This window comes from Accipiter gentilis, chromosome 15 (genome assembly GCF_929443795.1).
Source record: "Accipiter gentilis chromosome 15, bAccGen1.1, whole genome shotgun sequence".
Taxonomy (NCBI): domain Eukaryota; kingdom Metazoa; phylum Chordata; class Aves; order Accipitriformes; family Accipitridae; genus Astur; species Astur gentilis.
In genome coordinates, this window is record NC_064894.1 from 20,072,775 (window position 1) to 20,177,281 (window position 104,507).

Sequence of the window (104,507 nt, forward strand, 5' to 3'; positions counted from 1 at the left end):
TTTATCATAAAAAAAATATATATGTATTCCCCTGTGCTAGATATAAAAGTAATTGGGAAGATACGTACATGTGCAGATGCACTGATTTTAATTTTCTAGAAGTCTTAATGAGATTTGAGTATTGTTTTAGAAACAAGCAGAGCCTTGTTAAATGCATCGATCTTATTTTGCTTAGTATATCAACAGTCTCTTCTTTAAGATCCATTGATTGCGTTACCCCTGTTACAACCGTTGACTGATAACAAGAGGTTGATCTATGAACACATGCTTTTTTTATATATATATATATACTAAACCGGTGCTGTATATTAGCAGCTTCGGCAGTGTTTTTATGAGAATGTTGAAAAGTACCAAGGTATTTGCTACCATTGTCATTGAACCAAACGTAAGAGCAACCATCTTCACAAAGGATAATGGTTTTGACTACCTCTTGGATTACTAAGTTAAGCAACAAACTGGTTGACAAACATCACCAGACTGGCTTAAACTAGTATGTGTTGCTTGTGGTAATAATAACAATAACCATACTAGAGACCAAAGTGAACACTGATTTCTATATGTCTTTAATACTGTGTCTTATCTAGTGTTTTTAAATTATCTTCTGTAGTATAGATTACCTCATTGTCCATTTTGACTTGTATGTTGTTTACAAGGTGAAATAAAAGAAAAATCACTTGAATTTTGTGTTTTAAGAAAAAGACAGTGAGTTGAAGTTTTGAAGGTCATTTCACCTGTTTACTGTCTTGAGGGACTAAAGCACTGATTGCCTTTCTACATATCATGTATTTTATATTCTCATTTCATGCCTAATGTCTTTTTTTCCTGTCAGTCATGGATATTGTGAGGTTTAAAAGAATTACTTGATTAAAAATAAAACATATAACATTGGCATTTACAGCAAGCCTTTGAGATTTTCTTTATTTGCATGATAAAAAAGCACTGTACAGTCACTGGGCAGACTTTTCATATGCACCTATGTTCACTTAGTTTTAGATTATTATCTTCAGAAAAGATAATTTTAGCTATATAAGCTGTTGTTGGGGGGGAAGGAGAAATAAATGAGTAGCACGTACCTGGATCATACTAGCAATGCTGCAGAAATTGCACCCCAAACCCTATTCAGCTACTGAAATTAAACTGCAAGATTATAGCTTTTGGTACTTACTCTCTGAGAATACACTGGTTGTTAAAGTTATCAGACATTTGGGTTATTCTCTGGGATGAAAAGCTTTTGGTATCTAAGTCTCATCCCATCTTTATTACTTCTTCCATAATCTGTAAGCTTGTACATGTCTATTACATGCTAATTTAAAATTATTTGAAGAGTTGGTTTCTTTTTTAGAAATGAAAGTGCTGTCATCTACCATTACCTGGAAATGCCATCTCTAAATTACATGAAGTGTATTAGTGAATTGGGTAGCATTAGCTCATCATTCTGTATTAAAATATTTGAGGGCTTGTATATGCTAGCTCCAGTGCCTCTGTTTCAGTACAGGGCTCTACATATAGATGATTAATAGCAAAATTGAACAGTCTCTACTAAATGCAAGCCAGAAGAGGGTTTGTACAAATAGAAAAAAATGTCTGCATGAAGGGTTACCATCTACTCTTCTAGTCACAAAAAATTTCATTTACTGCCTGCCCGCCCCCCCCCCCCCCCCCCCCAATTCACAGCCTCAGAAAAGAATGAGCTACGAACTTGTGTCCCGAACACGTGTCCCATCACATCCAGTCCTGTCCCCACCCCACTCCCAACCTGTAGCCAAATGGTTTCATCACTTCCCTGGAAAGGGGAAGAGGTGATTCTCAATCCCCTTGGTTATGACCTCCCACACGTCCCACTTCTTGGGTCAGTCGCGAGGAGCAAGGCTTTCTTTAAAACATCTTGCAAGCGTGTTCTTTGAAGAATGCAGTTCACACCGGGATGTTACACGTGGTCCTGGCCTGCCTGACCCCAGTGTTTTGGGGAATGGGAGGGGACACCCTGGGCATGCCACCGTCTAACTTCTGCACCGCCCCGCAAGATGACACAGGCAGGAGCAAGCCACCTCGGGGAGCTGTGAGCAGCTCTGGACACGCACAGATGTCAGAAGCCCTTGGAACAAGTAAAACAGAAAAACCTCCCCTCCAGCGGTGCCTAACAGTGGCTGAAACCAAAGTGCCTGGAAGAGCAGCAACACCTAATTCTTCCCATCTAGTCCCTGACGTGTGCGTGCCTCCCTCCCAGAGCATCTAGAAGTCAGTGGGCAGCAGCTCCACCAGGCAGTTAAGAACGATTATCTTCATGTTAAAGGCAGGAAGTCATGTCTTGTGCACTAGGCAAAGACAGGTCATCTGGAGTACCTAAATCCACTGCTGCAAGCAAGCCCCCCATTCCTAACCTTGCAGAGAAGAGGTAACTGCCATGTAACATTAGCAACATGCCAACGAGAAGAAATTATTGGGTTGAAGCTTCCGAATTAGTCAACAGAGTAATATCAAGATCACAGCAGCCCTTTGAAATAATTATAAAAGCACCATGTTCATTTGCTTCCCTGTTCTGTAGATCTTAGGATGCGTGCTTCCAAGCTATTTCCAGCCTTTCTGTAACCCTAAGTGCCAAAGCAAATTTAGCCTTTTTTGAAAGAATTGTATTTTTCCTGCAATCTGCTGCAACCAGGAGCTGCTTACAGAAGCCAGTCATTTCAAAATTACTGTTAACTCATGAAAAGCTCCTTCCATCCACACCAGTCATCTTTTCCCTGATAATAAAAATATCCCAGCTGCAGAAAATTTCATGTACTTGCATGTTGCTCTACATACTTAACACTCTCCTTTCCTGTATACTTGCACAGATGGAAACTCTGTGGTGAAGAGGAGGGAGTTCATTCTGTGGTTGTCCTCCGCCCATTTATTAGTACCATTTAGGTGGTGGCCTGATTAATTAATTTAAAGACCTTTTCAGCAAAGCACTCTGGTGTGCCCGGTGGCATCTGCTGCCTGCAATGCTGTTGACCTCCAGGACAACCAGTCCCCTCGAGAGCAGGTTACTCTGCACCCATTCCCGTTATTTTTTTGCAAGCGTTGCCCACTGCATGATTGCAGAGTAGTTGCCATCATGCCCGGGGCACATTTTCAGGCTGCTGATGCTCAGTTAACGTGCAGCTGGTCGATTTTTGTTTCCTGACCGTTCAATATTTGGCCCTGGGTGTTACTTGGTGTCCAGCACTTTAGCCTAGATATTTAGGGCTGGAGCAGCCAAACGGTTCATAAACCAACACAGATGAACTGGTGTCGTTACTCCCATTTTACCAGCCAGGAGAAGGTGAACTAGGCAGAAAGAGAAACAAGTACTGAGCTTAGGTATCCATCCAGCTTTAGATGCTTGCAACCCATTTTTTTCTAAATAATCCAAAATTCAAGGCCAGAAAGTATCAGTTGTTTATCTAGTTTGACCTGCTGCATGACACAGGCTATTAAATTCAGGGCAGTTACTATTGTATTGAATTTTAGCACTCAACTTTAACTGGAGCCTTGTTTGCTTGGCTGCTTTAAGCATATTTTCCAGCTGGGCTTCAGATCAGGCCTGAATGCTTTTGAGAAAAAAGAGATGCTCTGCTCCGTGACAGCTTGTTTTAATCACCTGCTGCTAACAAGTAGTGCCTCATTTCCAGTTCCTCTGGCCTCAACTTCCAGCTCTTTGTCTTTGTCCACTAGAGTAGAAAGTCCCTTTGGGCACCAGTAAGAAAATGCAAACCCCTTTCTTCTCTTAATATGACAGACAAGACCCAATATCTATTTTTTTTATGAGGAGTTACCTCCTCCTTTATCATCATTTTGGGAAACTTGCTACTCTCCTCCTCCAGAGTCCTTCAACTTTGATGCTGGAATAGCGTATCCAGCTCTGGCTTTAAAACCAGCCTCCTGTCTTTAGTCAGGCAGACTCTGGTTCAAAGGCTGCGTTACCCAGAACAGACACTAGCCAAACAACGCAGCCCTACTAGCCATGGCGATATGGCATTTATTGGGCCACTGCTGGAAGCTGAATACTGCCTTCCTCCCTGCAGGAGAAAGGCAAAATCCCGGGCCAGAAGTAAGTGGACATTTCCAGTAGTGGAGATAATTAACTGGCAGAACAATACACGCACACAGCCCCCCAAGGCATGGGGCAGACTGCATTGGACTGCGATTTCTTTCATTTGATGTCTTCAAGACTAAATGTCTAGAGATGGTTTGTAGCTGAAAAGAACTGACGGAGTCATCTTGGCCATTGCTGAGTAAACATGTTACTGGCAGTACTAAAGGAAAGTCAGTTTTTTCAGTCATTCTGGCCTACTGCACAGTTTTATATGGCAGGTGGTTGCACTGCCACGCTCTTGGTCTTCAATATTGTAGAAGACCAGTTCTTTTGTCTTCCTTCCGTTTTAGAAGTGTGCTGAATTATCATGCCCTAGGTTCTTTAAAGCAATTCGCTAAAAAATCCCCCACCAAACCCAAACAAAACAACACAAAAAAATTAAAAAACCCTTTAGTTGGAGCATCCAGAATATTTGAGGCAATTAGACCAACTAGACATTTTGGAAAACACTAGCTGAAAGTTACTGGAGAAACAAAGTAAGTTAAATTTGGAAGTATTTTGGAAGCTGCATGTGAAAGAAAGCAGAAATGCTCCTTCTCCCCCAAGGCAGCACAGCAAGGGCAGGGGCTCGAAGCGCAGCAAGTTCCTTTCCATCCAGCCCCCATTTCTTTCATCTCTCCTTGACCTACGCTGACAGCTGTGACAAAAAGTCACACTCAAGCCTGCTGAACCGTAACTTCTGTGGAGTTTCAAGCCTGAGAGTTTCTGAAAAGCAGTTGTCTGGCACAAAGCTGTGCAGAGAAGAGCGGAGGCTCCCCTCACAGAGACAGCCGCAGTGTGGGAGGGTAAAGGAGCAGGCGCAAGTGCCACCCCAGCGTTCCCTGAGCCCTGGGATCCCTTTCTGTGTTAGCAAAAGCCATGGGGAATTAAGGCAAAAGAACTGCAGGAATAGGCATATGGTTACAGCACCAGGTGATTTAAAAAAAAACAAAAACAAAAAACAAACAACAAACAAACACCCCAAAAAAACAACAACAACAACAAAAAAAAGAGGGTGAGGTTTTCTAGCCCTTCTGACCAAAGAATCTGGAAAAAATAGGATTACTGGCAGCTCCTGGAGTCTAGGAACAGCCTATGAGCAGCTTTCAAGGAGCAGCTATAGGCTCAGCTCCCCTTCCACTCGTTGCGGTAATGCTCCATTTCCAGACCAGGGATTGGGGTTGCTTCTCCGAATGACTCATGAAGAGGTGATGGCCCTGAACTGACCCCTATGCTAAAAGCTGCAGCCTTGTTCCCCTGAAGTCATCTTAGCCGAGCTCTTAGTCATTCTCAGCCAACACCAGAGAGTACCATTAACGGTATTAGCAGATTTGGAAGTGACTTAACATACACACTTACATGCTAAGGAGAGCACAGGTATCAGGACAAGCATTTAGACTGTCTCCCTGAGGCGTTTCACCCTCATCTCCTGAAACCCCTGGACAGGATAGTTAGGCTGCGGGAACTTTGCTGTGGACAGGTACAGCTTCCCGAGTGACACAAATGTATTTGCTAACGCATTTGGGAAGGGAAAAGCTGATTCTCCTTTCCACCAGCTTGGCTGCCGCCCTTTTGGTTTTGGGTTGGTTTTTTTGCTAGCATTTCTCAGCATGGCACTGTTGGATGAAACAGAAAAAAAACCAAACCAACCCTGAAATGAGCAATAAATTTGCAGAAGAATTTGTCACACAATTAAGAAAATTGCATATAGATGTTAAAGCAAGCTACAAACTACGTTAGATGCATCAGGTACATTGTTACCAATCAAATCTCACTGTTATTATTGAAGAAGTCACCTCACTGTTCTGAGTGCTAGCAAGACATAGGCACTTAGGACTGAAAATGTCTTTCCCTGTCAAGGCTAGCTCTATGGATTCAGGCCAACCCCACACCAGGCAGCAGTATGTACAAAGCAGAACACATCCTGTTCTTTCTCTTAACGCTCCCTTCAGCGGACAAATATTTAGGTACCACACATTCCCCCACGTGCAATTTCCTTCCCCACTTCCCTATATTCTGCTTAACTCTTTCCTTGGGAGCTTGAATGCTTTTCACATCACACCTGCCTTGGAGCATGTGCTGTAGGTGTTCCCTAGAGCACTTCACACTGCTAAGTTTTATTTTGCATCTTCGATGTCTATGTATGTTGGACGCATACTGTGCGTACATGCACTGCCATATGTGCTATGCTGTATTTGCAGACCATTAACTAGAGCAGCTCCAAACCTAGGGAATATCATTGCCCAAACTTTCCCCTGCAGAGCTATGCAATTACTACCTACAAGGACAGAAGAGCACCTACAGCTGAACTCGGACCAGACTAACCCACCTTGGCACAAAGAACAGACCCCATTATCTCCTCTGTGAAGCAGGAGGTCTTTCTCCTCCGAGAGCATGAAACCCGTGAAAGCCCCCCTCCCCTCCCAGTGGATCCACCAGCATCTCTTTCTGACTTCATCTAGGCTTTGGTAAGAGCATCAAAGACAAGAGCATCTGTAAGATGCAGCTTTGGTAAGAGCAGCTGCGTCAGATTCCTGTTTGGGGCTATGAGGCAGCTGAAGGGCAACTTAAAACCTATGAGCTTTTGGCACCAAAGCAGCAGGTGGGTTCTGTGCACCATCTGGTTTTATTTCAAAAGTTTCTCCAGCATGCGTGGCTTCCAGATGGGTGAGCACAGCACCACATGCCAGCTGGTACCATGTGCTTTAGCACCAATAACTGATCCCTGCCTGTACTGGGTTTGTGTGGCAAGGTTTTGGTAGCAGGGGGGTTACAGGGGTGGCTTCTGTGAGAAGCTGCTCAAAGCTTCCCCTATGTCCAACAGAGCCAATGCCAGCCGGCTCTGAGATGGACCAACCACTGGCCAAGGCTGAGCCCATCAGCAACGGTGGTAGTGCCTCTGGGAGAACAGATTTAAGAAGGGGTGGAAAAAAACCAGCAACTGCGCAATGGCAGCCAGAGAGAGGATTGAGAATATGGGAGAGCACCAGCCCTGCAGCCCCCCAGGTCAGTGCAGAAGGAGGGCAGGAGATGCTCCAGGCGCCGGAGCAGAGATTCCCCTGCAGCCCGTGGGGATGAAGACCATGGTGAGGCAGGCTGTGTCCCTGCAGCCCAGGGAGCTCCACGGGGGAGCAGATCTCCACCTGCAGCCTGGGGAGGACCCCACGCTGGAGCAGATGGGTTCCCGAAGGAGGCTGTGACCCCGTGGGAAGCCCGCGCTGGAGCAGGCTCCTGGCAGGACCTGTGGCCCCGTGGAGAGAGGAGCCCACGCTGGAGCAGGTTTTCTGGCAGGACTTGTGACCCTGTGGGGGACCCACGCTGGAGCAGTCTGGGCCTGAAGGACTGCAGCCCGTGGAAGGGACCCACGCTGGAGCAGTTTCTGGAGGACTGTCTCCTGTGGGAGGGACCCCACACTGGAGCAGAGGAAGAGTGAGGAGTCCTCCTCCTGTGGAGGAAGGAGCAGCAGAGACAACGTGTGATGAACTGACCCCAATCCCCATTCCCTGTCCCCCTGTGCGCTACTGTGGGGGGAGAAGTTAGAGAATTTGGGAGTGAAGTTGTGCCTGGGAAGAAGGAAGGGGTGGGGGGAAGGTGTTTTAAGTTTGGGGTTTATTTCTCATTATCCTGTTTTGATCTGATTGGTAATAAATTAAATTAATTTTCCCCAAGTTGAGTCTGGTTTGCCTGTGACAGTAACTGCTGAGTGATCTCTCCTGTCCTTATCTCAACCCACGAGCCTTTTGTTATATTTTTCTCTTCCCCGTCCAGCTGAGGAGGCAAGCGATAGAGCAGCTTTGGTGGGATTCTGGTATCTGGCCAGGGTCAACCCACCACACTGCCCAAAGTCAAAGGAGGCCAAGAGTATTTCACCTTGAGCCAGGACTACTGAGCGACTGCCACCTCTGCAGAATACCCTTCCTCTGGGTGCTGTGCTCTGCATCAGAGCTCACCACTATGCTACCTGGAGAAAGGCCATGCATTGCAAAGAGGAAGGTAAAAACCTTTTCCTAGAAACCTACACCGATCCTCCCACAGATCCCAGAAAGCAGCAAGGGAGGGGTTGAAATTCCAGTTCCTGCCTCTAGCTGATAGACCAGACAGCAGCATCTCTATAGGTAATGACATAAAACCTCCCATGTTTCATCTACTCTCAATTTCCTGCAGCTCAAGTTGACAAGGTGGCAAAGCTGGGCCTAGGGTTCTTCCCAACTTGGCTGCAATATAAACATTTTCTGAGCACACTGGCAACTGGTAAGTTTTGGGGGCTGGGAACGACAGTAGGCTGATCTATCTCTGAGGCTTAAACAGGCATTTTTCTCTACAAGCACAGGAAGTTCCTCAAATCAGCAGCATTGACAGTGCTTTCCAGAGCAGGGATTAGGACTGATTTCCAGGTGAAATACTCCAGAGAAAAAAGCCTACCTGCCTCTTTTTACATGGGCACACGGATATGAGGAGCTACAGCTAGGCAGTTTCACAACAGGAACAGGTAAGGTAATGGAGGAAAATACACTGATCGGCCCAGATCTTGAGCCCCTAAGTAGCACAAGGTATTTATTATCTTGCAGCTAAGAGCCTCGGGCAGTTACCAGAAAAACCTTGTCTCCCCTGTGAGTCACACAAGAACATGCTATACTCGCACAAAATAAAAAACAAAATCATCTATTTCCTGGAACACTACCACCACAAAGCGTAAAACAGAAAGTGAAGTGACAGGGTACGAGAAGAAAGGCCTGGCAGGAGAATAAAGAAGGTCAAGAGTCTCTTTCAATTGGTTTCCTCTGGCTGCAGAGAGGCGCCGGCAGGTCCCGAGGGCCACAGGGCTCCTGGGGTCACCCGGACACCCCCCCCCCCAAGCTTCCCAGGCCCGTGCCGGCACCACCAGGATCCACCCGCACTCATCACCCGGCACCACTTAAGTGTCCGTCTAACCTATGCCAGTGGGGCTTCTGAGCCTGGTTTTGTCCCCACTGAGTCAAAGGGGGAAGGATTTGGGTCACTGTGAGCTTTTGTCAGAAAGGTTCCCTAAATTAGCTCCTCTGTTTGAGATAAAAGGAAGAAAGAGGTCCATCTTTATTTTCCCCATTCACCCGCCATAATTACTCCGTCTCATCCCTGTCTGCTATTCACTGGCTCTCAGCAAGGCCCCGGCAGCCAGGTCACAGGTCAGCATGGAGGACAAGCCTCCGCTTCCCTGAAAAGGATTGAAATGTCTGAAGTGCAGCTTCAGCAGCGTCCAGAAAGTGCCCATCCCTTATGAAAAAGCAGGCTGGGTGAACTGCACCAGCAGTGACATGGTGAGGAGACCAGGGACCTGGAAATCACTGCTGCTGCACTTTGTTCTCTGGATATCACTTGGTTTGTTCAGAGTCTCAGCAAGACAGTTATGTACCCCAAATGTCTTTGTAATGCACTGCTTTATTCCTTCTGATTATATAGCAAGGTATTTCCTTGCGAATTTTCAGATCTACTCATCTGCCTCCTCTGTATCTTTATTTTTAATTCATTGCATAATTTTGCTGCTGTTGTTATTAATGGTCACGGGGCAATTGTCCTTTTCTCTAAGACCTGGGAGAAGATCTTACCTGTACATTTCATACTAGAGCTAGTACTTGACAGGTGTACAGATGTCTAAGAGCTCCTCTAACTTCTTACGATATGTGTTTTTCTATTGTAGTCTTTTACACAGAAAGGATTTCCTGAAACAACTAACATTAACAATTATAAAAATACTTAGTCTTGAATTCATAGACAGTAGTAGCTGCACCAGAAGCCCCAAGTTATGCTCAGCCAGCCAAAAGGAACTTGTTTTATTATTCCTGCGTTGAGTCACCACCTCCGGGTTTGGATACCCACTGTGAAGAACCAGGAAAACCAGACTATCCACAGAAAGTATTTGTAACAAACTTTGCCAGTAGCCAACAAGTTTGGACACATCAAAACCAGGCTACCAAATGGTCCACAACAGAGGTGACATGTGAATCAACAGCTGAGAGCTATTAACCCAGGTGTTCTTGGGACATGAGAAAGAATGGGAAATGTGCGGTTATCCCAGTGCCCGAGATGGGGGCTCTGGCAGAGAGAGGTGCCAACATCAGGGCTGCTCATTGCCACCTCCGGCTAACAAGGTGGTGGGCTGGTGTCCCCAGGAGCGCAAACCAAAAGGAGAACAGACTTACCAAGCCATTAAGCCACCTGTGCTCTTTGAATATCCACCTTGTCCCTTCCCCAAGGCAGTGGCTGCCCCCTCAACTCTCAGGTGGCAGCCGTAAACCTAAGCTTCACAGAGCTAGTCCAACTGCTGGTAGCAGCTAACTTTCCCTTGGCGTTCTCGCTCCTGCTGCCACCGCCCTCACTATCTCCAAACATCAGCTTTCACGCCTGCGGATTCTGTTTCGGAAACCCAGGAGGTGGTCTGCAGAGGTGCCCGGTGTTCAGAGCAGCACGTAAAGCTGCTGGGCATCCCTAGGACCACTGCCTGCAGGACTGGCACCACACGGCTTTGCCATGTTCACAGCTAATGGAGTTAGAAGGTCCCACTTGAAGTTATCTCACACAGATCATCAGAAAAACTGCCTTGCGTACACACAAATAGATATGGGGGGAACTTCAGTTAACCAAAAGAAAATGGCAGCGGGGGGTTCCGAGTATAACGTGTTGCCCTTTAGCTTGTAAGGCTTGAGCCAGAATTCACTGAAGCAAAGAAAGCTCCTGGTGATGTTATTGGACAGCACAGCTAAGGCCATATGAGAGAAGCATGACTTTGAACTATACATGACTGAAACTTTCAGAAATACCTGGGTGTATTCATGTCCTGTTTTTTTCCCCATTAAAAAAAAAAATAGGCAAAGAAAGCAGTGACATGATTCTTACTTGGACAGGAACAGGCTTCAGTCCTAATACAAGGCCATCTGCTTGAGGGAGATATTTTTTTACACAAAGTTTAAGCTCAAAGCAAGAGGAGAATATCACACTATCCAACCCCTCGCACACACTTGCCTCACTCAGGATTTTGTGAGGCTCTGTTGAATTTATTCTATGTAAAACCTGTTTGCTGCCCTGTGCAAAGATGCTTATTTTGGAGGTGTGCCTCTACAGACACCTCTAGACCCACTTTGCAGGATCCCATGAGTGCGGGATGCCCGCACACCTTACGCAGTGCATTCAAAAGGAACGTGAGGACACACAGCTGCAGGTTGCTGTTATGAGCATTATTAATGCAGATGAGCAGCCCATACAAGTACATGTTGCTTACATGAGGAATTGTCCCCAAAAAGAAGCATAACCCCCTGGATGGATGTTCCTGGGAAAGTATAAAGACTCATAACTTTAAGCTCAAGTAGAATTGGGACCACAAAGGTTATATGTTGCAAAATTACATCCCACATATGATTTTGAACAACTCCTCCTCAGCCTGCGAGACAATCTTACAATTCCCAGGGCTCCAAGTCAATTTTTGTCTGCCAGCACCAGCAGGATGATTTCTCTCCTTCCTGCGCTCAGCTTGCTCCTGCCAGACAGGAGCGTCTGACACCCCGAAACCTCTGCTGTTACTCTTATCGGCAGCTAAGACAAGACAAGCCCAGCTGCCTCAAGGCACAGCTCTACGAAAAGGCACAAGGGGAAGATGTGAGCAACTTTCCCAGCTGCCCCTGGCTGACACTGCATTACACTGGTGCCAGAGCAAGTGCTCGGCCACTGCTCTCGGCCCTGTGCTTGCCAAGGCAACGCAGAGTTGCAGCTAATGTCCCCATAGGATAAGCTCTTATTATTTTTCTCTTCTTTCTACAGTGCCGTCATCCTTATCTCTGCTGGAAATCAGCAATAGATGAAAGAGGAAAATCAGTGGTTTCCCTCATGTTTTCATGTAATTACTAATATTAGAAGTCCTGTATATTTTTGTATCACTCTTCCAAATAGCTCCTCTCTTGACCTATGTCCAGATAGATCTCCACATCAGCTGAAGTTCAGGATGTGTTTTTAGCACTGAAAATGCCCTGTGCTGGTTTTGGCTGGGATAGAGTTTAGAGTTAATTTTCTTCATAGTAGCTGGTATGGGGCTATGTTTTGGATTTGTGCTGGAAACAGCGTTGATAACACAGGGCTGTTTTCATTCCTGCTGAGCAGTGCTTACCCAGAGCCAAGGGCTTTGCTGCTTCTCCCCCCACCCCTCCAGTGAGCAGGCTGGGGGGGCACAAGGAGCTGGGAGGGGACACAGCCGGGACAGCTGACCCCCACGGACCCGAGGGGTATCCCAGACCATAGGACGTCATGCTCAGCAATAAAAGTTGGGGGAAGAAGAAGGAAGGGGGGACGTTTGGAGTGATGGTGTTTGTCTTCCCAAGTCCCCGTGAGGCGTGCTGGAGCCCTGCTGTCCTGGAGATGGCTGAACACCCGCCTGCCTGTGGGAAGTGCTGAAGGAATCCCTTGTTTTGCTTTGCTTGCGCACGTGGCTTTTGCTTCACCTATTAAACTGTATTTATCTCAGCCCATGAGTTTTCTCCCTTTTACCCTTCTGAGTGTCTCCCCCATCCCACCCGGGGGGGAATGAGTGAGCAGCTGTGGGGGGCTGAGCGGCAGCTGGGGTTAAACCATGACATGCCCTAATGGGGCCGAGTCTCACCTGCAGTAGTTACACCAGTGACCTTCCTTTTCTGAAAGGGAATCTAAAGCCACAGTCACAGGTCCAGCCCTGTTCAATGCTCTCAGCACCAACGGGGGAATGGAAAGTGCCCTCAGATGGCAGGCAGCTAAAAGGAACGACTGCAGGCACTTTAGAGGACAGGGTTAGAGGAAAAAACATACACATTTAGTGGGGTGGATTTCAATAGTGCCAAGCAGGGTGCAGTACCTTTCTAGAGGACACAGTGTACCTGTGGATTATTTGGCAGCACTGGAAGAAAAAACCAGAAAAAATTGTGACAGGCCAGCTACTGGATGTGTATCAACAACACGTAATTGTTGCTGAAAGAAGTTTTTTTGAGAAGATACACATCAAAACGTCATATAAGCAAACATCCAAGGGAATTCATTCTGTTCTGGCATCAGTGCTGAGGACCCAGCTGGAGCAGCTTTTCTAGTTGAAGGTACCACACCATAAGGTGACAGCTTCTGGTACAAGCAATAAATGCAAAGATGCCAGCTACGAGGGTAGGCTGAAAGAAGCAGATGTTGTCATCTCTCTTTTAGCAGCCTCCTTTTACAGGGAAAGCTGGCTCAAAGGAACTAACAAACAGTTGTTCTCCAAGTCCAAAGGAAAGGGGCGAAAAAAGCCCCCAAAACACTAAACCCAGTTTCCTGTTGCGGCAGTTTTAAAGAGGTCAGCAGTAGGCAAGTACGGAACACCCACATATCTGACCTTACGCAGTGGGGATTCCCAGGTCGAGCAGACAAGCCCAGGAGAAGCAGGTTCAGCTCTCCTTCCCCCACTCTATTCTGAAGGGGTAGGGGCCATCAGAGAAGTGGCAGAGCAGCTAGCTGGGATCTTGAATGCCTTAGGACTGCCACAGCATTAGCTGCCAAAATTAATCTGCTGCTTCTCTGCTATGCTGCACAATGTACCAAAATCGTAACAAGGCAGGCTGTAACGAGAAATATCTCATTTACCTGGCCATGATGGCAACACTCACTCTGCAAGAGCCATACTGCAGATGCCAAAAATTCCTTTAATAACAGCTCAGTAGATGTTATCTTTTTCTCTTCATAGTACAAGCCGGAGCTGGGCTTGGATATTAGTGCATTAATGTTAATATACAAAGCATTCAGCCAACAGAGCTGGTAAGAAAAACAAAAAGAGCGTAAGGAAGCACGTAAGAGTATTTGATTTTCCAAACTGAAGTTTAGTTTAGTGCTGGAAACTGCCAGATGAAAGTAGAAGTTTTTCAGAAACATTTCCCTCTTTGGAAAAGAAAAATTATTTTTTCCCCACTCTAGAAGCCATTAAAATATTTCCTGTACTGTTTATGTACATCATCTCCTTTCTTCAGATTGACTCTATTGGGATTTCCATTACTTTCAGTAGTCAGCACTTTTTAGTGCCTCCAAATGCACTGTATAGCATGATAAATGGACAAACATGACGCTGGACAAGAGCAGAACTCAGATCCACTGCTTCAAGACACAAATAACTTAGTGATCATTCTTTCCATGACATGATTAAGTTACTACATGATTGATTTTTCCCTTGTCTTTCTTCAGTAAGCTCTACTGCATCTAACTCAGAGAGGTGGAGAAAGCATGTCCAAGAGGAAGACAGAAATCAGGAAGAGAGATGGGAGATTTAAATTGCACTGTCACCTGTGGTGCACTGTTGTAGCTATGTGCTTCTTTAATGGGAATAGCTATCTGGTGAAGTTGTGCAGGGGCAGCCTACAGATCTACCAATTATCAAAACAGTTTTACTCATTTTGGTAGTTTTCCCCAAAAGTTTATGATCAGAACTATACTTATTCACCACAGCCTAGAAAAATGTTACCTCCGTCACCTACTTTGGGCACCATGAGACATACTGTAAGCTCATCTGGCTCATCACCAAGCCTGAAGCCTGCCTGCACTTCCACAGTCTTTGCCAAATCAATGTCCTTCCAATTAACTGAATTTTTTTAGCTTCCTACTGATATCAACAGCATTTGCACAAAGCATGGGAGGTTTGTCCCCAGTAGAGGCTGCTGTTTGTCTGCATTCTTGTCTTGCAACAGGAGCAATTTTTAGATTTCTCCTCTGCTGAGCAAACCAGCACAAGTTCCAGGGTGCTCCCACACATAACTCATTTCTGTTACAGCGTCTGACAGTCGATCAGAGCTCAGCTGTAGTCATGCCATCAGGCTGCAGCTGAGCACAATCTAGAAGCAGATTAGGAACAGGCTTGGCCATAGCACTGCCTCCCAGCTTCACCTTCCCTGACCCTGACCAGGTACCTGCAGCAGAGAAGACTTACCAATTCAGTTCTCTTTGCTGCTTCCATTTTTAAGCTAACATTCAGAAAGCAATTGGTCTTCTGAGATACTTACGATGAGTAGAGATAAGATCTAAAATTTAGCAGAGTCTCCATCTACTAAGACAGTCGATATAGAAATAAACTGGTTTGAGCTGAATGCAATGTATGCAACCTGTAGAAAAACTGTAATTAGCTCCAACTGACTGATTTAAATGAATATAACAGAAAAATTCCATGGATACATACCACCTATGTATTCACATGCCATTTAGGACAAAACCTAAATATGTTGAACCTTAACTCTTGTCTGTTCTGTGATGAAAACCAGGGTTCTCAGCCCACTAAAACAAAACATAAAAATAAACCCCACTCATCTTGTTACAGGTTTGCTTGGAAAGGTTATTTAAGGGTCTTTATTTGTCCATTGGCTTTTCACCTGCAAAGGCTCAGACCCTCCATTTCTAGGACAAGGCAGCAGCTGAGTATGGAGAAGAATCCCAAGTTCTCCAGGAATCACACATTAAAAATGCATTTTCTTGGTCTTTTACTCCTCCTGCCATCCTCAAAAAGAGGTCACAGTACTAGGTTTATACAATTAAATGATGTCTGAGACACACCAGGTGTGAAAAAAAACCCCACACCAAAACTTTAAAACTCCACTTTTTTATATTGAGGTAATAGGATTTCCCCTTTGACAGTTAAGTAAGGATATGTACTTAAAAATTTCACATTCTATAAGGTGTTTTAAAACCCATGCATGCAAAAAATATTTTCTATTCAATACACTAAGTCAAAAGAAGCAGTAACCTATTAGACAGTTATTCCTCCAAATATAATGCTAACTTATGTCAACACAAGTTTTCTTTTTGCTGTTGCTAATTATACAGTTTAGTAACAACCATATAAAAGTCTACAAATGAGCATAATAAAGTTTTCTTCGATAACTGTCCCTAATTCCAGGTTTGGTTCAAAGAAGGAAAGAGGGAAGGGAACAGGAAAGAGACAGGTAGCCAGACAAGCCCAACAAGACTTGTGTGAGCTTCATTTCTCTATAGGGTTTCCAGAAGAGCAACTCAAATTTCCCATCCTTACCACCAAGCATCTTTTGATTTTAGACAATTCCTCCTTACAATTGCAAAGATGAAATACCAGCTCAAACACGGGACTAGATCTGGCCTTATTTCTAAGAAGGACAAACCCCTGTGGAGGTATAAGCTGCAGGGACTACACAGACTCTTTGCCCTGTGCTCAGGATCACTTACCTCTCCCCAGCCCACAGGTAACAACCACCACAGATGTTCACCACCCACCGCAGCAGCAGTTTAAGCCTACCTCACAAACACATCTTCAGTGGATTTTCCCAAGCACAGACAATGATCCAGCTCAGCTCCAAGAAGACAGAGATCACCTCTACCACAACCATACACTGATTTGCCCCTGCTGCCTTGCCTCGCCTCGCTCCTCTCTCCTCTTACCCAGCCAAATGAATCGGCCATCTCCACCTGGGTTTCCCCGTTGCCGCTGGTCCTAGTGCAATCCCCACGCTGAGATAAAAACCCTGTTTCCCCCAGCCCCCAGCTCAGTCCCAGCTGTGCTTTGGCACAGGCCAATGGTTGTGTGCTCCAGGAAAAAGAAACAGTAGTGGAGATGTGATGGGAAAATGTCAACAGAACAATAATGCTGTCATTGTTACATTTAACTAATGTTTAAAAAGTTCTCTTTAAAGTCCTGTCTCTGAGCAGTGCAAAGGGTTTCTGTCTCATTCCCCTGGAAGTGGCTGTATGTACCACGCCTCCACACTCGCCCCAAAGCCCTTAGAAATCAGGACGGTATCCCCTTCATATCCCATTTAGCCAGGAGCAGGTATGCTATGTGCCCTTTCTAAGTCTGAGCTAACTACTCAGCTGAAGAGCAGTGTCACCTGCCAGCTCTCCTGAGTACTCCTGCATGGAGAAGTAGCCCAAGGGAACAGGTTGTGGACTAGAAAATCAGATTTGCAGCCTTTTGAAAGGGATTCCCTCCTCCCTGTTTTGGGTTTGTGCGGCAGGGGTTTGGAAGCTGAGTAGGGGCCGCAGGGCCGGCTCCTGGGAGAAGCTGCTTGAAGCTTCCCCAGCTCCAGGTCAGACCCACCTCTGGCCCAGGCCGAGCCCATCAGCGATGGTGGTAGTGCCTCTGGGAGAACAGATTTGAGAAGGGGAACCTGCAGGAGAGAGGAGATTGGAATGTGAGAGGAACCCCTCTGAAGACACCAAGGTCAGTGAAGAAGGAGGGGGAGGAGGGGCACCGGAGGAGCTGGATGCCCCCACAGCCCCTGGTGAGACCAGATGGCAGGCTGTCCCCCCCCACCCACGGACAGGAGCGGGAGAGCAGATGCCCACCTGCAGCCCGGGGAGAGAGGAGCCCACGCCGGAGCAGGGGGATGGATGCCCCCCAAGATGGCCGCCGCTCCCTGGGAGAGCCCGCGCTGGAGCAGGCTGTGACTGAAGGACTGCAGCCCGCGGAAGGGACCCACGCTGGAGCAGTTTGTGAAGAACTGCAGCCCATGGCAAAGACTCACGCTGGAGCAGTTCGTGAAGGACTGTCTCCCGTGGGAGGGACCCCACGCCGGAGCAGGGATGAGTGCAGAGTCCTCCCCCCGAGGAGGAAGGAGCGGCAGAGACAACGTGTGATGAACTGACCCCAACCCCCACTCCCCGCCCTCCTGCGCTGCTGGGGGAGGAGAGAGAGAAGATCGGGAGTGAAGTGGAGCCGGGAAGGAGCGAGTGGTAGGAGGAAGGTGTTTTAAGATTTGGTTTTACTTCTCAGTATCCTTATTTTTATTTGAACTGTAGTAAATTAAATTGATTTTGTTTTTTTCCCCAGGTTGAGTCTGTCTTTTGCCCATGACCATAACTGGTGAGTGATCCCTCTCCGTCCTTGTCTGGACCCACAAGCTTTTCTTTATATTTTATCATCATCATCCCACTGGGGTGGGGGTGGAGGTTTGAACAAGCAGCTTCGTGGTGATTTGTTACCGGCTGCACTTAAAGCATGACATTCCCTTATCCCCTCTTCATAGTCCTGTGAAAAATTATATGAGGAGGAAATGGTGGAGAGATAAACACAGATAGTTGTTTGGTTTTCTAAGTCAGCTTTCAGTAAGCAGTAGTCCTCAGAAAGTGCTCCTTGAAAGCCAAAGTAAGTATCTGCAGACACTTCTTTTTTATAGAAAAAGCTTTTCATAACAATTTTTCTTGAAAAACTTCTCATAAAAACATTGCTTATGAAACCAAGCTGGAAAAGGAGTACAGAAAAGGTCTGGCTAAATGGTGAAAACAGATGAAAATGAGAAAAGGATTGAGATTATAGGAAAAACAATGAAAAAAACATTGAAAGAGCCTGGATCCATCTTCTTTATTCCCTCCCATCAGGTATTTATACATATTGATAAGATCCCCCTGAGCCTTTTCTTCTCCAGGCTGAACAGTCCCAGCTCTCTCAGCTTCTCCTTGTCAGACAGATGCTCCAGTCCCTTCATCATCTTTGTGGCCCTTCACTGGACTTGGTCTGATATGTCCATATCTCTGTTGTACTGGGGAGCCCACAACTGGACCCAGCACTCCAGATGTGTCTCACCAGCACTAAGTAGAGGGGAAGGATCATCCCCCCCTTGACCTGCTGGCAATACTCATTCTAAAGCAGCACAGGATACTGTTGCCCCTCTTTGCTGCAAGGACACATTGCTGGCTCATGTTCAACTTGGTGTCCACCAGGACCCTCAGGTTCTTTTCTGCAAAGCTGCTTTCCAGCTGGTTGCCTCCCAGCATGTGCTGGTACATGGGATTGTTCCTCCTCAGGTGCAGGACTTTGCACTTCTCTTTATGGAACTTAGGAGACCCCTGCTGGCCCATTTCTCCAGCCTGTGCAGGTTTCTCTGAACAGCAGCACAAACATCTGGTCTATTGGCTACCCCTTGCAATTTTGTATTGTCTGAAGGGTTGTTGAGGGGGTGCACTGTCCCATCATCCAGGTCATTATTGAAGATGTTAAACGGTATTGACTCTGGCATTGACTCTAAGGTTACTCCATTAGTGACTGGCATCCATCACAACCCTTCTGAGCCCGAGTTCAGATGGTTTTCAGTCCACCGCTGTCCACTTACATAGCCCATATTTCATCAGCTTGTTTGTGATGAAGTTACAGCAGACAGGGTCAACAGTCTTGCTAAAATCAAGATAAACAACATCTACTGCTCTTCCCTCGTCCACTAAGCCAGTCCACTGTAGGCCATGAGGTTGGACAAGAAGGATTTCCTTTTCATAAATCTATCTTGATCACTCCCAAGCACATTCTTGACCTTAATGTTTGGAAACTGTTTCCAGGATTATCCACTCCATCCCCTTCCCAGGAATTAAGCTGAGGCTGACGAGTCTGGAGTTCCTCAGGTCCTCCTTCTTGTAGATAGGACTGACATTTGCTTTCTTCCACTCAGGAACCCATTGCCAGCAGGTTGAGGGAGGCGATCCTTCCCCTCCATTCAGCACTGCTGAGGCCACACGTGGACTACTGTGCCCAGGTCCGGGCTCCTCATTACAAGAGGGACATGGGACCTGTCTGCCTTGGCAGACTCTCCCCAGTGTCCTAGAGCTCAGCCCCCAGCAAGCAGGTCAGGTTGGCAGCTGAGGGCCTACTAGAAATAGAAATCCATGTTCTGAAACTATAGTGATTTTTTTGTGTAGCAAACACAAGTTAGTAAAGGGGGGGGGGGGATTATTTTGTTTAGCAACACCTGCATTAGGGCTGGTTCTCACCCTTTTGCCATTTACATGAACCTCTGCAGTAAATGAACCTGCCCAGTCTGAGCAACTGCAATCAGATAGCTGCCCAGGTTTTCTTTTACTTCTATCTAGACAATCCTGTCATCTTAAGTCACCTCCACATGAATGGATTAAGAACAGAAATGTGTTTTCATTGTGTTAGAGCATTTTATATACTATCAGTTTTGTTTCATCCCTTCACCATAAGCCATCTTGCCTGCTGCTGTGTGTTTTACATCATTTGGAGAGAAGCCCAAGTACACTGAGCAATAAAAAAAAGCACAAAATAAAACTCCAGAGGGTGGTGTGTTCAGGGAAATTGCTTTTAAAAACATTGAAGAAAAGCATACTTTCTTCAGAATTTAAAAGCTTAGAAGATCCATATTTCTTCACAGTATTTTGGCAGACGGTATCTTTACTATTATTAAATTCCTTAGTTTTCTGGAACAGAAAAGAGCACTGAGTAGCAGTGAGCACAACAGTATTGATGGAATAGCATACAAGTGGATGCATGTCAAGAGGCATTGCTTTTGATCTGTTCTTTGCTACAAAGGATGACGGGGAATTGTTATCCCAAAAGCACTCTGTGCAGGAAATCAGGATGTGGCTGTAACAGATATTAATCCCTCAGGAGAAAGTTAAGGAGGAATTCAAGTACAGTAAATTGCAGTGGCTGGACAGTATTTATTTGAGGTATCGGGTAGCTACAGTAGGTGTCTGGAGATTGTAACACAACTTGCATCCATCCCTGATTTCTACTCAAGCTCCGACTTACGGGTCTTAAAGAGATTTCTGGAAAAGCAAGCTCTCAGGCTTCTAGAGGTATTTAGCAAACACACAGGCACAGCATGGCATGGCTGTAACTTACTTAGATTTGTAACAATTTATGTTCAGTAAGTGCTAAGTAAATATTCTTGTGAACTAAAATTCAGCTAATATTTAAGCTCACTGAAAAGGCTTTATTCTACTTGTAGTCATAATAACTTTATCAACTGAAAAGCAGTTTGCTCTGTTAAATGGCCCAACAAGAGCCCATCAACTTTTGCCATATTGTGGAGCCACTCTGCAGTGCTCTCTTTATTGAAAAGTATAGATACTATATTGCAATCAATACTGAATGATCCTGCAACTTTTGCTTTTGTATTGCCTCTCTGCACTCTCTAATGACTCTCATCCTCCTCATGCTCTCAGGAAGTTTAAATGTCAGGGCTAATTAATTAAGATGGTTTGTCTTCTCTTATTAATCCCTTAGGTTCTGAGAACCCATTCCCTTTAATCAGAAGCAGCTGTGACCAACATGGCACGAGAGACAGAAAAACATTTTACTCCCAGGTACTTCCTATGATTACATTTCTGAAACAATAATTAAAGTAACTGTTGCTGTAATTCCAGTAATAAGGTTAAAATGTGTCGCTACAATTTCACTTCCCGAAATTCCATCCAAATGATTTGTGAATGTATCTGTGAGAGCCTATCATGTGCAATGTTGCTCAAGAAATTGGTGCCTTCTGGACGTGATGATAATTTCCGAGTCTCTACTTTTGCAATAGGCTCTATCTAGATGCCAAAAATTTACTGAAAAACCAAGCCTTTGACTTTTAACTATATCACCATTGCTACTTTCATTTTTTTTACTGAAGCACCTCTTTTGTTAGATCTTTGTTTTGCATATATCAAATAAAGTAGCCTATTTTCCGTAAAAAGATTATAATTCAGTTGCACTTATTTCTTAAAGGGAAATAGTGTAGGAAAAAACCAAAGCATTTAGTATTCGCATACCAGTTCAACACTTTTTTTTTAAATTTAAATACACTGGGCTTGTTTATAAAATGACCATTTAAAAGACAGGATTATCTAAACTACATTCGTATTATTGAAATAGTTTTGATCACTGAATTGACCTGTTCTAAGCTTGCTATTTACTGCAAATATCCATCCGCTAGAACCTGACAGCTGGTTTTCAGTCTGTAGAAGTGCGATGCAGGTAGTGACTAGCACCTCACTTTATGTTAATCAAGGTCTAGAGGTTCACCAGCTCCACAGCTGGAGCATTTTTTACATACCTGATTTCCCAAGCGCTGGGCCACAGCTGATTTTCTGAATCCTCTCGAAATGCCCAAACTAATTTTTTCAAGGTTTGGACGCTTTCTTCAAAGCAGATTTACCTCCTGGGGTAGGAGTATGCAAGCTCCCATGCCTCTGAGTTACAGCTGAAGAGACGTTGGGTCAGTTCCACGTGAAGTTCATTCCACCCGATTTAAGAGCGAGACAAACAGTGCTTTGCTATAGGAGCAGGACAGAGCCTGAAATGAATCTCTAAGACAATTCTTGATAGAGCTAATTGACATCTTTTAATTCAGTCTCCCTGACAAACATGGCAGTCAGTATGTGTTTTACTATATTTATATAAATGCACTGAAATCACAGAATTCTTGAAAAAAGTTATAAAAAATACATTTTGATGAAGGACCTTCCTCCCCGCCCCCCCCCAGGTATTTTGGTTAGTAAAAAGAACTATTTGCTAGTATAATTCACAACTGCTGAGTAGTTACAGTTATGACCAACAGAACATGATGATTTTAAAATATATGTTAACAATGGGTTCACAGCCCATTGTCTCTCTACTCAGGCACACAAACACTATCCTTTAAATCTGAATTATTACAGGATACTTTTCCTTACCTTCTGCAACAGCAATAGAAAGGGATGCCTCATGCACTACAGAAAAGCAGGCCAGTCTATTTTAACTTCTGTTGTCTCAGAAATAACTCTATTTGAGACAACAGGAACAGAGATAAACAGACTTTGCAAGTTGCGTTTATCAAGTAAACTTACTTGCTATTAATTTTACCCATTCATCAGGAATTTTAAAATTTCCAGTTACGTACTTTTAGGTAATAAAACGTATTGCTTCCAGTAGATTAACACAGTTATTTATCAGTATTTGCAGTGTTGCTGCTGTAGTATCCTTAGCATGGGTGATGCTTGCAGGTGTAAAGATGACTTGGTTCTTGTTCCCAGACAGCAGACAAGAGTTTACGGTCCTGAGGCTGGGATACACAACAGGTATGCAGAGCTCTGCTCCTGCAGGACCTCCCTGATTTTAAAGACAAATTCTGTTCAGAGGTAATCCCTCCAGGCATTGAATATTGCTTGAATTGATAATAATACATGAGAAATTATTCTGCTGGAGAGGGAAGAAGAAAGGAAACAGCTGTTTTTACTTCATTCACTCTGGGTTTTCTGGTCATTGCTAACTGGATGAGCTCTATTCCACCAGCTTGGTTTTCCTCTTTAAAGCAGTTTGAAAACTGGCAGAAGTTTGGGAAAATTGTATCAGGACAAGCACATGGCTCTCTGTATCTCCTCATAAGTACAATAATTCCCATTCCCTCTCTTACTCTCCCAGTAGCCAAAAGGCAACCCGAGAGATATGGCCACTGGCCCCGAGACATTGAACCAATGATGCACTTGCTCCCTACGTGTAAAAGATCTTTTGTTTATAATCCAGGGAGAAGGAGAGGGGTTTCTGCATATTTTCAGCATGGTCAAATGAGTTTGTTACATGATTTTTTTTTAGTCCTAACCACTAAAAATCATGTGTCAGCATCCTTCTTTTGACTGACATGTTTTATTCACAGGGAATCATTTTCTCTGGAACGGGAGTAAAATGTCACTTCTTACACAGAGCTTAACACTGCTGCCAGAAGCAAGGAAGCCTTCACCCACCGATCTGTGAGTCGACCCACCATGACACTCTCACCATCGTGTTACTGACATGGCTTGATGATCAACTACTTGGAACAGCTTTTGTACAACCTGCAAAAATACACAGAATTGGTTTATTTATAAAGTCTGGCTGTGTTGTAATCCAGAAGGAAGATAAGCATTTTGGACATACGATCCTCACACCTAGCCATCTTCCTGTAACAGCACTTGTTAGTATTTTTGTCTCCATCATTACAGTATTTCCACTCATTTGGAAGTTGACCCTGCTTTAGCAGAAAGCTAGATCAGATGACCTGCAGAGGTCTCAACCTAAGTAAGTCTGTATTTCTGTCATTTATCCTATTGAAAAGTTCTGCAATATTCTTCTTTTATTAAAAGAAACACGACATCCAAAACCTCGAACAAGTTCACAACTTTACACCAAGCAGTCACTGGAGTTCTGAGGATATGTATTTCTCCTTTAGTATGCATTTTATTGCATGGAGAATGTTTCGTATTTTTATAATATATTAAGTTTTCTTGTCTACTGTATTTTTGTTCATGGTGTAATCTGTTCAGTTGCTAGTATTTGACAGTCAGTGACTAAAAATGTGGTATAATTTTAAATATACATTTATGTTTTAGTTGCTGAATCCCAGTCGTACCCTAGTAGACTTGCAAGAGAGCCTACCTATCATTTTGGTTTATCAAACCAGTGGTTCTGAAAGCTGTTCCAACTAACACTTGTGCATAAGTTACAACAGCTGCGAGAGGACGTCCTATTTTTTACCTACAAAGACTTTCATAACATTAAATCAGATTTAGATGATAAACTACATCAACACCAACAGAAGCCAAATATGCTGTCTTTTGCATGTGTGGCTTAAAGATATTTTATATCTATTTACACAAATTAGTAAGTATGTCTCACCTCAGTGCAACATTTTTAATAATGCAAAACTGACTGAACCACAAGCCATATTGATGGAATATTAAACACTGGAATTAAGTTCACAGAAGCAGGAATGCTGACAACACAGGTCAAACTTCCAATCGTTTAACTGCGTGTTTTGATATTGCATGAGCTTTTGAGGAAGGAATAAGTAGGTTATATAACTCAGATGCAGGCCGATTCAAGGATGTTTGGTCAGGATAAATTTTAGAAATAAAATGGAATGACACAAACCAGCAAAACCCAGACTCTGACACCTCTGCTTGAGAGTTTACAGCAAACTTCTATTATTGTATGTAGTGGAGTTTTATCCAAGTCAATAAATAGTATACTATCTATTTTATGTTATGATTTGTTAAAATATACTATTTGTTGCGTAACAAATTTCAAGCACTGTCAAAGCACAGAAGTACAGCTACCATCTACATGTCTCCACATACCACAGACAGGACTGCTACAAGTGCCTCTTATAAAGGCTTCCCAACGCCTCCCATTATGAAACTTTTACTGTACTTGCAGCTACCCAGTTTTGAGGTTTGAACTGAATTTCCTATATCAAGTGTTATTTGTACCTCACATATTGCTGTGTGGAAAGGTTAATCCAGAACAGCTCAATCAGTCCATGCATAAGACGAAGGAAAAGCATAGACTTCAGTGTAATACAGTTACCTAAAGTAGAAAAAGTTAAGGTTGGAAAGGCAACATTAAATTTAAATATTTGGCCAAGAAAAATTAAAATTGAAGTCATCATTACAATTGTAGAGTCAAGCAGTCAGGTTGGGAAATGCCAGAATAAGAGGCAAATACCTACCAAAAGGTGCAGAACAGTGTGTGTACTATTTCAGGAGACTCTCACAACAATTACAGTACATAGCTTTGGAAACATAGTTTCAAAATCTCCCACTGAAAAACACCAAGATACAGGTCTCTAAGAAACTTACGGAAATGAAACTGGGGATATTCTCCACTGAGTAAGTCTCTAGAAATTTCAGGCTAGTCAGTCACTTCACACTACATTTATGATGCAAGAGTCAAAGCTGAAATAAAGCAACCACCCAGAATTTTGTCCAGAAAACAAAAATAAAACCCATACAAGTTTTTATTTATTTTAATTAGAAGTAAAATAAAATCTGACATTTCCATCTAGAAGCCACTGACATATGCTGTGGTAAATTCAAACACAGAGAGGTGGTTTTAGCTGTCAGATTCCTCCCAAATTCAGCTTCTCCCTCTTGCACCGGAGCTTTGTGCAAGCCCCGATATGCCCGAGGACACATCTGCTCAAGGCAGCCGCTGGAGTTCAAGCTTGTCGGCGGATGGTGCTTCAAAGACGTCATCTTCAACACTTTCTTCTATCGGCTTCATTTTTGCCGAAGTTCTCAGGTAGGGAGACGTCCGGCCTGGGCCTGCCACAGTTACAAAGAAATTACCAATTAATTTAACGACACATACCTGCTGCATACACCTATTTGTGACAAAACGTACACAGTCTGATGATCCTGTCCTAGTTGCCTCGTGAGAGGATTTTATAAGTGAAGGTTTCTTTGTTATTCGGCCACAGGCATCAGGAAATTCTAGACGTGGGACAGCCATGCTGCTGCGAACCAGCAGCGCCTCTGAGGTTCAAACCCTGCGGCTGGCCACAGGCACAGTAGTCTCCCCAAATTCTGACTGCACGAGGTGCCCAGCGCTGTGTCTCTGGCCATCGTTTTCTCACCGTTGCACTCACCCACTAATTCTTCTCCACAAACGATGATGTGAATGACTGCCCTAAGTACAAAAGGTATTTATGTTTGCCTCAGCCGTGAAAAAAAATCCCTCAGTGTACTGGGCAAAACCTCAGGTAGGTACCTGATCACAGCCCTAACTGCCTTAAAAGCAAGATAATGTAAAACGTATGGAAAATATAATACCCCCATAAACAACCACAGAGAAAACAAGACTAACAGGTGAAAGACACATAACTTTTGACTGACAGTGACTTGGTTGCTCTAAGACAGTCTTTCAGAAAAGCGGTGCCTCATAAAGCTTGCCAGAGTGGAGCGCACACAATGACCATCGTTGGTAAGACATTAAATGGAGTTTTTGTGCAAGTTACCACTGCAAACTACCTCTACTGTAGCTAAATTTTCAGCATGAGGGTTAAACCAGAGAGCTCCTTTGACATCAGCCAAACAGGTTTATTTCCCATTGTTCACTCTGAAATTGCTTCTGCACTTGGACAGTTTTTCTCTCAGTACCCTCTTCTAGAGTTAAACCACCACAATGGTACAAGGTTGCAAACATCTAGCATATGATGACCAAAAAGACTAGGGAAATCTTTGAAATACCATTTCAGAAGAAAAGAGCAAGAGGTAGCGGTCCTGTCTGACAGATAGTCTGTATACAAGCTAAAAATTCAAATTTTCTTGAAAAAAACACCGACAGCCATAACATAACTGTTATTGCAAGGCCATTCTTACTACTTTAAAAAAAGTTTATTAGATATACAGTAAAGTGCTCTGCTAAGGAAGCCTACTTATGTAGATGGACTCCTTTGTGCTACATATGTTACACACAGAGAACAAAATACTAGCTACAGGCAAGACCAGCAGGTTATCACATTACTGCATTTTTAAGTCACATTCACACAAACACTATTCAGAATTAGCTTTTTAGAATATTTTATGTTAAAAATGTATTAGTATTTTCTTTTACCATTCAAAAACTACAATGATAAAGGTTATTTGCACACATTTTAAAATACTGGAATTGTTAAGCAGTTCTTTTTTACTTTATCACTAGTTTATAACCATTTTTAGACCGGTTCTCTTTTTAACAAAAAAGTGCTTAGTTCTCTCCAGAAATCAGAAGAAAAAAGCCATAAGTCTGTTGAACAAGATCCAATATTGGGTCTAACACTGTCAGGTTGTTTGGTTCAAAGACGTGCCCTTATTTTCTCCAAGTACAACCCCCTTGTCTATTGATGCCTCAATCCAGCGTTGGACAGTTGTTGAAGAGACAGTCTGATCCTGAACCTGGGCCTTCCATACATCACTCTGATGCACTCTCTTGAGGACCTAAGCTTAAATGCCTATTAAAATGGCACTTCCCATGAAACCCAATCCTGCTTTTAACCACAAGCTGGGTATAACATAGGGAGCACACATAGTGAGATAATACCAATAAAAGGATTACCAAATCAAACCTTTTCTACATTCCTGCTTAGCTTAGAAGTCTGCAAATACAGATTCATAGACCAGCAAATCTGACTGATCTAAACCAAGCAGCATAGAAAAAGAGACTGTATCACTAAGTATATGAATGACTATCAAGCAGTAGAATTATTGAATCGAAACTAATACCAAAATGTTTTCTAAAAGACTGAAAGTTAGGTGAAGCTACCCTTGTAATCAGGTTGAACTATTTCTGCTTAACTCAAATTTTGGAAAAAGAGATGCATCGACTTCATTTACTAATAAATTACATACAGATGGATCATGGATGTCAAGCACAAGTACCATGTCATAAACAAACCCCACTTTAATACCTTTTTGAGGATGCTTGCTGAGTTAATGTGATGTTATCAACAGAAAACATCATGCTGCAAACGACTCACTCCGTAAGCATTATAGAACTCTTGTTGGTTATTTCCTTAACATAAAAGCAAACAGTTAGTTGGGTTTCTTCGTTAATTAAATTCAAAACACAGTTTTGTTAGTAAGTGTAGTTTGGGGCCCTCTAATTAGTATTTTCCACTCTTTCACTACTAAACACTTTGAAAAAAGCTTTATATCAATGTCTTAAGAAAATGACTCAAAGCTTATTGTTTGTAGCACAGATAAAAGCATCATTTTAAAAGTTTAGATTATACAAAAATACAAATGCTCAATTTTTCAAGAATATGGAAATTAGGAGAATAAAACTTATTTGTGTTGTAGTCAAGTATCTTATTTGTAACGGGAAGCTTTTGTCCACAGAACAATTGTTCACCTAGCAACGACAAGACAGTATTCCTGTAGAGCTCCTGTACAGATAAGTTTCTCTTACTAATTTCTCCTTCCAATTAAAAAAAATTTAAAAGTTTGTCATTTCCATATGTTCCTCACTAAATCTTCTGGAGTTTTGGGGGTGGTTTTTGTGTGTTTGTTTAAATAAACGAATGCATGATTGCAGAAGGAGGATCCAGGGGAACAGCACTGGGACAGTATGCCTCAGTATGTACCTCATACTGAAACTTAAAAAACAGACCAAAAAAACCCACAAAACCTGACTGTTGCACTGAGGGCACCCAGGAGAAAGTTTTTGAAAACACAACAAGTGGGAAGACAAATGGCAGGGGTTTTTGTTCACTTTTCCCTGTGATCTGAAAAAAAGTGCATACATGGCCACAATCCAAATTGAATATAAATCTTTAAGCAGAGCTCACCTCGGTAGCAAACCCGTCATTGGCAATGACAGTACCCAGGAATAACTAACAAGCTATTTTGGCAAGAAGAAAGATTGAAGCATTACAGTTTAGTGAGATAGGTAACCTTTCATCAAGAATTTTTATCAGTCTTCTACAGAAGTCAATAATTTCACATTAAAATGCACAGAAGGAATAAAGGACAGTATTACCCGAGGTATATGATAGACTGCTGTACGGGTAACCCCTCTGCCTCCCCAGAAGTGAGGGAAGTATTGGGCTCGGGAGGCTGCTGCCACACCTACTGTTTCCAGTGGGGTAGTAGCACTATAAGCTTCACCAACTGCTGTTGGACTGAGCAATTTTGGAACATAAAAGACATTTAAACCCCTCTTTTGGGGAAAGTACACCCCACACACCTGAAAATATGGTACACAAACCAAGGAAAAGTACAACAGAGGAAAGTGTATTTATCAAGTATGTGCGAAGCATGGATGCATCTTAGGGATTAATGTCATTACAGCTGAACATGTCATGCATTTAGATTACTCCCAAAGCTGAAATACTGGTCTCAGTGTTCTGCTGCTAAGCCTGAAAGAGAATTTTAATTCTAGCTGATTGCAGAAACACATTTTTACAATTTCTTTCAGGCTTCTGAGTGTGCAACTTTGTCCAAGGGTGCTCTATGCAAAGGAGTGGCTTCAATTTCATGGAGCTTTGCCGTGGAACAGGTGAAAAGCCAGTCGAGAGCTTATGGGTTAAGGTGAGAGAACAGACCAACACAGGAAACTTCATGGCAGGTAACTGCTACAGGCTGCCCGATCAAGAGCATGTAGATGGAAGCCTTCTTTAGACAACTCGATGAAGCCTCACGATCGCAGGCCTTGGTACTCGTGGGGAACTTTAACCAGCCCGGTATCTGGTGGAAAGGCAACAGGGCTGAGTGCAAGCAGTCCAGGAGAATTCTGCAGAGTGTACCAGATCATTTCTTCACAGAAGCAATCGATGAGCTGACTAGGAGAGGTGCTCTGCTGGACCTGTCACTGATGAACAAGGAAGAACTCATCAGGGAGCTGAAGGCTGATGGTAACTTTGGCTGCAGCGTCCAGGAGCTGGTGGAGTTTAAGATATTGAGAAGTGTGCAAGACAAATAGTAGAGTTACAACCCTGGACCTGAGGACAAGGGACTGTGGCTTGTTCAGGGATCTACTTGTCAGGAACCCATGGCACATGGTCTGCAAGGGCAAAGGGACCTGAGGACAGATGGCTGATCTTCAAGGACACCTTCCTCAAAACACAAGGACAGTCCATTCCAGTGTACAGAAAGTTGAGCAAGCATGGTAGAAGGCTGGCATAAATGAACAGGAAAGTCCTGAAAGAGCTCAAACACACACACATGAAGTGGAAGCATGGATGAGCTGCTTGGGGGGAATACAGAAACATGGCCCAAGCATGCAGGGATGGAATTAGGAAAGCCAAAGCTCAGCTGGATCTGGATATAGTGAAGGGCAACAAGAAGGACTTCTACAAATACACTGGCAACAAAAGGAAGAACAGGCCCAGAGGCCATGGCTCAGCAGGGCACAGGACCTACGGACATGGAAAAGGCTGAGATATTCAATACCTTTTTTGCTTCAGTTTTTACTTTACAGGTTTGTCTTGACGCCTCTCAGTTCTGAGTCTACTGGTAGAGACTGGGAGAGCAATACTTACTTGACTTAGAGGAAAGACAGACTGAGTTAGGGACCACTTAAGTCAACAGGGCAAACACAACACTCTGGAATCACATGGGCTGCATCCAAGGGTGTTGAGTGTCGGCTGATGCAATTGCAAGACCTCTCTCTATCATCTTGGAAAGGTCATGGCAGTCAGGGGAGAGAAAAAAAGGCAAACGTCATGGCCATTTTCAAGAAGGGCAAGGAGGAGCATCCAGGGAACTATTGGCGTATCAGCCTAACCTCAGTCCCCAGGAAGATTATGGAGCCAGTCTTTCTGGAAGCCATGTCCAAGCACATGAAAGACAGGAAGGTGACTGGGAACAGCCAGCATGGATGTACCATGGGCAGATTGTGTCTGACCAGTCTGACCACCTTCTGTGGTGAGATGACAGGCTCTGTGGATGGAGTGAGCACAGTGGATGTGGTTTACCTGGACTGTAGCATGGCCCTCCACAGCCTGCCATAGAATCATTCTAGCCAAATAGGTGAGAAATGGACTAGATACATGGACTACAGCTTGGGTAAAAAAATTGCTGGACTGCTGAGTTCACAGGGTGGTGAACAGCAGTACAAAACCCAGCTGGCAGTTGGTTAGCAGCAGCATCCCTTGAGGGCCAATAATAAGGCCTATAACATTCAATATATTAATGACCTGGATGATGGGATGGAGTGTACGCCCACCAAGTTCACAGACAACAGCCAAGTAGTGAGGGAAATTGTTGATAGGCCAGAGGGTAAAAGGCAGCTAGTCAGAACGGGCCTTCAGAGGCTGAAGAAAAGAAGTGACAGAAACCACATGAAGTTCAACAAAGGCAAATTTCTGCACCTAGGACACGACAAACCTACATAGCAGTACAGCCTGGGCATCAACTGGTTGGAAAGCAGCTTTGCAGAAACAGGCCTGGGGGTTCTGGTGGACACAAAATGGAATATGAATCAGCAGAGTGCCCCTGCAGTGAAGAGGGCCATCCATGTGTCAGGCCATATTAGCAGCATATATTGGGCCATATTAGCAAGAGCATAGCCAGCAGGTCAATGAAAGAGATTAATCCCCTCTATATGGCACTTGTGGGACACGATCTGGAGTGCTGTGTCCAGTTTGGGGCTTCCCTGTACAAGAAAGACACGGACATACTGGAGCGAGTGCAGTGGAGAGCAACCAAGACGGTCAGGGGCCGGAGCACATGATGTACACGGAGAGGATGCAAGAACTGGGTGTATTCAGCCTTATGGACAGAAGCTTCTCAGGGGATGTTACTGTTGTCTTCAGCTACCTAATGGAAGGGTATAAAGAAGACAGAGCCAGACTCTTCTCGGAGGCATGCACTACGGAACAAAGGACAACAGTCACGAGTTACAATAAGGGAAACCTTCTTCACCGTGAGGGTGGTAAGGCCCTGGAACAGGTTGCCCAGAGTGGCTGTGAAATCTTCCACCTTGGAAATATTCAAAGCTTGACTGGACATGGCCCTGAGTAACCTGCTCTAGCTGACCCTGCTTTGAACATGGGGTTGGACTAGACGATCTCCACAAGTTCCTTCCAACTTCAACTGTGCTGCGATTTTAAATGTCCTTTCAGGGAACAGAGGAGAAATAAAGAAAATAACACTGGAATTTTCATCAAACTTTATCCCAGCTGTAATCCTCAACATTGTAGTAGGGTGAAACACTAGCAGAGTTTTTGCTTCCATCTATCTGAGCATGCAGACTATACCAATGTTAAGGACTGAAAACAGATAGGCCCTCCAAGTCTGAAGGAGTTCCTGGATGAGAACTGTGAGGAACACAATACAGAACAGATAATTAAACGGGAAATTGCAAATACTTCAATCACTTTCTCTTCTTAGCAGAGAGTTTAACCATAATAAGTAACTGGCAGTGAATTTTTTTCCTCATATGTTTGAATTCTAATCGCTAAAGCAGCATAATGTTTCCCCAAATAAAAATAAATAATCCTATACGATGCTTTTAAATTCCATTAAATTAACAGCTTATGTCAAATGAGAAAATTGAGCATCTTCTGGTTTTTTTTTGTTCAAAAGCTGCTTTCAGAGTTCAGGCTACTGTTGAAATTAAGATTCAGGAAAATTAAAAGTAAAAAATAACAATAGCCTAGAAAGAATCATTTGGAAGGTTTTATAAAGGAATAAATTCCAAGAATAGAAGCAAAAAGGTCAGACGTGGTTTCTTCCCTCATTTCATCTCATCTGTTCTCTAATACTCCTATCATACAAAGAACAAGGGAGGAAAGCCTGACAGGATATTTGGAGATTTTCCAGGTGGCATCAAAATATTGGTTGTACACCACATTTCTCCAAACCCTGCCAATGCAACTATCTCAGGAGGAAATGCAGAGCACCAAGTTGCTGACGGAAGAAGTTTTGTTTAGGTTTTTCATTTCTACAAGCACCAGTCACAGACCAAAGGAGATACTGTGACAGGCATTGTACATTCACAGTTTTGCCCCATTGCTATAAACATTCCATATTATGCCTACACATTATGCCAAAAATTCACATTATGCCAAAAATTATCACAATACATGCTGGGGTTTTGCCAGTATCTACATGAGATAGCTTCAGCTAGCATACAAAGCCTTATGTATCTTACAAATTCCCTACAGTTAGGTCCCTCCACTTAGTCAACGTGCAGTAGCATCCAAAAAGCTACAGTCTGCTCCCACTGAAGACAACAGGAGTTCTACAATCACCTCTTATGATCAACCAAGCTGTGTTCAAAACTGGCATGAACTATTTTGAGCACTCACGAAGAGAGGATGCAGAGGAAGTCCCGCGAAGAAACATCTGCAAACCATCCTCACTGTCACTGGTACTGGCTATACTGTTTCTCATCTGCATCACAGAGAGCTGTGAGCAAAGACTAGGCTGTCGATCAATCTTTTTTGAAGCCTAAAAAGGAATAATAATTATTATTTTAAAAAAGGTATCAAGTAAATTAAAATAAAAATGGAAAAAACTATCCCTTCTGTAGTAGGTGCTCTGGTCTCAGCTATGACTATTCATGAATCAAGAAACTGGTTAGAGCAGAAGATTCCATGCAGTGTGAATTGATTTAAATGAAAATAGAAGATGACAGTAATATATTGGAATTAGAACATTGACAAGCATGAAACCTTAGATTAATTATTCAATTTTAATTTTGTTTTGCACTGGATTTTTCGTATATTTTCCTACAGAAAGGTTAATATTTATTATTTGGTAATTCATTATTCAGGTATGATGCTCTGCAATTAAATACAGCCTTTATGATAAGCCTGGTGCCCCTTGCTAAACAAGACAGTATGTTATACAGAGTTTAGCAATTTATATCTTAACAGAAACATGTTCATTTTCCTGGCTTTTCATTTCATCACGTTAGAAAACAGTGAATGTCATTCATTCGTAGTAGATGATCATTTGGCCCTTGATTTTACTGAAGGCAGATTAAATGCATCACATGAACATTATCCTCTGCCTGTCAAATGGTCTTAGCAGCTTTCATTTGCTTTGAGTAGTCTTCCTGAAAAGCCTTTGTGCTATAGTATTTATATCAAACCATACATTGTTCCTTGTTAGGTATTACTGCAAGTCAGAATGCTATTTTAGGTGTATCTGAAAGGTAGTTACCAATGACAAAAGAGTAATGGATAACTCCATTTTACTGAACTTTAAAAGTCAGGAATTAGCATCCTATTTCATGTGGAGAGGAATGACTATTTTCCCAACAGTAGTGAAAAATCTCCTCACGTAGGAGAAAATCACAAGGTTCCTTACAAATAAATAGATACTTTTCTGCTCTCCAATATGCAATGAATTGATATTCTTATCTTACTATCATCTTCACTATGAATAATCTATACTGAATTTGTTTTAGTTGTCCTCTTGTACATCCCCTGTGTACAGAAGTCAACTACAAAATTTTCTGAGATTGTCTCCAGCTAAAATGCATTAAAGACACCGATAATGTATATAGTTGACAATGAAGCCTGTGAGAAGTGACATGCCCGTATGGTGCTGGCAATGGGGAAATGAAAGAGAATTTACTTGATAGACATTTCTTGTCCTGTGTTTTGTAGGAAGGGCTTGTGCAACAGGATTTGCATTTGAGGAAGAATAAAAAGGAACTCCAAAATCTCCCAATTGCTCACTCTTAATTTTTATAACGTACATTTTCAAAAGTTACTGTGATAAAAGTTACAATAATTTTAAATTCATGTGACTATTGTCACTAAAAATAAAGAGTTGGTACAAACTGAAGTTAAAGTGTGCAGATGTTAAGTCAACAGAGGGTCAAAGCTTGGTGGGGGTTTTTAATATGTAAAAGGTATGATAAGGACCTTTCACTTAAAACCAACCAATTACAACATTACAATGAGTACTTCATCATACTTCCATTTCAGTAAATATTTATACTAGTGTTGAAGCTCTACAGTGCCAGAAGTCAGCAGCACAAGTTTGTTGCAGATGACTCTGTATACTAGGCATGACACCCTAATGCTGTCATCCATGTCTAAAAAAAAGAAAATGAGGGAAGGAAAAAGGAAAGAAAAAAGGAAAATAAAATAGACAAGAGAAAAGAGGAAAAAGGAAAACAGAAAAAAAAAGAGAGAAAAAAGAAGAAAGAGGAAAAAAGAGGGGAAAAAGGGCAAGGTGAGAAGGAGTGTGGACAACAGCAGTCTCCTAGGAGAGGCAGTCTGAATGCACACACAGGAGGCATGTCACTACACGTTCCTTTCGGTTGCCATACTCCAGAAATAACTCACTGTCTATGTAGATGTGGGTTTTAATACAGAAGACTCGCCTGTAATTCTTTTTTGGTTTGGATTTTTTTTTTAAAGGAGCTTAAATCACATAATTTTTAAGATGTATTTTATAGATGGTACATTCCTGCTAGATCATTTTTATCTCACTGCATTAGTAAGATGAAAACAGTGATCTGAAATAGTTTTGAGGATCTCATTACAGGACAGTGTAATCCTCTATTTCATTGACCAGAAGGCAGAATAAGCAAGTGCTTTATTGCTGTTAAATTGTTTCTCCAGCAATTCTTTCTTTTCTCTTTCTATAGCCAATACAAAATTGAGAAAACTTACAATGCCTAATTAGCCATAAAGACATTACAAGTTTAGCCTGTTGAAATCCATTGTATAGTTGCAGTCATTCCTTCTGGATCATTTTCTAGTATATTCACAACTTTGCAGAAGTAACTATTTAACCTATATACGAGATATTCATGGGCAATCTGATGAAAAAGATTTTTGCTCTGAGTTAGTGAGTTAAATAAATACAGACAGAATATGAAAATACTGTATTATAACATTATAAAGCTTTTCATAAATGATGGTGAAAGTTCTTCAAATAAATTATATATGAGAACCCTACAGCCACTACATAAATAATAAAAAAACCCACCAGCAGCCAAGTTACAGTCCAAATCTTGAAAAGCCATGTAACTAAGTAAGGAGACAAAATGAAATTACAACAAGATAATCAATATATCCATGACTACACCCAGACCACTTGCTGTGACACCTAAAACACACTCCCTCTACATGCAAAGAAGTTATATTCAGACCACTGAATATTTTATATTTATTTATATTTTATATGTAATTTCATGCCTCCTTCCACTAACTACATTGTATCAACCTAATGTTCTTTTTTTTTTCTACTTGCAACCCTGAAACACATGTTGAAATTATTATTCTTGGCAATCAGTGTTACCCAGTTGTTTGACCCTAGCAAGCAAATTCTTTAAGAAAAAAACCCTGAAGCTTCTTTGTATAAAGGCACCCATTTTTAATGAGAAAGGATATCCAGGGAGAAGCACCTTTTTAGCTACTGGCCATCATGCCTACCAGTTGGCTAGAAATACTTGTGCTACTGATCACTTCTGAACCTCAGTTATTCATCTTTCTTGCACATTACTGTGCTAACTTTAACCAATATCGCTTCTGACAAAAACGTTGCACTTTGGCACTAAAAGGCAAAGAGTGTGAATTCAGCAGCTGATAGCAGCAAGTTAAAAAAAAAGGGTGCTTTAAGAGGATTTAAAATTGAAGTAACAATACATTTGTGAGGGGGAAGAAAATTCCCAAATGAAATTTCAGTTGCTTACCTTGTCATTTAAGGTTGGGTCATTCAATGAATAGAGTTTATTTGTAATATCTTTGCCAATAAGATACTTAAAGATCTCATAAAGAAATGGCTCAGTTTCCAGAAAGTAAGTCAGCCTTTCTCTGGACCAGCACAGGAACTTGCAGTTATCATCTGCGATAATGGTGACCTGAGAAAATACATGCTCAGAATTAGCACTTCTCTTTTCTTTAAAATAAGTGATACCATGTTATTTGTGCCTCCAGTTAAAATAACTCTTAAAGGCAAAAAACTTTTCAGTATCCCTTAGAACGCGATATTTATGAATGTAAAACATCTCAGATATTTATTATTATCATCATATTTTTAACTGATAAGCACAGCCAGTTTGTTTTTCAGAAAACCTGGGGGGACATACTAGGGGAAAATCTCTCATAAGTTCCCAAACTGTAAAAGCATTTATGTTAGAGATTTACATATAAAGTCAGTCCTGCAGTGATGACACTGCTTGCACCCCAATATGCCTACATGTCACTTGGTTTTATTTTATGTCACTGTCACCAAACAGGAACAACTGGTATAATCCAAAGGTCTCCATCAAAGGGTTTTTAGTGATTTTGAAAAACATATTTTCATCTTTCTCTCTTCACTGTCAGCCCTGCTGATTGCACAACTACCACCTTCTAGCAGTTGAGGTAAGGCTCCGTTTGTTCAGTTACTGATAATTCAGTGACCGATAGTTCCAGAGGAGCTTGTACACCCTCCAGGGAGGATGGACCCGCCAGGTTCGTGCCCCTGTGCCGGCAGAGGGCAATGGCACACCGAAACCTGCCCCGCTCGCTCATACCCAACGGCCTGTTTTGCAAGGGAAAGGCAGGCATCTACGAAGAAATCAGGTGCTTTCTGCTATTAGAAGCTAACATTACCTCCTGAAAAATTAAAAATATATAAAGCCTAAGAAAAAATGGGAAACAGTCACATATCCGTGGATTTTAACTTCACCGTCTGCAATACAAGCACACAGGCTGAGGAAGAATTCGCCAGCGTTGCCAGCAGATGGGGTCCTTAAGATTGAATCCGTGTCCTCTCGCAATGGCAACGCTGAGAGTGTTTACAGGGCAGCAACAAGCAGAACTCACGAGTGAAGGACGTACGCCGTGCCAGATTACAACACTTTTTAAGGCAGGCAGAAGTTGAGGCATGAGCCTTTTCCCTTCAGAGGGACCGCTTCGCATCCACTCGCTTACGAGAGAAACAGGCTGTGCCAAGAGGGCGGCCGTGCTGCAGGATGCCTCACTGCTGCAAAACGAATACATCTGGACAATTCTCTCTCCTTGGCGTTAAGCCTAGTATTTGACTGGAACATATGACATCAATCACTGATTTTAGAGTCTACATTGCTCTCCTTCCCTCCCCTTCTGCCAGGGTATCGGTGTGGATGTACCCAGTCAGCCACAGCCCGGTCATTATTACACATACCCAGTTAAAGAACATCAAGTAGGAGGGTAGCAAAATAGCCATTTCAGTACTATGGGGAAAAAAACCTTCTCTAACAGCAATTTTTTCCACGTGCTATGGTATAATATATCCTTTAATGTACTAGCATAATTACACTGCTAGAGACATACACCCTTATTGTTCCCTGTGTGAATATTCTTATTCAAAATACTGTGATCTCTTTCAGTTTATGTTGCTTTAACAACTTTCAAAATGACAGAAGCATTACCATGTTTAGATAAATAACAGTTTCAAACTATTAGTACCTGAATTTTTAGTCTTTCATTTTAGTAACACCAAATATTACAATAATTATTTTGCCTTTTCTGTTTTTGAACCAGTGATGAGATTGCTTACATCATCTCTTCTTCCAGTAAAGCTCTCTCTTAAATTATTTGTCCTGAATAATCTCTTAACACAAAATACACTAGGAAACAGTAAAAGAGAACAGAATAGCAAATACCAGACTGCTCAGTGAACACCATCATAATCCTGTTTTGCAGCATTTAATTTTAAGAGTTATCCTTGATGTGGTCCATCATGAAACACCAGTACTAGAAAGCTAGCAAAATAATGCAAGCCAAATAGTTCACTGTTGATCAAATTCCTACTCTGCCTTTTAACAATCTCATCAGCTCATATCCAGTGACATTTAAACCAAAGTATACCTGGAATTTCTCACCCCTGTTCATCTGTGTTGATCGAAATTCAGGAGAATCTATAAAGGCACAGGGGTAAATATTATGCAGAAAATGCCCTCGATAAGACACCTTCATTCTGGAAATAAAAATATATGAAACAACATTTTAAAGTCATGGAGTTTGATTAATCTAAATTTGGATATGATTATTGACAAACGTAAAGCAGTAGGCAACAGGCAAAAATATTTTCATCTTCTGGAATTTCAGCCCCAGAGCTACGCTGTTTTCTGCCTAAACCTCCATCGCTTCCAAGCGGAACAGGCTGCCAGCCAATTCAAGTTGCCGAGCATGGTGCATATCCTCAAAACACTGCTATTCAAAGTGAAAAAGGTCTGCAGGGTTATGCTATACAGCCAGAACAGAATCAGGTTTCCTTTACATAACTAGCTTTGCAGTAATGAGCAGCTAATGACTTCAAAGAAAGATGATGAAGCCTGACATGACTGTTGCTATCAACAGAAACTGGTTAAAATATTGGCCAGAACTTAGGAAGAGCTTCAAGATTACAACCTGACCATAGGCATTTATTTTACCCCTTCTCACCTGGGTCCTGTCAGCCTCTGGGCACTATACCTGCCCCTCTCTGCTTGCATGTACATGTACAATGAATAAATTCCAATAGGCCTGTTGGTTTAAAGTCTACTGGAGGAATATTTTTTCCTTCCCTCATGCACAATATTTTTAAACCTTAAAACCTGAGAATGCACTAAGAAGACTTAGATATCTAAGACTCAAACAAATCTCTTGCTTGTTCTGGAAGACACTGCCTTTGATATTATACAAATGTAAGTCCCACTAAAATCCATGCAGCTACACACACCAGTAGAGACGTAATATGCTGCCAGTAAGAGACATCACTGCCATTTGAAAACAGTGTCACAAAATAGTCTATCCCTACAGACTATTCGGCTATAGACCATAATGTGCTACAAACAAAAACGTTTAAAAAGCCAACAAAAACCCCAACAACTTTCTAATCTATTCAGCCACCACACAAAGCATAAGACTGTCCCCAAGCTTTATAGAACCTACTTCCCCTTCAGCAGGATGCTTAGCCTGTCATCAACTGATGTTTTATCTTCTGCAGCATAGGCTTGACCTGTCTTTAAAGTCTGAATGTTGCAGAATTGCCCAGTCAGTCTTTGGAAGAGCTCTGGAGGCACATGGAGAGGTTCAAACATTCTCCTGTAGAGGCTGCTAAGCTCCTTCTCTATCTTGATCTAGAATGCAAAAACAAAAGACATAATAAACACAGATGCATTACTTAAAAAAGAGTAAGACTGCACACATGCTTTACTTGCTACATTTGAGGAACATGTTTGTCTTTGTTATGTTTAGGCAAGGAAAAAAGTGGTAAATGTGTGACATCTATCCACAAACACTGCCTATGACAGGGTGACCAAAACCTTACTAAAATTAGCCAGGCTAGCACACTGGTGCTTTAGAATGCTGATCCATCCAAGTGGCACATTAAATCAGACACAAGGAGTCTTCCGAGACTTCTGTTGATGTAACAGCAAATAGGGCTTGGGCCAAAATTACACAAAAAAATGAGGTTGCCTGCATTTTTCACACCACATGCACACCTCATTCTGGCCATCTCTCAGGCTCTCCTGGGAGCTCCTTTCATCCCTGAGCTTCTCAGCTTACTTGCCGTAGAAAAGCAAGTCCTGAAAAACAAACCCATCATATTGAAACAACATGTGATGAAGGAGGAAAAAACCAAAAAACATTGCCAGCTGAACATCCCACATCTAGAAGCCCACCCAAACTCAGGCAGCGGCAATGAGGGAAAGGATGTTGGCTGAAATCCCAAGCCTAGAAGTCTTTCCTGAATGAAGGCAGCAGGGAATGAGACAGTGTCTCAGCCTCCCTGAAAGCAGAGGCAGCCTGAACAAAGCCTGCATATTTGCTGGGAGGAAAACAAATTAGAACAGTAAGCATCAGATAATGAAAAGATAAAATATACATAGAACAGAGAATAAGGAAAAGCAACCAAGAAAAGAGGCAGGAAAGAAGAAAAAGAGTCACCACTTCAAATGAGAATATGCCAAGTTTAGGCGAGTTTTCTAGATCTTTTTGTATTTCAATATTAAAAACAGGGGAGGAGAGAAGGTCGCAGCACAGGAGTCCACTAGTCACTTTTCAGCTGATGGTAGCCAACAGTGGGAATCAAGAAACTTCTAGTCACCTTGTGGCTGGAGGAGGTAGGGAATCCAGAACGACCATGGGAGGCCCCAGGCTGTCTGAGGCCCATGAGGGCTTCAAACTGTCAGGTACCCACTACTTCCTCAGGAAAGCATTTTAGGGTGAAAATACTAGTCTTTACCCTCTAAGAGATACATGTATTCCACATCAAAATCCTCCCTAAGCTTCTCAGAAGAATTACATGTGTGCGTAAAACAGTAAATCAAGCATAACGAAAAGGTTTTGGAAAATTGAGAAGGTCTTGCTACATTTCAAGTTTATTTAAATATAGAACAAATTGAGCGGAGGCAGAAACGTTCTAGATTTGTGGAACCATATTTGGAGTATTCTACAGACAGCCTCAACCACTGGATGTGGTCCATCCCACATACCGGCTGCTGAATGCCATGGGAATCACTCTGGAAGTGACAATCCCATGGGTAGAGATGGCAGGTTAATCTCACAGAAACAGTATACAGTTCATTAGTAAATTCCTAAACAGGAGAAAGAAGGCTGCTTATGTGGCCTTACTGTTACCATTTTGTGACTTCTCAGCCTTTAAATTTCCAAAAAAGCCCAACAAAAGGATATCCCAAAACTGCAGACTTCACTTTTTACCCAGACAGCCTCAAACCATGAAAACTGAAAGCAAGTTTATGAACCACTGAGATTTTTATGCAGGCTCCATGTGAAACACACACCAATACCTGTTTCCAAGGACTTAACGTGTAAAATTCTTGTGAAAGAGCTCCTGAAAACTTCCTTTTCCTTACACATAGCTAAACTTACTGTTAACTTTGTATACAGTATCTGCGTACATTTACCACCCACAACTGTATTAAAGCATTAAGTTTTTTTGATTTTTTTTGATCTTCCATACATAAGCTTCAATAAAATGTGAATTGCTGCCTCCTCAAAACATTTAAATGGATCTATTTCATTACTGCATCATAATTTTGTAACACGTCTGCCTCCTCCTATAAATTCACCTCTGCCCCAGAAATGGCATCAGGATTGAAAAGAGGAGGGCTAGAATATAAGCATTCAGACAAGATTAACAATAAAGTCACAGAATCCTAGCATGGCTGAGGTTGGAAGGGGCCTCTGAAAGTCATCTGGTCCATCCCCTGCTCAGGCAGGGTCACCTAGAGGAAGGTTGTGCAGGACCACATCCAGACAGCTTTTGAATATTCCCAAGGATGGAGACTCATAACGTCTCTGGGCAAGCAGTGCCAGAGCTCGGTCACCCTCACAGTAAAAAAGTGTTCCCTGATGTTCAGACAGAGCCTCCTGTCCTGTCACCAGGCACCACTGGAAAGAGCCTGGTTCCATCCTCTTTGCACCCTCCCTTCAGGTATTTATACACATTGGTAAGATCCCCCCCAAGTCTTCTCTTCTCCAAGCTGAACAGTCCTGGCTCTCCTCACAGGAGAGATGCTCCAGTCCCTAATCATCTTCACAGCCCTTCATTGGACTTTCTTCAGTAAGTCCAGACCTCTCTTCTACCAGAAAAGCCCAGATCTGGACACAGCACTCCAGATATGTCTCACCAGTGCTGAACAGGGGAAGGACCACCTCCCCCAACCTGCTGGCAATGCTTTTCCTAATGGAGCCCAGGATACTGTTGCCTCTCTTTGTCACAAGAGCACATTGCTGGTTCAACTTGTCCACCAGGACCTGCAGGTCCTTTTCTGCAAAGCTGCCTTCCAGCTGGTGAGTCCCCGGCATGTGCTGGCGCATGGGGTTGTTCCTCCCCAGGTGTGGGACTTTGCACTTCTTGTTGAGCTTCACGAGGTTCCTGTTGGCCTGTTTCTCCAGTCTGCCGAGGTCCCTCCGGATGGCTTCCCAACCTTCTAGCCTATCAGCCATGCCTCCCAGTCTTGTGTCATCAGGCTACGCTCTGCCCCATCATCCAGATCATTAAGGAAGATGTCAAACAGGACTGGGCCTAGCATTGACCCTTAGGTTATACTGCTAGCGTATGCACTAGTATATATAGTACACACCTTTAACTAGACTTCACGCCCCCAATTACCACACTCAGCCCAGGCCTTCAGCTAGTTTTCAATCCATCTCACTGTGTCCTCATCCAGCCCATACTTCAACTGCTTCTCTAGGAGGATTCTAGGGGAGATAGTGTTTAAAGCCTTACTGAAATTAAGGTAGACAATATTCATCACTCTCTTCTCATCTATCATAGAAAGTTATCAGGTTGGCTAAGCATGAATTCCCCTTGGTGGATCATGCTGACCACTCCTGATCACCTTCTTGTCCCTCACATGCATAGAAATGGCTTCCACGATTAGCTATTCCACCACCATCTCAGGGATTGAGGTGAGACTGACCAGCCTGCAGGTCCCTGGGTCCTCCCTCCTGCCCTTTTTGAAGAAAGAAGTGGCATTTGCTTTCCTCCACTCCTCACATCACTATAATTGTTCAAAGATTATCAAGAGTGGCCTCACAGTGACATCAGCACTTGTGTGTGCATGCCATCAGGGCTCATGGACATACGTATGTCCAGTATGTCACCTGCCCTGAAGTTACACTGGTTTCACACTGTATCAATTACTAATTAAATCGTCCACCAGTAGCTACATTTATGTGAAACCCAGGTTTTTAATTTCCTGTATGTTCCTTATGCCACTCTTAACACCTCAGACAACATCTACATGGACAAAACAAGGATTAAATTTCAATTGGCCAGAAAAATTTTATTGTGTTGGAGATTGCCCTGAAAGGTTTGATTTCAAAATATGTTCCATATATGTGTAAAGTTCAACAACCATGTGTTTTGCCAACAGGTTCTCCATGAAATCCCTCATTTTTAACAGCCTTAATTTATTTTGCACCTCTTTCTATACATGACCCCTGCAACTCAAAGAAAGATAAACTGCTTTCTCAGATGAACCCAAGTAGCTCCCAAGACTCCTGAATTCAAACAACACATACAGACATGGGCACAGGATTTGGCCTGGGACTGTTAATGCAATCCCTTAACTAGCACATAATACAGGTTTCATGATCCTCCTCTAATGTATGATACTTAAGAGAAAGCAGGCATAATCACTTTCTTAAAGATTGATCACATTGGACAGCATAGACATACTTTAGATGGTCTCCCTCATAACAGACTATTCACCCTTCACAAGCACAGCTGACTGCTCCTCCAGTCATGCTTGTGGGTCATATTCCAAATGAGCCATACGGGTAGGTGTAATGTTTTGCTCAGCAGTCGCTGAAATATTCTGGGACGCTGCCAGAGCTCCAAGTCAGAGTTCTGTGGAGAGAGTGATTAGACTCAGCTTCCACTCAGACTAAAAAAGCCAAACCTGTAAAGCTCCAAGGAGTCAAAACCACAGAAATAATCTTCTGGTCAGAAAAGAAACTCACTGCTATTTTGCATGCTCCATTTAATAAAATAAATATTTAACATCTGAACATATCAATTATTCATTTTGTAATATGACTAACTTGTAATTATTCTTCCATTCCTTTCTTTCCCTAAAAACATCATTTGTGAGGATGACTAAATAAAATTGATTTTGAGATGGGCAATACAATAGTTGTAGACAAAAAAAATCTCATTCAAAATGAGTTCAAGAATTTATTTTCTCTTTTTCTCCATTCTCTCGCTTTCTATAGGAAAAGCACTTAAAAACAGCCTTCAAGTTGATAACAGAAAGACAGCTAAAAAGACACATGTGACTACCAGGCATCACTTCAAGTAAGCTTGTTGATCATAGTCTGTAACAAAGAGATGCATATATTGTTTTGAATATTATGCCATTTCCATATAATTTCAGCTACTGTTTAAATCCACATAATTTACTAGGTATATAGAGGCCAGTTTTCAGAGAAGATGAGTACCCACAGTTCCAGACCACGTCTGCAGTGGTAGGAATACAAATCTTTTGAAAGCCAGACTTCAGTTATCCATTGTGTTACAGTTTAGATTAGTATGAACAAATTTGATTTTTTTTCCTCATACTGCTAGAGAGCAGCAATGAAGTGCATCTCACCTATGACTATATAAAGCTAGGTTGTATAGGTTTGCTCTCTAGCCAATGGAGAGGGATGGCACTATCATATCTTAAAGAGATATTGGGTGGGTGGGTTGAATCACACTGGACAACCAGCTTAAACTAGATGTTTATCCTAGAGATGAATGAAGTGAGATAAGACATTTCTAATTCCTATTTCATAAGGTAAAGCTACTGTCACAGAAGTAGAGACCACAAATAATTATTTGTGCTCTTTGAAAGAGCTCTTAATTGTTAACTTGTCACTTTTAAAAATACAGATAAGTTTTAAGGCTTGGTTTTCTAGGAAAATGCATTTATATCAGCTGTGCACTCCTGCCTCTTGCAATAATTTCTGATTTTGTTAGCCACCCCCTGTCCCTTTTGAATAAAGGCTAGAGGCCTCAAGATGATATTAAAAGGCTCAATTGGTGGGTGGGTTGAGGGAAAGCAGAACATGCCAACTTGGCCACTTCACTTAAGAAAAAGGATGTAACATGAACTCATCCCATATTAAAGACCAGACTACCTGGACAGGATATCTAACTGCAGAGGCAAACATGCAGAGTCTGGCTTCACTGGCTCTACATTATCACAACCATTATTTTGTGCAGTGCATTGCACAGCATGGCCATGGCTCACTAGAAGAAATACGATGCAGTTTCATCATGCTGCTGTACCCTGAAGATGGTGGGAATGGTTTGAATAGGCTAAAGTAACAGCATTAGCAATACAAACTAAAGAGGAACTTACCCTTTAACTGGGAAGATTACTCTCCAAGAGTAGTTTAACTCACTAGAAATACTTACAACACATCTATAAATGTCTAATAGTAGATCAGTCTAGTTAGTTTTAAGCTATCTTCTAGACAAAACAGAAGTCAAGCTTTATGCTGCCTTGCCAGGAAAGGAAGAGGTTGCTAGTTTCCTAGCTGCTTTCTTGCACAGGCTGCATTGACTTGATGAAGAGCTTGCTTCCAGCTAGTTAGTTTGTTTTTTTTTTTACCAGCTGTCACACACTTCCAGAATGTGTCTGATTTTGGGCAGTTATTCTGCTGATCATATAACCCCATATATATATATATATACACACCTGTAATCGTCACATTATAAGACTATCTGCCTTGGATTTTGGAGACTACAAAATGTAATATTAACATTTTGAACACTTTGCATTTCATTAATATTTTATTGGCACATAACAGCAATTATTATATTAAAGATTATCTACTTTTGATGTGTACATATCACCAGAAGGGTGGGTTGCTAATCATTTTGCAGAAACAGAATATACTTCTGGATGAATAATACTAACAAAATAGATTTCCTATCATATATACATTTAGCTGAAGGCAGGGCAAAGAAACCTGTATTTTTGTTATGTATTTCAAATACATTCTTACATCTGAAAACAGTTATCCCAAGGCATCCTTCTGAAGGCAGCAAAAGGAGTTGGAAAATGCCTAGATCTGACCCTCAAAACTCAGTAAATGGGATGAAAGGAAGGATCATCTTAATATTGGTCTTCCCACACCTTACTCAAATTTGCTGCTTATCTCTGAGTCCCACAGATGTTCAAAAAGGGCACTAGCATCTCACTTGCCTTTCATACACTTTTAAAAGGAATGTGGCAGTACAAAACATATGGGCTAAAGCACTTATTAGCAAAGCAAGGAGTGTGAAGGTCATTTATAAGTGGACATCAGCATTTGTTTGTGTTGAAATATCAGTCTATTAGGTCACTTGTCATATATCAGTCTCCTTTCCCACCACAGAGGATGTTCAAGACTTAAAAGTGAGATAGGAAAGTTTGATCCCTCCCAAACTCCTAATTAAAAAAAAAATTACTGTCCCAGAATACACAATTTTAAATACCTTAGTAGGATTTTATTTCAGGAGGTCTGTATGCATGTACTCTTGTGGGTGAGAGGGTGGGGAAAATGACAAAAACAACCACACACAAACTCCAAAAAAACATTTCTGGTCTTTTTGCGAAAAAACAATGTAACCCCTTCCTTACCACCAAAACCAAACAGAACAGCCAAAACCTGCCAATAGTTAACTTGTAAAGTCAAAGCGTTTTTCAAGAGTATCGATTTCATGGAAATAATTATGTACTGCATCAGATCATACTTGATGACCATAAAGGTCTGGATCCTTCTTGAAGTAGCTAACTGACTTTGCCCAAAAGAACTCCTGTCTAATTCAAGAACTGCTGTGTAATTCATTGGTTTGTCCAGCAAACATAAGCAAAACTTCCTTTTTCTTGCATCTTACTAGACTGCTTGTGGAATTAATCTGTTATACATACCGGTCTTCTTTTATACAGTAGGTATATGAAATGTAAAAGGTTGACAACCAAAAACACAGAATTCCAGATCATTATGTCCAAGGCACAACGGTAGAGTGTAGCCCAAATGATGAACAATGCACATCCTGTAAAAATTAAAAAAAGTTAAATTTCACCGAACAATGAACACATTTGTACAAAGTCATCAAGAATGTGTCCACTGGGGGTAATTACACTGAACAGCAATATATTCCACAAGCTTTGCTACAGTTAGGCTCTGTGGATCAATGCATGCACTGGTAGAAGAGCTAATCACTACAGTGCTACAAACAGGCACTGAGAGCAGCTTGACAGCAGACTCCAGTCTTATTGCATGGGACTGCAATACTGGAGTGACAATAATTCAGATCAGGACTGGGGAAAGCAGCAAGCTGCAGCCCCATGATGATCTGTTACTAAAATGAAGCAGAAATGAGATAGGGAAACACTATCTTAAGTAAAAAAGAAAAATAATTAAGTGACTCACAAAACTATTACTAGTATTGCATTAATTAGACAAACAAGAGCCTAAAAAAGTTATCTTAAAGTCATACCCAAATACTTTTGAAAATCTAAACAAAATATCACTGCATTTTTGACAAGGTCACAGCAGGAACTTGAATTCTATTCTATGACATCAAAGAGGAAATTTCAAATGCTTACACTTTTTTTTTGCTTTACTTTGCCTTACCTTTCAAAGCAATTGTCATTATTCATTCTGTATTATTAGGGATACTATTTCTAGCCTATAAAGACAATACTTATCAAATGATAGATTACGCATCATTGTGTCTCTCACAGGTAACTGTGAGCCTGCCATCTGATAGAGATGACTGTAGAGGTCACATATATTTTCCCTTAAGTTCCACGCAAAGACAACAACGAGAAGGTGCCAAATTAGTGTCCCTTTCTCCCTGAAGATGATGCTGAATTCATGAACTCAGTATTATCTATTCTGTCTGGGTTGCTGCTTGGCCAGGGAGCACTTATGTACAGATCAGGAAAGTCGCAATGTGATGACTCTTGATCAGCTGGTTAATTAGACTACAAGGGAGGGGAGGATATGAGGCCTGGAAATGTTGAAGAGGACCGATATTGTGGAGCCACACAGAGGTGTGGCAGGTTCAGAGTTAAAGGGGACAGATCCCTAGGAACCTGGCTTTGTTACTTCTGCTGCCCACAATAAATTTGCTACCAGCTGCCACCTCAGCCTGAAAAACTCCGATTCCCTATCTCTTCAGAGTGCAACAACACCTACAGACCAAAGTGGCAGGCTCAGCAAGTGCAGAGCTCCCATTGCTTTTAAAACAAGAACTACACAGACAAAAAGTCTTACAATGCTCAGACCCTTGGTCTTCAGTGCAGTCTGTTTTGATAAGTTTTCCTACAATGGTTATAAAAAAGGCAAGATCATTGTAAGTTCAACCATACAAGTTATATGATATAATAGTATGGGTCAGTTTTATGAATAAGCATTCTCCTTTAAAAGTACTTAAGCATGGTCTGTGTTGTGATACACCCAGGTTTATCTTTCTTACACTGCAATCTCCTTTGATCACATAGGCCTTGTCCCACACAAAGCACTGGGGCTCTAAAATAGCTGTGGGACTGCAAAAGTATTACAAATGAAACCATGCTTGCTTAGTCTTGAGCACACCAAATTTAGTTTTTCCTCTGAAGTCAAACTTTAGCATCCCAAGATGCCTACAGTGGTGGAGGAAGTATGACTGACTTCAGGAGAACAGACTGCACTCCATATCAAAAGCCCATGCTTCTAAATCAGCAATGAAAATAATGCTGGTGATCCACAAATGCCATGTGTTTGAATCCACATGTAAAGAACACATAGGGCAACATGAAGCTTCTCAAGGAAAACCTTACCTCTTGCAGTCATATCAGTCAATGTACTTACTTGAAAACTAAAATTAAGGTCTTAAGGATCCATAGACTTAACTATGATTTGGAATTTAAATGAACTTGAAGCAGCCAGTCATGTCTGAAGTAAATGGGGTCCACTTGTTTTCTAGTCAACATCTACACAGGTTTGAAGATGTAACTTGTATTTCTGGGAAGTTTTAAGAGCCTAGAGACACATAACCTTTCTAGAAAAGGTCTGTTGGCATCAGAACAGACCCTCACTTACACCAAAAACACCTTCAGCAAAGTACAACCACGATGAATATCTGCTAGAATATCACCATAAGCTGAAGGGACCAGGAGAAAGTTTTGTAATGGTCATGAACTGCTCTTTCTGTCACAGGAAGGTTGCAGATGTCTCCAGAATAATTCTCCTACCTATGGTGAGCAGGCCTCGCAGAAAAATCATATGAAGATTCAGAGTAGTTGGAATAACCAGTCCAACTGCAAAGCAAATGTTTGCCACATGAAAAACAAGATGATGAATCTCTTTCCAGTTTTCACATGCAGTCTCATTGAAAGGCACAAGTGTGGCGTTTTTTAAGTCTGGAATAAAACCTAGCGGAGTAACAGTGAGTGGGCTCATTGCTGTAGTATTCATCTTGAAGAGTCCTGCAATAAGAGAGAGAGAGAGGGGGTGGGGAAGAAAAAAAAAAATCACTGTGCATTAAACTGAAATGTATTAGACATACTGTGGTGGGCTGACCCTGGCTGGATGCCAGGTGCCCAAAGCTGCTCTATCACTCCCCCCCTTAGCTGGACAGGGGAGAGAAAAATATAACAAAGGGCTCATGGGTTGAGATAAGGACAAGGATAGATCACTCAGCAATTACTGCTGCAAGCAAAACAGACTTGACTTGGGGAAAATTAATTTAATTTATTACCAATCAAATCAGAGTAAGATCATGAGAAAAGAAAAACCAAATCTTAAAACACCTTCCCCCCACCCCTCCCTTCTTCCCAGGCACAACTTCACTCCCAATCTTCTCTCTCTCCTCACCCCAGCAGCACAAGGGGACAAGGAATGGGGGTTGGGGTCAGTTCATCACACGTTGTCTCTGCTGCTCCTTCCTCCATAGGGGGAGGACTCCTCACTCTTCCCCTGCTCCGGCGTGGGGTCCTTCTCATGGCAGACAGTCCTTCAGAAACTTCTCCAACATGAGTCCTACTGGCTGCAGTTCTTCACAAACTGCTCCAGTGTGGGTCCCTTCCACATGCTGCAGTCCTTCAGGCCCAGACTGCTCCAGCGTGGGTCCCCCAGGGGGTCACAAGTCCTGCCAGAAAACCTGCTCCAGCGTGGGCTCCTCTCTCCATGGGGCCACAGGTCCTGCCAGGAGCCTGCTCCAGCGTGGGCTTCCCACGGGGTCACAGCCTCCTTCGGGCACCCACCTGCTCCGGTGTGGGGTCCTCCCCAGGCTGCAGGTGGAGATCTGCTCCCCCATGGAGCTCCCTGGGCTGCAGGGGGACAGCCTGCCTCACCATGGTCTTCATCACCACGGGCTGCAGGGGAATCTCTGCTCCGACGCCTGGAGCATCTCCTGCCCTCCTTCTGCACTCACCTGGGGGGGCTGCAGGGCTGGTGCTCTCACACGTCCTCACTCCTCTCTCTGGCTGCAGCTGCTGTGCCACAGCAACTTTTCTTTCCCCTTCTTAAATCTGTTCTCCCAGAGGCACTACCACTACTGCTGATGGGCTTGGCCTTGGCCATCGGCGGGTCCGTCTTGGAGCCGGCTGGAACTGGCTCTCTCGGACATGGGGGAAGCTTCCGTCAGCTTCTCACAGAAGCCACCCCTGTAGCCCCCTGCTACCAAAACCTTGCCACGCAAACCCAGTACACATACACATGAATTTTGGGTTATTTTCTGTCTTCCCAGGAAATATTTTCCATTATCATTCATGGGGAAAGAAAAAAAATCTACAGATGCTTTAAAAGGGTAAGCTAGATCTATAGTTCAGTAATGCTTTAGTATCTCCTTTCACCTAAGTGCTAGGCTTGAAGAATGATACATACCAAAATTTGGATGGTATGTACATAAACACTGAACATTAGCTACTCGCTGTCATTGCTCAGTACAATATCCTATGTATTCTTCCTAGTCCTACACAAATAAAAATCACACTTCAGTCTACCATTTATTGAATGGGTCCACTATCTTAGGCAAAGTAAATATTTAAGAGAACTTAATTTAGATGAGAATTGAAAGAAAAAAGCTTATGTAGTGTAAGTCTCCTTTATGGCATACAAAGCTGTTCTTCTAAATAGGGAATGGAAGGTCTTAAGGAGGAACACATACTGTTTGGTTGATTAAAAAAAGCCAACAAACCATACGAAAGCAAAACCAAAGACAGTCTGAACTACTGGTTTTCTTGTAGGATCATTTGGAGATCTCCTAAGCCACATATGACCTTGCACACGTTAACCAAAGCAGGCAAAAAAAACCCCAAACCACTTTTGAGAACAGTAAATAAAACCTACTGTTTCTCCTCCTAGTTGATGAGATGCTACCAAGTCAGAAAGGGAGATGCCCAGGCTAAGTTATGACAAGGTTGCCAGTCTTTCAGGGAAATCACTTGGTCTACCTAGTATGAGCAACCTTGCAAGACCTTTGGTTGTCTGTGGAACACCTCGAGAAAACAAGACAGTTGAAAAAGCTGATTTCTAATCTAAAAATACATACTTTTTGTTGCTGTAATGATAAATCTAGCATATTTTCCTTTCACAACAATTGAAAAAAGAGATATCTGTGGGTAAACATCTTCCCAATACAAAGTAAAAAAACTCCTATTAAAAACAAACTACAAAGAAGAACCAGAAGATTTTGAGACACTACCTTTAAGAGCTGGTCTCTGCAGGGAACTGCAGTCAGTGTTACAAGCACTCCAGAAGGTCTTCTCAACCCAGAGCAGCTCCCAGCTGGAGCAACACGCCTGTTCCTAGACAGGCTGTCAGAAACATGGGAGAACCCTGCTTCCAGCGAGGCACATATGGTCCCCCACTGCCACAGCAGTAGAGATTATATGGAGCTCGGCTTGAGTCTCATTAATGAAATACACACACATATCACTGAGCAAACAGGCTCCGTAACATGCAGCACAGGGGGATTTGCATTTAAGCAAATTCTGTAGAGACCATGCATGTCCCTGCTGGTTGTGCTTACTAACTGTCATGTAATTCATCTGCTCAGCAGACAATTTTGAGTCACAGTTAATACACTCAATATTCCCTGCAGACTGGAATACACTCAGCATCTCTGTTACTTTAGAGTACTTCTTGGGCTGTGAAGTAATTTTGAGTTGCTTCAGCCATTCTTTTTATTATTTTCCCCCCAATCAACTTGTGTACAAGGCATAAGCAAGCTGGACAATTTCTGAAATTAATCAGTCTTTTAAACCCCTTTTTAAAGTAATGGGAAGAAAGAAATCAGAAAGAAAACCTCAACCTTCTGATAGTTCCTCTCCAATGCCCAGAGCCTGTCACAGCTAAGGCATGCTACAGAACATGCAGAGGCAATTTGCAGGATCAAACACCAGCATGAACATAGTGTACACAGTCCCTGGATACAAATTATTTTTAAAGAAAAATATTTACTTTTTACCAAAATGATAATTCATATTTCATCTCTTAAGGGCTCACTTTCTTCTTTTTATTCCTATATTAGTTATTCACAAAGGTTAACTAAAACATGTTTTTTGGCATAAACAAGTTCTACACTAAATTGTTACCAATAACAATTGGTAACAATTGTTACCAATTCAGCTGCATACAATTACAAATCAACAAAGCTTTCCAGATACTTGATTTTTTTAATAGCAAAATTTCATACTGCATCACTGGGAGATTAGAGGCCACCTTACTCTAAGATTTTGGTGCCTGAACAAATTCATGGTCCAGGTATCATAGAGGTACCATCCAAACACACTCCTATTTTCCTTCAGCCCTTTTTCATGAATTTAGAGACAAGAGCCACGAGAGCAGCTCCACTGTCCTGACAAAGCTGCTCACACACGCAGCTGAAGCGTGAGCCTGAGGCCCCAGGACTGGCATTTTAATGCGCTCATAAACAGAAGGTAATTGCTAACTCTGGGTAACTGTTTGTGCTCATCTTGCATCTCATCACCATGCTCCCGTTTTCAAACAACGTAAAGTCTCTACACTGGAACAGCAGATCTCTAGATCTTTTGCAAAAAGTTATCAGCTGAGTTTCTACCTACATTCAGTCTTTCACTGCCTAGTCATCTGCCAATAAAAGCACCACTTAACATGCCAACAGAACGAGCACACACAACCAAACTCACATACAGACACAGAGCCAGCCACAAGTCCATGAACTCATCTCAAGATCAAAACAGGCTGCAAGAAGTAACTTCAGCTGCATACAATTACAAATCAACAAAGCTTTCCAGATACTTGATTTTTTTAATAGCAAAATTTCATACTGCATCACTGGGAGATTAGAGGCTACCTTACTCTAAGATTCTGTAAAGCATCACACATTTGAAGACTGAAAACTCAATAAGCCACATCAACTATATGGCACATGACAATCCCATTCTCCTCACAGCCCAGCCAAAACACTGCTCCCCTCATTCACCACAGATACCGATGCCACAAACCACCAGCCACAAACCATCATAAAGGCAAGATGTTTCTCCAACAAGCGTTGGCCAAGTCATTTGAAGCCATAAAGTGTCCACAGTCGTAACAACAGGCTGTTCAATGCTTTTGAAAATCTGGGCTACCTACTTGGTTGCCTAAATTAGAATCTGGAACCTAAATCTAGCCACCTCCATTTTTTATAAGCTTCACCTTTAATACCTTGAAGTCTTTATATGAACTTAACTTACTACTCCCAACCAACCGTTGCAGTACTGCCAACATACTGGAAAACAGCAGAAAGCTGCATAACTTCTGTCATGATGGTATTTTAAAGCTGGCAGAAATAGCTTGATGCTATCTGCAAAATGACACAAGGACAGATTGTGACACTGGCTCTGAAGGAATTTCAGCTGAATTTCAGCTAGAGAGCCTGCCTGAGGCAGGCAGGCAGAGTTACAAGCCATAACCTAAAATGTTTGCCCACAGGTAACACCAGAAAGACAAATATTCAAAATAACATCTCTGTAATTTTCAGATCAATTATTTAGTCCTAATGTCTAACTGTTCTCAAATAATACTGAAGAATTAGAAAAAAAATCTGCTGTTCAACAGGTGAACAAGCAATTGTCATTTCCTACCCTCTGCCACCTCAGAGGGCAAAAAATTAACTTTGTGAGTACAGAATCAGGCCTTTAAAACTTTAATTTAGGGTTACGTCTACCAAGGATTAATATAGCATGAGACTTTGCAGTCTTAAATACATGAAGACATGTACTAATATCAGGAGTTAAAAATACAACCAATATAGTCAAATAATTCTGTAAAAAAATTGGGGAAATAGTGTCAACCAAAATGAAAGTTTTATGGAGTGCAAGACGTAATTAAAGGAATATTTTTTAATATCCAGTAATTCTTCCATTGTATGGATTTAGATTTACCAAGCTAAAGCTCAAGCCAATTTGTTGTCCAAACAGGGACAAAACCCCACAAATATTGAAAAGAATGCCACTCAGTGACACTTTAATATTAAATCTATCAGAAATTAGTATAGTTAACAACAAAGTCTATTAATTATTTTTTTTGTGCATGAACCTGATAGAGAGTCAAGGTAATACACTGTGGTTTTAGGTCTGAAAATCCAAATTCTCAGAATATAAAGAACATCAGCTTACTCTAAGATTTTTCTCTACTCAGGACATCTTTATACAAACTTCTGAAAGCCATTCCCAAAAGTAATTAGTCCCTAAATCTTCAGGCATGAAGACACCTTTAAAACAAATGGGGGTTTTCTGCATACCTACAGAACATTTACAGAAGACAGACATAGGAGAAAAGTTTAAAGCAGTTGGTTCTAGTAGGTGAACAGGTCAGCCAAGCTGATATGGAGACAGTGTGGAGTGTCCCACTCACATCACCAACCACTTCATTGAGATTATTCATATCCCACAGCTTTACTGTTCCAACATTATTCAAGTGAGCTTCTTAAAGCTTTGCTTGAGTATGTTGGTGTAACTTTGCAGTCATTGTAACTTGACAGTCCATCATTTATGTAGATAGATTTTGCAAGTCTAAAGAAAAAAGAAATTGAAAGAAAAACCCCAACAAAACAACCCAAGTTCAACAGTTTTTTGTTTGTTTTTTTTTTTTAAGTCTTACCTGCAGAACTTTAACTACTCCTCTGTGGTCTTGTAGCACAAAAGCTGCGTAGAGAATTTAGACAATAATTTCTTCGCTTCGGTGAGCTGAAGACAAACTAGTAGTGCTAGCATAATTAGGTTAATTACAGTTTAAGTTACCAATTTCCTTTTTATAATGAAGTAGGCATGAATGGGAAAGTGGTATAAAAAAAAGCTGCATTTCAATACGCTCTTTGCGGCAAGTTCATTTCCATTAAACGTGTCGTTAACTACAGAAATTTGTTAAGTCTCGCTCTACGCTTTATTCTAAAGAAAACTCAACAGCATTTTCATTCCGCAGAGTTGACAAAACCCACCCGCACCACGCGAGAAGCACCCTGCCGTAGGCTCAACGTTACAGCGGCGCAGCTGTACCACGGCGATGGAAGTTTCTTGGCGGCACCTTCGCCCCCCCCCCCGGATGCCCCCGCACACAGGTGCGCAGAGGGCCCGGGGCGGGGGGGGGGAACACGGCCACAGCTCTGCCCCCCGGCCCCGCTTTTCCGCCCGCGCCTCCGCAGCTTCGCTTCAGCCCGCAACGTGCAAACCCCGGACCCACCGCTTACACGAAATCACAAGGTAAAAGGTATCGGGCAACGCGGCCCCCCCCCGCCCCATTTCCAAGGCCATGCCCTTCCGCAGGAGGACACCGGCCGAGCCCCCCCGTTCCCCGGGCGCCCGTCGGGGCCGTGACCGGCAGACACGGCGGGCCCCCGGCCGCCCCGAAGGGCAACGCGGAGCCCGGCGCCCACCTCTCCCGCCGCCGCCGCCGAGGGGCTGAGGGACCCGCCGGCGCCCTGCCGACCCAGGTTAAGGCGCCCTGCCGACCCAGGTTAAGGCGCCCGCCCCCCCGGTGCCGCCGCCGGCGGGAGCGCTCCTTACCTGCCCCACGCCCTCAGAAAAGCTCCCCGGACGGGCTCTGGCTACCGCCCCGCGTCCCGCCGCTCCGCCGCCGTGACTAAAATAGGCAGCAGCCGGCGGGAGGCTGCGGGCGGCGCCAGCGCCGGGGCCGGCACCGAGCGGCCGCAGCGCGCAGGCGCCTCCCGCCGGTCCCGGGGGGCGGCGGGGCGGGGCCAGGTGCGGCCTCGGGCGCGCGGGGGGCCGGCGGGGGCGAGAGGCCGCCATGTTCTCTCAGGGCCCCTCCCGCGGCCCTGAGCATCGCCCCCGAATATTGCCCTCCGGTCTGAAGGCCGTGGGTTCCGGGCAGCGCCCACCCGAACGCGGGGGACGATGCCTCAGCCCGCAGAGGTGCCTCCGCATGTGGGGCGAGACGCCTCCCTTCACCGCAGAGGGAACCCGGAGCTGAGGCAACGTGCCTCGATTCGGGGTGGTTAAAATTAGAAGAGCTGCGTTCTCCCCTCAACGAACGGCAAGCAGCGTTTCCCCTATATGGTGAGCCAGGGAGCCACAATAGCCTGTATAAAACTGCTCCCCTCAGCTTGGCACCTGCTGTGGTTGCTTTGTCACGAGCATAATGTTTAAGAAATGCCACCGACTTTGCTCGCGTGGCGGTTCGACAGCTCCCAGAAGTGACGGGCTTCCAAAGCGGGCCGCGTGTGTCCCTGCACGCCGGCAGATCGCTCTGCTGATGTCCCGTCTAGCCCCCTCCTGCACCGCCAGTCTCGCCGGGTGGGCAGAGCAGCCACCAAGCCTGCCTTCGGCTCCACGACGCTGATACGGAGCATCCAGCTATGAAAGGCATTCCAGGGACAGCCTGGGGGCACGCCCGCCCGTCCCAAAACCTGACCATCCATCGGTGATAAGTGAGGACTGCAAAGGCAGAAAATCTCTTTCAACGCACTTTGACGAGCTAGCAACAAAGTGGGTTGGGGTTTTTTTAGCAGCCAAGAGCGTATGGTCAGCATTATACTCAAATATTTTTGGAAAGCGTACAGAATCCTGAACCGTTTTTGAAGCAACTCTTTGCACACATACACATCAACATGTGTCCCAAGAGGCTCTGGCTTTGTTGTGGTTGTTCTTGGCTTTACATCTTGAAGAAGAGATCTCGATCTTTCCAGTGATGTGTGCCATGTGAACAGGGTTTTTATAAATCCTGCTGCCTGGTATAAGACCTGATTTTCCAAACTATACTGTGAATTTATTATGAAGGACTTGCTTTGGGACTGCGTTTCCTCTGCCTGGCCAGTCATTCTTATGGATGTAGTCGCTCCTTCCCGAGATACGCAGAGTAAGTCAGCTCAAAAATGGGCAGGAAGAGCGAGTCAGGATAGCACGGTAGCAGGAACAGTCATGAGATAGCATCTAGCATGTGTTTGAGATTGATAATATTCAGCTATGCTTGCTGGAGCAAAGCCAAGTAGCTTCCAAAAGCAGCACAAAGAAGCCTATCAGAGAGCTCCTGTCCAAATCTAGACTGACATTTAAGCATTTTCTACCACGTTACTGAATGTTATGCACTGGAGAAGCAGAGTTTGTTGTACTAGTTGTGTCTTTTATGAAGTCTTTGTAATTCTCTCGTTACCCTCCAGGTCTTCCCTGGTTTTGCGGGGAGCCTTGCTGGTAAACCATATCTGCTTAGCCCGATGCAGAAACTCCTAGTTAGGAAAGCTCGGCAATGAACTAACAATATTTGCAGCCATGTAGAAGGTGTAGAACTTTGTCCTGAATGCAGCTAGTCTCTTGGGATCTTTATGTTTCAGTATATTTGTGATTAAGTGTCATTCCCCCTGCGCAGCAGAGCGGTAAGAACCAAGGCTCCGTGGGTAATGCAGATGGTGGTATCTAGTACGGCTGTCAGCAGAAAGACAGAAATGAGGGAGGGTCCGAGAGCTGCCCTCGGGAGGACCGTAAGTAGATGGCTCCGGTGGGGACTAGTCTAGTGCTGTGGGGTGCACCCACGCATGGAGGAAAAACCTTCCTTTCTCTAACAGAATGACTAGCATCAAGTTTATACAGATAATAGCGCATAGTCCTATGCAGATATTAATGGCCATAACTTTGCATAACCTTTAGTTATGTAGATAATATTCGATAACATGATCTATAGTTGTATAGATAACTTGAACATTCTTTAAGTAGAATGTATTAAGTAAAGTTTGTTCTCTTAAGCCAAGGTCTCATGGACTGCAGAAGAATGGGCTGGTTTAATTAAATCAGTTTAATGTCCTACTGTTAAACCACTGTAAAGACTTAAGCAGTTGGTTTAACCTCCTGTGTCAATAAGGTACAAGTTCATTGAAGTCTGCTAATATAAATTAATGACAGAGGCAAGAAATAAAAACTGTTCGCGTCTACGTTGATGAGGAGTTGGCTTCAAATAGCCAGATCAATTTTTAGAGATTTGTGTTGAATTGATGCATTTTGTTAGCAGAGACAGGTCTAATGGTGTTACAGCTGTTCATTGATGCAGGCTTTCTCTCTGTCGTATTTCTCTCTTCTTCTATTAAAGTCTTGATAGCTTAAGTACTTTCTCCAATTATTTAGTCATTTTCCACAGTAATAGTCCACAGTAGAAAGCGTCACATGGATGTTGCAAATTGCTCAGTCTTGTTCCTTATCATCTCCAGCGACCTGCTTTGTGGACTTCGGCAGTATACCCTAACCTCTTGGCTGTTCTTCTGCGTTAAGGGGAACCAAGGCCTGCTGACGATGCGGGGAGGTGTTGCTCAGCAGACGCCAGGCTGGAGTTCAGAAGCACAGCTGAGACCACAGCCTCCCTCTCCTGCTCCTCAGTTCAGCCTAGCCGGGCATCGAAAGACTTTATTAAGCAGAGGGTAAAGTAACTTTTTGTAAAATTGCAAGCGCTCTGCCTCTTCCAAACGCGAGCCTGATTCCGCAGCCTTGTTTAGGCAAACTTTTCACTAAAGAGAACAAATGCTTTGTATTCGGGATCCCAGATGTGCCAGGCTGACAGGGCTATTTTCAGACAATGGCGAGATCTATGAAATGTTTCCATTTATAGTTTCAGGAAGCGTACTCAGCATCTACAGGCTAAAAGATGCCTACTCTAATCTTTTAAACTCCCTCTATAGACAATGCAAGGGGGCTGTTTTAGAAAGTAATTAATCCTCTGTGTGTTTGACAACTGTCTGGAGTGGGATGAAATATGCTGGCATAGTTCAGAAGTGCCACATTTCAGTGAGATAAATCTCATCCCAGATGCTGAAATTATGTGCAATATAACTGAAAAATTGCACGTATGTTCCACAGAAAAATTATTTGTTTGGGCTTAGCCTGAAAGCATCCTCAAGAATTGTTTTATTAGAAGGAAGTTTGTATGGAAGAGATTGTGAATGATAAATACTCTCACAGCTCTTTAATATTCTGGAGGTTTAAGAGGAGCCTGTGCATTCTGGTGTATTTTTTACCTCAGACCCTCCAACAGCCACTTTCTTATGTACAGTCAGGCAATTTTTCCCATGCCACATCTGCAGGAAGGGCAGTCTCTTGTTTATACTAGAAGGGCTATCTTTTTGTCTGAATCTGAGATACAGAATATAATGTCCCTGGGCTTCCACATGTCTGACTGATAGCATAGTAATCGATTGTTACAAACTTAGAGCCACCTTTCTTCTAAAATGATCTGTCAAAGTATCCAGGTTTTAACAGATGCACTGGTTGTCATAGATGTTTATCAAAGGGTACACGATCCTGAGGTATAACAGCAAAGCAAAACTGTTTGCTATTGAAGTTATCTAAACTGTGCACAGTAAACAATTTATTCAATCACACTTAGCATTCATCCCTGTTCCCGAATTATGCGTGAGCAGTCTCCTGCTGACAATTTAATTTGTATGTTCATTATTTGAAATTGCTTAGTGAACAATTTCTATGAATATATGCAAGCCTATGAGTGGCTCGCAAGTGATTTTTCTGAGACTGTTGCTGACAGCGCCTGCTCCGCTTATTTTAGCTCTACCTAAATTACATGGTTCTCCCCCCCCCCCCGCCCCCCTAAAAAAAGGAGAGCTGCTATAAAACCACTTGATTTTCCTAAGGCTGGGGTCGTGGTGCACTGGTCACTGCCCTGCCGGGGCAGCTTGCTAATGGCGGTGGGCAATGACAGGGAACCTGTCCCCAGTGGGTCTGCGTCCTTCTGGAATCAGAGGAATACCAGAGACAGGTTTTGACCACATCACTTGTCCAGGACTCAAGTTGCTATCAACATGTTGCTCTTGGTTAATGGGAGGCAGCTCTTACTTCACACATAACTGGAAGACAAGTAATAAAGCAGTGCTTTTGCATTGCATCTGTCCCCCCGCTGGGTGACAGCCCATTTCTTAGGGCTCCCCGTTACAGCAGATTTGGCAGTGCTGGTTGAACTGGCTGTGATTTGTCTGTTCCCTTTTTGGACAACTTCAATGCACAAAGAAAGTTCAAAATGATCACGCAAGGATGTCTGTGCTAATCCTGAAGTAAATCCATCTCAACCGCAGTTTACAATGTTCTCTCTGCAGAGATCTTTGTGAATTTATGTAAGCCTGTGTGACTGTCTGTATAAACCAAAGGAATTGCAAATACTGTCAGGGTATAAATATGTGCATGCTTTTGGGTGTTGATACAATGGCAATTAATGTTTTGTTGCAATATTAGTCCTTCTTAGCTGTGCATTTTAATATTCACTAGTGGCTGTTTCTGAGAAGCAAAAGCTAGGCTTGAATCTCCAGGACCTTGCGTATTAGATCACTATTTTTGGTAAGGATTTATAATTTTCTTTCAAGATAAAAAAGGAACTAAATAACAAGTGTTTAACATATCCAGGACAGACAGAACTCCTCCCCCCCCCCCCCCCCAAAAAAAAACCCAAACACCAAAAACCAACCAAAAACCAACTAACTTAAAAACTTGAGGAAGGACAACAAAGAGGAAGGGGGGGAGGCAGCAGATGAGTCTATGGGATTCTTTAAACAAGCAACAGAGAAAGCATGTAGGATTTGAGGGTGAAAATACTCCACACACTGAGGGGGAAGAAAAGGTAAGGAGGTTAGCTCAGAACTGTGAATGTGCATGAGGTTGCTTTTTTAAAGTTAATTTTTTCTTTGCAAAAAGACACAGAAAGAAGAGAGCAAGAGTGGGGAGAAAATGGATAATCACATGAAGGAACATACTGGAGAAGAAAGTAAGGCAAAAGAAATGCCAGCAACAAAAGTTCAAGAGCAAAAAGCAAACCAGGAATGCGCAAGTTTGATACAAATGCACAGAAACGGGTTGATGTAGCCCAAGTATCAAGCAGGAGCATTTTATGCACTTGATCAGATTAGCAGTCCTAAATAAGACACTTTGAAATGCTCCTTGTTTTGAGCACAAACCTCAAGGAGATAATAAGCACCCAATTTCTGGATTAGCTGCCTCCTCTACCATTTCAGAAGAGTCAGCATCAAACAATCGCTAAGGAGCATCTGGTCCACATTCACTGTGCACCCCATCTATGCTGCTTTGTACATCCAGATGCCTGACTTCAGCTGTGCATATCATAAATTACTATCAAAATATGTGCTGAGTTATAGTACACTGCAATTGCTTCTTGCTACCGTGATCCTTGAGAATAAAGGCAAACACAGAATTAAAAAAAATATATATTTTCCTCTAATTTCAATGAAAAAATAAGACCAGTTTTCTGAGTAATGTTTATTATACTTCTTTGTTCTGTAAAGAAAAAAGCAACCAACAAGACCCTATTATATAGGGTTAAAAAACAGGGATACAGGCTGCAATAAACATACAGATATATATGATTATTGCTTTTGTGTGTAGTATTAGCTTAAGTACATATACCACTGTATAAAACAGTTTCAGAACTAAAATGGCAATGGCTATGGTAAAGAAAAAAGTACTAATAATTTGTAAAATCAAAACCAATATAAAAATGTTTTATGTTCCATATCTGATTTCAGAATACCAGTATTTATCGTATTTTTTCCTACTAATACTTACTCATTAATTCTTTAAGTAATGAATATATATACTGAAAGGACATTATGTTTTTGAAAAGCAGTACCCGAACAAGAAAATGGAGACCCAGTAAAAAACAGAGTATGATGCTGGCTGTATGACTGGTTTTTAAGAAGTACTCCCATTCACCTCACTATGGAGATCTGCTCTGAAATATCATCTGAGAGGACCCGACCTTTCTGTAAATGAAAACAGGACAGTTTTGCTTCGTATTCAAAATAAGCATTCAAAATATTTTATCTAAGCTGAATCTCTTAGTAAGATAGAATAGCTGCTACAACTGGATTCAGTAAAAGTTTTAAAGGTTTTAACGTGAACGAGTTAGATGAACAAAGCACTGTAAGGATTTCCAGCACAATGGCTGTCTTATAGGAACTGCTGATACTCATCCTTGTGCATCCTGGCAGACGCGAACTGGCTTGCCTCACTTTTCTTACCGAATAAGTTATTTTTTGCTTACCCCAGTATAAGAGAACGCATATGGGAAGATACAGGGTCACACCTCACATGCTTTAAACTCATCCCATAGCTTACCTGCCAGTGTCCCACCCTGGTAGCCATGTCCCACCATTGGCCTCTGGAAGTCCAAACCCAGCACTGGGTATCTAGATTGTCCTTACGCTTCTTAGGAGTCCCTAAAACCTACACATGGGAAACGCTAAACAGAGATGTGTGTCTCAGCCCCACTGAGCCCTGGCTCCAGCAGGCTGCCAGCTACTCGGGATCATCCAGCCAGACTCCCTGCCTGGGGACAGGGACCCGGTCACCTCCTTTCACAGATCTGAGGTGCTTTAACGCTCTCCTGTGACGTGCAGTTGCTACAGAAGGGGATGGTGCTGCCCAGTTCTATACAATGACATGGTTCGACCATCTGTCCACAAAATGGAATTTTTGGCTTCAGTGTCTTTCTCAGCCTAATGTACCTTACTCGCAGAAAATTATTATATCCCCCAGGCTTTAGACAAGTTTGGGTGGAGAGTTACTAGTGGATACAACGAAAACTATGGGATTCACTGCTAAAATAGTTATTTACCACCATTATTTTATTGCAGTTGTTTATTTATATGACTTTACTGTCTGAGTTCTTAATAATCTGTCTTTTATCATCATTTATCTTCAAAACCCCACTGAAGTAGGGAAGTAGTCCAGTGCCCACAATACACCGCAGACCTCTGAAATTAGAAGCTGTGGTGGAACTGACAACTGAATAAAGTTGCCTAGGAATCCACAGCAGAAGAATAACTGCTATTAAATCCCTCTGCTCCCACAAGCTTTTGGGAATGTACCATCTTTTTCCTAGCCCATGACAACATTTGACAACAGTTGTGGCTTGTAGAGCAATGATTTGGGTCCAAACCCTCTGCTGGCAGAACCACCCTCAAGAAGGGCTTTGCAAGCCATAGTTTGGGACATGACCCCGAATCCCAGGGCTCACAGATGACATGCTTCTACTGCCTTTCTCCTACACACTCCTACTGATGAAGCTCCACCTACACAGTTTGATTCATCAGCATGAGGTGGCTTGATTTACATGTAAAGTTCAATTAACTCTTTTGATTCACACAGAAGTAGAGTTAGAGTAAGCAGAAACTGAAGGGACACAAAAATCTACAAGAAAGGAAAGTTAACATGAATTAGACAAACAGAAAAAAAAGGGTGTTTTCCCTTGGGACCCCTGAACCTATTATATTTTTATGCATACTAATGTAATCAAAGTAAGTAATTTCAAGAGGGATTAACAAACCATCTTAGTAACGTATTTATTTTGTTGTACTGTAAAAAATACCTCTTATACAGTAACACTTTGGGGCAGAAGAATATGCATTCAATTATTACAGTAATAAAAAGAAAAAATATTTAGTTTGTTAAGGTCTGAATTCAGCAAATAGATAGTAATTTTTTTTCTTTTCCATTTAAAAAGATTTCTTCTATCTAAATAGCTATGAATTTGGTTCATTTTTAACACATGGTTTGCAAGACCTGTTTATACGAGCAGTACAACATTGTATTTTAATTTTTCATGTATCTTGAATCCAAATACATCTTATATTTATCATTTAAAATAATCTAAAACTGTAGAGCACTTTTTTGCTGGAAATGTAGCATCAACATATTATTTAATTACTGCAAGCATATGCCTTTTTTGGCGTGTGGCAAAACTACACAATTTCGTCGAGGCATGTATTCAGCTTTCCCAGCTTTATCCTAGCGGAGGTCACATATCTAGCTTGCCATCACTCTTTCCATTACTGATTTTCCTTTAACCACCATCACATTTGCTGGGTTGTTGCAGGGCAATTAATTCTTGAAAATTTAGGACCAGGATGGCCCTCCGCAGTAACCAAGTCCAGCCTTTGTTACCAGAGGCAACTGTATAAAATAATCTTTTTCGTTAAGCGCTTACAATTGGCTTTGCATAGCATTATTAGTTATAATAGTACATGGGGATACATTCTCTCTGGTTATTCTGTAGTTTTGCATGGAATTGCATGATGGATTAAAAACATTGCTTAGAATCTGTTACCTCTATTTACACTACTACTAGTTAAGAAAATACTACCTAATGAAACAATCGCAGGGTCAGGCCCATGCCCCTAAAGAGGCAAGACTCACTTTGAAGCTGTCATAATACACTGCTGCATCCAATAAATTAGTTTGCCACAAGCCCGATTTAAAATAAACCTCTCCTGGATAAAACTTGTAAGAAGCTGAGTGCTCTGTTTTCCTTTTTTTTTTTTTTTTTGACCCCTCTCCTTTGACTGTCCTAGGCTATGTATATTTTTAGCTTGTGCAGTAAATTTGAACCCTTTTGCAGGCTGTAAGGGCGATTCCAGCATGATGTTCACAATTATAAAAACTCTGGAAGATCAACTGATGCTGATGAATTAGCAAATTATCACATGCACTGGATTCTGCCACTCTTACCTATAACAGTATACAAACGTAGACATAACCCCATAGAAGATTATGGAACCATTAAAAATTTAAAATGTGAGTAAAGGGGAATCACTGCAGATCAAGAAAAGGATTGATAGTGCCCTCAATTCACAAAGCAGCATGGACTCAAATTATGCATTCACTTAAACCAGTTATGAAGGAGCCTGACCACCTCACTGACAGTTATTCCTGAGTAATAACATAGGCATAAATTGGATGATGCTCAAGTCAGAGCTTCATCTAGCTCCAAACATTTACTAACCTATAAATAATCATAGAATCATAGAATGGTTTGCGTTGGAAGGGACCTTTAAGGGTCATCTAGTCCAACCCCCCTGCATAAGAGGGACATCTTCAACTAGATCACGCTGCTAAAAGCCCCGTCCAACCCCCCAGGGACGGGGCATCTACCACCTCTCTGGGCAACCTGTGCCAGTGTTTCACCACCCTCATTGTAAAAAATTTCTTCCTTATATCTAGTCTGAATCCACCCTCTTTTAGTTTAAAACCATTACCCCTTGTCGTATCGCAACAGACCCTGCTAAAAAGTTTGTCCCCACCTTTCTTATAAACCCCCTTTAAGTATCGAAAGGCTGCAATAAGGTCTCTCTGGCACCTTCTCTTCTCCAGGCTGAACAATCCCAAGTCTCTAATGACTGGGTGTATATGATATCACAAAAGCTTGTATTATTTTGCTGACATCAGTCTGAGTATGTCTTTACTTAGGTAGATTACACAGCTCTCCTAAAACATTGGTTTATGAGTCACATACCAGAGCATATTTTACAGTACATTTTAGAAGTGCTGTCAAGATTAAAAAAAACAGAGGTGGATTGGGCTTGCTGTCTCGCTTCCAGTCCTTTTGTGTGTACTTGTATTATATACATGCCTTGAATTCTACAGTTGAAATGTTCTGCTAGTCATGACTCAAACAGATCCTGGAAAACTGGAAACAATTTTTAAAGAGTGACTCAAAGCCCAAAAAGCACAGTAGCAAAAGCTAAACAAGATTAGCTAAGAGCATGCTCAGATATTGACTCAGATATGTCCTAGTAGAGATTTCTCATAGAAACTGATTCCAGCAGAGAACAGCATCACAGAGGATTGTGGTTGGAAACCAGGCTGAAACCAAGGCACACGCCAATCACAATGAAGAAAAAAATTACCAAAATATGTAATGAAGCACCCATCACTCCAGAGCAGGTATCTTTTTAAGCAATATGCTGTAGTTTAAATAGACTACATAAGTTTGATATGGAAACTGGAGGGGGGCAAGGCTCCTTGGTCATATTTTGAAGGTGAAGATGATCATACCAGTTTATTAAATGCTGACCCTATTTAAGTTAAGGCAAGTTTTCCTGAATATATTGGCTTGCCCCATATATTCAAGAAAACAAAGATAGCATTAATTGATGATTTATATTACACTTAAGTCTAGAATAATATCTCTTTTATGTTTCTAGACTATAATCTTTTTATGTTTGTAGATTGTTAACACATAAAACATTAAGTATAAACTTCATATTTGTCCAACACATATTATAACACGAGAATTTTTAAATTCTTGTTATTTCATCACAGTAAGAGACAAGGGACTATTTTGAAATCACCTGTTAAAAATCAGCATAAGGTTTTCAGAGCAGCTTGGCCAGGTGAAGCAGAGCGGGGATCATGAGGCACAGCCTAAGTGACAACATCCAGGAGAGATGACACACTTCTTACCCACCTCAGGCACCAGGCAGCACCAACAAGTAAGACATGATACTAAGCACATGAGAATACCTGTGCTGTGTCATACTAAGGGGTCAGGTAGCCTGCTATCCTGTCCCTTAACCGTGAGATGTATACAAGAGGACGCACACAGCCATATGTCCTTACTACAGCCAGCCAGCCTCTGGCACTTTGTGCCTTAGTTATTTTCTGGGCTGGTCTTTTAATAGCTGTCAATGAATTCTTTGTTTGCATTTTTTCAATTCTCTTTTGACCAAGACAAAGTAGCTTTGTGACTTAAGGGACTTCGCACATTAAGTAATACATACAGAATACATTGTGTAGAAGGGTTATTAAAGGGATTTGGGGATTATCACATTGCATGCTATGGTATTTACGTTTGACAGATTTTCCTCTCCGAGAAAAGGAACAGAAAGCTAAAAGCAAAACTTGTATGTTATCTGCTCTACACTGAAGGTCCTTCAAACAGGTTCACTTCCAATAGCTTTCCTATACACACTGCCTGACTATCTTTCAAGCATGAGGTTGTATCATTATTTTAAGTCCTCCAGCAACAACTCCCAAGATCTAAACTCATATGTATACCTGCACAACCACAAACACACAATGGTTGTCCTACTAAACAGTGCAGCAATTTTAAAATATTAAAAATGTGATCTACCTCCAGATATATCAAGCAGCAATACAGTCTCATAAAATAGTAATGCTTCTTATTTTTTGATTACTGGTAGGCATCAGGCATAGCAGCAGGAAGGTGAGTTAGCAAAGACATTCAGATACTTCTCCCCAAAGGCACAGTGACCTCAAGGGTTGAAACCAACTCTCTCCTACTGAAGCATGAGCTGGTGCTCCCTTATGCCATTAAAACACCACAGAATTAGGGAGAGAATACCTTTTAAATCAAGAATTTCACAGGCACAGAAAAGTGACTCTGGAATCTAAACAAGAATGTTTTGGTTAAAAATCGTATTTATTGCTGTGGCCATTTCTTAGTTTCTTCTTGACAAACCTGGCTAAAAAGAATATTGTAAACAAACTCCAATGGTTTGGCAGTTGATTGATTAACAGTATTTACTGTACGTGTCACAAATGGAACTGACACTGTGGAAGCCTAGGTCCTATAGCATCATATTCTATCAGAAACACTACATGATCATTTCCCTAAGCTGTATTTGCAGCAGTTACAACTGCTTTACTTTTCTAATGCCAGAAATTACATTTGTTTGCTTTCACATAATGCTTCTTTAGGACAGAGAGAAACCAATTGCTCATGGGACAGAATTTGTTGTTTTCTTTTGTTTGTTTTTTAATAACCTTGCTGTGCATTTCAAAACCTGTCATTTCTTTAAAAAACAAACCCAACGCAACCGGTCTCTTAGTCTTTTTCTACAATATTCTTCATGTTAATTGAGACGATGTTCACGTGGCATAAATATGAATGTTACAAGCCAGTCACCATATTTTGAAGACAACTTACTTGTCCTCATTGACTATACTGACTATACTTCGTTATGGCAAATAATTTTGAGAAAGTGTAATTACAAATACTGTGGGTCTGTTTTTTTTTTTAAAAACACAACACAGAGGCCACCACAATTACAATAAAACTTCAGCCTGTTACGATTTGTCTTCCTCCAAAAGCAAGGAGATGAAGATCAATGAAAGAATCAACAGAAACTAAATATATTGCACAAACAGTCAAAATGCAGAAGCCAACCCGCTGGCTCTAGAGAGAGGAAGAATTCAAGCTATTCCAATGCAAGTAAATGGCACTTGTCAGTCAAATTTGGCTTGACGGGGTCTCATTCTGCTTCATCCTTCTGCTCTTCTGCTTCACCACTTCACCTTTCCCTTCACCGCTTTGGGGAACGGCTGCAGCAGAGTTTTCCTTCCTAGGACTGTGTGCTGAAGGAGCCACAGTTTGTAACCCTGGTGGGCTTGCGCCGGGGGGACCCTCTCTGTAGGTGGTGGGAGGGCTGCACCGGAGGGGTCTCTGACAGTGAGACGTGGTAGAAGTTCGGTAACCGAATGTCATACCTAAAGCCCTTCCCCACGTGCACTCTGTCATTCAAGGCATACAGTTTTTCAGCAATGTCACTCCCAATTAAAATTGAGAACAGGCGGGAGATGAAACGGTGTTTAGCAAACAGCAGATACAGCTTCTTTCTCCTCCAGGCCACGTACCGACAATCTGTCTCTGCTGTAAGGGTTACCTATAGAAGAGAAAATTAAAATTAGCTAGGCAATAAGGCAGTGGTACTGCTGCTGCTGCCCTTGCTCAGAAAGCGGCCCCCTCTCTCAGCAGGCAGGCAGGCTGTGTCTGTAACATACGCTTCACCTCTTTGCACCTACCGCAATTAAAGCCATTTAATGCGGCCAGAGAGCTCTGCGAGGCCTACTGTATGCAAGAGACCAGGGAGAAGGCTGACGGGGAATGGGCCGAGTGACCGCGTCTTGCCGGCCTCAGTGACAGCACGCCCGCGCTGAAGGGCAGCCCCAGCCAGGACGGCCGGGCCGCGGCCCTGCGCTCCCCGCTTCGCTCTTGGCAGCCCCAGCTGGCAAGGCCGGTCTAAAGAAAGCTCTTGACAAATGCCACTTGCCCTCGTGACACGAGACATCAGATCCCACACGGGCAGGGGCTCGGGTGTCAGTCGAGCGACAGCAGTGGGAGGACTCGCGGATGACGGGGGGGCCGCCCCGATGGACGCCGCGTCCCACGCTGTCGCCCACGCCGAGCGGTACCCACGGGCACTCCTCTTCCCAGACCCGCGCTCTCCGGTTCACTTCCCATAGGGAACCCTCTTCACCATCAGCTTCCACCCACCTCCTGCAAACCTGGTTTCTCAGGGCTGGATTTTAGCACAGCCAAAGAATGCAAACAGAGTCTACGACCCAGGTTAGCTTTAAGAAAAACCCCATCTGTTGTAACAGCAAGATGCAAACAGAAAGAAGATACAAACAGTATAACCAGTCCAGCGCGTAAAGAGGAATTCCCTCCCCAAATTAATGGAATGCGACTTGTTTGTATAATTTCACAAACAAGACCCACACCTAAATGAACTTACTTCTAAACCAAGTAGGATTTGAACAGTTTTCTGTAGTAGTCAAAAAAAACCCTCTCCACTTTTACCTGGAAAATTCCCTCTTCTGTGGGCCTCAGTGAATCCCATTCAGGAGAATCCAGAAATTGAAGAGGAAAAATATAATGCAGAAACTCCCCATCAACTGTCACTCTGATCCTACCAAGATAAGATGTGTTAATTTGTTAGTACTACCTGTACAGCAGCAACAACTGCAACAAGAATGTGTTATTTCTACTATGTGAGGAGTTTAAATATAGATTTGAGAGCATGAAAAAGCAATCACTGGCCAACAGTATCCTAGCTATATTTTTAAACACAACTTCATCAGGCCAGTTGAAAGAGAACACAAGAAAATCGTGCAACTGAAATGGAAATCTTTCCAGGCCTTATTCAAGTCACATTATTCTCTCTGGGGCAGGTCCGTGAAGCGATGTGCAAGCTTTGTCACGAAAAGGCCAGCTAATTTAGGACTACTTGCAATGAAACATACGGATTTTACGTAGTTGTCCTTTAGTGACACCCTGGTTCAGAGCATTCTTGGCAGCTGTCTAGAAAGTACCACGTGGAGTTTGCTTTTGGTCACAGTCATGCTGAAGGAGAGGTGTCCATCCTTCTACATGCCCAGCCAGTTAGTAATCATGCAGGGAGTTCCTGCTACCCTTCTTGATGCAGTATAGGGCTGCTGCTTCTGATTTTGTAAGAAGCATTAATCTTGGTGCAAAAGAGGACTCCTATAGCTTGCTTTTTTCTTTTAGCTCATGAGGTTTAATCATACGTTTCCGCCTGTGTGTCTTCAGACTTAAATATGATTTAAAAAGTAGAAAGAAAATTTTTCTTTGGCATCTGCAGAAGGCCACAGCATTCACACAAAGAACCCATACCTCCATGCTGTTCTCCTGGCTCCAGAAACAGTTCTGTGGCCATGTAATCCTGTTAAACATCGAGAGAGCCCTACCCAACACACGCTGTGGGGAACTCCTGCTTCCTACTCCCTGCTTTTGCCAGTTTGTTCCCTCTAAAATGTCTATTTGCCAAACCTAGAAGTATATCCCATGGCTTTCAAGTGAAGGAGGCAAATGGTGTTACATGCATTGGTCTTTCACCCCTTCAGTGCCTACAAATTCCATCTGTCCATGCAGTAGGCTGTCAAAATGCACCTACAAAGCATCCCATCAAAGACAGACCATGGCCATCATCTGTGGGTATCCCACCTACTCTTGTGGTGGTTCAGTACTGTATACCACTTTGTATACAGTACGAGAGCTAGTATTTTCCTTCAGGAAAGCATCAGCAAGGTTGCCAGAAGGGTCTCCAGCAAGCAGGGAGTACAAGCAGGTGGATTTGTTGCCTCAGGGTCTAACTACCGATCACAGTATACAGTAACTGTAGACGCAGTTCTGCAAATCTTGATAGGGCTCAACTATGTCCTCTTGTAATGGAAGGGCGCTTTTAGGCCTTCTGCTCTGCCTTACTCCCTCTCTTCTTCCACCCCACAGAAAGCAACCAAATACAAACTGTATCAAAGTCAAGATCTCTGTTAATAGAGTTTTTTTCACTATATTCAGTTTCATAACTACCTTTTTGTCCTGTTTCAGATGATACTAGCAAAGAAAAATAAGAAAGATGCTTTCTTCATCAGCTAGGCAGTAGATGGATAGCAAACCATAGCCTGAAGACTGAAGCACACATTTGTTCCCTTTATCTGCCTAACCTGTTAAGTGCTACAATACCGCAGTCTGGAAAAGAATGACTTAAAATCCTTTTCTTTATGCTATTACAGAATTTGTGCTTAGTGTTTTTATGCTAGTGCTGTCCTAGACAAGTGTATTTAGCCTTTTAATATTTATATTACTTGCATTAATATTTAATCTGTTGCACTGGAAAATGAACAAACACTACACAACTCAGGCAAGGTTTTTTTTGCTTTTGTTTTCAAGAAGGAGGAAAAAATAAAGATATTTGCAGTAAGTCTGAACAAACCGATACAAACCTGCCTGACACAAGCAAGGACAGTTTATCAATAGGTGTTTTGCCCTGCATGGCATAACAGTGTTCCTTCTCCAGGGTAACCACTTCTGCGTCGCAGCACAAGACAATCTTCCTGTAGACAGTCAAGGAAATTCCCAGAGGCTGGAAGAGAGCGCTGTAGAGTTCCTGGAATTCTCTGTCAAAGGAAACACTCCGAACTTGGTAGGTAACGTAAATGAACTGGACGAAGCATATAGCAAACAGTATAAAATTCCAGGAGAATATATCAGCAGCACAGACATCCAGCCAAGCCCAAACAGAAGAGCAGAGAAAGCCCAATCCAAGCAAGCTGAAGACATAGAGAAGCCCAAAGAATCCACTTCCACCCATGAAGCCCACAACAAAGAGAATACTGGCTAGGTGGTAGATAGATCCCTCTGCCTCTTGCTTCCAGGTGGTACATGTAGGATGTGCATATATCAAACTCTCCCAGAAACTTGCATTTTCTCCCATGGCTGGAATAATTCTTTGATTCAGCTGAATCTTGGAAACTTTTATTTATGAGATGCAGCTAGCGGGGTCCTTTGCTTTTCCATTCTTGAAAACTCTGCTCACTGATCACATTATGTCAGGGTCTCTTTTGGTAGTAAAGTCACACTTAGGATTCCCAGCAACTAGGAAGCTAACGTTCGCAGAAGGCAATGCTGTTTCTCATCAGTTCATGCACTGTTTTGACTTTGGCCATGTCATCTGTAGCTTCATCTGATCTGGGCAAGTGAAGAAAAGATGAATTACTTATCAAATTATTTTCATCAATTAAACTTTGTTTTTGTCTAAAACCATGGACTGCATTACAATCTTCCAATCTCCCTTGTAGCCCTGTGATTCCAGGATCAAACCTTAATATTCATTCAATTGAAGATCATGCTTCTCTATCTATGATCCCTGTAGCAACTGTTGAGTCGCCACTGAATCCATGTAAACCCGTACATCGCATCCACAACATCCTATGACAAGCCTTTCCACAGCCTAATGCTGAGGAGATAGTTGCATTTGTTGGTCCTGAACCTGCTACCTGCAAGTCTCGTTTAATGCCGTACCTAGCTCTTGGACAAGAAGTCACAGTGACTATTGCTCCTTGTTCAGTTCCTCCATCTCAGTCTGGATTCCAGTCAAACCACTCTCATTAATGAGCTGAGCAAGGCTGCTCTCTGTCCTCAGAGAAAACAAACTAAATCCCCAAACACCACAATAAGGGAAACCCAAGTATCATGGGGGATGGTCTTTTCTACTCCAAGGATGACAGGCAAAAAGCTGTCATGTATAAGGAAGACTACAAAGCTTAGAGGCAGCTTTATACAGATTATGTTATTAGAACATGAAGTAAGTACTCCTGCAAAATACTTCTCAAAGAGCATTTACAAAGCAATTATAACATCCGAAGTTCTACCTTGTATAATTTCATGCCACAGACCACATAAAATTATTGTTCAACACTGTAAAATGTTAAATATTATATTTGTTTCCACATGATAATGTATTCCTAAGAGTTAATAAAATGAAATACACATCTGAAAAGCATGGACAACCCCCCCAAATAAATTTTAAAAAATCAAAACCGGTTTTCTATGTCTGTCGTTTAAAGTAAAAATACATGCTTCAATGTGAGATTAGACATGGTAAAAATTGCAAAGCCAGAGTCTATCAGCAGTGTAATCAGGATTGAAACTCACCCAAGCCTTTAACTGGCTGGTTCTTTTCCTGGTAAAACAGCAGGGAAGCTAAGAAATACCTTGCTATCTAAATTATTAGATTCTCTAGAATATCAAAGTTAGCTTTTTAATTTATTTATTTTTTTCAAGAGCCACAGAAGTCAATACTTAAAAAGTACTACTGGTGCAGTGAAGCATCCAACATCATTCAGCAGGGCCTTCAGTGGTGTTTTTTTTTTTGTTGTTGTTTTTGTTTTGTTTTTTTTTTACAGTGACAGGTCAAAGAAATTAATAAAGCAAAGTCATACCCCATTTCCTAGCTGCTACAGCTTTAATTCTTTTAAGTTTATTCAAGGCCCAACATTAATTCCATGATTCAAAAACACTAATGCTAAATAAAGACATAAAATCCTAAACAACTGAGTGGCAGAGTTCAGAAGAAAAGGTTAGGAGGAGAGCTCTCCCTCTCTGGCAGTGGCAATAAGGAAGTCACTGATGCATAAAGATACCACAGCTAAAGAGCACAGAACCTCTCCAAATTAAAACGTTTGATATCCTACTGCAGTGGAAGAAGCAGCATTACAAGAATTACATCATTTGCAACTATAAGCTTTTCTCTTTGTCTCTTTACCCAAAAACTCTTTTCTGGTACAGGGTTCCCCCCCAGATGCAGGATTTAGCCCTTGTAGAATGGCAGATGAGAACTGCGTCAGCTACCAAGAAGTTACCCAGGCATGGTAAGAACACGAGGAATTTTAGGTGGTACTTCTACAATCAAGGGGTTAAGATTTCTGAACCAAAAAGAAAATAAAACTGGAACACGCGGTTCCCAGACCTTGTGTTCCGAATCCAGTCAGCACTTCCACTGCACAGTCAAAAACTGGCAGCAGAAGTTTTTTGTTTGATTGTTTGGGGTTTTTTTTAAATAGAATCATTGATAACAGCGATTTTTGGATTATTGTTAATACTTCTACTCTATTGCCAATGTTTTGCTCTGAGCAGTTCTCATGAAGACCTTAATTTCTACAAAAAAATTCAGTGTTTTGAATGGAAGCATGACTGAGAAGTTACATGGGAAGCTGTATGCATACCACAAGCAAAACCACCGTAGATCCATACTGTAATCTGCTTCCATCACCAATGTCTTTTTGTCATGTAAAGTCACACATTGCAATAATTTGACATGACGTTGCAGTAATTTCACAAAATTTATGTTCAATTTCCAATTCGCTTATAGCATTCACAGTCTGCCCACACTACAGCTCATAGCATTGCTGTAAAACATCTATTCATGACAGGACGGGTCAAAATAATTTGGAAGGAACAGCACACCACTAGGACACAGATAGAGGGTCATCGTACACAAAACCCAAGGCCTGGAAAAAACTGTCCTGTATTTGGAACTGTTTATTTTTGGAATGGGACCTGTCTTCCAAAACCACTGTATGCAAAACTCTCAGTTATTTCAGAACTATGAGAACTTCTACTGTGCCACAGCATCACCCAGGCTGCAGAGGGCCTCCCTCCATCCGGGCAAGAGGACGGGTAAAAGAGGGAGGCCAGCGCTAGCGCAGAATACAGCCTCACCAACATGACACTCTCCTGAGCTACACGAAGTGTGCAGGCCAAAACAAACCTGCTGGATACACTGACGAAGCCTACTACTAAATGGAGCTGGTTTCTCAGGGCTACGGTGAAGAGCAGGCATGCTTGCTGCCAGTGAACTGCAGGCAGAAAGAGAGGATTCACTTTTTTTTAATCATGAAATCAGTCTAAGATTTGGGAGCTAAATATTTTTGGTAGTATTTTTTTTTTTTATGAAGTATTAAATAGAGCACAGACAATAGTATGTATGGGCCCAAGTATAGTAAAATTTCTAATTTTGATTGGTATTTAGTGCTAGATAAGGCCTTTCACATTTTTCTTTATAGTTCCTACAAGTCCAAAATTTAAACTCTTGAGGGCTTCAGAACAGTCACTCTAATTAAACCATTCATCTAATTAAAGTGGGGGTGGGGGGTGAAAAATCCCCCAAACCAAAAAACCAAACAGCTGTGGTAACTAACTGTGAGTCATCCTCCAGCGAGGACCAGTCTACAAAGTGCCCCCAGTAGCACGGCATCACCAAGTTTGCAAGCACCCGAAGGGGACACCATCCCTTCACTGACACGCCTCGGCATTCTTAGCCACCTCCCGGGACATGGAATGTTCCAACTGACGTGGCCTTGTTTGATGTCCTGCCTCAGTTGTCCTGGCTGTGGTGAGCAGTTATCGCTACAGGTTCATTTGACGGTGGTGCTTAGGCAAGCTTCAGCAGGAAACTGCATTTAAAGCAGGTACCTTGGATTATAAGCCTGAAGAACTGTATCTTCCCCAAGCAAACGGTGAATACTTTCTACTCTGTACCCTACCTACGGAGAAGAAGGAGAACCATGCACAAGCAGAGTCTCTGCTACATGACTACAGTATTCAGAACAGCACAACATTGACATCTGTAGGCTGCTGGAGCCAGAGGTGCCTGGAAGAGGTCTCCTCCCAGCTCAGGAAGGAGACGTGCCCTGCCAACACAGGCTGAATTACTGAGATGCTTCTGAGTGGTTTGCCCCACCACACATCCCACCCTCTCCAGCAGGAGCAGATAAGGTGCTGGGAGAAAAAAATCAGTCCATACTAGAGATGTGAGCAATATATAGCAGGATAGACTTCTTTAAAACAAACAACAGAATTGCTGAAAGGACTAAGCTGTCATTAGAAGTGTCAAAATCAATGAGTTTGCTGGAGCTTCAAAGCAGTAAATGGAGTATTTCACTTATACTCTCCAAAATAAATACCTGCCAGCAACTTGGAACTTCATATAAGCAGTATACTAAAACAGTCAAAACAGAATTAATTTATATTGTAATATAAATGCACACAGTACAACCTCCGCCTCCCAAAATGGGCATTTTCCCCATACACTGTAGTATTCTCACAAAGTATTACCAATTACGTACATTTTTTATTTGCTTGAGAACTGAGTACTTTACCCCATTTTTGTCACTAATGACTCAATTCAACTCTGAGAAGCTTTGAGTGTTAGTTATTGTGTCTGGATCACAATAATTTCTGCAAAAAATAAACCCTAAAAGACCTGAGGCCAACAGCAGTTCTCTCTCTGCTCTTCTTAATCAAATCAAAAGTAAAGCTATTAGGAGTTTGAATACTCCATTCTTTAGTTGTCTTATCCCAAGTATTCAGGCAGAAAGCCCTCAGCACTTTCACACTGTACATGTTAACAGGTCGTAGAGCCGTACATGCTGACTGTGTAACCAGCCTGGATGAATTGTTTGCTCTACCTTTGGAAGCAATAGGGAAAATTTTCCTTTACAGCGTATATGCTTTCATGTACAAAATGAGATTATGCTGGATTTAGCAGGATTTGTCTCACTGGTTTTAGCCATCTACAGTGTAGATGTTTATACATGAGCTAGTGGTCACAGCCTGACTTGGCAGTCAGCAAAGCTACTCCAGCAACACTGCTGGGAACCAAGCGGTCCCTCCAGCCAAGGGGGACCCTCCCGGCCTCGATGTCCCCCGCTTCCAGAGGGATGAACTCCAAGCACCCCATCTAGGCTGGCAAGTTACATCTGGTCTGGCCATCATTTAGATGTATAAAAAAAAGCTGCTCCTTAATTCTGGTAAGTACTCCTCTAACATACAATGTAAATGCATACGTCGACTAATGTACCCCTTCCTTCCATTGCTCCTACGTCTCTGAAATCCTCTCTCTGCCCCCCTGCTGACACCTATTGCTCTCAATGGTTGTTTATGCAACGCGCTTTCCTCAAACTACTTTCCTTCTGCAGTTGTTCACTTGGGGTTAGATACCCAAAGGGACCGAGACAACCAAACTCTTAATTGCAATACAGTGTCTAACTCAGTGCATGGAGGAGCTATGCACCTACAGAGAGGTATGGCCATGTGCCTAAAGGTGAGTATGGGCAGATAAACAAGCTATTTTCAGTGATAAACTCTCCCTGAACCCACTCCAGGCTCAAAACATGCATGCAGCAACTAGGACAGTAACTAACAACACAAGCTAGCTTACCTTAAACTTCTTGAGACTATATCCTAGAGAAAGCAGTAATTACAATACTGGAAAACACGTGGTTTTCCCCCAAAAATGCAGCCTGCACAATATAGAGAAGGCCACAGTAGCTTCACCACAGTCCGTAACACCTATTCAAGAAGGTGGAAGGAGGATGAGGAAGAAAAAGACTACCCAGTCCCAAAGACAAGGGTATCAAGATAATCAGTCACTATAAAACTAGACATATTCAGATTACAAAGATACACAAGCGTACATGGCAAGGGTAATTAATTAATGGGATGGCTTGAAAGATTTCCTTTGCTGGGAATTAAGGAAGTCAGGATGCTGCCTGGTACCTAAAATAAATCTGGGTACGCTATGATTAAAAAAATTAATTGATTTACACAATTCTATTTTTTGTTCTACAGGAAATCAGATTAGATGATCGCAATGATGTCTTCTGGACTTTTGTCTTAAGTTACTTAATATAAAAAAGTTGTATATACCTAGAAAGTTACATAGCTGGCCTTCCCAATGAGATCTAGAAGCCTATCTCAACTAAGCAGCTACTTTAGACAAGAGAAAACACTGAAGACAGGTGTATCTCTGAAATTATCCCTCATATAGACCTTCCAGAAGAAACCTTCATCCATGTGGAGCCAGCATCCCTTCCTGCCAACGTTCTTCAAAGAAAGGGATGTTTTATCAGTGAATGCCTTAACACGGAACATGCATGCAACCCTGGCAGCCGAGCTCACCTCAGGATCCTGCTCCTGGGTGAGTGCCCCCATCGCAGAATGAAGAGCAAATGCAGCACAGTTCTCCCTTCCTCAGTCTCCTTTCTGCACAATTTCACAGCTTCAACAAGAAGGGCAGCAAATGACCCACCCACATGAGTCAAAATGAGTCACTCGGGGCACTCTCATGGGAGGAAGGAAGATGGATCTGCACTCCCTTGGGATGAGAAAGGCATCCTGGGTCTCACTGATGGCTCATCCCTATGTCTCACACCCTCCATCAGCGCTCTGAGTGCAGGCTGTCACTTGGAAGGTAAAGCATCGCAGGCCTTAGGAAAAGCGGTCAAACTGCACCCTTTCCAGTCCTTCCAGTACAGTCCGGGGCCGCGCAGGCTACAATTGCTGAACTGGACCCCCACCCCCGGAGTGTCCATGTGAAGTGATACCTTCTCGGAGAGAGATCTTTCTGGGAATGCTCAGACCTAGAAAACAAGCAGCTGGGGCATGTCCAACCATCAGTGGTGCTTCACTGCCTTCAGGGCAGCTCCGAGAAATAACCACCAGCCAAGCGGGACTTTTTGGGGCCAAAACCCTGCTCTGGTCAGGCAGAATTGAGGCTCTCGCATTCAAAGTTGCCCAACCAAGAACCCCTGACTTCAGTCAGCTGCTGCCTAACCCAGGAGACCCCCCCAATGCCATCTCTACGTTGAAGGCAATGGTCCACGCGGACGACCCACCAACGGCACGAGGCTGGTAACTGGCTGTCCTCCTCGCCAGGCTGGGCCTGACTCCCGACTCCCTGCTGCAGCCCATGCAGAACCGCTTTCTCCAAAGCGGAGCGCTTCAACGAGAGCCTTTTCATGGGACTTTCAATTCATCGAGCTTGTTTGGCTGCAGCCGGGATGGCCTGATTCTACTTACAATTTGCTCAAATTCCTACTAATCTTTTTAAGAAGTGGAAAAAAGCCAGGCAGGGGGAGGCATCAAGAGAGGAAGAAAACCCACAGCAAAACAGAATAGTTTAAGGTTCATTAGAAGCACTACATACAGTGAAGTTGCTATTATTTAGTCGTTAAATATTTAAGGGCTACCTTACTATAGACAGCTTACAGTACTTGAACGATTCCTCATTTATCACTGTAAAATACACAATGCAATCCTCTGTGGTTGCAAAGCCAATATTGAAGATGCTATCTATTTTATCATCTGGACAGTATCTGATATGAAAAAAGAAATTTTCTTCCAACTTGAATCAGAACTGATGAACCATAAGGACATGTGGTATTCCTGCCAAATTAAGAAGAATAATCCCTGCCCTCCTTTTTTAAGGTCTTTTGCTCCTAGGAAACATGAATATGGAATGACAGACATTTTTTTAAACTGGCTATGGATTGCTAGCACTTGGGTATATTTGAGCAAGGCTCCTGTATATTGAGCAGCATTGGCCAAATAATAATTCAGGGGGTCTGTTTTATTGTGTTGTATAAAAGAAACTGAAAACTGAAGCACAAGTTCAAGCTTTTCTACTGTTTACCTTTTAAATAAATAATAGAGAAAGCAGCTACAATGTTTATTTCACAAGTGCTTTAAAACTGTGTTAATGAACTACAACTGAACTCTGCAGAATTCAGCTTAAATCATTTGTACGGTATAGTGGTGCCTTTGGACGGGAATATATTGCCATGAAACCAACCGCCTGACGTGAACTCCATTTCCCAAAAAAGAAACGAACACAGAGGCTTGGTTCATTGTACTACCCCTGCATGTACAGCTGGATTATGGAGAAGTAGTGTCACGACCCATGTGTTCAAACAGATAAACAGCACGCTAGGCCATGAAATGCCACATTTATGTACCCCATGAGCTCTACACAGTGAAAGGTAGCAAGGATGTCCTAATGGACCTGCTGAAACTATTTATCTTTACTGGAGGGTTTGGGGTTTAGAAGTACAGTTCTACTCTCTGCTTTACTGTAACGAGTGTCATACAGCTTTACATACAAAACAGAGCTAGGCAGAAGCATGCACGTGGCACTGGTTTAGCATCACTTTCATTAGTTTTCTATCTACGAGAGCCAGAATACTCTTAGTTTCATTACGTAATATAATCACAAACCGAGGCTTTGTTCACTGTAGGGTATCTGACTTCTGTTTGAACAACAGCGTCATGCCCCATTACAGGTACTGAATCATCACCTGGAGACACTGGTCAGAGTTTGTTCACAAGGTAGTGGAACACACTAAAATGATAAAATCTCATCTCTGAAGAGCCTGCACACTTAACAAAGATTAAATGTAGCTTCAGCTAACAACCCTTTTCTCCAATCCTTAATAAACTTTCTGTTCTCACTTTCATCAAAAAAAAGTTTTCCTGCCACAAACTTTGCCTTCACAACTACCTGCATCACATTTCCTTCTGTTTCAGTATCTGCTCTCCTCGCTACAGGACTTGCAGTGTACTTCCTATTTTGCAGGCAAGGCATTTCTTAAAAACTTGACATTTCAAGTTACCTTCTTATCTGGCACCGTACAGAACTTTGTGGAAAGCCTGAACAGCAACAGTTCTGCGGATCTGTAAACCAATTCTTGTTTTGCAGTGGTCAGTGAAGACATTTTTACTCACATGTATCCAATCATATTGCCATTAATCAACGGAGTGGCAAGAGGCCCCAGTTCTGGAAGCCAGATTTCACCAATGACATCTTTATAACACTACCAGGCGGTCCATGACTCAATACTACAAGAGATCAGCTACGTAAAATGTTTGCCCATAAAGTGATTGACAGCCTAAACGCACACAAAGCTTTACAGAACAGCTGAAGAAAATGTGGCAAAACATTAGAGTTTGGAAAAATACGTTTAGAAAAAACCACTATAGTTTGGGGAAAGGAAGTGTTTTGTATCATTCGTCGCACCTTTGGAAAGGAACAACCGCAAACGCAAAACCCGATCTTAATTTCAGGGTTCATCTGCTCTTACCATTCGTTGGTGGCGAGAGAGGAGACCCAAACACCGGCAGCCTATGACGCCAACCCCTAGTCGGTGGACGAAATCCCCGCATCCCGGGTTGGGTTTTGCAAAGTAGCGATACTTCCCGAGTCAGCTCTTGCGTGCGCGGGCAGCAGCTGCCCCCGAGGAGAAACCAGAGACCGCGCTTTCCTACGAAACAAACCCTCAGCCCGAGACACGTAAGGAAGAGCCTCCCTTCAGGCGGGCCCCTCGGGAGGGGAAGAGCGGGGCACCGCGCCCCGCGCCCTCACAGAGGGGACGCGGCGAAGCCCTCCACCTTCCAGCCGAGGCTGAGCTCGGGCGCTCCGGGGACCGTAGCCGGCCCGCCCCGGCGCGGAACCTCCCAAGGCGGGCAGCGCCCCGGCCCGCCACACGCCGCCCAGGACCCCGCCGAGCCCTCGGGGCGCCAGCCCTCCCCCGACGGACGGTCCCCGCCGCCGCCGCCGCCGCCGCGGGCCCGAAGCGGGGCGGGAGGCGGCCCCGGCTTCCTCCCCCCACCCCCCCCGCCTCGGCCGCCGGGCAGAGCGGGGCGACGCTCCGCCCGACTGGGCAGCGCCGGCGGGGGGCGGGCGGAGGCAGCGCCGGGGCTTCAGCCCGCCCCGGCCCGGCCCGGCCCGGCCCGCCCGCGCCCCTTACCTGCCCCGGCCCTCTGCCCGCGCCCTCGGAAAAGTTTCGCGGCCAGCGCCCGGACGGGACGGGGACGGGGACGGGCTCTGGCTGCCGCCCCGCGTCCCCCCGCTCCGCCGCCGTGACTAAAATAGGCAGCAGCCGGCGGGAGGCTGCGGGCGGCGCCAGCTCCGGGGCCGGCACCGAGCGGCCGCAGCGCGCAGGCGCCTCCCGCCGGTCCCGGGGGGCTGCGGGCGGCGGGGCCACCCCGCGCCGAGCCGAAGCGGGGCGGCCTGAGGCGGCGGGAGCTGCCGCCCGTCCCGCCGCTCCCCTCCTGCGGCCGCGCTCCCCTCCCCCGCCCTCTCCCCGGCAGCCGGTCCCGCCGCGGGGCTGCCCCCGCCGCCGGTGGGCGCCGAAGGCGTCGAAGGGGCGGGTGGGGGAAGGAGGAGGCGGCGGCGGCGGCGGCGGCGGCGAGCCCCCGGGGGCGGCCGGCAGGCTGGGGCGGCTCAAAGCCGGCTGCGGCTGCAGCCCGGCTGCGGGGCTGGGACGGGCACGCGGGTTTTGAGAGGCGCAGGGAAAGCCGTCTCCGTGGGCTCCGCTGCCTCGGGTTAAACTGCCTGGAACTGTTGCTTTGGAGTAAATAAAAAGGCAGTTTGCTGCTCTTTCACCCGCTCACCCCAGCAGCACGTTTCTTCAGAAGGGGGATAACGTGCCTTCGGGGTTGCCTTCGTTACGCGACTAGTGCACCTATTCGTACACAATCTTCAGTTATTTCGTTTCAGAACGAGCCTGTGCCTCACCGAGAGTGTAGTTAGAAGTGTTGGTACAGAAGCCCTTCAGCCTACTGGTCGTGCGTTTGTTCCGGTGATCGCTTCGTGTCTCGGGGAGAGAGAATTTATTGATGGAAGGAGACAGACTTAGTTGTTAAATATGCAAAAAATCACAGCATATTAAATGTGCAGCTCCCGGTGCTACAGAGGCTATTTCTCAATAACTGGAACAGGAGCAATAATATCTTTTAAGTAGTAAGTGTGGAGAACCTCGTGTGCTTGCCGGTGGCCAGCTCTGAGGTCCTGCGGGAGGCTGACACGCTCACCCTACAGCAGGGCGATGCGGGGCTGTGCGAGGCGATGCACTGACCTGAACAAAAGTCCAGAAGTAAAAGGACAGAGCAACCTGTCGTGCTCTAGGCAGGGGGATTAGGGCTTTTCTTAACACCTCTGTGAACTTGCTTTCCCAAGGGGGCTCTTTATTTTCAAAGGTTTTTTTTATTTCCATATTTACCAGGGAAGAAGATGCATAAATTTTCTGAATAATCGATTCTCCTAACATTTGAGAAAACAAAGAGCCAGAGCAGTTTAACCCAAAGCTACCCTGAGTTACATATATTCAAAACTTCATTATCTGATTACTTATTTTTGTTATTTTTGAGAGAAGAAAGTCTTTTTCTAAATCTAATCAAGTATGTATGAAGGTTCTTGTAGTTAATTAAACATTTAAAGGGTTTTGCAGTGTAGCTCCAAATACTTACCTTTCAGACATGCTTTGCATATGGTATTTTACAACTTGTGCTATTTTAGCAGTATCATTTGAGAGATTTCTATACTGACAAACCTGAGGCAGTGCTGATTTACTTTTTTTCCCCCTTTTTGTTCTTTGTACTTGTGTGGAGTTGAAAGCACCCAACCACTTATTCACATTTATCCCCAGTCGCATTAGGCATAAATTTACCCACTATATGTACTCTTCACTGGGATGATAGCAAAGGGATGGTGAAATACATAATCATAAAAGAAGGATGCTAATTTTTTTTAATTTGATCTACTTACCTACTGAGATTACATTATTCTAATAAACCACTGTTATATCAATTAAAACATGTTCTTCCTAATCATCGTAAAAGGAGAAAGTAAATTTTGATGGCATATCTGTAAGACACCTTTTGAGTTGTACTTAGTTGGAAGGAATGGTCATCATAATTCTTCAGAGACATACAGATCACCAAGGAACAGTTCTACTATACTAATTTTTATTTTAATTAATTCAGTCAACTCGACGTCAGATATTCTCTAGCACTATAAGACCGAGACTACAAATGAACTTCTCAATCTAGCCTTGAAAATCAGGCCTGGCTGCAAGATCCAAGGGAGGAAATAATAAAATGGCAAAGCCACCACGTGCTGAGGAGAGACTAGCACTGCCCGGCGTGCTTTGAATCAGCCACTTGAGTGATCAGACTGTTCTTTGATATATTTAAAACTGCTTGTGGTACTTACATAAAATGACTGTTTTTAAAAGGTCAAATAATACTATAAATGCAAACCCAAATTATAACCAATATTATTCTTTGCAGCAGCATGACGAGGTATAAAGGTCATACTTCAAGGCAGGCTTACAAGAGAGCTTGCGGCCAGACTCAGAAATCCAGTATCAGACCTGAAAAGCTGTAGGAGACTTTGTGGCCTTGGGTCGAGCGAGAGGCTCAGCTGTGGCAAACGCTCTGCGCGGAGGCTGGGAAGGCATCTGGCCGAGGAGCCAGCAAGGTCCAGCTAGGAAAGGGCAGCAGAAAGTGCAAGATTTGTTCCAGCCGGGCTGGACAGGAACCTGAACACCTGAACTGGTGTCTTTGGGCCAGTCCCACTGTTCAGCCATGAAACTGGATGGCGTGAGTTTCTGGCTGGTTGTAAACAGCTCTCTTCTCATACCTGCTATTAGATTTATGGGAGTACCTTAGATGCACCTATCTCTGGGCACGATCCATCCTACAGGAAGTCTGACAGCTCCATAAAACCTGCAGATTGCCTTGCTGTCAGCTTCTCGGCAGCCCTGCCTCCAGACGCTGCTCACAGTGTTGCTGCGGTCAAGGCAGGGTTACCCAAGCAGGCACCCAAAAGTGCCCCCGGAGTGCTGGCAGCAGACCTTCCTTTGGGTGTGCCAGCGATTTCCCCCAGACAGAGGAAGAAAGAAGCTCAGTGTATGATTTTACTGACTAGAAAAGAGCCCCATCTATTTCCTCAGTAACTGCTTAAGGAGAGACTTACTTACAACATCAGATGGTTGCCTTCTCCATTATCTCTGAAGTAAAGTAATGGTGTTTCTTACAACATGCTGTACTCTAGGAGGAGAAGTTATCAATAACTCTGTTTAAGGGGGACATTTTTTATATTTTCTTAGACTTTTTTAATGTTTAATAAATCTCTACCGCATTTTTTCTTTCCCTGCATTGTCCTTGGTCAATAAAAATAAGTTATGAAGCAGGGCGATATGGTAGCAGGTGACATGACGAATTACCTCTTTAAGAAGCGATGTGCTTTTCCTCTATGGATGTAATATTGTGCTTCCCAGGTAGTTGCAAGAGGGCTCTTGTGTAGGAGCTCTTAGTCATTTTGGAATGAGAATTAAACTCCTTATGTACTTTGAAAAGGTTTTAGCAGACTTTTGTATAGCTGAGTTCTCCTACAGAAACCCCTCCTCCCTTTATTTGTGGGTACAACTGAAGTAAGAAGAATCAGGATTGCATTCATATAGTAAATTAGTTTTTATTGCTACCTCTTACAAGCAAGACATTGTATTGGGTTTGTGTGGCAAGGTTTTGGTAGCAGGGGGGTTACAGGGGTGGCTTCTGTGAGAAGCTGATGGAAGCTTCCGCTATGTCTGACGGAGCCAATGCCAGCCGGCTCCAAGACGGACCTGCCGCTGGCCAAGACGGAGCCCATCAGCAATAGTGGTAGCACCTCTGTGATAACATATTTAAGAAGGAAAAAAAAGTTGCACTGCACACAGAAACAGCAGCTGGAGAGAGGAGTGAGAACATGTGAGAGCACCAGCCCTGCAGCCCCCCAGGTCAGTGCAGAAGGAGGGCAGGAGATGCTCCAGGCGTCGGAGCAGAGATTCCCCTGCAGCCCGTGGTGATGAAGACCATGGTGAGGCAGGCTGTGTCCCTGCAGCCCAGGGAGCTCCACGGTGGAGCAGATCTCCACCTGCAGCCCGGGGAGGACCCTACACCGGAGCAGGTGGGTGCCCGAAGGAGGCTGTGACCCCATGGGAAGCCCGCGCTGGAGCAGGCTCCTGGCAGGACCTGTGGCCCCGTGGAGAGAGGAGCCCACGCTGGAGCAGGTTTTCTGGCAGGACTTGTGACCTCGTGGGGACGCTGGAGCAGTGTGCTCCTGTAGGACTGCAGCCCGTGGAAGGGACCCACATTGGAGAAGTTTCTAGAGGACTGTCTTCCGTGGGAGAGATCCCATACCGGAGCAGGGGAAGAGTGTGAGGAGTCCTGCCCCTAAAGAGGATGAAGTGGCAGAGATAACGTGTGATGAACTGACCGTAACCCCCATTCCCTGTCCCCCTGCACTGCTGGGGGGTAGGTAAAGAATCCAGGAATGAAGTTGTGCCTGGGTAGAAGGGAGGGGTGGAGGGAAGATGTTTTGAGATTTGGTTTTATTTCTCATTACCCTACTCTGGTTGATTGGTAATAAATTGAGTTAATTTTCCCCAAGCTGAGTCTGGTTTTGTCCGTGATGGTAATTGGTGAGTGATCTCTCCTGTCCTTATCTTGGCCTACAAGCCCTTTGTTATATTTTCTCTCCCCTGTCCAGCTGAGGAGGGGGGAGTGATAGAATGGCTTTGGAGGGCACCTGGCATCCAGCCAGGATCAACCCACCACAGACATCAGCCAAGACATGTCATAACACAACATAATCCTGTAGTTCAGATCATCTGCAGCCTGCAGAACTGAGCAAAATTCAAACTGGAGACCTTTTTAAAAATGTCATTCAATTAACAGCATTCCCCGCCAGGTACAGATAAAATAGTTTTAATTTAGGCAAAGGGCTTTTTTTTTATGCATCAGTCAAATAAAATGCTAAATAGGTCATTTCAGTTTTTATCTCTTCACTTTTAAAGGCTTCCAGTTAATAGAAATGGAATTAAGTATCTTCAGCTGCAGTTAAGGTGGAGACCTTTAGCTGCTTCTCCACTCAGTTTTCCATAAGCAACTGGCGGGGGGGAATATAGTTCCCTGACCACTTGACTTCACACCCTGAAGCAGCCTGACCACAGAGAAGGGGATTTCTCCTTCTGGAAACTGGCTCTTCCCAACCTGAGCTCATTTCAGGCACCAGCATCTGGAAGAGGTGGAAGGAGTACCCAACATAGGATTTAGCTGTAACAAAAATATGCAAATCCCAGTCTGTGGCTGCTGCCGATGGGGATGTTTAAATTCACTCAGTGAGTGCTTTCCTGGCTTTAGGTTTGTAGAGAGACCCCCTCTGTGGTTTCTGCATGTGGCCAGAGTCATTCTGCTCAGGGCATTTGCCACAGCCATTGCTAAGCTCGGTCACTGTGCCTGACTGTGGCAGAGCCAAGGGCAGGCTCAGAGCCTGCTTCTCTTCTCCTCAAAGGTTTGAGCCCTGCACAAAGCTCAGCTGTTGTCAAATGTAGGAACCAGAGAAGGCTCCAAGATTTCCATGGGCCAAGAAGAGGCGTGCAAAAACCATGTGGATTGAAAGCCCAGTGCTTAGGGCACTCAGTGTGGGAGAGGAAAGACCCACATTTTCTCAAGACTGTTTCCACTTTGCAGCTAAATACAGTTTAATGCCAAGTACAGAAACAAATCTGGAAACTAGCACTAAAGCTGGACTGTGTGCCAAAACCACTGCCCCATGGCATCTCTGCTTTGCTCAGATACACCCTGCAAATGCTGAGTATGTCCAGGTGTTCAGAAGCTGGCAAATACAGCATGGTAAATGCTCGTATGGCAAAAAAAAGAGATGTAGATTTGAATTGTACTAGACCTCCAGCTGCTCAGATGGGTGCTTTAACCATGAGACTGTTAGGTAAAAGGTGGGCTGCCCGCACAGGGGAGGGATGCGGCTGAATCGTGGCTCTGTGAGACGAGGTGCTTCACTGGGCTGACATTTGCATCACTGCGGAGCTGTAGTTCAGTCCATCCCTCAAGTAAGGTGTCTGCTCAGGAGTGAGAATACGAAGTTAAAAATACAGAGTGTAAATCTAAAAGCTTTTCAAAGTATTATGTAACTATGGAAGATTATCAACTGTGAAAATGAAAAGGTTATGTTATAGTCAGGCGAATAAAGCAGATGCTTTCCATCACAAATGTTTAAAGTCTCTTCAGGCATGGAGATGGTTGCTGTTACCCGTATCTGATACTCTCTCTTGCTGAAGTTCTGAGTTGTCATCAACCTCCTACTAGATGTTGTTAGAAAAAGGAAGGAAACCTGTAATTCCCAGCCTAAGCTTTCATGTCAAATATCTTAGTAGTTACATAATGTTTTCAATAGCTTTTAGATCTACACTTCTTATTTTTAACTCTATACCCTCGCTGTTCCTTTTGCTTTTTCACTTTCTTCCAGCTCACCCTTCATCTCTTCCCAGAAGCCTTCTGTCTCAGTCCTTACCAATCAAGCTATTTCCACAAGCATTGTCATTAAGAATAGATAAAGAACTTTTAAATAAATTATTATCTTTGCTTAGAAAGATCTAGATGACGAGATGTCCCGGCCAATGCAAGAGGTCTGTTTGGTTGGGGGAGCCCATCTTCTTGTTAAAACCAAGTTTGGACTAGCTCGGAGTTGCACCAGTTTCAGTTGACACACATACGAAGTTATTTAGCTCTTATTTCATTGACTGTAGCTCTCGTTCTTGGTGTTAGGAAGATGCATCTGCAAAAAAATGTTAGATTAATTGCAGGTGAAACCTATGGGTAACATATGTCATTGAGCCCTAGCAGCAAACAGAACCAAGGTAAGCCTTAGTGGGCAGACTTGCCAGGAAGGCTTATGGAGTTTAAGAAATACTACTCAAACATTTGTCAAAAAAGCCTTTTCTTCAAACCAAATATTTTATCTTGAAGTATTCAAAGAGAGAAAAATCTTGTAGCATACCAAGCCACTGTAGTATAGCTCTAGCAACAGGAGAGTGGCTTGGGGAATTCTGCATGGCTGTTTCCCACCTTCTGCCCATATTCTGCACACATTGAAATGCAGCTGGCGTATGGAAAAAAATCATTGCAAATACCTGTTCTTGCATGTGGTTGCACTCATTTAGTTCTAGATTTATCTGCCGAGGTTGTTATCAGTAATACTGAATTGTGGGGCTGAATGTCACCATGCATATCATATTTCTTGTCTGAATTGTGGTCAACAATACAAAAAGGACTTCACCCCTGTAAATACAGGTTCCTGGTATTACTAACTATATCCATCACAATCCCTGTTCTTGCATTTTGTTTCAGACACAAAGCTTTGCAGGGAGCTGCAGATAGCAAAGATACAGTTATATTTAATTCAAAGGTATAAAAATAGGAAATGGATTCTTCTGAGTGTTCACTTTATCATGTTGCTAATGAATTATAAAATGTATATCATCAAAATAAATATTCTTGAAATTGCTTCCTAATGAATCACTTACTTAGACAATGTGCCTATTCAGTTGTGTCAATGATTAATTATATTCTTGCCTCCTTCCTGGAATACAAATGCTTTTGTTAAAGCAATCCAAAGACAGTAAGACAACAGACTCATTCTTATGGTCATTCATTCAGCTGTGGATTGATAGAGTATTCCTTTCAGCGTTTTTAGAGTGTATCTGAACAGCTGCAAGTGGCTGTGACATAAATGAAAGTTCATGTCACCTTAAGCAGAACGAGATGGAAGACAGTCTATTCATCCGGTTTCGGCTTATCAGTACACAGTCATTAAATACTAATATTATCTGGAGCACTGTGATAAATGCAGAGTGTACCATGCCAGCTACAAGCGTCATCATATGGGAGCCTTTTTGCAACTTCTGATGCACGGAGGTGAATTATTCTGGAATATTAAACATTTCATTAGTTCTCAGCTTCGAGATACTGCTGTTAAAGTGGCCAGCCTCACAGAAAAAATCATTGTCACCAAATGCAATACTTAGAAATCTGTATTTATGAAGTTCAGCGACTGTCACTATTAAAGAGCCTCAGAAATCTTTGTGTAGGTGTCATCATTTCTGCAAGTCTGAAAAGCAGTTGCTTATTTGCATAATGGCATTCGTATCATTGTTGAAAGATTAGGATTGATTTAATGAAAGTGGTCACAGGCAGAGAAAAACATTTCCACACTGAATTTGACTAAGTAAATCCTGAGCTTAGGTACTCCTTTTTGGCTTCCTAGCACAAGACACACAGAAAACCTTGACTGCCAACTGTCCTTGGCACCACGGGCTTCATGTCAGTGAAGATAATGATGTTGGTTCATATATTCAACTACTTAGGTGTCAGTAAGCAGATTACTTTAATCTAGTAAGTCAACACGTGCATTTACATGGAAAGAAAGAAGCACTGGAGAATTAGTTTAGTATGGTTAATCTTGCACAATGTGAAGTGACCAATTTACAGTGATGAGAAACGAGGACGGGTAGAAGTAAGTAGGAATGTACGACACCTGGCTGTTGGAAGCAATGCCTTCAGGGTGTATGGTTTAGCTAAAGTCAATGAAAGTTAAAGGAAAGACCAAAATACAATTAATCCATTATGAAGAATATACAGACTTAAAGGATCCATCTCCGTATTAAAAAAATTTGATTTGAGTGAAAGTTTAGTAAAAAGAAATACTCACGAGTTATCTTGTACGTAGGCTGTGGCAAAACAAAATCAGTAACTTACAGAAGAGGAAAGTAAAGGTTTTTAAAATGTGACTATTTTGTAAATGTTTTGGATGACAAAGAAAAGGCAGAGCACCTGAATCACAGCTGACTGCACTTGATAGTGCTCTTTTTCTTCAAAGTGCAACAATTACATGTGGGAAAAATGACATTTAAAAAACCAAACCCAACTACAACAGCAAAGAGAACCCAATTTCCTTCACCCGTTAATATGCCTCTTTCTTGGTTTAAACCTGCCTCCGTTTTTGCACGTGCAGCTGACTGAGTTTAGTCGGTGGCCCTCTGGGCGAGCCCTCTCCAAATCCATCATGGCAAAGGAGAGTCTTCTTGAATTCAGGGGAGCTGAGGTGTAGCTCTGGATGAGGATAGATTTGGGGCAGGTCCTACTGGGGAAAATCCTTTCATGGGCCAAAACCCCACACCCCGGCTGCGGCGCTGACTTCGCCACATTCAGCCGTGAGGGGCCGTAGCCTGGTCGGCCGGGACGAGGCGGCCACGGGCCGCAGGCGGATGCGGGCCGGGACGGCGAGTGCCTCCAAGTCCTGCGGTGTGCAGGCCAGGCGGCTCCCGCGGGCCGTGCGACAGGGAGGGAGGGAAAACCCAAGTAAAGGCTCCCGGGGAGACCGTGACCTCCCTCGCTCTCTCCTCGCAGGCGGCCGGAGTCAGGCCGCCGGGGCAGAGCTGGGTACGGTGGCTCTCCCTGAGCCGGCCTGAGGGAGGGCAGAGGTGCGGGCTGCAGGGAGGCGGCCATCTCCTCCCGGAGCCCGGCCCTGACGTGGCACCAGCTCCCTGGTCTGCTTGGGCAGAGCAGTCCTTGCGAGAGCTACTTGGTCACTTTTGGAAAAATCCATTTTTCTCTGTTACTGCCAAGAAGACTCTGGCTTGCTGGGCTCAGTAGCCTGAAGTAGCAGCCGTGACCAGCTTTCCTGACACGTGAATTTGCTTGTGCCTTCCTCATTCATTCAGGTACGGATGAAAAAAGATATAAGCAATGAAGAGCTAGTGCGTGGTCTGTGTGGTGTGGCATCAGGACAGCTGCCTTCTCCTCCAAAACCCTCCCTCACCTGAGGCTTCTGTGGCACCAGAGAGCACCTGGCTTCTGAACCGTCCCTGCAGGTTCCTCCCTCCTCCTCACCTCCAGATGCTCGCCCAGACTCTGCCTGTACGCAGGACCAGAACGACTGAGGGAGACAGCCAGCAAAGAAGCAATTAATGGGTTAGTGAGCTCCACTGTGACTGTGAAAGCGTATTTCTGTGACATGGAAATCAGCAGGGGGATGTACATGCAACAGAATATGAAAGATTAGTGAGTATTGGTACGTCAGGGCTTGCGGACTTCTTCTCCCCAAACAGGAGCACAGTGCTGTTCTCACTGAACAACATGTACATGAGGCACCTTTGCTGTATATTAGCAGTACAAATGTATTACCGAGCCAGCCCGGTGGGAGGGAAAATCAATACATTAAGGGAGGACGGAGTTCAGAGTACCTGTACTCCTACCAGGCACACATATACAAGCTTAGATAAGAAAATGGATAACAATCAAAATTCAATTTAGGGACTTCAGAAATAGCTTATTCTTTCTAGAAAGTGTCATCCACTTCAACATACTGCTTTATCTTGTTCTCCCTTAATAAGGATATTGTCTTTCAATTGAGTTAACTCTTTTAGTTGCTTAATTACTTTAACAGAGTATCTCAATTACTCTTTTCATGATCTGTTTTCGGCATGTTTGCCTGCACTTATTTATAGCAACTGAGAATATTTTTTTCTTTAGTCTTTTCTGGCATTATCTTTACAATTGGCAGTGTATGTTTTGGCTAAACACATTCAGCCAAGAGAGTAACACAGATCTAATTGCAGACACATAGGATAAAATGCAGCGTCAATGGGATTGCTCTCAAAAATGAAGCTGTTAGGAAGTATTTATGAAAATGACAATTGAATTGTGTTCTTGAAGACTGGAAATTTGGGACCATCATTCTGCTTATTCATGTAGATTGCCTGCCATAATGCCAATAGACTATATATCACTGCACAGAAATAATGAATAAATGCTACTAAAAAATGCACTGCTTTTGTATTTATAACGCACACAGAAAATTATGTCTAGAGTATCTGAACATGGAAGACGTGCTCAGATACTACAGTGATCAGCTGCATATGGAAATCAAATGGGAGTAAATAAAAAATACCTTGTGCTATTTTTTTGTCCCTGCTTCTGTGCTAAGGAGTAGATACCTTTCTGAAGTAAATGTGTGTGGACAGATACATATCAGAGAGCTATCCAAGCTAATTTTAAAATCAGAGCCCTCTGAGCATACCAATTTACTGTGCTAGGGTATTTCTATGCAACAGTTGTAAAGCGGACATATCTAGTTAGTGCGAAGCTAATTCAGAGCTTTGTGTGCTAGCTCAGTCCGGGAGGCACAAAGATGCACTAGAAATCATGACCACAAGTTTTTAAGAAGCAAGGTGGAACCTAGAGGGTTAATACTTTACCTTTGGTTATTATTTGCAGTGGATACAAAGTATTACACAGAAAAAAAAAATGGAAACATTATTTACCATACTACCTTTTACCATATGGTCTGTGAAGTAAAGGAACAACAAAGAAAAAAAAAAACCCTAAAGAATGTTACGTCTACAGAGCTCCAAAATATTTCCCAATGTGCTGAACAGCTCTTGTGTTTATCATTAAGAAATGCTGTAGCACTGGCTGTAATACACTGAATATCACAAGATCCAGCTTGAACAGTGTGAGAATCTCATCCTGCTGCAAATTGCTGGGAAGGGACGGGAGGGGGAAACCAACATGAGAAACATACCAAGTACAAACATTAGACTGGGTTTAGAGTGCCACAAATTATTTGATGAGAATTATAAATGGGATATTTTGTCATTTACATTAGGATTTTGAGAGCTCAGATAGCTTATATGGTAGCCCAAGTATCAGAATTAAAATGAAGATCAATAAGTTGTTGAAAAGCTTTGCAGATACTTTAGACTTGGTCTCTGTCCTCATGTGCAGGCCAAGCAAGCGGTGCTGCAGCCTGGGGATCAGCGGGAAGGCAGTTCCTCTGACCAGCTCTGTAGCCTGCAGCTTCGTGTCTGATGAGCGGCTGATTTTCCTGCTAAGTCCCCTTTAATTTTTATGCCTCTTCTTGTCAGATCAGGTTCAAATGAGGGAGTATTCAGAAAATAAGAGGATCATCTACTAAGCTTCATTAGATTTCATCCTGGTCTTTTATATTGAGACAATCAATTTAAGCCCTGATTCATGAGTTTCAATATCCCTTCTTACACTAGTAGAAAACAGGCCAGGAGAACTCTGATTGTGGTTGCCCAACCTTCTTTTGAATCCTGCCGACTTCTTGACCTGGTGATTTCCTCTGGAAATGAGTGCTGGGTAATATGTCATATGGAAGATTATCCATTTTATCAGTGCTGGATTCCCTGCATTGTCATTTCACTGAGGAAAATTTCCTGGCTGGAACAACGGTAATCCCTTTTGCCAGGGAATAATCATTATAGCTTTTATAGATGAAAATCACCTTCTCAGACCTTCAGTTCTTTGAAAATACCAACAGCAATTGAGTAAGAAAAAGCTGGCTATGCTGTCTACTTGAATTTCCAAAAGGCTTTCATCAAGGGCCTTCACCAAAAGCTTTTAAGGAAGCAAGGCAGCCATGTGCCAAAAGGGAAGGTTTGTGTGTGGATAAATAATTTATTAAAAGAAAGGAACCAGTCGGTGGGAGCAAATGGTCATTCTTCATGATGAAGTGAGATTGTAAGGGGAATCCTGCAAGAAAATCTGTACTGGGACTTGTGCTGTTCAACACCATCATATATGACATGGGAGGGGAGTGAGGGGTGAGATTTGCTGATGATACGAAGTTAATCATTTATTCAGGATAGCGAAGATGATTGTGCAGAGTTGCAGAAGGAGATTGCTAGATTGAGTGGGCAATAAAATGACAGATGAAATTTGATGTAGACAAATATGAAGGTGGGGGACAAACAATCCTAATTTCATATATAAAAAGATGGTCTGATTGCTTCCCTCAGCAGCAAAAGCTCTGGGTTATGATAGATAGCTCCAAGAACACTATTCGTGCTTACCATCAGTATGCAGTCAGTGGCAAAGCAAGCATTAACAATTGCCAGGAAAGAAAGAAAGGAAGAGAAAACTGGACGTCATCATCGTGCCACTATATAGGTCCATAATTTGTTCATCCCTTCAATTCTGGATGCAGTTCTGGCCTTTCTTTCTCAAAAAAGTGTAGAAAGCTGAAAAAGTTTCAGAAAAGGGTAACAAGGGTGATTAAAAGCATGAAACTGCTGCTGTATGAGAAATGAGAGAAGGAATAAAATAGTCTGAAAAAGAGACAATTAAATGGCAGGGGGGCTTCACAGGAGTTTACAAAATCATGAAAGGCATTGAAAGAGGGGATCAACAGCACAGTCCTTCTGGTAGAGGAATGGGGCACTGGCAGATGAAGGTAGTAGGTGGAAGGTTGAGCTGACAGCAGAGGAGGTTCTTCCACCCTCAGTATATCTTTGGGCTGTGAACTCCTGCTCGCAGACTTCATGGATGCTCAAAGATTGCAGGGGCTCAAGAGGCACAGGACAAGCTCATGGAAAAGTGCTTTGCTGAGAATTACAGGATGCTGTGAATGTACTTGGTAGCAGGACCATGTGTGTTTGCCATGTTCTTGTACTCTCCCCCTCCAGAGTACACCCACTTGCAGTCACTGCTGCAAGTAACCACCTTAAAGAACCTTTCTGGTCTTATGTTTTAAGAAGTAGTTTTAAACCTAAAAAAAAGAAAAAAAAGCAGAACATTTTTTGGCCAAGGATAAGTGTTTCCTGATCTGCAGTGTGGAAACAGAAACCTACAGTGAAAAGACAGACATGCTGTTCGACCCTCTACATTTGAGCCTGGTGTTGCACCCTTCCAATCCACCTTCCTTCCTTCCTTCTCTCTCCCAGCTGGGAGCTCTCACAGGGAACCCCTTGTCTGAGTAAGAGCCATGTTTGTGACCACCACAGTCTCTGAACATGTTTCCACCATTCTACTGTAGTACAATGCAATGTTATTAACAGCATTAGGTTTTTCAGTAAACATGGGACTCCTTTGGCCAAAACCACATTAAATGTGCGACTGAATAGGCTTGGGGGCTATCCAAACATCCCAATCATTTTTATCACTCCCACCCAGCTCAGCTCATGGTGCTGTCTATCCTTTACAAATAATCAAAGAAAATACAATTGTTTAAAAAATACCAAACATAATTTCAAACTGCATGGGAGAACAGAAAACACTGTGATTTGGAGTAAAGCCATGCTTTTACTTAGTACTAAAAGCAACTTAAGGCTAACCATAAGTTGGTTACTCTAAGTGCTAGGCTGTGTTTAACACCGTGTTTTAGCTGCCACTTTTTAGTCTGCTACATTTCCTTTGCAAAGAAGAGAAGCTTTGGTCTGATCAATTCCATCGCTGGTAATGATGGGCAAGGGATTTTAGAAAGCATCCCCGGGGTACAGACAGCGCTGCTGGGCTGTTTGCCTTCCTCCTGGAGTTTTCTTGTGGAAGGGTACAATATAATTCTTTGTCTTTAACAGTTAATTTGCATCTGTTGCTGTCTCTCATCTGTTGTTCTTATTCCCCACGCCTGAGACTGTCATACTTTGTCCTTGGCATAATGGGTTTCAGTGAGTGTGTGTGATGTCATGAGGAGGATTATTAGCTCCTAAATTATGACAAGCGAGAGCAGATGAAGTCTTAAAGCAAAAGATCTTATTTCCCTGAAACAATACTAAAATGAAATTAAATCAGAGAAGGAAATAAAAAAATATGAAATAGGAGGTATAGACAGAATTGTTTGTAATTAGCTTGTTGATTTTTTCTGTATGGACCAGATGCTCTTTGCACTGTTTGCTAAAAAGACCAATCATTCCTCTGTGAAATAATCTCTTAGAAAAGAGAGAAAAAGCCTTCTTTTAGATCACTGCTGCATATACCAGTAGAAGAATAACTATACAGGGCAGCAATCCCAAATAGCAAACCACTGAGGCTTATGACTTTTCAGCACTTTCTGGGACTGGAATTGGCTCTGTGGGTCCCCACTGTCTGTACAGACACCAGGGAAAGCCACCGGCGAAGCCCAGCACGCTGCCTGGGAAGCTGCCTGAACCGTTTCAGAAACGCTGACAGAAATGCCACTTTCTTCCCTGGGATCTAGGTGGATTTAGGGCTCCAAAAAGGCAACTGACTGTGGCTGGGTTACCTTGCCATGAGCCTGCAATAAGCACCAGAGCTTGCCCCTCCTCAAAACAGGGGCATTTGCCTCGCGGCCGAGTAAGGAGATGGCATCGGTCCTCTTCTTACCCCCCGGCCCTTGTTGGCCTGCGCTTGTGAGATACGGCTGGACATTAATTCAATCCTTATTTCACTCACAGATTTTAGGGTGGCCTGTAGGAAGAAGAGGTGTGGCCCACCCTTTCTCCAGCTGAACACAATGCTGTTATTTATTGGAGTACTGAGCGAGTGACCACGACTTTTTTTAGTCTATTGCTTACTCTGGTATCAGTCAGCGGGGCAGGAACACCACCCCAGCCCTTCTCAGGCAGTACCTGGAAGGAAAGCGTTGCTGCCTTCACCATGTTACGCCTGGGACGGGGTGGGGGTGTGCTCTGGTGGCATGTCCCAGATGGGTTTTATATGCAAGTTATTGAGCGTCTGGCTTGTAGGACCCAATTAAGTTTAAGTGTGGGTGGCTGGATACCTTATTGCTAAACTCAGTCAGAACATGCGTTTGCATGTCCAAAAGATGGCATTTAAGAAATTTAGACATTTATGTATAGATGCTTGTATGATAGAATTGGAAATTATCCAAATAAAAACTTCCAGAGTCTATGTCTAAGCATTAGACTTAGGGGTCTGCAGAGACAAGGCAGTGATAGCTTGGTGCCCAAATCCTTTTTGCAGCCCTCTCTGTTTGGGGTACATCAGAGCAGGTGTGGAGGGAGTGCAGGAGACTTTTAAGCAGGTGTAGGATGAGATCTCCACTTCTTCTGAACCAGTGGAAAATACTTTCTTGACTGAACAGATGAATGCAGAAAACATGAGTTCAAAAAAAACAAGCCAGTATCCCTTGGAAGCCATATAGAACAACTTCACTTTTGTTGTTGAGACAACAACATATGAATGTTGAGAGCATTCATAAGCGGTTTGTACTGAAAAATGGGCATGTGAAATAAACTCCAAGAGCAAAGAGTCAGCATCTGAATGGATGAACTAAGTAGCCAAATTTTGAAGTAACTCCAAAACCACCCTGAAGTCCATACACACATAAGTAATCAGAAAGCTTTGCACTACAAAGCTGCAGCTGCTGAGACCTCACCCTTGAAAAAAGTTAACTTGGTATCCAAGTTTAATTCATTGTCATCTCAGGACAAAAAAACCATTTGAAAATAACAAAATGCTATCTGATAAAGGCTATATTTATATCTGTAGTTGCTGGACAGTTTCTATTTTTGAAGCCAAGGGAGTGAGTAGAGTATAAATTCTGTATTTGTGGCAGCAGCGTAGTATTAGAACATATTTAAAAACGTGGACTGTAAAGTTATGAGTAATCTCCTCAGAACCGGGATATTGGGTGGCAGAGGTGTGACTGGGCATCCACTTTCAAGCCCTGCTCAGGCAAAGGAGGTAAAAATAACTAAGCTTTTTTGGGGGTGGCTAATACTCGGGCAACTCAAGGCTTTCCTCGCAGAAGTCTTTCAGCCTTACTGTCCATGTTGTGGGCATACATGTAGCGCACTTGTATGAGCTGAGGTCAGGCTCCTGTTATGGTCCGCGGAGACCTAGAGCTGCATCCAAGTGCCCAAACGTGGGCACCTGTGGCCATCTGAGGTGTCCAGGAGTATCCTGGCCAGCTCCGGCTACCTCTCCGGTGGGCTGTGGGTCTCCTGCGGAGCCTTGGTTGTATCCACCAGCCCTGTGTGGACCCTCAGACACCCCCGGGCATCTCAGATGGCTTACATGTAGGCATCTAAATTTAGGTGTCTAAATCTAGAGCTGGCTCCCTGCCAGGGGCAGGTTTCAGGTGCTGAGATGTAAGAAGGCTGTTCAGTTTGAAATGCCCAAGGGTATCTGCCATGCCTGTACAGGGCTGGCACATACCACACAAGACCTGGGAAAGCTGCACCCTTTGGGAGAGCATCTGGAGGCTGAGGGGATGCCCGAGAGCATCTCAAATGTCACTAGACATCCATGTGAGGGCAACGGTGCTGCTCCCCTAATGACATTCCATTGAGCTGGTATTTCTTAGCCATCACGGATGAGCACATCTGACACAGGAGCTGTGCGGGACTTAATAGGTTACTTTTCTAAAGATCTTTAAAAAATGTATCTTTATTTTTTCTGTACAACACAGAGCTATAAAGCACACGCACTTCCCAGCTGAATTACATTTGAACAGGGGTCCCTAGCAGACTTCATGCAGTCTCCATTGTCTGTTTTATTTATCCATAATTCTACCTTTACTTATTCCCACTTTCACCCTTATATTTATGAAAGAAACTGTGCTGAAAACACTCCGGAGAAGTGTAATTCATTGTAGCTTCCTTGAATTTGATGAAGTTAGGAGAATTTATATTAGGGAAGGATTTTGTCTTTTCATCTTCAGCTGTCATGGATTCCTCCAGCTCTCTTTTCTGTAATACCCCAGAGGTGCAAAACTATATGCTGAAACAGTATTGTCTAGTTTATTCAGACGGTTAAGAATTATCTGTTTATTATTAACAGATTTCTGTTGAGAATTTATTAGGTTTAAAGATTTTGAGGGGAAAAAGAGGAATTTTCTTTGTGATATTTTGATTAATTGTGATGTAATATGAAAGTGGTTGTGTGTCTTCCACAGAACACACTCCCATACTATATGAAATAAAGTCTTGGAGGGGAGTAATGGATGTGTTGTCTAAGAGTAACTGCACTGATGTGGAAAAATATTCTTCATGTAACAGAGGCATCACAGCCTTTAAGACATCATTTTTTGGGTACGTAAAATATAAGATCACTTTTCCCTTTCAGTATAATGGAATCTTGTCAGGAATTATGAAGGACAATTTTTCTTTTTCAGATTTTAGCACATTGCTAAAGAAATGGAATTTTTTGCTTATGACAGAGACAATAGCTAATACTTCACTATGCGTGAAAATAACACGAAGATTGGACAAATCTGCAAAAGACATTGTTAACAGAGTTGACAACAGCAGTTAATCTTAACTTTTCTTTATTGCTGCTGGCAAACTAAAAGATATTTTCCACTTCCCTCTGAAGATGTGTGTCTGAGATTCATCGTCGTACTATGGGAAGCGGGCAAGAGTGAGCTAAAAAGGGGATAGTATAACCCAAATTGTCTGAAAGGCTTAAGAGAAATCTTCCTGTAAGCTCCACATAACTTTGTCCTGAGCCTCTTTAAACTGAGCTTGCTGCACACATGGCTTCCAGTAACGTTACTGGGAAATGCAATGTGGCGGTAACAGCATCGCATTGCCTATTTTACTGCTGGAATTATTCCTGCCTTTCCCTGCATGTTCACAGCATCTGCAGCATCACCACACTTTCTGATAGGAAAGGTGGCCCTTCCATGATGAGGTCGGGTGGCCACTGGTGGAAAGTGTCACCGGTGGGAGGTGACGTATGCAGGCCCTGGACACAACGCCTAAGCACAGCTGGGCTCAGCCGCCGTGGTGGGACCGCAGAGCCCTGGGAGGCTGGTGGCTCCTGTGCTGCCGCTGCTGCATAGCTGTGAGTCAGGTTTTGTTTTCTGAAAAATGAAAATGATGAAGGAGGCTGAAACGCACAATTTCTCACTACCATTTCAGACTCCTCCTCGAAGATCAGAGTTTTACCTGCTGCCTCTGTCTGAGACCATAAGGGTAAGGGAAACAAAAGCTTGCAGAAGGGGGAAAAGAAGGAAGCCTGCTGCTCCTGTGATGCAGACCCATTGCACAAAGTAGCTGGAGAGGGGTGAAAGCCAGTTTTCATCCACTGGGCAGAAGCATTTGAAGATGAGACTTACAACAGTGAAGAAACTTGCAGCCAAATATGAATTTAGGAGGACTAAAATGTAAGTGCTGCAAATCCAACAGAGGACACATGGGGAAGTCTCTTGATCCAGCAAAATTGTCACTGCAGTAAAAATAATAAGCAAGAGGTCACTGATTACGAACAGAGGCTAAGAAATATTCCCCCACATGCTACTCCGAGATACAGGCAAGAATTCAGCAGGTGGCACTGATTAATGATATTGTGCACTAGCTCCTGTTGAGAGCTTATATGTTTTTAGCAGCGACCTGGTAGGAAAAAACAGAGGACCAGAAGCAGACCTGTTCTTTGAGAAAGCTTTGTAAAAGTAAAGGTGGAACCACACCAAAAATCTCTCACAAGCTTACAAATGCTTTAGAAAAATCCTGGGAGTCTTATGGTAATGTGGGATAGTTTAGTGCATGAAGGACTGTGAAGGGCAACACTATGAGCAAACAGGACCCCTTATCTTAGGACCACACAGTGATGTGTTCATGACAAACTCAGTGAATTGTTGGAAAAGAGTCACAAAATGTTGGCAAAGTCAAGTCATTTCATTTTCAAATTGCTTCTCTTTTGGGGTAGATGTGCTTAATTTTTTTTTTTTCCTGGACAAATGGAACATTTTCTTCAATTAAAAATGAGTTTTGAGACATGCCTTTCAGTGAGGGGGAAAAAAAAAAAGACATTGAACCCATTATTTCTCAGTTTGGCCAGAAACTGAAAACCATGTTTTGCACAAGTAGCAGGGATGGAAAATGGAAGTAAAAAGGCAGAAACCAAGACTGCACTGGCATCAATGTTAGCATCTATAGCACAGTCAGTTAAGTTAGAAGAGAGAAGGAAAAAGAATGAAAGGAAATCAGGTTAATTAAGTGTCAGTTGTCAAATGAGCTCATAATTAAGTGTGAGTGGAGCAAAAGATGTGTAGGTGTTTAAACGCATTTCTGGTAATAAGAGCTGGCATCAAAAGCTTAGTTCCGTCTTGTTCAGAAAGCAAAGAGCGCAGGAAACTCCTTCATAGACCCTTGCATGAATCCAAGTGGTAAGGTAGCAGTAATGCATAGGTATGTACATAACCCTTTGCATAAAACCATCTCTGAGCATTTTACTTGCTTCTCTCTCTGTGCTGCTTAACCTTCCACAGGCCAGTAAAGCTACCTCAGATCATCCCAGGGGATGAAGAAACACAAGGACTGAGCATAGAAGTTAATTCCTTTGGTTGAAAAATCTCATCAGTGGTGGGGCGACCCACTGAAAGAAAACTTGAGCTTACTACTTTTAATCTTATTCCTTTTTAAATATTAAATGGCTTCAGTCATTTTCTGCTATGCCCCTTTTATCTGGCAGAGATTGCAAGGGCTGAAAGTGGTTTTAAGAATGAAGCAAAGTGTTTCCTTTTTACAACCTCTTCCTTGCTTTTCTCCCACCATCCATCTATCATGAATAATTCTCAGGATGTGTCACGGAGACTTGAGAATGCTCATGCTTTTTTTTTTTTTTTCCTGTTTTAACAGTAAATTGTGTGTAAAACTGATTGGCTCCAGTTCAGAGGGGATTGCCCACACTTTTGTGGTAAGAGCTACCTCCATGGACCCATGCGCTGTCATCTACTTTCTGTGCACTCTTCTACAAATTCTGCAGGTTTTTTTCCCTAATTTTCAGCTATCACAGATGACTGTGTGTTTTTATTAGCATGTAATATGCCTTTTTTTTCTTCAAATTCTGCTAACCACTCAATCCCAATAACATTTTCTGGCGGGCAGTGCTGCAGATTAATCATGCACTGTGTGAAACTGTTCCCCTTCACTGTTTGTAAAATCTCTGCCTCTTTAATTTCTTCTAATGTCTTTTTGTTTCTAGAGAAAGTGCAGATTTCAGTATCCAGTTTACCACCTCGACAGCGTTTGTTGTCAATGCCCCCCCATTCACTTTTCTTTGAATGAAAAATTCCTGATTTTTCAGTATCTCCTAACAGACATCTGACTGACTGGTTTTCATATGCGCTTTCCTACTTTTGCTCCATCTTTTCAATGTAGAACTAACACAGTTCAACGCTAAATTTCAGAGGAGGCCTATTATCTTCCGTGCCTCTCCTCTTCCTCACAGTGCTGGGGCTTGTGGGGTTTGGGGTTGTTTGTTTCTTTGCTTAATTCTAAATGTATTTGCAGATATGTTTTTTACTGGATAGCGCATAGTTTAGGTTAGGACTTCCCAGGGCTTGAAGTGAGGAGGCACAGCAGGGTGTCAGGCTGCCACTTTTCTAATGCTGAGCCTCCCCCAGGGGCAGGGCTGAGAGGGAACTGTGTAGACATTCGTCTGATCACCCCGTGGGACTCGGCACAGGGTCCACCATACCCTGGGCCACAGAGCACTGACACCAATATGAGGATGCTGCAAATGGCGTTTATTCAACTGCGTCACGCCCTTATATACTGCCTGTCGGTCATCCCGCCTCCTTTAACCCTTCTCTTTCCGTACATCGCGAGATCTTCCGAGCGCCAATCCCTACAGAACTGCTATTTTAGAAAAGCCTGCGGGACTCCCCAGGGTGAGCTGCTGGCATGGGGCCAGCCGGGGAGCATCCTGGGGACAGGTCACAGCTCCCCGGCCTCCTCCCCATGGCACAGACCCTCCTCCGGCCATCCCCTACTGCATGCTCTTGCCCGCCCTGTCACTGAAGTTGGCCGTGATAATTAATGACCTGCAGTTCCCAGGACTATTCAAGGACTTGGTTAAATATAGGCACGCAATTAGCAGTGGCAGAACTGCCTAGTAAGTTATATTGAAGTATCTCAAAAGGTATTTGAGGGTCTTTTTGCACCACCTATGCTGCAACTTCAAAATTACATTAGTATGAAAATTTCCCTGCTATTTTTGGATCTGATCTGACAGTTCATTGCCAAAATGGGAAGATTCGCACTGATTGTTGTGTTTTGGATGAAGACTGACTTCTGCTGCCAGTTAGTTTTCAGCTTCCAGCACTGGAAACCTTGGGGTGGGGGGATGGTGGTTCACTTTGAGGGATTCCCGAATTCCTCCATTTTGTTGGATTTTGTTTGATTTAGACCTTGCTGGCTGTGTTTACCTGAAATGAGAATGGGGAAACGTAGCACCAGATGTATTATTTGTGTCTCCACAAAAGATGCAGTAACGCAAATGGCACGGAGTTTGCAGGAGGAGAAGACCACATCATCTCAGGGGGCCTATGCCTCTGAGACAATTACTGGGACAAGTGGCTGCTGTAGAGGCGAAACCACCATCAGGGCAGAAAGCTCTGTGAGCTGCCCGTCTTCCAGTGTGGAAAGCAAAATTTATACAAAGTGCTTTTATTGGCAACTTCAAGGAACAAGATGAAGGACATGCACAAGAGGTGG

The 104,507-nt window shown here is 43.1% G+C and overlaps 2 protein-coding genes across 5 annotated transcripts; both read right to left on the minus strand.

Annotated features, from left to right (window-relative positions):
- Nucleotides 1–24,321: 24,321 nt before the first annotated feature.
- On the minus strand, nt 24,322–55,638 carry BVES (blood vessel epicardial substance). 4 transcript variants are annotated; one of them, XM_049818078.1, is made up of 9 exons: nt 55,591–55,638; nt 49,716–49,949; nt 47,403–47,527; nt 39,919–40,106; nt 38,854–38,962; nt 36,711–36,878; nt 33,361–33,502; nt 28,018–28,121; nt 25,781–25,894 (listed from the first exon to the last, which is right to left on the minus strand). In XM_049818078.1, exons 2-8 carry the CDS (start codon nt 49,936–49,938, stop codon nt 28,054–28,056), a joined length of 1,023 nt encoding a protein of 340 aa, XP_049674035.1. In that variant the 5' UTR covers nt 49,939–49,949; nt 55,591–55,638; the 3' UTR covers nt 25,781–25,894; nt 28,018–28,053. The 4 variants fall into 4 exon arrangements, 2 of the variants coding, with proteins under 2 accessions (XP_049674034.1, XP_049674035.1); XR_007508218.1 differs by having other exon boundaries at nt 25,874–25,894; nt 28,018–29,918; XR_007508219.1 differs by having other exon boundaries at nt 25,874–25,894; nt 28,018–31,867.
- Nucleotides 55,639–68,047: 12,409 nt separating this feature from the next.
- POPDC3 (popeye domain containing 3) lies at nt 68,048–81,901 on the minus strand. Its single transcript, XM_049818079.1, has 4 exons — nt 81,741–81,901; nt 72,267–73,011; nt 70,324–70,432; nt 68,048–69,406 (listed from the first exon to the last, which is right to left on the minus strand). The coding sequence occupies exons 2-4, from the start codon at nt 72,755–72,757 to the stop codon at nt 69,086–69,088; spliced, it is 921 nt and encodes a 306-aa protein (XP_049674036.1). The 5' UTR covers nt 72,758–73,011; nt 81,741–81,901; the 3' UTR covers nt 68,048–69,085.
- Nucleotides 81,902–104,507: the final 22,606 nt, after the last annotated feature.

Coding starts and splice junctions, on each gene's coding strand:
- BVES (XM_049818077.1), bottom strand. CDS start 49,938: ATGAATACTACAGCAATGAGCCCACTCACTGTTACTCCGCTAGGTTTT. Junction 47,528..49,715: donor GCGAGGCCTGCTCACCATAG/GTAGGAGAATTA, acceptor TAATTTTTACAG/GATGTGCATTGTTCATCATT. Junction 40,107..47,402: donor TACTGTATAAAAGAAGACCG/GTATGTATAACA, acceptor TTTGCATTCTAG/ATCAAGATAGAGAAGGAGCT.
- POPDC3 (XM_049818079.1), bottom strand. CDS start 72,757: ATGGGAGAAAATGCAAGTTTCTGGGAGAGTTTGATATATGCACATCCT. Junction 70,433..72,266: donor TCCTTGCTTGTGTCAGGCAG/GTTTGTATCGGT, acceptor TTATCTTGGTAG/GATCAGAGTGACAGTTGATG. Junction 69,407..70,323: donor CAGAAGAGGGAATTTTCCAG/GTAAAAGTGGAG, acceptor TCTCTTCTATAG/GTAACCCTTACAGCAGAGAC.